This window comes from Spermophilus citellus (assembly GCF_964194105.1).
Source record: "Spermophilus citellus genome assembly, chromosome: 3".
Lineage (NCBI taxonomy): Eukaryota > Metazoa > Chordata > Mammalia > Rodentia > Sciuridae > Spermophilus > Spermophilus citellus.
Window position 1 is genome coordinate 30,521,999 of NC_138184.1, and position 144,179 is coordinate 30,666,177.

At 41.6% G+C, this 144,179-nt stretch overlaps 1 protein-coding gene across 1 annotated transcript; it reads right to left on the reverse strand.

The window, feature by feature from the left end:
* Positions 1–786: 786 nt before the first annotated feature.
* CMTM8 (CKLF like MARVEL transmembrane domain containing 8) lies at positions 787–114,656 on the reverse strand. Its single transcript, XM_081285384.1, has 4 exons — positions 114,377–114,656; positions 23,092–23,265; positions 12,534–12,650; positions 787–10,938 (listed from the first exon to the last, which is right to left on the reverse strand). Exons 1-4 carry the CDS (start codon positions 114,521–114,523, stop codon positions 10,855–10,857), a joined length of 522 nt encoding a protein of 173 aa, XP_081141510.1. The 5' UTR covers positions 114,524–114,656; the 3' UTR covers positions 787–10,854.
* Between the last annotated feature and the right edge of the window lie 29,523 nt (positions 114,657–144,179).

Here is a 144,179-nt window from a genome sequence, read left to right on the forward strand (position 1 = left end):
GCTGTATCTCCCCAAGTAGTCTGCAGGCTCCCATGGAGGATCCGCTTTATGAATGCTCGTGAGTGTAACTTGGAAGACCGGTTCCTAGCCCATGCTTTGGGCTAGGTAGAAAAGGGGTCAAGGAGAGGACTCCCTAATTCCTTAAGCAGTGAAAGGTCTGCTTACAGGGCCTGCTTCTGCTTAGTGGCCCTTTGGAAAAAGCAGGTGGGACTCTGCCAGCTGGTCTGCCTGCAAGTGAGGCTGTCTGGACCTCAGTTTCCATTTGTGAAATGTTGAAGCAGATAGATGTGTGAAAATGCCAAGGAAGCATCGCATGAATGTGAAGATCCACAGCTGTGTGTGCCAACACTTTCCACCAGGACTGCTGGTTCTTATGCAGAGTTACCAGCAGAGAAAGAAGAAGTGTGCGTGTGTATAGGGATGGGGGTGGGGAAGGCAAGACATGATTCTGGGGTCAAGAAACTCTTGCTATTTGTTTTGGTCTGAATTCACATTGTGAATGTATTTGGAGACAGGGTCTTAGTAGGTAATTAAGTTAAAATGGAGTTGTGAAGGTGGGCCCGATCCAACATCACTGACATCCTCTAGAACACAGACAACACACACAGGGAGGAGACCACGTGGAGACACAGGGAGCCACCTACAAGCCAAGGAGAGCAGTCTCTCCTAAGAAACCACACTTGTCAACACCTTGACCTTGAACTTCTGGCCTCCAGAAGAGTGAGGAACTCAATTTTGGTTGTTTAAGTGACCCCATTGTGGCACTCTGCTATGTCAGCCTTGGCAAACTAATACACCATTTATGTTTTAATTCAGTATCGGGGATTTTTTAAAAAAAACAAATCTCTTAATCATTGCCCAAAACATCGATAGCATACTTAATCTTTTAAATGAAAAACTTGTGTTTTTATTTAATCCTTAAAACTTGGGAATAATATTTCCTTGCCTTACAAAGATAATATGTGCTTATTATAAAATGGAATCATTGAAACAATCATTTAAAGTGAAACAAACAAAAAAAGATTTTTAATCAAGGCTTAAAGTCCCCCACATCTAACTGAAATTTCTCTCCTTTGACCAACACTTCTCTCTGCCAACCTCATTCCCACCAGTAACTCGCCACCATTGTGAGTGTTAGACTTCACACTCCAAATAAGTGAAATCATGCAGAATTTGTCTGTGTCTGTCTTCACTTAGCATAATATTCTCCAGGTTCATCCATACTGTAGAAAGACAGGATTTCCTTCTTTTTAAAGGCTGAACAGTATTCCATTGTATATATCCACATTTCTTTTTTCAATCCACTTATCAGTTGATGGACGTTTCGGTCGTTTCCGCTACTTAGCTACTGTGAACAATGCAGCAATAAAGTTGGGGGGTACCGAGGTTTCTTTAATACACTGACTTCATTTCCTTTTGATATATAACCAGAAGTGAGATTGCTGGATTATAGGGAAGCTCTATTTTTAATTTTTGAGGAAATCACCATACTGTTTTCCATCTACATTTCCATTAACAGTGCACCCTTTTATCCACATTCTCACCAATCCTTGTCTTTCATCTTGATAACAGTCTTTCTAACAGGTGTAATTATTGTGGTTTTAATTTGTATTTCCCTGATAATTAGTGAATTAATTAGTTGTTAGCTTTTAAATTTACCTGTTGGTCATTTGTGTATCTTCTTTTGAGAAATGTCTATTTAATTCCTTTGCCCATTTTTAAATTGGGTTATTTGTTTTTGTGCTATTGAGTTGAATTCTTTATATATTTTGCTTACTAACCCATTTTTAGATGTGTAGCTTTGCAAATATTGTCTCTCTAAACTTAATCTTTTAACTAAGACCAAGTCTAAGTGCTCAAGCATTAAGTATCATGCACTTAGCTTATAGGAGAGGTTGTCTTTCAAACTCTATTCTCATTTTATACACAGTTCCCACAAGTGTAGTGGAAATTAAAAGCAATTAATTCAAAGAGGTTAGGCTGTTGTAGAAGGGAGATGAACTATCATATAAGAGCCTATGCTATTAACATGCACAGTGAGGAAAATGCTTGCAAGTATATAAAAAGCAGGTGCAAAATTAATAACAAGGCCATTTGGGTGGGACTTTGCTGGATTATAGCACTGTTCATAATGACTATCATCCCTTATTTTCAAAAAGTGAAATCAAGTCCAATGCTAACAAACCAGGGAAGACTATTACATTTTTTAATAAAGATTTTTAGCCAAAATGTCAGCTAAATATAGTGGAAGAATGTTCTAGAATTATGTAAGGCAGTAGAATAGTGTAAATGCAAGAACTTCTCTCTGTGTAGGTGAGGTGTACAGATGTAAATTCTCACAGTTCTCTGTATTAGGTATAAGGTAGACAGGTGCAAATTCTCCCATTAATCCATTTTTATCAAAATTTGTAAATGAGAGCTTTGCAGATGTATGGAACAGAATACAAACTTTCAAAGATGAGAAGCCCACACTCCCTTCATTCTTAGCTCCTACCTTACCCATGAAACCTTGCATAAATAAGACAAATGGCAGGGCTGGGATTGTGGCTCAGTGGTAGAGCGCTTGTCTAGCATGTGTGGGGCACTGGGTTCCATTCTCAGCACCACATATAGATAAATAAAATAAAGGTCCATTGAGAAGTAAAAAAATGTTAATGGCCAAAGACTATCTTCCCTTCTGAAGAGACCAAGGCAATGAGTGGGTACAGTCCTCCACATGGTTTGAAGGCAGTGGCTCTGGCCACTTGTCCACCTTTATAAGGGAGCCTGAAGATGTTCATTTTTCCACTAAGAGGATCCTATCTTTTCTGCCTGATGAAACTACTGCTTTCTTTTGTCTTCTACTTAAAAATTATTTTCTGATTGTGAAAGTATTTTATGCTCACTGGAGAAAACTGGGGAGAAATTCAAAGAAAAAAACAAAGAAAATCAAAATTGTCTGATAGTCCTTCCACTCTTTACTACTTGACTTGCTCTGCCTTTTTGTAAACTCCATTATGCCATAAACATTTCCTATAGAAACTCCTCATAAGCAGTTTGAGTGGCATTGATTTTTTTGCATACTTTTTTTTCTCCATCATGTATTTTGAGAAAGATGGCACTTTAACACTGATCTTTGATTTAAATAAGCAGCCCCTATTCAGCACAGTTTGAGAAACTTCTCTGCAAGAAATGTAAAGGGAATTCATCAGTGAAGTGCAGTGTGAAGAACAACTGGGGTTCTGAATAAACTTGGGAGGGAATCAGTTGGAGTCCATTGATTCAGTCTCATTGACCAGGCGTAACTATTTAAGCCTTCTCCTACAGTGGAGTTTTTAGGCTGACTTTAGCTTTTTTCTTCCCTATTACACATAAGACCAGGATTAACATCTTTGTGCATGAATCTTATACTCCTAAGTTAGGCATCCCCAAGTCCAAGGGAACATTTTAAAGATTCTTTGTATATACTGCCAAGTAGATTTCTGGAAACGTTGTACCATGGTGTCCCCACACCCTACATAGTCCAGATGTTTGCAGTAGACGAGGCTGGAGAAGAGAAGATCCTTAGTGAGAAAATCTCAGTCAGCCCACATGGTTCTATTTTTTCTTCTTGAAACCTTAAGCAAGTCACTGACCACTCAGTGGAGCCTTGATTGTCCTTATAGATAAACAGAGCTGTGGGAACTGCCTAAGGAGAAGACTTTCACTCCTGCAGGGCTAGGGATCAAACCCAGGGCTTGGTGGATGCTAGGCAAGCCCTCTACCACTAAGCTATGCCCAGTCCAAAAGGAAGACTTCTTTGAAGGTCAATCCACCCTATATATGAAAGTAACTTGTCAAGTGAAAGGCTGTAGGATGAATCATATGAACTTGCCAATTTTGTCTGTCAAAGAAGCTAACAGTGATACTTTCATGTGGTCCAGTCTAACACTGTATCATTAAATGGCCGGAAGCTATTACACACCATGACTCACAAGTGAGTAATCATTTACATGTTCTATAAACACATCAGCTAAGTTGTGTGTTTGTTAGGGTACTCAGCTCATGAACCATTTGTTAGCTCTAATTTATTAATCTTTTTTTTTTTTTTTTGGTACTAAGAATTGAACCAAGGTGCGCTTAACTTCCCAGCCCATTTTTATATTTTATTAGAAACAGGGTCTTGCTGAGTTGCTTAGGGCCTCACTAAGTTGCTGAGGCTGGCTTTGAACTCATGATTCTCCTGCCTTGGCCTCCAAGTCGCTGATTACAGGTGTGTACCACTGTGCCTGACTTATTAATCACTTTTCTAAACAACCTAATTTGGAGCACCCCTAAATAGATCCACAGGTTCAGCTCTTCACTTGCAGGTCTCTGCTGACCTGCTCAGTGCTGGGTTCCCTGTGATGCACAGAGACCCTGTAGCCCCAGATCTAATCACCTCGGCAAGCTTGCCTCATCTTCTATCTTGCTAATCTTTCAAGGTGTTCCAGAACTCCTCCTGACCAACCAGAGTCTTCACTTCAGTAGATGTTTATTAAGTACAAAGTATTCTTGGCATCATACTGAACTCCAAAGGGAAGATGGGGATAAAATCTCATCATTCCAGCTCTCCAAAAGATCACAAGTCAGATGAGAGTTAGATGGTAGAAAATGATTTGACAGCAGAAGAGATCAAGAATGGACATTGAAAAACATCCCACGCTTTCTTTTAAAATTGATCTTATCATCTGGCATTGTCCCTGTGACCAAAGAGGCTAAGGCAGGAGAATCACAAGTTCAAGGCCAGCCCCAGGAACTTAGCAAGACCCTGTCTCAAAATAAAAAATAAAAAGGGCAAGGGATGTAGCTCATCGGTAAATCACCCCTGGATTCAATTTCTAGTACCAAAACACAAAACACAAATAAAAAACCCAGCTTTATCAAGACATAACTTACTTAAAAAATGTGCCATTTTAAGTGAAAAGTTTGTGAAATGTGTCAAACATGTACACTTAGCAATAGCCATCACAATCAAGACAGAACACCTCTCATATCAGAATATTTTCTGTTGGGGCTGGGGTTGTGGCTCACTAGTACAGCACTTGCCTCACACACGAGGCAGTGGGTTCAATCCTTAGCACTACATAAAAATAAATAAATAAAGATGTTGTGTCCATCTACAACTAAAAAAATATTTCCTGTGCCCCTTTCTGTCCAATTCATTTTCAGCCCCAGACAACTACTGATCTGCTTCCTGTCATTATAGATTTGTTCTGTTTTTTGCTTGAATTTCATACAGATAAAATCTAACATTCGGTTTATGATCTGACTTTTTTCATTTAGTGTAACATTTCAATGATTCATGTTCACATTGTCACATGTATCAGTAGTTTATCCCATCACACGACTGCAGCATACCACGATTTGTTTAGTCATTCACTATTTGATAGACATTTGAGTTGTTTCCAAATTGGGTCAATTATGAATATAGCTACTATGTATATTCCTGCACAAGTCTTTTTTATTTTATTTTTTGGTATTGGGAATTGAACCCAGGGGCACTCGACTACTGAACCACATCACTAGCCCTATTTTATAATTTATTTAGAGACAGGGTCTTACTGAGTTGCTTAGAGCCTCGCTTTTGCTGAGGCTGGTTTTGAACTTGAGATCCTCCTGCCTTAGCCTCCCAAGCATGCGCCACTGCACCTAGCCCATTCCTTACTCTTGTAGAGTCAACTGTTCTTTGGCATTTACTGGCCAACTTACTTATAGAGATGTAAACCACTTCTCAAGAGACGGTAGGCCTTTGAGACATAACAGGTGGAGTTCTCACTAACAGTTAAAATGTTTGGAGTTCCGATTGTAAATGTCACTCCTTCACACTCAGCTTTTCTATTGAAATGATCAAAGACAGGTCATGAGGTTCTCTTTTGAGCACCTGTCCTCCCTGCTGTTTCTTTCTAGAATCTGTCCATGCGATTACCCTCTGAACTCCCTCAGGAAGGCTTGAGGAATTCTCTCAAATAGCTTCTCAAAATTTCTTCCTCCTATTCCTTCTTCTTCTGTCTCTTCCTCTTCTCCTTCTTATTTTTTGGTATTGGTGATTGAACTGAGGGGTGCTTTACCACTGAGTCATATCCCCAGTCTTCTTGAGTTTTCATTTTGAGACAAGGTCTCACTAAATTGCTTAGGGCCTCACTAAATTGCTGGGGCATGCCTTGAACTTGAGATCCTGTAGCCGCAGCCTTCAGAGTTGCTGGGATTACAGGCAGGCACCACCATGCCCAGCTTCAAAATTTCCTTTATCTAAAGTTGATTTATCTATCCCATCATTACTGTCAGGACTCTATGGTGGCTTACTATGTCTCCAAGATGTCCTATGTACTGCTTAGGATGCATGCTGTTGCAAGAAATGGAATTAGTTTGAGTAGAATTGTTTACATATTTGCTAAGTCAGAGTTTGGAAGCTTTCAGGGCTGAACTGATTCAGTGGCTCAACAATGTCATCCCTGATGGTTTCTTTCCACCTCTTTGCTCTTCTTCTCTATGAATGGCTCCCCCTCCTGGTTCAAAATATTTGCAAATGACTTCCAAGATATGTATTTCCTTAGTTGCCTTCCAAGGGGAGGACTATCACTTCAAGGAGTTGCATTAGAAAAGTCAGTTATGTAATCATTCCATCATCTATACATTTACCAAGGCATCATACTGTATTCCCCAAATATATATAGTTATTTGTCAATAAAAATAACAATTAAAATATAGGATAATAAAACATTCAATGAGCACCTACTATATATGCCAAGTGCTTTAAATACAATATTTAATATAATCCTCCCATTGACACCTGCAATGAATATACTCACTTTTCACATTTGCTAGGTGGATGACTTATCAAATTTCTTAATCTCCTTGTACCTTGTCTGTAAAATGAGGATAATCTAGTGCCTACTTCATAGGGTTGTTCTGAGAGTAAATGAAACAAAAGATAGAAACTCTTGGCACGGTGCCTGGCATATACAGAGAAGCTTCAATATACATTAGGTATCTCACGTACAGAGTAAGCATGCTTCCAGAACTCCTAAGCAAGCCCTGGGTTACATGATCATCTGTGAACAAATCACAGTAGCCAAGGAGTGGGTTAGGAGCCACCTGCTCCATTCCTAGAGTCAAAGTGGAGTCAGCCTCCCTTAAGTATCTGGGTCGTAAGTAGAACAGACATCAAATGAAGACTAGGGGCAGTAAACAGTAAGAAGGAGAAAAGATATTGGGGAGAGGAGGGAGCTACAAGGTCTTTTATGTCCTGGATTATTTTAGTTATTCTGAATATTTTAGCAAAAAAAAAAAAAAAGAGATATTTACCACTGATAGGAAAGTTTTCTCAAAATATATCTTCCAAAAATAATCTTCCTCAAGTTCCTGAAGTCACATCTCATATGAGGTCAAGCACTTTCTCTTAAACTCTGTCTTCTTTTATCTATACCTAACTTTATATAATCTCCAACTTATAACAATATGCATTATAATCTTCCCTATTATCCTAAGTCATCAGCACTGGTACGGTTATCTTACCTTCTTTTACAACTGCCTGCTTACAGTTCACATTTGGTAACAGAATGTCACCAGAAGGACATTTATATAAGGCCAAGTAGGTGCCATCATTCTTAGTATGTGTGTGTGTGTGTACAGTTTAGCATTATACGCCCAGATTATTTTCTTTGAAGATACATCTTTTCAATTACATTTCAATAAAACCCATTTTTTTCCTTTTAAAACACATCTTTTCAATTAAAGCAATAATTGTCGGGGGAACAAAACTATGGACTTCAAATTGGTTTTCCACCCGAGGTTCATCTTCATTTAGCATTTCTAAATGTCGGTGCTCTACACAGAGATTTGTTATGTATTTTAAACCTTTTGTGTGCTAAGACCCTGAGGGGGTTTTCCTGTGAAGGGAGCAATTTAAAAATCTGAAAATAAATTATTGGTATTGAACATTCTTGTCTCTAGATTTTCTTGTAGTTTTCAAATATTGGCTAAATATTTATCTTTTGGGGGTATGGGTTGGAAATAGCTATGGGGAGAGATTAATTGCCTAAAGCATTTTATTGATCTGCCATAAGTGGGTAAATACATCAAATTAAAAACTCACCCAGCTCCATCAAAAAGCACATGAAGGGTTGAGAGGCGAAGGCAGATGTTGAGCACAGATGATGGTAGAGATGAGTTTATTGTATGCTCTCTCTGTAATAAGATTTTTTTAAACCTGTTCTTTTCTTCTCTCTCTCTCTTTTTTTTTTTTTTTTTTTTTTTGTACCAGGGATTGAACTCAGGGGTGCTTAACCACTGAGCCACATTCCTAGCCCTTTCAAAAATATTTTTGTTTAGAGACAGGGTTGCACTGAGTGCCTTAGGGCCTGGCTAATTTGCTGAGGCTGGCTTTGAACTTCTGATCCTCCTGCCTCAGCCTCCCAAACTGCTGGGATTACAGGTGTGTGCCACTGAGCCTGGCCAGAAACCTCTTCTTAATGTTAGCTGTAGGTACAAGGCTTTTTTGTTTGTTGTTTGTTTACTTGTTCATTTGTTTCTTCCTCCTCCTCCTTCCTCTTCGGCTTCTCCTTCTTCCCTTGAGACAGGGTCTGACTAAGATACCTAGGCAGACCTTGAACTTCCGATCTTCCTACCTTACCCTCCATCCCCAGTGTCTGGAATCACAGATGTGCACCACCGTGCCTGGCTTTTTCTACTGCTTAAAAGAAAAAAATATAAAGAAAACTAACCCAGTTCAAACCTTATAGTTTCATCTAGTGACAGAGCATCATTTTGTTTTCTAAAAATTATTCATGAACAAGATCTCTCAGCATGCACAAGAGGAAATAAGATCTTCCTTTCAGTTAAAAAAAAAAATAAACACTTCTTGTTGTTGTTGCTTTGGTGAACTCTCAAGGTAACACGGAGTCCTGCTCCTGGAAAACCACAACAAAAGACAAGACAGCAAGTGGCCTGCCCAGACACCAACTGATCACTGCTTTTTAAAATAGACCTTTTGGGGGATACCAGTTCAAGAGAGACCCAAAATTGTAATCTCTTTGGAGACCATTTCAAAGTGTGGTTTATGGCATCCTGGAAGTTACTTCCTGTAAACATGGCCATGGTTATAGGAATAAGGTACTCTCCCACAGCATTTAAAAGCAGTCTTTTTCTTTCTTTCTTTTCTTTCTTTTTTTTTTTTTAAACCATTTCCAGGAACAAACCTCTGTGTAGATGACTGTTTTCTTGCCTTGTCTGGAGCTTTGATTGCAATACCATGTGCCTAAAAGAGTCCCCACCAAGTATGTGAAGGTGCATACGAGCCTGAGAAGAACAGATGGACAGAGAAGTTATTTCAGCTTTTTTCTTTTTCTTTCTTTCTTCAAAATCTATTCAGTGGCAGGTTCTCCTGGTGATGACATAAAATCAGCTTTGAGAGGTTCAGGGCACCAATCTCTTTGCAGGTCTGTGTTGAGAAAGCTTGACCTTCCAACAGGTTGCTCCCTGCTGGCACAGTGGTCCTATGTGCCCCCTGGCCACCCCAGCCCCATCCCCTGCCCTATCCCTACCCTACCTCTACATCTCATTTTTGGAATTTCCTCCCCATTATCTCTTTGGGCCTGATCTACAACCTAAGAACCTTCTTCACTTGGATTTTTAAAGGCCTGGGGTGGCTATTATTAGATACTGAAGAAGTCTTAACTCTCTTGATTAGGTGTAGACAGAGCTCGGAGAAGGAATTAGAAGCAGCTGAACAGGAAGACCCACACAAACAAGACCCAACAGAAAGAAACAGCACTGCTAAGCAATTAAGATACCGAGAAGAGACCATGGGCAGTCATGTTGACCAGAGTGCATGGTGTCAGCTCTGTTCATGTCATTGACTCATCTACTAGTGTTTCTGTGGTTTTTATGGTTTTTCAAACGCTCATATCGAAAAATCACCCAAGATACCTGCTGTACCAGCAAGAACCATCCTGCCAAAACACTTCTAAGTACAACCCTGATCAGAGTTCCACCCACCATCTGTTAACACCTACTAATAATGTTACAGTATATCTGTGCCAAAGATTTGAGATATTGAGACTTTTGGGGTCCACGAGTATCTATACATGTCACTCTGGTCAGCAAGATAGTTTTAAGGTATATGCAAAACATTCATCCTACTTATCCTTTTAATGGCTATATACTCACTTTTAATATGCATTAGAAAAGAATGAGGAAGGAAGGGAGAGAGAGAGGAAGAAGAAGAAGAGGGAGAGGGAAAGGGAGAGGGAGAGAGAGGGAAAAAAATATCAATCCCTACATTGAGCAGCATCACCTAGTATGAATTCATTATCAAACTCAAGGCCAAGTCTCAATAGATGATTTGGGGGCCCAACCTGTTAGGGTGTGAGAATCATGGGCTCTGTGATACTCAGATTTGAGAAGATGAGTCTCTCCTACCACCCTGGCCAGTGACTGTGGACAAGTTGGGTTGTACCAGGAAGAACACTTTCCAGAGTCTTTCATTTTTCAGCGGACACATTAGCTGGAGTTTTGCAACATTTAATCACAAAAGAATCTGGCATTTTAAAAGTTAGTTTACAAACTTGACACATTCTTAATATTAGCAATTTATCTATTTATACATTGTCTAAGAAAATAAGGTCTGGGAGACATCAACAAGATACTTAAGAGTTCATTAAAAGCTATAGCACTTTGCAAATGAGTATCCAGTTTAATTGTAACAAACCACTACCAGCGAATTTAACTAAGTATATAAAAACATTAGTTAAATACAATTCTCTGGAAATATACATTATACCAACAGTTGTTTTTACAGTGAGATTCTTCCTGTTTTGAGTTTTTTTTCCCCCTTTTAATTATCAAAATGGTAAATCACTGCATGGTCCTGGATCTCCATGCTGTAAAACTGAAATATGTGTTTCCAGCGTAGCAGACGGTGACCAGGAAGGCGAAGAACTGGAGAAAACAAAGCATAATAGAAAAGGGGTTTAAGGCACATTCTAATTAGCAAAAGTTATCATTTCACCTCCACTGAGTGAATCATGTACTCACGACATTCCCCTGACTCCAGGCTTCTCATCTAAAATTACTTTATTGGTTCAATTACTTTCTTCTCGAGCAATTTCTGGCCAGGCTGATTTTAGCTTTTGGAACATGTCTGGAAAGTCTATAGTTCTGCTCAAACCACCTCGGGGAGTTCCAATAAGGAGTGAGTATGGTGGTGCATCTATGAAAAGTCGATCACTTCTAATTCAGCACAGGCAATTTTCGACCTTGGATTACCACAGGGTCAGCTCGCAGAAACAAATTGAGGGGGCCAGAATAAGCAACGAACCTAGATGGGGGAGGAGGAAAATTCAGGCCCTTCTTAAGGGGGCAAATACACTCACTGCTAGCCCATCCTTGCTGTATGTTAACTGGAGTCCAGTCTTACCAAAACTGGAGATGTTTTAATATCATGTGCATTTATGTTCTCTACCTTTTAAAGGTGATTTTCAAATCTAAACAAAAGTCAAGAATATAATGAACCCCTACATACCATTAGTTTTCCTTTATTTTTTTTTTTTTTTGGTACAAGGGATTGAACCCACAGGCACTTAACCACTGAGCCATATCTCCAGCCCTTTTTTTATATTTTATTTAGAAATAGAGTCTTGATAAGTTGCTTAGGGCCTCACTAAGTTGCTAAGGTTGGCTTTAAATTCTCAATCCTCCTGCCTCAGCTTCTGCACCTGGCCATACCATCATTTTTAGTGTAATCATTCTGTCATTCCTGTCTGATCACCAATCTCTACTCCAGATGGGCTTCTTTTGGGCATGGGATATTTTAAGGCCAATTTCAGAGCCATTCTTCAAACCAGTTTTTTTTTTTTTCCTTTTGTACTGGGGATTGAACCCAGAGGCACTTAACCACTGAGCCACATCCCCAGTCCTATGCTGTATTTTATTTAGAGACAGGGTCTCACTGAGTTGCTTAGTGTCTCACTTTTGCTGAGGCTGGCTTTGAACTTGCAATTCTCCTGCCTCAGCCTCCCAATCTGCTGGGATTAGAGGCGTGATCCACCACGCCCGACATTTTTTTAATTAGAAAAATAATATACAATTATGGTTTTAAAACAGTATGCAAACACATAAACTAAAAAATGGAGGTTTCTCATCTTATTCCCCTCATTTTCCAGTCCCAATCCCTGGATGTAAGCTCCATCTGTTTTTCTGGGCATTCTGAATGCACAAACATTTCCACTATTATGCTCATTCTCTGCAACCTCCTCCACTTAATAAGCTGTAGGCAGTGGAATCGTTCCAGACAGTTCTTCTCTCTCAGGTACTTACCTTCCTCCATTCCACTTTCACTTAAGCAGAGGGCTTCAACCCGATGGCCCTGCAGCCTGCAGGTCATCTCACCAGTTTTTGAACCAGCAAATCAATTGCCCACTTGTTACTATTACAAGTGGCACTTTTTCCTGTAGATAACTTTGTCCTCTTCCCTAAGTAATCCTTGGGGGAAGGAAGAGGAGGAGGGCTGTGAGGAGATGGGAGGGCTCACTCACCGATGAGGCCGCCCAGCTGTTGAAGTTGTGGTTGCCCCTCTCTGGGGAGACAGAAGATGCATCCACAATGGCGGCAGAGAGGTATAAGACGAAGGCACTGCCATTAAAGCACAGGCCCTGGGGAGAGGCAGAGGGGCAGAGTGTTCAGGGTGAGAGGGACCTCAGAACTGGCCAGAATTGCAAAATCTCAGAAGTGCAGAATTGGTAAGGGGCCCAAGGGGAGGACAGGTGGGGGAGGAAGCTGTGAGAAACAGCTACAAGAGGAGAGGGTTTGGGGCTGGGGTTGTGGTTCAGCAGTAGAGCGCTCGCCTAGCAAATGCGAGGCACTGGGTTCAATCCTCAGCATCACATAAAAATAAATTAAAAAAAGAAAAGAGGAGAGGGTTTCATACCAGCTCATGCACCAGAAGTCACTCCCCCCAGCAAGGCACCTCCATGTTGCTGCTAAATTAGCCCTTACTCTTCCTCAACTGGTTCTTGGTTCTTATCTAATGCAAACTTCAGCATGGTGACACATTGGTGGAGCAAGGCAGGCAGAGGCAGGGGCCACATGGTGAGAATTGCCGTGCTAAAGCTGGGAGAGACCTTTTTTCCAAACTGGCCGGGCTGATGTTCTCACCTGTGGCTCTAAGCAGGCATGAGCATTTCAGTGAGCTCCTCTGGCCACACAGCCAGTTTTTCAAAGTAAAAAAGAAGATTGTAGATATCATCACAGCCCTTTAGGAACTAATCTTGCCCTTGGTTTCACCTTATTATTTTTTTTTTTCTATTCTTAGAGAACAGAGATATGTAAATCCAAGGAGGTAATTGGTTTTGAGTTATATTTAAACTCCAGGAATTCATAGTCTGAAATGTGCAAAGCTTGGTCATGTCTGAACACCAGTGTGGGTGTGGTGGGGTCGGGAAGAACCTAACAGCCATACAGGTAGGAAGAGGGAGGCATCTCAAGGAGTCAGCCCCCTGTGGTCTAGCACCTCCCCCTCCACAGTTCAGAGGGGAGAGGGATGGGCAGAGGAAAGAGGAGGAGGCAATCTTTTCCTTCTCAGAGGAGAAAAGGTACATATAATTTTCCAGATGTGGGTCCCAGAATTTTGAGTTGAACATCCTTGTGACCATCTCTGCCCCTTGTTCATATGGCCCCTGGGTTAGGTGATGAGACTCTGAAACAAGGGCTGTGTCAGGATCAGATGCAGGGTTTGGGCTGCCCCTGATGTTCATCTATCATTGATAAATGTGTCTCCAAGAAGCTCTGGTTTCCCTAAGTGACTGGTTTTTTTTTCTTTTTCTTCTAGTACCAGGAATTGAATCCAGGGGTGATCTACCACTAAGTTACACTCTCAGCCCTTTTATTCCTTTATTTTGAGACAGGGTCTTAACTAGTTGATGAGGCTGGCTTTGAATTTGCAATCTTCCTGCCTCAGCCTCACAAATCAGTGGGATCACATGGGTATGTGCCACCATGACCAGCCATCTGAAGATTTTTTTCCTCTGATATTGGGGATTGAACTCAGGAGTGCTTTACCACTGAGTAACATCCCCAGCCCTTTTTTATTTTGAGACAGGGCTAATGAAGTTGCTTAGGGCTTTGCCTAGTTGCTGAGGCTGGCTTCAAATTTGTGATCATCCTGCTTTAGCCTCCCAAATTGCTGGGATTACAGGCATGTGACACTGCCCACAGCATCTGTACATTTTAAAATACATTTATGTTTTTGGTTGTAGTTGGACATGCCTTTATTTTATTTATTTATTTTTATGTGGTGCTGAGGATCAAACCCAGGGCCTCGCACGTGCTTAGGCAAGCGCTCTACCGCTGAGCCACAACCCAGCATTTTTAAAAAAGAAAACATTGCTCTTTTTTCACATCACTTTTTAGAATTTAGAGCTTTGCACATTAACTATTTCTCAAGTAAAGGTCTTCCCACCTTTTTAGAAATGCAGAAATAGCTGGGCAGGGTGGTGCATGCCCTATTGAGTGCCCCTAAATTCAATCCCTGGTACACCCTCCCCTCAAAATAGCAGAAGTAGTTAAATGTAGCTATCTTTAAGTAATAAAGAGACTTTAATTTTCATTTTGTATGACTTTTACTTTTTGGGAATTTGAATTATTTTTCATTGAACTAGCCACATATTACTTTTAAAACATTAAGAGACTTATCTATCTATTTATTTATTTTAAGGTAATACATGCTCATGGTTGCCAGACAATCCAACCTGGACAGAAAAACCTTGAGTAAAAAAGGCAGCGTCTCCCTTTCTACTCCAACCCCTCCTTTTGGGTGCAAACACTTTAATACAAATGGAGCCATGGAATTATTAACTTGATTCCTCCACCTACATTTAAAAGGTACCAAAGACATTTTCACAGGTAGTTCAAACAGACTGTGATTCTTGTCATGGTATTAGTGCCTCAAAATTGAACTCTTCCCCTATTGATGGGCATGTTGCTATTACTTGTTTTCCAGGATTACAAACACTACTGTAATAACCATCTTTGAATGTGTATTTTGGGGGTACCCATGCATGGCCAGTTCTCCAACAGGGATAAAGGGACTAGGTGTGGTGGCACATACCTGTAATCCCAGCAGCTTGGGAGAGGCAGGAAGACTGCAAGTTCAAAGCCAGCCTCAGAAACTTAGCAAGGCGCTAAGCAACTCAGCGAGACCCTGTCTCAAAATAAAATACTAAAAAATGGCTGGGGATGTGACTCAGTGGTTGAGTGCCCCTGAGTTCAATCCCTGGTACAAGGGGGAAAAAAAAAGAGTCCTTGAGCAAATATGTGAATAATGAAGACATGCAATGGCCCTGTCTCCCAGTAAGTGTGGCCCAGTCCTTTTTTCTGAACTCTACAGAAAGGAGAAACTTTTCTACTTCCCTTGCAAACAGGGAGAGGGATGAGTAGAAGACAGGCCATTCTTTTCCATACACCACCTGCCAGGGGTCCTGCTGGTATTCACAAGACTCCATTAATACCATCTCACAGAGCTTAACTTTTTGGCTTCCCAGTCTTGCTTAATACTCCCCAAAGTAAATATGTCCCAGGGGATGTCTGAGTTGGGGAACTGGAGTGAAAACATGTGGAGATATGAAAGAAAAAAGAAGAGCAAAGAACCAGTACCTGAGGTTGTTTCAAAGGTTCAACAAAGAGAACAGGTGATTACAGAAACTCAGAGGGCTGAAGAACATCACTGAGCCTCACAGAAATATGAGGTCTTACTGCTGTAAAAGAAGCAAGTCCCCGAATCAGGGGCTGTTCAAGCCGAAAGAAGTTAAAGCTTCCCTGTTGCAAATCCCAGTTCTGGACACATCCCTGGGCCATGGTAACGGCAGAGTGACAAGGACAACACCGTACTTTACTTGATCCCTGTTCCACACAAAGGCACTCTTTTTTTTTTTTTTTTTTTTTTTCTCAAATAAAGGCACACACAGACAAAAGCCATCCAATAGCTGGCAAAGCTTTGTTGATCCTCCACCTTGTGTTATTGGTGTCTACAGTTTAAAAGACCCAACTGCTGAGGATGCTTACTCCCTTCACGGTAGAGAGAAGGTAGATTTAGATTCATGGAGGTTTCTTCAAGGCTGGAACCAATTACTGAATTTCATTACATGTGACTCTGAGCCACACAGGTCAGCCCTGCACAACCTCCCTGCCCTGGGTGAGACCCAGACTCCAAGTGACCAGCTCCAACAACAGGTGACTCACAGCCCTCTGCAGTGGCCCAGTTTTTAGAAGTTCCACATAATTGAGGGCAGTGTTATACATATGACACATACCAAATAAACACTTCTTGATTCAAAGGGTCAGAACTGAGCTTTATTTAAACTGGTTTATTTTTACACTGCTGTGCACAGTACTGTCTAGTTAGCTCGACTACTTCCAACATCCCTTCAACTCCTTTGGTCACAGAGGTACTAGAGGAAGCCTACTTACAACTTCCCTAAATACTAAGAGAAATTTTAGGTCTGAAGGCAGTGGGAAGAAGCCCTGACCATGTGTAGTGAGCATGTGGATTTGGCTGTTGGGAACACGACCCCAAATGAGTAACTTAAGAAAAAGTTTATTCCTCTCTCACATCACAGGCTTGAGCAGCCAGAGCTGACGGGGGAGGCCTCAGGGTGACAGGAATACAGCCTCTTTCCTTTGTGTCAGTCAGCCATCTCTAAGGTCTTACTGTTTTGTACATAAGAAGGTTAACACTGGCCCAGCTGCATCCCAGCTAATAGGGACATGGGAGAATGTGCCCTGTCTTAAGGTTATGGCCCAGAGGTGTGGCCCTGCCTCTTTTATCCAATAGCCAAGCTTAATCCTAAGGCCCAACTAGTGCCAGTGTGGCTGGGAAACCTAAACTACCTGGGTGTCCATGGGCCTAGCTGAAAATTCTATGACTAGAGAAGAAAATGGATACAGAGGGAAAATGAGCAGTCCCTGGTGCTGAATCTATTCAGAGAGCAAAGAGTACAAGACTTTCAGGTCAGCCTCTGGCACTGGGTCCTCAAGAGTTCCAAGGAAGACAGAGCCACCTGGATCACCATCTGGCATTCCCCAAGGCTCAGGTCCAAGTGAGCAGCTGGGAAGAATGGGTCCTTCCTCTTGCTCCCCTGGAACTTTGCCACTCTTCTTAGTATTCACAAAATGTCATTTTGCTTAATATTATAATTAGCCTTGTGCATCTCCTCTGTCTTTTCCATCAGAGTTCATCTTTTGAGGGCATTAGGATGTCCTACTCATCCACCACTTGCCTTTCTAAATCACCAAGTATTAGTGGAAGAGATGTTCAGGTCTAATGGAAGAGATGTGGTCCAGGCAAAGGCTGAGAGGGTACAGAGTGACACCAGACTGCTCCCTATCCTGTCCACAAGCAGCTGCTGGAGGAGCTCCATGCTACTCAGGGTGTGGCCCACAGACCAGGGGCAGCAGCACAACCTATATATCTCTTAGGAAAGCTCATTCTCAGACTCTGACCAGACCTACTGAATCAGGTCTGTGGGGAATTTCCAAGTAGGACATATTCTCAGCAATATGAAGAAGAACTGTATTTTGAATCCACAACAAAGGGAGAAATGATGAAGACAGAATGTGGTGAACAAGAAAGGCCACAGGATTTAGGATGGAGGAACAGACTTGGATGTCAACTTTTGTCCTTCATCCTGCCCCTGACTGGCTACAAGTCACCTCTTTAAGCTCTTTCCTCTGTGCCTTCCGCTATCTGTTCTCTCTTCTCCTATGATAACAGCATGGCTAGTGACCACTCAGAGTCAAGATCCTACTTTTCATTTTTCTTGGAAGGACTTGCAGTCACATGACCCTGTTTAGACCAATAGGATGCAAGCAGATGTAATGAATGCGACTTCCACATCATGGCTTTAGGGGAAGAAATGTGCCCTCCCCTTGCCTCCTTTTAATCTTCTCTCCTGACTAGAAAATAGATGTGATGGCAGGTGTTGAAGGTGCCACCTTGGACCCCAGGCAGAAGGCAAGGGTTAAAGATGGAAGAGCCAAAGATAGGAAGAATGTGAAATGTGAGTTGATCTCATAGACCATGTGACTTACATGAGCCAGCTTTATCTTGGATCTCTCTAGTGTAGGGATCAAAATGACAACTGAACTGATTGTACTCTTAATTTACAAAATGGGGAAACATACAAGTCTCACACATCTCAATGGAGACAGTGCTGTTATAGACCCATGTGAACTGTAAAGTGATCTACTTGTATAACCTACTCTTCTTATTTGTGTTTAATGACTGTGTCAACTAGAGGCCAAATAGAGGCCTAAGCCAAGTCACTTAGAACCTGACTGTGCCTTTCATACTAAATCACTACTGGTTAATGGGAGACAGGAAGACTCAATGAGTCCAAGTCACAATGTGGTCCTACCAGGTGATAGCAGGGCCCTAGCTCTGTAGGCTTAGGTAGACTGGCTTGAAACAGAGCCAACAGGAAGGTGTCCATTTCATGTCTCTCAGCCCTCGATCATGAATCATGTGCTGAGTTGAAGGGTCTTTTGGAAGCTTTGCAATAACAAACAGGACTCTTTGGAGCTGCTATACTGAAAAGATCAACCAGGCACATCTAGGCGGCCACTTCCTACTCAAGATGGCACAGTGGAAACGGTCACTTCCAAGGTCAAGAGAAATTTGAATATCCATGTGCCATGGGAACCAAGCAGACTCCAGGGTTGAAAACTGTTGTCAGCATTAGGAGACCTGTCTCCCACTCCTGGCTACCAAACATCCTCTGAAGGCCTCAATTTCTTCATTTGAAAAATGGAAATAATCCCATTCCTCCTTTGCAGAGTTATTATGAGGATTAAATGATGTAAAAAATAAAGGATTCAGAACATCATCTGCACACAGTAGGCACTTAAGAAATGGCAGGTGCTCTTCCCAGTGAAATAATGAAAGCATCCCCTGCCCTTTGGAGCTCACTGGGATTGCAGGGAGGCCAAAGGAATGAGCAACAGAGGATGAGTCCTTGGGAAGTACCCTTATGGAGGCCCTAGTGGTTGGTGCTAAGAGGAGGGACAATTTTATTGCTTTGAACTTTCAGCTCCAATCAGATTTATCATAAAACGCATCCAAGCCTCTCTGAGAAAATGATGTTAGAACAGCTGTAGTCCAGGACCATAGAGGTACTACTGGAGACCAGCTGCTGCTCTTGCTGGTCTATATCAAAAGAGGATACAAGGTGATTGTATACCTCTGTAGACCCATTAAGGGAATGGATTATTATTAAGATAGATTCCAGTACAAAGCTCATGCCTTACCAGCTGGGGAGCTGGATCATGAAACTATTTTTTTCCAGTGTTCCAGGAGTGCTCTTCCAGCCAAGTTCCTGGGGACTACCAATCCCTGCTCTGCAATTGTAGATTCCCTAAATACTCTGAAAATCAAGAGCAAATCCAAAAGTCATCTGGTAGCAAGAACTGATATGGAGCAATATGGTCTTTACTATCCCTCGTAGCAAGAAAAGTCAGACGTTCTTGCAGAAACATTAACATGCCTTATTAGAGTGCCATCCCAGACTTGGGCGCATATGTCACAGATTGTACTAAAGGCACCAAATTACTTTATTACCATTCTAGACTTTGAAAAAATATCTTAACTTACATCTGGCCTAAAAGTTTCAAATCAGGGATTTGGGGCCTATAATTATCTCCAGACCAGTGTTTCTCTCATACTTTTAGTTTCCTAAAAATTATTTGGAATAATTTTCATAATAGAGATTTCCATGCCCTTTAGAGTTTCTGAGCCAGTCAGTAGAGTAGGACCCAGGATTTGGCATTTCTGACAAGCATCCAGGGATGTAGCTGGTTCAGGGCACGTGTTTTAGCATCATGATCCTAGGAAGGCTCATCCAGCACCAGGAGCCAATTGGCTGCTTCAGTCCACAGTCCTAGCCTAACCCTTGCTGTGTTCCCCATTAGTACCAGGACCCAACAGGGAAAGCCAGCACTCCTGGCCCCCAGACTGCTCTGTAAGAGATTCTGCTGGGCAGAAGGTAACACAGAAGTTTAGTCTGAGTCTTTAGTTGTTAGCAGATGGAAACTTTTTCTAGTCCCCCCTCTGGATCTTCAGTTAGCACCATTTACCCAATCACAGATGCTCTGGGAGGTCGCAAAGGCATTTCTTAGTTGGCACAGCAAACAAAAACCCCAACCAAAAGCCAGACATGTTTGAGCTGTAGCTTCCATCAGCAGAAAATGAAGTTTTTAAAAAACTGGCTGTAAATATGTTATAATTGGTAGAGTTCACACTTCTGGATTCTCTTAGGAAAACAAACAAACAAGTCAGCAATCCTGGGGGCAGAGTTTCAGATTATTTCTTTGTGAAATGACGAATGTTCTCAAGTTAAGATGCTAAGAAACTGTGCCTGGGGTGGCAAGAATTCAGCACCAAGCTGAGTTTTCTCACTTGTTTGACCTGTCTGGTCCTCACACATATAAGTGCCCAATTCCTGACTGCTTTGCTTAATGAGATAAATAATGAAATGATTTCAAAGGGACTAAAGGTCCCAGTCCCTTGACTTCTTATTGGGGTTTTTACCTGCCGCTAAGGTAGAGGAGCACCTGGAGCAGGAGGTCAGGAAAAAAAAAATCTGGGTAAAAATTAAGACACACGGACCCCCAGTGTATATGAATCTATGCAGTCATGAGATTCCAAACCTCAGTTTCCTTATCTACAAAATGGGGACATTATGAACTATGCAAATCAATCTCTTAGAATCAGGGATTGTCTGCAGGGTCAAAGTTGATTTTTGAGAACCTGCCATTTAAGGCAAAATTTAAAAATTTTAATGGAATAAATCAATATGAGAGTTTTGAGTTCCCTTCTTGGTTTATTCCATAAAAATGTTTAGTCTCCCTTATGGGTCCAACAAGAATTTTTGGAAATAACGTTTTACTAGAATACGGGCATGCTCACTCAATCACAAGTTGCAGATGGCTGCCTTTGCCCAGCAGGAAGAGGTGACTAGTTGTGACGGAGACAGGATAGCTCAAGATGACAATACTAATTGTATGGTCCTTTATTATTATTATTATTTTTTTAATATTTATTTTTTAGGTGTACTTGAACACAATACCTTTATTTTATTTTATTTATTTTTATGTGGTGCTGAGGATTGAACCCAGTGCCTCGCACATGCTAGACGAGCGCTCTGCCGCTGAGCCACAACCCCAGCCCCAATTGTATGGTCCTTTAAAGAGAAAGCTTGTCGTCCTCTGATCTAGACAACATAACTAGAAATTGAGACTTGTACAAAAGGGTAAGTAAGTAGCCCAACATTTTGGTTCCCTGCTACACTGTCTGAGCTCCTCTTCTTCCAGGTTCATGTCACTTTCTTTGAGACTGACATTAAGGGCTCATCTTTTAGGGCTGAGGCAGGAGCTCAGTGGCAGAGCACTTGCCTACCATGTGTGTGAGACACTGGGTTTAATCCTTAACACCACATTAAAATAAAATAAAATAAAATAAAGGCATGCTGTCCATTTACAACTACAAAAAAAAAAAAAAAAGAAAGACTCATCTTTCAGCTGGGTACATGCCTATAATTCCAGCAGCTTGGGAGGCAGAGGGAGGAGGATGCGAGTTCAAGGCCAGCCTCAGTAACTTAGTGAGGCTCTGGGCAATTCAATGAGAACCTATCTCCAAATAAAACATAAACAGCATTCCTTAAATGACCCCACATACTTTGAGCATTCCCTCACCCTGAGTTCCTATAGCTACTATTACTTCAGGGTGCTGTCTTTGAATACAACATACAAACGAATCTGTCCTTCCTGTACCCACCGGGGGGAAAGTAGGACATTGATCCAGTGCCCTAGAAAGTCATGAGCGCCTTGCTTGGAATTCCTTTCAGAACCTGCAACATACTCTTAAAAACTCTAATGGAGAATCTTCACTTTTGGATGTGGGAAAACAGCCAAGAGTCAGTCAATCTATTTTGTAAAATAAAAGGAGACTAGTTTCTTGTGGGGCTTAACTTAGCTCTGAAGGCAACTCAGAGAGAACAAAGCCAGGTGCATCTGAGCAGTGACAGCGTGGTTTGAAAGCCTGCCAACTTAACCCGGGTCCAGAGCCTCCAAGTGGGAAATGTTTCAAATTTAGCTCAGAAGTCAGTTATTCAGAAATGAATATTTTTTTTCTGACATATTGGTTGAAAGCAAACAAAAGAATAGTATACCTGAATGTGAGACTAGGCACATCAGAAGGTACCTCAGAGCTTTGTTTTATGCATACCGACATACATACATGGAGCACCACTGGATTTAAAAAAAAAATCCTATGGCCACTTCAAATTCCCCAACAAGACTGCCCATGCTCCAAGGCAAAGGGACCTCCACCTTCTTTCTCTGTGAGTCCACTGAGGACATGTATTGAATTTTCAGGATAAAGCTAAATGTCACTTCCTTTCTAAAGAGTTCCAAACTAAGGTGGCAACTCTGTCACACTGTGCATAATCCCATATGGCATGTGGCAGAGGGACTGTTATCTGCACATTTTCTTATCTATTTCCCCTTACCCTGTGTGTTTAGCTTTCTTTAACCTTCAGGTAGCATAGTTCCTGGAGCAGGACAAAACTCCAGTCACCCTTGATTGGAGTGCGAGGGCGGCTATTTGTTTTCTACAGTAATTTTCATTTTTCATCCAAACTCTTCACACACAAAGAAATGTGATGTGCAAAATATTCAGGAGAGGGTTGAAGGAAGGACGATCTGCAGAGGCTGGTGCCCTGACACTCCTGCTTCTAGGTGACACTGTCTACAGAAAACTAAGAAGCAAGCATCTACATAAGAGAGCCCAGCGTTTCTTGATTCAGTCTCCTGAGAATTGGTTTGCTAGTGAAATGAATTCCTGGATCTTCCAACGTGCCCAGTTTCATACATCTCAGTAAAAGACTTGAGAAGCCATCAGATGATGCTGATCCTGTATGCTAAACTAGGTTGTGTATGGCTTGGCCCACTCTGCAAGGGCAGAGAACCATCTTGAACTAAGTAGAGGACTCTGGGCCATCCCACCTAGTGGGCTCTGGACAGGAACACCACTCATGGCTTCCTTACCACTGTTGTCCAGGGCACCTGAGGAATCCTGGTGTAGGTCATCGTTATGTAGATGATGAGGAAGAAGACGGTGAGGACCCAGTAAAATACAGCTACGAACATGACCCAGCCAAATGCAGGAACCCGGAAGTACTCGGTCCCGGCGATAAGTGTCCATACCAGTAGACCCAAGACCTGTAAAATGGTAGAGACAGTGGAAAAGAAAGGGGACGGGGGAGGAACAGGGGACAGAGAAAAAGATAATTATACAGAGTGTCAATTACAACTCTCTTGAATATTCACACATACAAACCCATGATTTGAAAATAGGGATTGTAAACTCTTATGCCCACAAATACTAGGAGGGTAAGATCAATGACCATGGCAGGCAGGTTTGCAGCCATGGCAAATAAGAAAATCCATGTCTTGTGAAAAGGAGGCACTCTCTATGCAGCTCTGGCTGATTTTAGTGGACTGGTTTCAACAAATCTGCCCCCTCTTTTCCTTAGAAGAACACAGAAACTCAAGTTTGCCCATGATAATCTTGTTTTTAAAATATTAGCACTAATTAAGAGTCTTAAAACACCACTCAGGGCAAAACAGCAACTGTGGCTGGAATTTGCTCTCAGAATGGTACTTGTCAAGGAAACAAGACTGCAGGTCCACTCAGAGGCGGTCCTGGGGCTGATCTGCTCCCAAACTCTGAGCCTCTGGGCATTCCCTGCCTGCCATCGCTGCCCTGCTCACAGATGGTGGAGAGTGGTGGCCTGAGAGAGCTGTCAGAGGAAGAGCAAGCCAAGGTCCCCGAGCAGACACGATACTTGGCATGTTATCACAAGCGGCACACTGTCCCAGCAACAGCTATTCAACTCTTTGCCACTGCAGAGCAAGGCCAGAGCCAAAGCCACATCAACGTCACTTGCTGAGTCCTGGCACAAGAAACTGACCTAAACCGGAGGTGTCTAGAGTCCTGAGCAAAGGAAGGCCAGAGAAAAGTAGGCACTTGCATTCCAACACTTTCCAGAGTGCTGGACAGAAGGACTTTATTCCTGAGTCAAGGGAAAGTTAGAGTCTGTACCACATCCCTAGGGGACACCATCAAAAATTCAGGGTGAACTCTGGCCATAAATGCTGGCTTGCTGGGTGACTCAGGACAAAATATTTCATTTCCGTTTTAGCTTTCTTTGCAGTCTGCAGAACAAATACTAAAGTAACGCTAAGCACACAAAGCTGGGAAGATAAATGTTGATCATTCGTATACCACGTGCGCATCTACAATGGTCAGGCTTCTTGTCATCGGAAAGTGGGATATGAACTGAACAGATCCTGCTTATAAACAGCTTAACATCTAGGGGTGGGAACATCAGACTAATTAGAACTGAAAGTCACTATGCAGGAATATGGTCAGGTTCCATATAGGGGGACATCACATTATTGGCAGCTACAAGAAGTGTCAGAGAAGTAAGCTCCTAAGACAGGTGGGAAAGTAATGTTCTTGCAGAGTGTGGCATGAGCAAAGGTGGCGGGTGGGGAGGGCTGGGCTACCTTCCAAAACCAGAAGGAACATGTATGTAGTAGGTTAAAAAGGGTCACATGACACAGGCCCAGGAAATCTAAGGATTTTGTACTTTATCCTAAGGGTGAAGGTTTTAAGCAGAGAGTGATGACATCTGGTTAATTTTTTTTTTTTTTTTTATCAGATCACACTGGCTGCATGCAGAGAATGGACATGTGGAGGGTTAAGCGGTGGTCTGAGGGATGAGTTCAGAGATGGTGCAGGTACCCAAGTGGGAGATGGGGATGTCTTCAAGACCAGTGAGGTGGGAGTGAATATTGAACAGTTGGTAAATTCATGACAAATTTCAGGAGCAGGCAGGACTTCATAGATTACATATGGTGGTGTGAGAGGATACAGTGGAATGACTGGTCCCAGGTCTCTGGAAAGGTTTAAGAAGTGGTTTAGGGTTTCATTTGTTCAGCTGGAATGACAAAGGAGGAAAGGTTGTGGGGGTGGGGGGGGTGGGAGGGGATGCTGTTGATGAGCTCAGTTCTTAATCTGTCAAGTTTGACATGGCTGCCAGACCCTCAAGACAGGTATTTTAGTTAGCTTTTCACTGCTGTGACTGAAGGACCTGACCAAAATAATTGTAGAGGAGGAACAGTTTATTTAAGGACTCATGATTTCAGAGGTCTCCATCCATAGACAGCAGGCTCAATTCCCCAGGGGTTCCAGGTAAGGCTGAACATCATGGCGGAAGAGAATGGCAGAAGGAAGCAGCTCACATGGCCATCAGAAAGCAGAGATCGAGACTCCACTTGCCAGATACAAAATATATACCCCACAGCCACATCCCCAATGAATCACTTTCTCCAGCCACACCCCACCTGCCTCCAGCCGCCACTCAGTTAATCCTATCAGAGATCAATTGACTGATCAGATTAAGGCTATAACCCAATCATTTCTCCTCCAAACCTTCTTGTATTGTCTCACATGTGAGCTTTTGGAGGACACCACATCTAAACCATAACAACAGGAATTTTAAAAAGTAGATGCTACAGGGAGGAGATTTGGGTCCTTCTTTAAGAAGCAAGACCTCAGTGAGAGTCACGAAGCCTCAGGTAGGATTCCCAAGGATACTCTACAGTTGATTCCTGAGAGAAGGACAACTCTCTGTGAAAGTCTGCATGCCTGTGCTGGGAAGCAGGTGACAGAGTCTGAGTGTTGCTATTTCTCCTCTTTAGAGTTGAACATGGACATATCTTTTGTCTCCTTGATGTTGTATATGGATACTAAAGAAAAGGTGCTTAATGGAGATGTGTGTTTGTGCATACATCGGTGGCAATAAAAAAGTGAGGATGTACAAAATGGATGTGACTCTAGAAAGCACTGAGCCTCACACTAATGGGGATTTTGAGCCCCAATTCATCCCAACTGACAGGTAATCTATACCCCTATGTTTGACATTCCCTTGGATCAGTAAGATTGGTAATGGGTATAATCCAGCACAACAGCATCTGAAACAACATTTTAAGGCCTCTTGATTCAAACTGAAAGGGTCAGATGGGCCTTTTGTTGATGATTCACAAAAGAAACAACAGTGAATGAATGATTGCAAATGTGTTTATGGTGCTCTTCCAGGATTGCAAAGGTTTAAGGTTCACCTGACAGCTCTTGGGCTATGAATGCAAAAACGTTTTTCATTAATAAGCAAATGGAGCCTGTTGTCCAGAGCTGCAGTTGTCCAATTTGCTAGCAACGGTCACTTGCAGATGCAGGACAATATGTTTAACTGAGCTGTTTCTCAAACAGCAGGAATACTTGACCCCTGACCTCACCAGCAAACATAGTAAAAACAGTGTACCTGTCAAGAGAAGAATTGTTCTACTCCAGTGAATTTCCTAGGTAAGTGAAATCTATCTTCAGGCAAACCTTTTATCTCCCTCTATAAGCAGTACTGATGGAGATCACTCTACAAAAATGTCACTCATCTCCTATGTGCATGTGTATGTGCATACATTTAAGAAAAGTCCTACATCTTTATTTGCTTAGACTGCACAAACACCATTTATTCTCCCCTGGTTTGCATTTTGTAAGGCCAGGCCTAAAAAAAAAAAAAAAAATTCAAGAGTGATAAATATAGGTTAAAAAATTAACATAGAAATATACCCACAATTTGGAAATTTAAGAAAAAAAATCAATACCAACAATTTTACCAACCTTTTCTCTTGCATTCCTAACCCACCACCTGAGTGTTCTTTTCTTTCTCTCTTTATAAATATGGATCATTCTTACATGGTGCCTATAACTTGCTTCTTTCAGTCAGCAATCCCATGGAGGACATCCTATGTACTATGTACAGAGCTAGGTCAATTTTAATAGTTGCTAGTTCACCATAATTCATGTAACCAGTTCCCTATGGAGGTAAATTTAGGTTATCTCTTTTTATGTTTGTACAAAAATGCCCAGAGCATATTCTTACAATATAATCTCTGCATACCTGAATTCCAGGACACAGTTCTAGAAGCAGAATTTCGAGTCTGTTTTAAGCTGTAGAGATGCTGTCAAATCACTCTCCAAAAACCTTATACTCATTTACCTTTCTATCAAAAAGCATGTATACATGTAGATATTCTATATCTATATATCTATAATCTATATTCTTTTTTTTTTAAATTGTAGATGGAGACAACATTTTTATTTAATTTATTTATTTATTTTTATGTGGTGCTGAGGATCGAACCCAGGGCCACATGCTTGCAAGGCAAGTGCTCTACCACTGAGCCACAACCCCAGCCCTTTATATCTATATTCTATATCTTCATTTATACATGCTTTCCCCCTTCTACTCTCACTGGACTATATTCCCCAATTTTTGTTGTTTTTGAGACAGAGTCTCACTATGTTGCCCAGGCTGGTCTTGAACTTGTAAGCTCCAGTGATCCTCCTGCCTCAGTGTCTCTAGTAGAGATACAGGTGTGTAGCCACAACTGGCTAATTCCTATGCTTTGAATGATTAAAGACTTACTTCAGAGCTCATATTTTGCCTTTCGCTACTTTACTGAAATACAGTCAAGAGAAGTGTGACAAATCCTAAGGGAACAGTGTGGTGGATTTCCACTAACTGACCCAACCTTTGTACCTAGCATCCCCATCAAGAAACACACCACAGCCAGCACCCGCTTCTAGTTACTGCGTCTCCCCTCCAAGGGCAACAATGATCCTGATTTCTAGCCTCCCGGATTAGTTTTGCTCAATTTCCATCTTCATACAGATGGAATCGTACAGTCAGTACTCAACACACCTGGCTTCCTTTACTCAGCGCCGAGAGTCAGACACAACACAGAATGTAGTTCTTTCGTCCTCCTGACCACCAGCAACGGTTCTCAAACGTGGAGGGCTTGTTCACCCAGATTGCACAGACTTTGCTCTAGAGTCTGTGATTCAGATCTAGGGTGGGATCTAAGAATCTGCACTTCTAGCAAGTTCCTGGTGATACTGCTGTCAGGAGCCAGCAAGTTATAAACCACTGATACATTCTGTTCTTGTTTCTGCTTTAAATTACATTTTCCTGACCTGTGATAAGTATTTTTTTTCAAGTGTTTATAGGTAACTTACAGAGCTTTCCTTAACTGATAAGTTTAAAAAATTGCTTTCTGATTGGTAGAGATCTTTACATAAGAGGGATAGTAACCAACAATACATGTGGTATATATTTTCCCCACATAGTTTCGCTTTTTTTAGTGTCATGAAGTCTTGTCAATAGGAGTTTTAAAGTTTTACATTGTTCATTGGTTACCTGAACTCTTCTTCTGTATCTACCCACTTAGGAAACTCTTCCTCAACGAGATTATAAAAATATTCTCTTATATCTTCTTTTGTAATTTCATATGTATATTTACACCTTTAATGCAACTTGAATTGATTTCTATATGTAAGTTGAGAAGAGCTTTTAACATTTTTTTTTTCCTAGCAAATCAACCTAAATATCACTTAATGGTGACTTTCTATATATCGGGGCTCAGCTTCTGGACTTCTGGAATTTTTATTCCACTCCACTCACCCGTGGTCATTGCTGTGCCTGTGTCAACCAATGTAGCTTACAAATATATTTAATGTATTTTAGGCTTCTGGATAAAGATATCAGACTGAATAGAAGAATCTAATTTTGCTTCCTTCCCCAAACCGTCCTAAAATTATCAGGAGGATGGATGAATAGGAGAGAAGGCAAAGAGAACACATTTGGGGGAGCTAAGAACACAGATTGACAAGGGATAATGGACTCAGCCACTCCGAGAGGGCTAAATGCTAAGATGGCTAGCAGGTAAGTCAAGAACAAAACCAACCTTGCTGCAAAGTCTGAGAAGATCTGGTGTCTCTGGGACTGGATGCCTAGGCTGAGTTCGGGTGGGGAGCAGTGACTGCAATGTGGAGGGGGAATGGAAGGCTGTTTGAAAGCAGCTTAGTCTTTACCCTCTGCCCTGCTCCAAGCTACAGCATGACTCTTCACCTCTTCATTAGTTTGAAGGTTTATTTTCTAAGTCAGGATTCCTCACTCTTAGCCCTATTGACAAGGTGGGTCAATAATTCCTTGATGGAGGAGAGGACTGTCCTGTGCACTAGAAGATGTTTGGAGCAGTATTCCCGTCCTCTTACTAACTAGATGGAAGCAGCAAACCTTCACTTCTTCCCTCTTGATGACAATCAAAATATACTTCCAGAATTGCCAACATGGGAGGTGAAAATCACTTCTGATCGAGAACCACTCTTCAGAAGGTGAAACAAAGTCAAGCCTCTGAATCGAGGGGCTTAGTTGAAAGTTTCAGCATCAGACTATAAGCAAAGGTTTAAATTCAATGTGAAGAGTTACCCACACTTTCAATCCCTCGACTTTTCCCTCTACTTGGGTTGATGGTTAGCAGCTGGGTCTTGACTAATGTAGAAGAAAAAAGCTAAAGATACTGACTTCCAGGATTCTTCAGCACACAGCCCAGCTAGGTCAATCCACCATGAAGTTCAAGGCTGAGAAGCCCCAGCCACATGCTCAGAACAGCTAAAAAGCTTTGCAGTCTCAAAACATGGGCAGACAATCCAGCCTTCCCAGATCTATGGAGACAGCAGAGCCTGTTGGCAAGGGTGGGATCTGAGACCAATATACAAACTGGGAGAAAGTGACTTGCAAGAGGGAGAAGAAAACATCCCAGGAAAAGAGTCTTCTGCATCCCATAGAGAAGAGACTGTATAGGAGAAATAGGAGGTTATAAGAAGGACAAATGGTCCTTCAAAAATAAAAATGGTTTTTGAAATTAAAGTGAGAATAGCAGAAATGAACAACTCAATAGAAATGTCAGATGGTAAAACGGAGAAAACCTTCTAGAAACACATCAAAAAGACAAAAACAAAACAAACAAACAAACAAACAAAAAACCCAAACACCAGTGTGAAATACAGAAAGTTAGAAGACAGGATCAGGAGGCCAAACATCTAATTACTGTTTCAGGACAGAGACTGGAGAAGATGGAGGGAAAGAAACCAACCAGAAAAGTCAAGAAAACTCAGAATTAAAGGAACAAATTTCTACATAAAAGGGCTTATACCTCCTGAATACCTAGCACAATGGATAAAAAAAGACCAAAACCCAGGTACATCATGAAATTTCAGAGCATTAATCAGAAAGAAAAAATTCTTTAAACAACCAAAGAACAAACAGATTACCCTACATGGGATCAGAAGCAAGAATGGCTTTTAATCTTTCTAAAAGTGAACAGTCAGAAGATAATGGCCAATGCTTTCAAATTCCTGAGGAAAAACTATTTCTAACCAGAAAATATCTGGAAGATTATCAATGAAGAGCAAGATGAGAATGCTTTTTTTTTTCTTCCTGATTTGCAATGTCTAAAAAATTTTCCTCCTCTCATGCAATCTTTCTTGGGAATCGACACCAAAACAGGGCATAAGGTTTAAAAAGAAAATGCCAAACAAGCCAACAGGAGAACCACCCAGGAGAGAGGTGAAGGTCATCCCCAAGAAGAAGTGAAATCCACACAGGAGAGGTGCCCAGACTTGGAGGGTGACCAAGTCAGACAGAAGACAATATTCTAGGTTGTCATCATCAAGACTATGGCATGTCCCTTTCTTCACCTGCTGAAGCTACTAGAGAACTTGCTCCACCAAAATGAGGCAGGAAACCAAGAAAGAGAAAGAGAAGGCAACAGGAAACTCAACCTCCCAGAAAGGCAAAGGTTTAAGATGGCAGCCAGGGGAGATCCCTAGGAGAAATTCATCATAAGATAAAAACTGGAATTCTGGTTATCTGGTGTGATTTACCTTACAGAAAACGTTATTGAGAGGCTACTGGGAAAAAATGAGACCATTAACTACAAAGATAATTGAACAAATTTAAAAAATGATACTAGGCTGGAAATATAGCTCAGTTGGTAGAGTGCTTGCCTCGCATGCACAAGGCCCTGGGTTCAATTCCCAGTACTACATACACACACACACACACACACACACACACACACACACACACACACAAGAGACACTATGCTATTATATATACCTCAGTATAAAACAAAAGAAAGGCAGGGGGCAGTGGTGCATGCCTGCAATCCCAGCTCCTTGGGAGGCTGAGGCAGATGGGTTTCAAGTTCAAGACCAGCCTGGGCAACTTTTCAAGACCCCGTGTTAAAATAAAAATACAAAAAGGGCTGGGGATGTATATCTGTGGTAGAACATTCCTAGGTTCAATGCCCAGAATCACATACACACAAAAAAGTTATTGTTCACTAAAAAACTCAGATCTAATATTTGCATAAAGATAATAAACACTGAATATTGACTTCAATGATAATATGGAGAGGGAAAATGATGCCTCAGACATGGCCTCAGCCTGAAGCTTGTCTCTGGAAACATTCATTTGTGGAAGCCTCAATTCCCAGTGTGATGGTATTAGGAGGTGGGTCTTTAGGAGGTAATTAGGCTTAGGTCTTAAGGGTGGTGTACTCATGGTGGGATTTACTGGCCTTGGAAGAAAGACATCAGAGAGTTGGCTTCTCTTCTTGTCGTCCCCACCCCCTGCCACCATGTGCACCAAGGAAAAGCCCTGTGAGGACCCAACAAGAAGGCAGCTCTCTGTGACTCAAAGAAACTTGCCCTGCTGATACATCGATCTTGGACTTTCAGTTTACAGAACCGTGAGAAATAAATTCCTGTTACTTACTCAGTCTGTAGCATTTTATTATGGCAGTTTGGGCTAAGACAAAAGGTGATAGGAAGTTACCAGTTACCATGTAAAACCAAAGACAGCAGCTCACAAATTATTTACAAGTATGAATGCGGATAAAGCAAGAGGTGACTCATGTGGTTACCTCTGGGAAGGGAGGATGCTGGAATAAGAAGATATGGGGTGAGAATAGCTGCTTGTGATAAGCCTTTTAGTTCTAAAGGTATTTTATCAATCTACTGATATCAGTTGATTCCCTGGACTTTTCTGGCTAAGACATCTGCTTTGATGCTTTCCAATATTTATACGGGTTCTTTCTCTCCTCCTCCTCCTTCTTTTTAATTTTTTTTGCATTATTACATTAGCTAGACTCTCCAGAACTTTCTTTCAGAACACAAGTGATAGTAACCACCTTTATTATTTTAATTCTTTAATAGTTTGATGATGTTATTGTTTTTTGACAGATGGTAGATACCCTTTATCAGCTAGAGATTTCTATTTTTTAGTGAACTAATCGGTTTCTTTCTTCAATGTCTCTCCTGAATAGGACAATTAGCTCAGTCAAATGCCTTTCTTTATCTCCCTTTTAAAATTAAATGTAGTTTTTCTAATTCCTTTTGATGATTCAGGGTCAATGCAAACATCAAATATTTCAACTACCATCTTGTCCTATAGGATGAGATTCCTTGCTTCTATTCTGATGGTACAGGTTTTCTATGAAGAATTTTTTTTTTTTTTTGAGGGAGTACTGGGGATTGAACTCAGGGGCACTCAACCACTGAGCCACATCCCCAGGCCTATTTTATGTTTTATTTAGAGATAGGGTCTCACTGAGTTGCTCAGTACCTCACTTTTGCAGAGGCTGGATTTGAACTCATGGTCCTCCTGCCTCAGCCTCCTGAGCTGCTGGTATTATAGGCATGCACCACCATGCCCAGTTTATGAAGAAAGTTTTTAAAATTGAAAAACATGAGCTGTCACCTCGATGGTTCTCAGTAAATGGATTCCTGCAGCCCTCCTCCTCTCTTTGTGTATATAACCTACGTCCAGATCGTCTTCATTCTAACATTCTGTGGACTAAGGAAACAGATATCTTACATTTTTTAAACCCATACCAAAAGAGATACCAAGTTTGTCCCTGAGGACTTTCCTGAGGAGTCAAGTCTATAAGCTTGTGACAGCAATTCTGCTGCTCAGATTTATCTGATGGTTGTGTTAAAATGATAGACTTGAGGATGTACACTCATGGTGGGATTTATTCATATTCAAATACCACTAACACGGGTTTTCTTGGCACTGCTGGTGGGGCAGGAAATGCCACACGAAGCTAATTTACTTCTGAGATTAGTTTTGATTGACAGGAGCACCTTTAGTATACCTACCCCTCAGCTTTGAAAACAGGTGATTTTTGACGATGCTCCCTAGGAGCCAAGTACCAGTATTCCCAGTAGATTTTGCTCAGAGGCACTGCATGGTTCCAGGTGTGAGCTTGAGAACAGTATACTTTTGAAGTAACTCTTTGGACCTTAAGTCATATTATCATTACTAATTCATTTCAATGATGTGGCACTGGAAATCAGCTATTGTAGCTTTACTTTGACGTACCCCACCATGAGAACCAACCAACATTCCTCTGCCTGGCTGCTCTTCTCCTGACCTGTGTTTAAGATGGTCAACATATGGCCACATACATTCATTCAAAATTCTTACCAAGTTCTCACTGGCAGGGCAAAGCTGGCGGGGAACTGACATGGTTGCTGCCCCCAGAGGAGTTACATGAATCAATATCTAATTACAAACTGTGATGAGTCTATAAGAAAAAATAAGGTTGATATGGGAATTGCAAAGTACAAGGACCCTATCATTTGGATGGTTGAAGGAAGTTTGAGATTTAAATAGGTGAAAAGGAGTTAATCAAGCAAAATTTTGAGGGTAGAAGGAGCAAATCTCTGAGAGACCCCTAGCTGATAATGTGTGTATCCTGTACGTCCCGACCTCATAGACAAAGGCCGGGTGGACGTCCAATTTTGGAGGAGGCTGACCCATGCTCGGCTTCTGACACCAGTCTCCAAGGATGGCACTATTTCCTCAAGTCAAGGCTTACTCCATGCGTGGTTCAAGGGCCCAATAGTGTTTCCCCTGGAATTTGATTAGCTCCTCGTTTTATAGTTGCTGGGAAGTGGAGGCCATTTTCAGCAGCAACCAGCCTAGGGTGACAGAGCTGATCAATGGTCAGAGCAGAACATGGGCCCAGTGGCATCTATTGGTCCAATGCTATCTTGACTCATAAGGACATCTTGATTTCTTTATTGATGCTTTCTTTCATTTTCCTTCCTCTCTGGCTTTGGGGGAAGGGGCAGGTGCTACCACGCATGGTAACCGCAGACCAACAAGCAGAGTTCACATTCCCTGCCCTCAGGCAAGTTGCTACCCTGAGCTTTAGTTTCCTCATCTAGAGAATTACTACAGAAGTTTCCCTCACAGGGTCATGGGAGGGGGAAATTGAGTTGAGCAATGTGTACACAACAGTGCTTGGTATGAGTGAGCTGCTATGCCAGTTATTGCTATTTTCTAAGGATATCTATCTATCTATCTATGTATTGGTACTGGGAATTAATATCTATTTATTTATTTATTGGTTACGGGAATTGAACCCATGGGGCGCTTAACCACTGAGCCACATCCCCAGTCCTTTTTTATATTTTATTTAGAGACAAGATCTTGCTAAATTGCTTAGGGCCTCAATAAGTTGCTGAGGCTGGCCTTGAACTTGTGATCCTTCTGCCTCAGCCTCCCAAGCAGCTGGGATTACAGATGTGCGGCACCATGCCCAATTATTTTCTAAAGTTATTACCAAGGTTTATTATGACTGTTAGGTGTGCCTTCCCTCTTCCTTTCTCTGGTTAAACACTTATATTTCTCTAACTCAAGCTTTTCACACCTGTATGGAACCTGCAAATCTTACCTATTTCCACCATGCTGGATGTACAGAATGATCTTGAGGGTTCTTTGGTGAGCAGTACTAGCAACAAGATTCAATGTAAGTGAGCTGGGGATGTTTGACCCTCAGCTCCTGTCCCTGCCCAGTGGAGACATGCTAAATGCCACAGGTCTGCCTCAGTGCTATGGTTACCATGTTCTCTGTTGCTATTTGATTTAATGGTATAATGTCAAGGGCATCTGGCTAGTGGAAAGCTTCAGGCTTTGAATTCTCAGTGTGCGACTAGCAAATAACTTATTTATTCAACCAATACTTGCCAAGCACTTTTTATGGGATTAAACCCCAGGCAACAGCACAATCTCTACTAAAGTGTAAGTAAGTGCTTCATTTGAACCTCATAGCTTGTCCCCTGAAACAACTTCAATCATGATTGTTTTAGATGGGGAAACAGAAGCACACCCAACAACAGAGTCCAAGCTTTTTAGCTCTCATGCAACAGAATAGCAACATCATGCTCTGTTGAACTTTTCTGTGATCATCTATATAGTTCTGGGATAATAAGCACTTTCTAAAATCCACGTGATGAGACAATATGCTCTACTGATGATAGCTATTGTTAATAACTAAAGAAACTGCACAATTTGGCAGACCATAAAACTACCTTCTAGGAATAGCCAGGTACAGTGCTGAAGAGGCTGGTGTGTGAGGCCGAGAAGCTGACTCCTGCTCTTTTATTTGCTTGCTTGTTTCTCTCTTTCAGTTTACTGGGGAGTGAAGCTAGGGCCTCCTGCATGCTTGGCAAGCACTCTACCATCAAGCCACATCCCCAACCCTCCTGCTGTTTTCTTGTTGTGTTAGGAATGTAGCATTACCTAGAATGCTCCAGCCAGCCCCCACCCCAGTGCAAATCTGTGGGCATAAGTAGGTTCTAGTGAAAATAGCAGATGCTTCAGGGCAAACTACCCCTGGTTCTGCAAAACAAGATTCCCCAAAGCTGTCCACTGCTACTAAACCCAAGGAATGGCCTCTTCAGATGGGATCAAGCTGATTATCACAAGGCCTTTTTATCTAGTGATCTCTCAGGTAGCATGTTGGTTCACTTTAAATAGAGACAGATAGAAAGAAAACGGGGAGGGCACTTAGTCCTATTTCTCTGATCATTTAACATCCAGTTCAGAAAGCATGCGGCTCTTTCTTCAAAAAATGCCAGGAAGTCCTCAAAGAAAGTTCATGTATAACAGAGGTTGACATAAAGGCAATTTTGGACCAGCAACTTTTGACTACTTGCTGCCTCTGGGAACAGGGCTGGGTGCATGGGGACAAAGGTGAGTGAGACACAGGGTCCGTGCACTTGAGAAATTTACCATCCACTGTGAGAGACAAACATGATTCAGTTTTTTCTTCTTCACCAGGAGTTGACAAACTATGGCCCATGACACATGAAGCTCACTGCCTATTTTACATAGACAATGAACACAGCTATGCTCATTCATTTATATAGTATCTATGCTTGTTTGGGAGCTAAAAAGGCAGAGTACAAAGCTTCTGGGCCACAAAGCCTAAAAATATCTATGCTTGTTTGGGGGCTAAAAAGGCAGAGTACAAAGCTTCTGGGCCACAAAGCCTAAAAATATTCCTTTATACGAAAAAGTCTGCCAATTCTTGCTTACCATCACACATACTCTCTGCATCCAGAAATATACACACATACAAATGTGTGTAATCATTTGCTTTTATTTCTTGCATTTTTTTTTTTCAAACAAACCAGGTTAATCAGGTCATCATGCTGGAGAAGATGCAGGACAAGAGCGTATCCCTTTCCAGGATCATCAAGGAACCACGTGATCCTCAAGCCGCCCTCCGCCTACATCTGCTGGGTATTCGCTTCATAGAGTCAAGAGGATCTTTAAGCCAGTCGTCCCCTCTGGTCCCGGCTGCTAGTTCTATTCAGCAAGCGTGGTGAGCATCTCCGCTTATCCACTAGAGGGTGTCCAAACACTGTTTATAAAGGCGCTCTGGCTGGCCGCCGCTCCACTGAGAGCTCAGCGCTGGTCTGGATGGATGCATTCCTACGTGGAAGGTGCATCGCACAGAGTTGGCAGGATGTGGAAGAATAAACTTGACTCTCCCCCCATTAGTCCCAGACGTTGCCTGGAAACACATCTGACACAAGACGCAGTCAGCTGGCTGAGATAAGGATGAATTAACACAAAGACTTGGAAGGGCAAATTCCATCCACACGTTCACAGCCTCCTCCTTGAGCCCTGCAGAGTTTTTACCAAAAACGTGTTTAATGCTCTATGGGAGAACCGTGCGGAGCATTGACCAGGGCAGCCTGGGGGCTTCAGACCTGGGTGCCTTCTCCAGCCATGGCTCTTTGGGCCTCTGCTTTGCCAGTCTGGGAAACAGGGAGGATTAAGAAACCAATGGGAGGGGGTGCCCAGCACCTAGGAGGAGCACATCCAAGTCACCTGGGTGATTTCAAGCCTACGGACTTCTTCCCACTTTCAAGCATGCCACAAGGGTGGGTGTGTCCCTTTGGCCCTCTCTGACCCTTTCTCAAGTCCCACCGTGGAGTCCTTTGGGTGCTCCAGGCAGAAGAAGCTTGAAGCCTAGACACTACCAGTCATTTGTGACTTAGCTTGCTCTGGCTTAGGTCTTCAGTCTGACGTTCTATAACTGAAGGTCAGCTCTGGGGCAATACCACGGGACCCTGACATTCCCAGCAGACAGTGAAATGGAAATCTGCACACTGGGTGGGTTTTTAAATGTCTATAAATTCTCTGACACTCCTCTTGAATGTGGGCTGGACTAAGCGATTTGCCTCTGATGAAGAGAATGTGACAGAGATGATGCTATGTGACTTGGGAGGTTAGGTCTGAATGAAGACTCAGTGTCCGCCTGGCTGTCTGGATCTTGGATCACTGGGTCAGGGAAAGTTAGCTGCCATGTTGTGAGGACACACAAGCAGCCTGAGCAGAGGCCCACGGGGAAGGATCCAAGGCCTCCCACCAACAGCCCGCACCAGCCTGCCAGCCGCATGGGTGAAGCACCAGTCGGGTCTTCAATAAGTACAGCCCTGGCTGCTGTCTGACTGAGCCTCAGGAAACCACCTGAGGCAGAAACGCCTAGCCAACCTGCTTCTGAATCCCTAACCCAAAGAAACCAGGAGTGATAATAAATATCCACTGTTGTTTTAAGCCATGGAGTTTGAGGTAACATGCTACATTGTGATAGGCCATGAATAAACCAAATACCATCCAATTTTGCGTTGTATATAAGAGGCAGCGTGGTAGGCAGTAGAAAGGATAGGAGACCTGGGATTGTCACAAATACGTCCTGTGACCATGGGTAATCTTTCTCCTCTAAGCCTCAGTTTGTACCGCCAAGAGATGGATACAACACTGTCCAGGTTGCCGCAGGGCCTGAAGGTGTTTTGTGATTTACAAAAATCTAGGTTAAGCAACAGTAATTACTAGTCCTTGTGTTTATTTCTTCCAGGAAACATGATCCAATGCTTAGCAGAGCTGGTGTCTTGGTGGTGAGGGTCTTAGAGTACTCAGCCAGTGAATGAAAGCAGGGAGTGGGGGAGTGCTGTGCCTATAATCAGAACCTCGGGGCTCGGGGAGTTGAGGAACCTCTACAGTGGAGGTTGGCAAGCTTTCTTGGTAAAGGGCCAAATAGTAAATATTTCTGGCTTTGTGGGCCATATGGTCTCTGTCACAGCTACTCATTTTGCCACTGTAGCAGGGAAGCAATCACCGACAATGTGGGAATGCATGGGAGTGACCGTCCTCCACTCAAAACTTTATTTACAAACACAGGTGGCAGGCTGGATTTGGCTGGCAAGCTGCAATTAGCCTTGCTTCTCCAAGTGTGTGGTCCTGGACCAGCGGATCAGAGTCACCCACAGCCTGTCGGAAACGCAGACTTGCAGGCTCCCCCCAGACCTCCCAAATCAGCACCTTTGGGGCAAAGGCCTGGCAAGGTTCTCCCAGGTATCCAGGCAGCTCCAGTTGGACTGGCCCAACCTTTCTTCCCTCCTTTCCACAGGGTGCTCCCTGCACCAGGGACCTAAAAGGGATCTTGAAAGCCAATAACCCAGATTAAAGATCTTCTCAGGCCTCATAAAGACTACAGGTCATCTCAGTTTTCCCTATGAATCTTCCACAAACACTTGGTTTACAGTCCTGGCCACCAATGTCAATACAGCAGGCAGCCCAAGCCAAACAGAGTCTGGAGGAAAATAGAAATGTGTGGTCACAACACTCCTAGAGGGAGGGGTCTGGATCTGGTGATATCCCAAGGATGTCCCTGTATGGGCAGGGTTGGACGGAGTCATCCGTGGTCAGATGCCAACCTGCCTCCCGGCTCTACTAGATTCTTTCAACACTTTCCCTCTCTGAATGGTTTTGGTGAAGTGAGGATATGGGAGACAACAGAAGAGAGACAAAGGCTTATGGGAAAGGCTTGTAGAAAGCAGTGAGGGGGGAGACAAGGCACCATGAAACAACTTCTTCCACTTCTACGAGGAACAGAGACCCTTAATGCCATAACCACATTTGTCATCATGCTGCCAACAATAACATTAGCATTTGCACATGGAATTACCAACTGCATCCCTCCCATCTCATTTAGGCAGAGAACTGTCGTAGAGATAAATATGAGAATTCCCATTTTAGAGAGGGGAACCGAGGCTCCTGGCAGTGAAAGGCCCCATTTAGAACCACATTCTATGAAGCTGATAGAGCCTCACCTAAAGCCAGATCCAAAGGCTACTTTGTACCACAGAGTCTCCAGGGATGACCCACAGGTCCACAGTCCCTCCTCTTTTTTTTTTTTTTTTTGTACCAGGAATTGAACTCAGGGGCACTCGACCACACCACATCCCTATCCCTATCTTGTGCTTTATTTAGAGACAGGGTCTCACTGAGTTGCTTGGCACCTCGCTTTTGCTGAGGCTGGCTTTGAACTAGCGATCCTCCTGCCTCAGCCTCTCAAGCTGCTGGGATTACAGGCATGCACCACCGGGCCCGGCTCCATAGTCCCTTTGAGGACAAGGTAACATCTTAAACATACAAGTCTTGATTTCTGTAGACTCCAGTTTATCACTGGTCCCCTGGAGATAAGAGCTCGCTTCTACTGGGGATAGTTCCACCTCTGTCCTACTCTTGGGCACCAGGGAGAGACGGTGATCATATAAAAGGTTTAGACACTGTAAACAGTGCAGGTGGCAAAAGTCAATCTCAGCCACCCTTTAGAGTCCATCTCAAAAGAACTAAAGTAAAAAAATCAAACAAGGAGGATCATGGAGTACTTCCCTCCATCAAAGATGGGAGCATCTGCCCCACCCCTGCACTTGAAGAGGCTCTACAAGTTACTGTTTTCTAAAGTCTTTCCCTTGGTCTATTCGCCATCTGGATGTTTAACTGCCTCCAAGTGCAGGAAGGAAGACAGCCGCATCTTTGAGTGGAGTTCTGACTTCCCATCATGCTGCGTCCTTGGAGCTGCCAGGGCCCTGGCAGACACATCTGCCTTGTAGGAATTTACGCTCCTTTCCATGGCCGTTCTCGGCTCTGTCATTCCTGGGTTATGGTGCCCTTTTGGTTCCAATCAAAAAGAAATTTGAGAGTCATAAATCATAATGGGCACTCTGGGAAACATCTGGGAACAGGTGTGGAGGGCACAGCTTGGCACCAAGTGGGAAGACTCCAGAGAGTCTCGGGAGACCAAATCAGGCCTGTCCTTCCCTCCATCTCAGACACAGAAGCCCTGGCAGGACGGAATCCTTGACCCTGGTTAAGCTTCCCCGCTCTCCTGCTGGGCAGAGCACAGCAGAACTGTGCTCTTGCTAGGAGAGCAGGCAGGCACTTCAGAGACACGGCTCTCAAAGGCCCCAGCGACTTCCCCTTCTCTTCCTAAAATGGCCAGGGGCTGGGGGAGCAAGAACCTGCAAGACCCCCGGGCCCCTGGCAACCATTCATTTTTTAATGTCTCCAAAGTTTTGCTTTTTCCTCAAGGTGTAAAGGAGAAATCTTATGCTACAGTTAGAAGCAATGCATTAGAAATGCAACCAGCAACATAGTCAGATCTTTGAAGCAGCAACTAAATGAGAAAGGGAAAAATATGAGAGGTAGCCCTTCCCAAAGAGGAGTGTGCAGGCAAATCACCCGGGATTCTTATTAAAATGCAAAGCTGACCCAGTAGGTCTGTGGCCTGAGCATCTGCATTTCTTTTTTTTTAAATAGTTATTTTAGTTGTAATTGAACAGAATCCCTTTATTTTATTTATTTATTTTTATATGATGCTGAAGAATGAACCCAGAGCTGGGTAAGCGCTCTACCACTGAGCCACAACCTCAGCCCCTGAGCACCTGCATTTCTAACAAGCTCCCTGGTGATGTCCCCTGCTGCTGGTCCATCTACTGAGAAGCAAGGAGCTCATGAGGAATGATCCATCACACTTGATGGGCCAAATCACACCACGACCTGTTTTCATGGTCTGCAACCTAAAAATGGTTTTATATTTTTCAATAGTTGAAAGAAAAATCCAATGAAGAGTTCTTTGTGACATATCAAAACTAAAACAATATTTGAATTTTGGTGTCCACAATTAAAATTCTATTACAACACTGTCAGGCTCATTCTTTTACAAATATCTTTGGCTGCTTCTGTGCTACAGTAGCCCAGTTAGGCAACTGCAATTGAGACAACACAACCCATGAAGCCTAAAATATTTACTCTTTAGCTCTTTATTTAATTAATTAATTAATTTTGGTACCAGGGATTGAACCCAGGGATCCTGAACCACCGAGCCACATCCCCAGCCCTTTTTAATATTTTATTAGAGATAGGGTCTCACTGAGTTGCTTAGGACCTTGCAAAGTTGCTGAGTTGCTTTGAACTCGAGATCCTCCTGCCTCAGCCTCCTGAGTCACTGGGATTATAGGAGTGTGCCACCATGGCCGGCTCTTTGGTCCTTTATTCAAAAAGCTTATCTACTCCATAGGCTGCTCTTCCCTAGGTAAATTTAAATCACACACATTCTAAACCACCTCGTTTTACATACCAACTGCACATACATCAAACACATATTAATGGTAGTCCGTGGGGAACGGGGCTGGCTGAATGGGATAAGGTTAAGAGGCAACAAATCAAACAAGAAGCCTTTCAAGGATCAGTGTGGGTCTGGTGCCATGAACTGGATGGGGAAATTCACTCTCCTCCCAGGTGCAACAGAGGTTGAGAATCGCCAACCAAGGTGGTCTCATGAAGCATCCCTGACCTCTAGGTACTCAGAAGCCCCATTGAAAGGGTTCTATTTTCAGAGGCTGGCTGCTGGGTGCAGACTCGAGATGGACCGAGGCCTCTGTGTGTGCTCAGAGCAGCAATAGAGGTGCTGCCCCAAGCGGCTCGAGCTCATGCAATTTCCCCAAGTCCTTCACTCTGTTGGCCAGGTTTCTACTTCCCATTCTGTGCCCTTTCCCCAAGCCCCTGTTCCCTTCGGCCCTCTATCTACTATTCTACTCTGATTTTGCTTGAGATTCTTCTCCAGCTAAGTAAGAAGCCTCACCTCTCTCCCTTGGGTCTCACAGGGCACAGTTTACTTCCTCATGTACACGTGAGGATGCTGATGCCCACAGAGATAGCTATCCCCACGGCAGGTCCATGGAAGGCAGAACTAGAACCCAGGGCCCAGCCTTAGCCTTGCGTCTACTGCAATAGGCTGCATCAAATCCAGTCCCACAGGGACAACTCCTTGCTGTACCTCTGTAGGGTTTGAACTTCATAATCCAAACTTTGCTCGAATCCTCCAGATCATTTTATACTTACTTCGTGATTTAAGTGCTTCTCTTTTCCCCTTTTCATTCATGAATTACCTCCGTGTGTGTGCAGTCAAAACACACAACATAAAATGTATTATTTGAATCATTTGAGAATATACAGCATAGCATAATAACTATGTGCACACGGTTGTGCCACAAATCTCTAAAACTTTTTCAACTTGCAAAGCTGAAACTGTATACCCACTGAATATCAGCCCCCCCCCCCCCCCCCGCTTTCCCCGGGTCCCTGGAAACTACCAGTCTGCTTTCTGTTCCTAAAAGTTTGATTACTTTAAATTTTTTCATTTGAATGGAATCGAGCAGCATTTGATTTTCCATGACTGGCTTATTTTACTAAGCATGATGCCTTCCAGGTTCATCCACGTTGTAGCCTGTGATAGAATTTCCTTCCTTTTTTAGGGCTCAATAATATTCTCTCTCTCATATCCCCCCCCCTTTGTGTGTGTGTGTGTGTGTGTGTGTGTACCCACAACATTTTCTTTATCCATTAATCTGTTGATGTACATTTAAGTTGTTTCTACATCTTGGCTATTGTGAATTATGCTACAGTTTTTTTTCTTATGTTTTTCTTCTAGGAGTTTTGGAGTTTCAAGTCTTATATTTAGGTCTATAATCCATGTTGAGTAAATTTTTACATATGATGTGAGACAAGGGCTCAACTTCATTCTTTTGCAGATGGATATCCAGTTTTCCCAACATCATTTGTTGAAAAGACTGTCCTTTCTCTTGGCACCTCTGTCCATTCTCCCATATGGATTATTTTCCAAATGCTCTATCATCCATAAATGACACATTGATCATAAATGGCCAATTTCCAGCAATTATTTGACTAAATAAATGAGGATTTATTTCTGGGCTTTCTACTTGGTACCACTGGTTTATATGTCTGTCTTCATACAAGTGCCACACTATTTTGATTACTGTAGCTTTGCAACATGTTTTGAAATCAGGAAGTGTGAGGTCTACGGCGTTGTGCTCTTTCTCATCATTGTTTCAGTTTTCCAGGGTATTCTATTTTTTTGGTTCCATATGAATTTCAGAACTCTTTTCTATCTCTGCAAAACATGCGCTTGCAATTTTTATAGGCTTGTGTTTAATCTGTACGTTGCTTTTAGTGGTAGAGACATTTTAACAACATTGAACCCTCCATTGCATGAATATAAAAAGTCTTTTCACTTATTTACAACTCCTTTAATTTCTTTCAGCATTGTTCATAGCTTTCCGTGTACAAGTTTTTGTCTCCTTGGTTATATTTATTCCAAAGTGTTTTATTCTTTTTGATTATATTGTAAATCAAATTATTTTCTTAATTTCCTCATTGTTAGTGTATAGAAATGCCAACCGACTTTTGTGTGTTGAATTTGTATTATATTATGCAAAATTGTTGATTCCATTTATTATTCTAATACCCCCCCCCCCACTTGGGGTTCTAGGATTTTCTACATTAGATCATGTCACCTATAAAATGAGATAATTATTTTTTCCTTTCCCATTTATATGCCTTCTATTTCTTCTCTTGCCTGAATGCTCTGGCTAGGAATTCCAGTCCTGTGTTGAATGGAGGTGGTGAGAGTAGGTATCCTTGTCTTGTTCCTAATCCTAGCCAAAAAGCTTCCCATGCCTCACCATTGAGTATGTTAGCTACGGGCATGTCATACATGGGCTTTATTATGTTAAGGTAATTTTCCTCTATTCCTAGTTGTTTTTTAAATCATAAGAGGGTGTTGAATCTTGTCAAATCTTTTCTGCATCAATTGAGATGATCATGTAGTTTTTCTTTATCATCTGTTAATGTGATATAGTATACAAACTGATTTTCACACACTGAACTATCCTTGCATTCCAGTAGTAAATTCCACCTGGTTATGATGTATCATCTCTTTACCATGTTGAGTTTGGTTTGCTAGTATTTTGATGAGGATTTTTGTATCAATATTAATTAGGAATAAAATCTGTTATTCTCTTGTAGTAGATACTGTCTAATTTGGCATCAGGGTCATGTTGGCCTTATAGAATGAGTTTGGAAGTGTTTTGTTGCTTTTTTTATTTTTCTTTTAAAATTTTTAAAAATACTTATTTTTTAGTTGTAGTTGGACACAATATCTTTGTTTATTTGTTTTTATGTGGTGCTGAGGATCGAACCCAGGGCCTCTCACATGCTAGGCAAGCGTTCTACCACTGAGCCACAATCCCAGTCCCTCTTTGCCTTTTTTTTTCTTTTAAAGAATTTGAGAAGGACTGGTGTTAATGCTTCCTTAAACATTTGGTAGAAGTTTCCAGTGATTCTGGGCTCTTCTCTATCAATACATTTTGGATTATTGATTCAATCTCTTAACTAGTTAAGGTCTGTTCAGATTTTTTCTTTCTTCATGATTCAGTCTCGGTAGGTTGCTATGTTTCTAGAAATATATCCACTTCTTTTAGGTTACCCAATTTATTGGTGAATCATTGTTCATATAGTCTCATAGTTCTCACAGTTATTTTTGTTCATAATGTATCCTCTTTCACTTCTGCTTTTTTGTCATTTGAGTCTTTTAATCTAGCTAAGGGTTTTTCAATTTTGTCAATCTTTTAAAAAAAATCAATTAAGCATTGCTTTCTTGACTGTGAGGACCACATACAGAGATACGCAGATAGTTATGGGTTCTAATATTCACTGATGATAGGTTCACACCTAGTACCACAGGAAAAGACTCTGCATGGATTGAAAGAACATTTTCCATTCTACTGATGATTGTCCAGGCAGTATCCCCTATCAATATATTCCACACTTTTTGACCTGTCATATTTTTTTAAAAAAATGAAATTTCTACTACATTAAGTACTCAGACAAACCACAACACAGCTTATATAATCTGGCAGATGGAAATAGAACCCTCTAGTTGCTCTCTGAAAACCCCTTATGGGCTGCTTCTAAAATTTAGCAATGGCTGGGAATACAAACCATGTCTTAGCAAGGAAGAAAAATGCAAAGGGATAATTTTGACAATTTCTCTTGCGAGTCCCCGACGCAAACCTCAGGCTAAGAGAAAAGAATCCCAAAAAACTTCAGGCAATTAAAGTAGAGCAATTTCTTAAACATAAAATTCTCCTTGGCAGATAATGAATTGTTGAGTCATAAGAATGTGTTTTATTTTTTACATGTAACAGCCATTAATAAATACATCCACAACTACATTTTAAAATCTGAGCCCCAACATTTTAAGAGCTGTTTTTTTTTTCCTATAACATATTAAGTTGCTATTAATCAAAATTTATTTTAAAAGCTGTAGGGAAGAGAGATTCACAAGGAGGATGCATAAAACCCTATTTGGGAGTATAATGGCTTTCTAAAACTATAGTTTTCCTGGATTGCATCTATACGTAGCACGTCTGTGAAAAACTATTTGTTCAGTCTTCCAGCCGCTGAAGGAAGGTCACTAAGTTACTAGATACCAGGACAACCATAGAGGCCTTGCATCAGGCCAGTGCATTCAAGAAGGACAATGGAGTCCCTTCCCTTAAAGAATGCTCAGTGTGGCCAGGGAGAGAAAACAAACAGAAAACTAACACCGTGGGGCAGCTAAACAGGGGCCAAGGAAGTGGAATCGTGTTAAGACATGCCGAGAGGGATTCATTCACGGGGGCCAATAAATGACTCTGGGTACCCAGAGAGGATTCCCTTTCTGATCCTTAGGAAAGCCAGCACCTCCGTGTGAGTAGCTGTGCTGCAGGCAGGGATGAGGCTGGCGTTTGGCACCTACCTACTGAGATTGGGGCTAAGAGGCCATAAGGTTGGCAACAGTCCTCTTGGCAGTGCAAGATGCAGAGGAGGGTGGTTGGGGCTGCGTCATGGACGGTTGGAATGGCAGGTGAAGGAGTTCAGATTCTATTGACTGAGCAGGCAGAGATGGGGCCAGAGGGATTTTTGGAAATCTGTTTTGGCACCAGTGTTTCACCCTGGCATGCCTTCAAAAATCTTCTTTGGCAATGGCTATACGGGGAGAGCCAGTCAATCATGGAGCATGGCTGGTCATTGGGAATATTCGTTCAACGTGCTGTGTGGCCTTAGAGGCCAGTGAAGGCACCCTGCCAGGACAGCTTTCACACATTTTCTGGCTGCTTCTGCCTCATCCTGGGAGCAGATCTGTACTCCTAAGAGAAGGGTCCTGAGCTGTCTCTTTCACAGGTCCTGTTAAGCACCACTGTTCTAGTGGATGCCATGAGCTACCACTGCCCCGGGGAGAGCGCTGCCCATCCATTCAGGAGCTCAGATGCTCAGCCTGACACTTTACAGCCTGCCTCTGGCTCCTTGGAACGTGCTTTGTGACCATGGAGTAATAAGAAGGGACATTATGAAGCACATGACAAATTTTGGGGACCAGGCTGTGTGCTGGAGTGTGGGAAGGTATGTTTTCTTGGAGCATCAATTTGTTTCAAAGGTTTGGGGGTGGGCTAGGGAAGATACTAAGTACTGTCACAGATAAATAATGAAGTCCTTGTCTTCGACCTTTCCCACCCTGTTAGGCCTCACATAGTTTTATGGAAGGCAAGGACACACCCACAACAAGCCCTAATCCTCAATCTGCAGCTTGCCCACCATCCACAAAAACTTCCTGCTCAAGTTTTACCAAACGGTATTAGTTTGGCAAACTGAAAATCAAAATCAGAAATATTGTAGGGGAGAAGACAGCTCACAGGAATTTAAAACAATGAGACAAAACTTTCAAAATCAAAAAAAAATTGGGCAGCTTCAGGCCTTTCCCTCAGATTGCTGACAGAATGAGTTCACTCTCAGAGGTTGGCCACATTTTGTTGAAAAACTTGATAAATCCAGTGTGTAGAGACAACATGTTAATTTAGACATCTACAGTGATGTTCCTCTTCCATTAAGTCTTTTTTTAAAAAATATTTTTTAGTTGTCAATGGACATTTATTTATTTATATGTGGTGCTGAGACTTGAACCCAGGGCCTCACACATGCTAGGCAAGCACTCTACCACTGAGCTACAATCCCAGTCCCTGCCCCATTAAGTCTTAAACAAAGAAAAGTCCTCTTCCCTGACTCCTAAAGGAGCTAGAAGTTAAGATGTTCTTTTATCTGAACAGATGATTGTGAAAGCTTTTTAAAGCCTGCCAATGACAATCCATCTCTCTTATTGGAACTTTTTTTTTTTCTCCCTGTAACTCCGTGACTCCCAAGCACCCACTGGTCTATTTCACAATTTAAATCGGCCGTTAATGACCCACTAGGGATAGTCATATATCAGTGCCTCCCCCAAAACTGATATAAGATACTGCTGTAAAATGAGCTAAAATTTTAAACAGTTCACTGAAAGATGGCAGAATATGCTACCTCCAAATTTGCTACTTTGGCATAAAGATTATTTTGAGCTCCACAAGCCTAAAAAGCAACAGATGCAGGGAGGGCCCTGCCAGGAGGGCTTCCACCTTCCTGGCTGCTTCTGCCTCCTCCTGGGAGCAGGCTTGCATTCCTAAGAGAAGATGCTATACCTCCAGGCCCCCAAGTCCACTATGACAACAGGAAGTACAGCCCCGCTATGGGGAGTTTCCCTGCATCAGGAGGAGAAAACATTCTCAGTTCCAGAACAGGGAGTTGAGGCCTGAAGTCTGCACAATAGGTCTTAAAATAACTCTATTTCCCTTTGGTCTCCCCATCAATTTTCGTTAATTTTCCACAATGGCCTCTTTGTTGAGCTCCGTAGGTAAGCACCTGGGTTTATCACTTCTTACAGTCTTTGTGGGGTTGCTCTATGGGGTTCCCCATGTGTATGTGAAAATCTGAATATGCGTTTTATTTTTGTTCTTCCTGCTAATCTGTTTTATGTCAATTTAATTCTCAGGCCCCTTTAGAGACTTGTCAAATTTTGCCTTCCTGACATCACCAAAGTCCTTCTTGGGTGAGGTGAGACTGAGACCCCGATCTCCTTTTCTTAGATAGGGTGAAAAGTAATCATTGCCTGAATGAGGAAAGTGAGATTGTCTACTACCTTTCCCACCCTGTTAGGCCTTGCATAGTTTTATGTAAGGCAAAGACACACCCACACAAGTCCTAATCCTCAATCTGCAGCTGGCCCACCATCCACAAAAACTTCCTGCTCACATTTTACCAAACAGTATTAGTAATATTTATAATAAGCCCATATTCCCTTCTGGAAAGAAAATTCCAGAGAACATTTTCCCCAGGGAGTAAATTGAAAGCATTTTTAGATGGAGGTGAGTTTTAGAACTTACCAGATTCAGTGTCCACACTGGAAAAACATTGTTACCATATTATAAGCAAACAGCTCTACCACCAGATTCCTGGCACCCTGCTTTGCTATTCTTCAGTAAATGGGAGCAATATGTGGAATTGAAAATCTGACAACTTTGAAATATGTAGAAATGAAGGGAGGGTAAAAGTTACAGGGTTACATGGAGGCTAAAAGTTACAAAGGGTGAGAGTGGAAAGTCCCACCATGCTGGCATTAACTACAAGACATATTTCATGTATACACACATGAATTTGTTTTTGTAAACTACCTGGGAATGGAGAAGGGGAGTCAGGATCCTGAAAACCCATAAATGCATGACAAGGAAATGAACTGGGGACAGGAAGCCAGACGGGTGGGAAGTGGAAAGCTACCAGAACAGCAGCCCAGCTCTTCCCATCTCTATCCCCCAACCAGACTGGCCTTAGGAGCTCAGCAGTTGGGAGATGTGGAGTGGGGAGGACCCCACCCACCCCTCCCCCTCTCCAGGCTTGCACTGAAGCACCCAGACATCCTCTCCCTTTGGCTGCAGCACCTGTGGGTCCTTCCATAGCAGCTACCTTCCACCTCCCTACCTCTGCTGGCTAGGAAAGGCAAAGCCTCAGGCTGGCATCCATAGCAAGAACCCATGAAGCTCTCCATGAGATCTAACCCCACCCAGCTCCAAAAGCAGCCACTTTGGAAAAGCAGGATCTAAGATCCACCAAGATGATGTGGAACATTCAGGAAGTTCCCATCTGTTGTTTCTGCCTCTGGAGTTCTCTGTTCCAGCCACGTAGAAGAAAAAAGGGTGCCCGAGCTGGAAATGTTAGAGTGCCTGTCGCTTAGCGTCTATAGCAACCTGGACTCAGATCTAATTTCCCAGGAAACACTATGATCGGCCCAGCTTGGGTCAGCTCCTGGACCAACCAACTCTAGCCATGGCTGAGGTGGGATGGGAGTGGGAGGATATCATATCAAGTGAATATGGCCATTTCTACCACTACCACATGTAAGGAGGATGGATGGTTGTTCCTAGAAACATTGTGAGCAATGAACTCAACAGGTTTCCATAACAAGGTGGCCCAGCCAGGAAGTTACTTAGGGCATCAATGAGGAGGTCAACCTCATGGGGAAACAAGGGTGTCATATAACATCTTCCTTTGGAAGCAAAATGTAAATTAATCTCATGTCGTTCCTCACTGATTCCAAATGCTCCTGTAAGTGATGAGCACATCACTAAAGAATAGTTGAGAGACCTGTGGATGTAAGCCAGGGGTAGAGTGCTTGCCAGCACGAAAGAGATCCTGGTTCAATACTTAGCACTGGAAAGAAAGAGAGAGGGAGGGGTGGAGGAAAGGAAGGAAGAAAAAAACAAAGAATGCTTAAAAGATGACCAAATAATTGCCCTCCTGACTATTCTATGGAGAAAAAAACAAATCGTCTGATGAGCCCATAGCCCATGTGCCATGTGAAAATAATCTGAAACGGAGTGCATGCTAACCTGGGTTCTTGAACCCCTAGCTGCACAACTCTGTGGTTTTCCTCTCAAACACATTGGAGGTCAAGTTCTCTAAAGGCCTCTCCCAGGACTCCTAGGAGAAAAGAATCCCATCATTTCAGCACTTATGTTACTTTCACTACAACAAAGTACCTGAGACAATTAATAAGAGAAAAGTTTATTCTGGTTCACAGTTTTGGAAGTATCGGTCCATGATGGGTTGGTCCCATTGTTCTGTGCCTGTGGTGAGGTGGCACACTGTGGTAGGAACACAGGGCAGAGCAAAACCACTTACATCAGGAGCCAGGGAACAAAGAAAGAAAGAGACTGAGGCCTCACAATCTCCTTCAAGGGCACACCCGCAATGACCTAAGGACCTCCCATTAGGCTCCACCTACCAAAGTTCCACAGCCCTCCAATAGCACCACCCTGGGGACCAAGCCTTCAACACAGGCCTTTAGGGGACATTTAAGATCCAACCTACAATAGCACCAAAGTCACTGACAGAGCCCAGACAGTAAATAGTTTAGGCCTTGTAGGACAGAGAGTGGCACTAACTCCCCTCTGCTGCTGAGGCCTGAAAGCAGCCCAGCATGTAAGCCAGTGGGCATGAATGTGTTTGAACAAAAATTTCCCCAAACAAGAGGCAAGCCAGAGCTAGCCCAAGCCAGAGCTAGCCCCCTCGTGTCCAATGGCTTTGGGGGTTACGTGGGGGCTCCCCACCAGGGAGGGCACGTTCCTCCTCAGCAGAACACATCACCCCAAAGCTCAGGGTCTGCCTCTCCCTTCAGGCACAAGGCTCCACGGAGGCACCCCGTGGACTCCACTCACAACAGAATTCTCCACACGCTCTGCGAGCTCTTCCCACCACGATTTTCTCTATTCAGCAGCTTTTCAAGTGAACGAGCTGGCGTGTGACCTGAGCCTCTTCCAGGTCCCAGGGGTTGTTTAAACAGTTTCCCTGGGAACCGTGCTGGTCCAGCTGCTTCACCAGTAGGAAAACACACCAGTGACCTGGGTGTCATTTTTAAACCCTGTCTGCTGGTTGAGTCAGATAAATAAAAGGGCCTGTCACTAGCGGATGCCCACACTGGCTTTTGAAGACCAAAGCAATTAGAGACCGAGGAAAACTCCAGAAAAGGAAAGTCAATGACTGTTGCCCAAGAAGCACAAAAATGCTTAACAATGCATGAGACGGGGAGTGGGCAGAGAAGGAAGGAAGCTGTTATCAGTTAAGGAACAGCTGCCTTAACTCCATGAAGACCGGCAAGTAGCGTAGGATCACAAGATCACAGCTCTGTTAAGATGGAAGCTCCACAGCACACATGCAACCATGGGCAGTGTAGAATTCAGGGATCTTGGTGGAATCGTCACCACAATCAGTTTTAGAACATTGCCACCAGTCTGTAGAAGCCCCTCACCCATTAGCCGTTGTTCCCACCTTGTCCTGCCACAACCACCTGCAGCCCTCGGTAACCTCTCATCTACTGTCTATTCCATGCGAGACATTTTGTAGAAGTGGAATCATGCAACATGTGGCCTTTTGTGGCTGGTTTGTCATTTAGTACTGTGTCATCAAAGGCTCAGCCATGTTTTTAACGACGGAATACTATACCATTTCATACAATTTTATGTACCAGAAATTTATCTACCATTATTATTATTATTATTTGGTACTGGGGATTGAACGCTGGGACACTTAACCACTGAGACACATTCCCAGCCTTTTTTTTTTTGGATTTTGTTTTGAGACAGGGTCTCACGGAGTTGCTTAAGGCCTTGCTAAGTTGCTGAGGCTGGCTTTGAACTCACAATCCTCCTGCCTCAGCTTCCCTGAGCTGCTGGAATTATAGGCACACACCACCGTACCCAGCTGTCTATCACGTTTTATTTATCAATCCATCAGCTGATTGGGTTGTTTCCACTTTTAGGCTATTATGAACATTTATGTACAAGTTTTTGTGTGGGTATGCTTTCATTTCTCCTAAATTTATTGCTAAGGAACTGGAGGAGTGGCCTATTTGGGGTCAGTTTAGTTTTTCAGGTAACAGAATCACTGGATCTTCAGCTTGAAGGGGCAGAAGGTTTTTCTGGTGCTGCTTCTGCCAAGAGCTGCTTAGAGCAGAGGTGCCTACACGGCACAGCACACACGGACCTCAACTTCCAAGATGAATTTCTGCACTTCCTGAGTGCAACTCCCAAATGCCTTTTATGTTAAGCATCCCGACATCAGCTGACAAGCTCTCCGAGGGTTGTTTTTCCAGGACCGAGTTGACAGTCGGCCAAGCCTGCCTCCCAGCAGCACCAGTGTGCACACATATTTGACTATTTTGTAGCATTTTAACTCTAAGTAGCCTTTTAAAATGTGGGAAGTAGAAAAGTGGAGCTGGAGAAGCTGGTGATAAAATCATTAGCTACATATTCACAGGATAAAAGTCGCTAGACTGTTCAATTGAGGACAGATTTCATGTAGGCAAGGCTGGAAGGAGCTCTCAGGGGCATCTAACAAGCTAGGTGAAGTGGTGGAGGAAGGGGGAAACCTTGGTCAGGCTTCAAGTGTGAGAGTACTGTGACTTTCAATAGCCAGGGGCCTGGGGAGGAGGGATGGGAGGAAACTGGGGGAAAGGGAGTGGGGGGAGTTAAATTTAATTAAAAATATATATTTTAAAATACAATATTTTCAAAAAATATTAAGAAGATTCCTATCTTTCAGGGGTATATACTAAAATATTTATATATTAAATGATATGCCACCTAGGACTTCTTTCCAAATTCTGCTGGAGAAAGATAGATAAAACAACAGTGACCATAAATTAATAATTACTAGAGCTACGTGGTGGGTAGATGGGATTTTCTTATGTTCAGTTTCAAATTTCTCATAAGGAAAAAATAAAGCAACACTCCCTCTCCCATCCCTGAGATCTAAATGAGAGCGAAATTCTCAGGTCTGAACCATATCTTGCTTCAGATATCTCTATGACAGGGCGTGGTGTGGGTTGAAATTCTTCCTGGTTATTTTATTTATTTATTTACTTATTCATTTATTTTAGTACTGGGGATTGAACTCAGGGGCGCTCGATCACTGAGCCACATCTCCAGCTCTATTTTGTATTTTATTTAGAGACAGGGTCTCACTGAGTTGCTTAGGACTTTTGCTTTTTTGCTGAGGCTGGCTTTGATCTCTCAATCCTCCTGCCTCAGCCTCCAGAGCCTCTGGGATTACAGGCATGGGCCATCATGCCCGGCCCTTCTGGTTATTTTAATTGTTCAAACACATGGCTCCAAAGTGAAGAAAATGTAAGTTAGGCAGGGAGAAGCCTCTATGACCTTGGGATGACCTTGGGGATGTTTCTTGCCATGGCTTACCCTGCCTACTCTCTTAGAGATGGAAGCTGTTCCCAGCTTCCTGTGCATCCTTCCAAAATTATACTCAACTCCTCCAATTCCCCACCCAGTGCTTTCCAGACAATGCATTTTGGAGATCTTTTCTAGGGACTTTGGGAAGCATCCTTATTTCCTTCCATGGCATTCCTGATAAGCCAGTGTCTGTCTCTCCTACTTCCTACTGGTGAGCATGGTGGGTTGTTTCCAGGCTCCAGATGCCACCAACAGTACTGTGCAGTGTCACCTTGTCCACACGCCATCCTCTATAGATCAAGTTCCCCTTAAGGTAACAGCAGGGCCAAAGAACACCTGCTTTCATCATCATCTTGGCTACTGTTGAGTGCCCGCCATAAACATTAGACTGGTCTACTCGCCCATCAACAGTGCATGAATTTAAAAATAAACCCCAAAGTTGTGACCATCTCCTCCCTCCCTCTCTCCCTCCCTTAAACAGTTAGTCTTTCTCCTGAGCCTAACATTTATTTTTCTACTAAATGTCATTTCAAGTAAGATGGACTAAGGCCAATGTGAAGAATTTACTTTAGAAAAGTCATCACAATTGTCCATATTCCTGTTTAATCTATGTCTTAAGCACTTTTATAAAAATAAATAAACTAACATTTACTGAGAAGTCCCTCGGGTCCAGCTTATTCTCTGAGCCCTTTCCACATATCGACAAGCTTAATTCTTGTGCAGCCTTGAGGTCAATCCCATTACCAACCTCGATTTCAGATGAGGAGAGAAGCACAGAGATGAGCCACTGGCCCAGGTCCTGCAGCTTGAGTGACAAGCTGATGTCAGATGTACTTCACCCTCTTCCTCCACTGCTTACCTGTGCGTAACCCACAGGATAGCTGGAAAACTTACAAATTAGGATCCTAGGCCATTTCCCAATACTCAGTTCTTTTATAGTAATATGCAAATCTGGTGCTCAATTTTTAAACATTGGCTTGCCCTTTTTTTTTTTTTTTTTTTTGGTACTGGGGATTGAACTCAGGGGCACTCAACCACTAATCTACATCCCCAGCCCTATTTTGTATTTTATTTAGAGACAGGGTCTCATGGGTTGTTCAGCGCTTTGCTGTTGCTGAGGCTAGTTCTGAACTAGCAATCAATCCTCCTGCCTCATCTTCCCAAGCCTCTGGGATTACAGGTGTACACCACTGCACCCGCCTTGCCCTACATTTTTAGGAATAAATTGTATACAAAGCATCTTCCTATCATAGAAAAAATACCTACCACCTTGGTAAAAAAACTTTCAAATCTGGACTCATGGTCAGGAGTTTGATCCAAATGTTAAAACCTGAGATATTCATAAATGGAAAATGTTTCACTCACACACACACACACACACACACACACACACAATTCCACAGTTATCTGAAAGTCTATGACTTGGAAAAAAAAAGAATTAAAACTTAGGTCAAGAGGGGTTCTGCCATGTAACAACTGATTTCTAAAAAATTTCACTGAAAAAATGTAGCTTTCAACTCAAGTCATTCCATTTGCCTTCCTACCTCATCCCCCTTGAATAAATCTTGAGCCTCAATTGAAACTGCTGCTGCTATCTTAGAAGAGAACTATCAAAAAAAAAAAAAAAAAAAAAAAAAAAAAAAAAAAAAAAAAACCAAGCCAGCAGGCGCCTTGAGATTCAGCTTCCACTTCATATTCAGGTGGTGTAGAGCTGACAATTGATTCCACATCTCCATAAGGCCTGACACATTTAGCCACAAACCTCTCAACAATAAAGGTCACATTCTTGTCATGCCTTCTGTCAACCTTCTTCTAAGCTGCTCTGAAAAAGTTGCCCATCTGTCAAGATGCAGGACACAATGTGTAAACATGGGGCATCTGGAAGAGTCTAAGGTGATCTCAGAGGAATTAAAAAAAAAAAAAAAAACCTTCATCAAATCTGCTCAACCGGTAGATGGACCCACGCAGGTAAAATGTGGACTCAGAGAAAGGACTGAGTGTAATTTTAGATTTCTGTCATTTTCTTTCTGTAACTTCCCTGAGGATGTTCAGTTATTTCATGGAAAGTTAAGAGTTTCTCAAAATAGATCTCATTCACTAAAAAAAAAAAAACAAAAAACAAAAAAGAAGAAGAAGAAAAAGAAAAAAAAGCCAATTAGAAGAAGAATGAGAGGCATTTAGTTTTCTTAGAAGAAATAAAATGGTAAACTTTAGATAGTTTAGGAATTAGTATTGAATACCACAAGCCACCAAAAAAATATGCCACCTGCTTTATAAGTCACCTTTTTCAAAGCCTGTTCTCAGGAACCCTAGAAATAAAGATGAACGGGGTCCAATTAGTTTGGGAAAGCCCAGACCTTAGCCATGTCTTGGAAATTGGGCAAGTTACAGCCTCTGAAGAGCCACATAGTAATGAAATTAACCTCGTCTCACACAGCTTTCCCCAAACTCACTATGCCGTGGAACCCCTTTCACATTATCAGAGCACCCAGGGCACCCCACCCAAGGGAGCCTCTCTGGCTGGCAGAGTCACTCTTCTAGCATTTGTTTCACACCAGCCCTGCTTTATGGTTCAGAATCCTTGTGTCATCTTCCTTGAATTGTAAAGGGACTCTGGGACTGTGGCTTTGTGACCTTAGTTTTCCCCACCAACTGAATGAAGGACCCAAGGTTCACGGTGGCACCAGAAAGTTCCAACAGGGAAAGGGCAGCTGTGACGGGAATTTTCAGTACTTAAGTTTTCACATACGTTCTCTAAAGCTCAACTCAAGATCTGCGTAAAAGGCTGGTGCCTCAATTGGACCCTCTCTCCAAGCCCCTCTAGAAAATTCTTCCTCCTCATTGATAATGGAAAGTAAGAAAGCAGGCGTATTGGAACATTTCTGGCTTACCTACCTACCCACCCTCTCCTTGGCAGGACGTCTTCACACACCCCCATTCTGAAGGGCTGGCTCCTCCATAACATGCTCCCTCAACTTCCTCAGGGTGGCCCTGGGCAGGAGCTCCCCAACACTCACTCAGCTCATCCCCCCACAGGGCACCAGCAGCCATGATACTCAGTGCTTGCTCCCCTCCCAGCATGACCACAGGACAGCACACTTGTTCTGCATTGCCACGGATTGATGCAGAACAAGGAATTAATGAGACCTGTGTGGGGTGTGGCTTCTACTCAGCTGTGTACCAGCCCCTAAGTGAACCCTGCAGACTCTTCCGTAGGAACCAGCCTGGGCAGTGCCTCTGAGACTGAGCCATCTTTCTTTTTAAGGGTGATGCTTACGCTAACAGCATCCAAATCTCTTGGTGCATTTGTTGAAAGTACAGATGGCTGGGCCCCATCCAAGAGCCACTGGGTCCAGACGGGTTGGGTCAGGGACTGCTCAGGAATGTACGTTTAACAACTTATGGGTGACTGATGATGCACAGTAGTTTGGAACAATGTCTTGAAAGATCAAGTGAGGAGGGAAAAGTGAGAGAAAATATAATTCTTTATAGTAGGTACAATAATGGCCCCTCAAAAATGTCCACATCCCAATTTCCAGAGCTGTGCAAAGTCACCTTACATAGCCAAAGGTATGATTAAGTTAAAGATCACCATGTGGGCACAGTGATGCACACCTGTAATCCCTGCTGCTTGGGAGGCTGAAGCAACAGGATGGCAAGTTCATAGGCAGCCTCAGCAACTTAGGGAGACCCTGACTCAAAACATAAAATAAAAAGAGCTGGGGATGTGGCTCCATGGTTGAGCGCCCTGGGTTCAAGCCCCAGAACTACTACTACTACTACTACTACTAATAATAATAATAAACACAAAGATAAAATAAATATACAGATGAAGAAATTATCATGGATTATTGGATGAGCCCAATTGTTTATATAGGTAAAACATGGAGGCAGGAGAGTCAGAGAGATCTGAAGATTTAAAGATTGAGAAGATGCCTCAAGCCAAGGAAAGCACTAGAAAAGGCCAGGGAACCATTTCTACCCTACAGCCCCTAGAAGCAAAATCCCACTAACACCTTGATTTCAGATCAGTAAGACTGATCTTGGACTTCTGACCTCCAGGACTATAAGAGAATAAATTTTGGTGGATTCCAACATGGCGGCGGGCGCAGAGAGATCAAGTCTCTGACCTCTTCAGCTGTGCGGGCATAGGGAGTCGTAAATGATCTAAATGCTGTTTGCTCAGGATCACTAGGCAATGCTGAGCTGATGTGGATCTGGGGCGAACAGTCTGGGCCTCTCAGAACACACACTGAGCCCTGATCGGCTGAATTCAAGCTCCCGTTCGCCTGCTTCCCGCAGACAAACAGCTGTGACTCAGCACTAATCCATCCGGCTGAAACAACTGGTCAGCCCTTCTGTTCCTGCGGAGGTAAATGCCTACTGAGCCTTCATAGGTAGTGGCCACAGGTTTGAAACGGGGCTTGGGAGAGACAGTGAGGACCCACCCGTTGCATTGGTCACCCGGCAAAGGGAAACGAGCTGTCGCCATTTGCAAGAGATACCACCATGGCAGAGAACTGACGTCACCAGACTGCGGCGGAGGAGATAACTTCATTGAAACCTGCGGTTACAGCATCAAATAAATCTATAGGAGTAAACAGTAACTCAGCAGTCAAACAGAACAAGAAGTAACATGAGCAGCTTGAAAAAGCAAGGAAGAAAAGGAGTACAAACAATGCAGGACAGCCTAAATATTCAGGAGGACCTAGAGTCATCAGAAAAATGGTCACATAAAGAACTCAAGGAACACCTTAGACAGATGGAATGGAACCTTAAAGAGGATACGAGACAGCAAATTCAAGCAGCGAAAGAACACATTGAGAATGAATTACATAAACAGATAAAAGAAGAAGCTAAGCATCTTTATCAGGAGATAGAGATCATAAAAATAATCAAACAATAATTCTAGAAATGAAGGAAACGATAAACCAAATTAAAAACTCAATTGAGAGTATCATTAACAAAGTGGAGCAAGTAGAAGCCAGAACGTCAGATAATGAAGACAAAATATATCATCTTGAAAACAGTCTAGCCAACTCAGAAAGGCTGGTAAAAAATCACGAGAAAAACATCCAAGAGCTATGGGATAACATAAAAAAAACCAAACTTACGAGTCATCGGGATAGAAGAAGGTACAGAGATTCAAACCAAGGGAATGAGTAACCTGCTGATGAAATAATTACAGAAAACTTTCCAGAAATAAAAAAGGAAACAGATAAACAAATTGAAGATGCATACAGGACACCGAGCACACAAAGTCACAGTAGACCAACGCCAAGACACATTGTTATGAAGATATCCAATATACAGAACAAAGAGAAAATATTAAAAGCTACAAGAGAAAGGAGACAGATTACATTCAGGGGTAAACCAATAACGTTAACAACGGATTTTTCATCACAGACGCTAAAAGCAAGAAGGTCATGGAACAATGTATTTCAAACACTGAAAGACAATGGATGCCAACCAAGAATTCTGTATCCAGCAAAATTAAGCTTCAGGTATGACAACGAAATAAAAATCTTTCATGATAAACAAAAGTTAAAAGAATTTGCAGCCAGAAAACCAGCATTGCAAAGCATTTTGAGCAAAACACTACACGAGGAAGAAATGAAAAACAATAACCAAAACCATCAGTGGGAAGTGCCTCGGTAAAGACAGAGGGCGAGGGGAAAGATAATCATGGAGAAACAAACTAAATTTTTTTTAAAAAAAGGATAAATAATCAAACATGGCTGGAAGTACAAACCATATATCAATAGTAACTCTAAATGTTAATGGCTTAAACTCTCCAATAAAGCGACATAGGCTGGTATCATGGATTAAAAAAACAAATCCAACAATATGCTGCTTCCAGGAGACACATCTGATTGGAAAAGACATACACAGGCTGAAGGTGACAGGATGAGAAAAAATATACCATGCACACGGTCCTCGTAAGCAATCAGGGGTGGCCATCCTCATATCGAATAAAATCGACTTCAAGACTAAGTTAATCAAAAGGGATAAGGAAGGACATTATATACTGTTAAAAGGAACCATTCACCAACAAGACATAACAATTATCAATATTTATGCACCAAATAATGGTGCTGCGACATTCATAAAACAAATTCTCCTCAAGTTCAAGAATCAAATAGACCACAACACAATAATTATGGGTGACTTCAACACACCTCTCTCACCATTGGATAGATCCTCCAAACAAAAGTTGAATAAAGAAACTATAGAACTCAATACCACAATCAATAACCTAGACTTAACTGACATATATAGAATATATCAACCATCATCAAATGGATATACTTTTTTCTCAGCAGCACATGGATCCTTCTCAAAAATAGACCATATATTATGCCATAGGGCAACCCTCAGTAAATATAAAGGGGTGGAGATAATACCATGCATTTTATCTGATCATAATGGAATGAAACTGGAAATCAATGATAAAAGAAGGAAGAAAAAATCCTACATCACATGGAAAATGAACAATATGTTACTGAATGATCAATGGGTTACAGAAGACATAAAGGAGGAAATCAAAAAATTCTTAGAGATAAATGAAAATACAGACACAACATATCGGAATCTATGGGACACAATGAAAGCAGTTTTAAGAGGGAAATTCATCGCCTGGAGGTCATTCCTCAAAAAAAGAAAAAACCAACAACTAAATGAGCTCACACTTCATCTCAAAGCCCTAGAAAAGGAAGAGCAAAACAACAGCAAATGTAGCAGAAGGCAAGAAATAATTAAAATCAGAGCAGAAATCAATGAAATTGAAACAAAAGAAACTATTGAAAAAATTAACAAAACTAAAAGTTGGTTCTTTGAAAAAATAAATAAGGTCGACAGACCCCTAGCCATGCTAACGAAGAGAAGAAGAGAGAGAATTCAAATTACTAACATATGGGATGAAAAATGCAATATCACAACAGATGCTACAGAAATACAGAAGACAATTAGAAATTATTTTGAAAACCTATATTCCAATAAAATAGAAGATAGTGAAGACATCGATAAATTTCTTAAGTCATATGATTTGCCCAGACTGAGTCAGGAGGATACACACAATTTGAACAGACCAATATCAATGGATGAAATTGAAGAAGCAATCAAAAGACTACCAACTAAGAAAAGCCCAGGACCGGATGGGTATACAGCGGAGTTTTACAAAACCTTTAAAGAAGAATTAATACCAATACTTTTCAAGTTATTTCAGGAAATAGAAAAAGAGGGAGCTCTTCCAAATTCATTCTATGAGGCCAACATCACCCTGATTCCGAAACCAGACAAAGACACCTCAAAGAAAGAAAACTACAGACCAATATGTCTAATGAACCTAGATGCAAAAATCCTCAATAAAATTCTGGCGAATCGAATACAAAAACATATCAAAAAAATTGTGGACCATGATCAAGTAGGATTCATCCCTGGGATGCAAGGATAGTTCAATATACGGAAATCAATAAGTGTTATTCACCACATCAATAGACTTAAAGATAAGAACCATATGATCATCTCGATAGACGCAGAGAAAGCATTCGACAAAGTACAGCATCCCTTTATGTTCAAAACATTAGAAAAACTAGGGATAACAGGAACTTACCTTGACATTGTAAAAGCTATCTATGCTAAGCCTCAGGCTAGCATCATTCTGAATGGACAAAAGTTGAAGGCATTCCCTCTAAAATCTGGAACAAGACAGGGATGTCCTCTCTCACCACTTCTATTTAATTTAGTCCTTGAAATACTAGCCAGAGCAATTAGACAGACAAAAGAAATTAAAGGCATAAAAATACGAAAAGAAGAACTTAAATTATCACTATTTGCGGACGACATGATTCTATACCTAGAAGACCCAAAAGGGTCTACAAAGAAACTACTAGAACTAATAAATGAATTCAGCAAAGTGGCAGGATATAAAATCAACACGCATAAATCAAAGGCATTTCTGTATATCAGCGACAAAACTTCTGAAACGGAAATGAGGAAAAACACTCCATTCACAATATCCTCAAAAAAAAAATAAAATACTTGGGAATCAACCTAACAAAAGAGGTGAAAGATTTATACAATGAAAACTACATAACCCTAAAGAGAGAAGTAGAAGAAGATCTTAGAAGATGGAAAAATATACCCTGTTCATGGATAGGCAGAACTAACATTATCAAAATGGCGATATTACCAAAAGTTCTCTATAGGTTTAATGCAATACCAATCAAAATCCCAATGGCATTTCTTGTAGAAATAGATAAAGCAATCATGAAATTCATATGGAAAAATAAATGACCCAGAATAGCAAAAGCAATTCTAAGCAGGAAGTGTGAATCAGGCGGTATAGCGATACCAGATTTCAAACTATATTACAGAGCAATAGTGACAAAAACAGCATGGTACTGGTACCAAAACAGGCGGGTGGACCAATGGTATAGAATAGAGGACACAGAGACTAATCCACAAAGTTACAACTATCTTATATTTGATAAAGGGGCTAAAAGCATGCAATGGAGGAAGGATAGCATCTTCAACAAATGGTGTTGGGAAAACTGGAAATCCATATGCAACAAAATGAAACTGAATCCCTTTCTCTCGCCATGCACAAAAGTTAACTCAAAATGGATCAAGGAGCTTGATATCAAATCAGAGACTCTGCGTCTGATAGAAGAAAAAGTTGGCTCCGATCTACATATTGTGGGGTCGGGCTCCAAATTCCTTAATAGGACACCCATAGCACAAGAGTTAATAACAAGAATCAACAAATGGGACTTACTTAAACTTAAAAGTTTTTTCTCAGCAAGAGAAACAATAAGAGAGGTAAATAGGGAGCCTACATCCTGGGAACAAATTTTTACTCCTCACACTTCAGATAGAGCCCTAATATCCAGAGTATACAAAGAACTCAAAAAATTAGACAATAAGATAACAAATAACCCAATCAACAAATGGGCCAAGGACCTGAACAGACACTTCTCAGAGGAGGATATACAATCAGTCAACAAGTACATGAAAAAATGCTCTCCATCTCTAGCAGTCAGAGAAATGCAAATCAAAACCACCCTAAGATACCATCTCACTCCAGTAAGATTGGCAGCCACTATGAAGTCAAACAACAACAAGTACTGGCGAGGATGTGGAGAAAAGGGTACACTTGTACATTGTTGGTGGGACTGCAAATTGGTGTGGCCAATTTGGAAAGCAGTATGGAGATTCCTGGGAAAGCTGGGAATGGAACCACCATTTGACCCTGCTATTGCCCTTCTTGGACTATTCCCTGAAGACCTTAAAAGAGCATGCTACAGGGATACTGCCACATCGATGTTCATAGCAGCACAATTCACAATAGCTAGACTGTGGAACCAACCCAGATGCCCTTCAATAGATGAATGGATAAAAAAAATGTGGCATTTATACACCATGGAATATTATGCAGCACTAAAAAATGACAAAATCATGGAATTTGCAGGGAAATGGATGGCACTAGAGCAGATTATGCTTAGTGAAGCTAGCCAATCCCTAAAAAACAAATACCAAATGTCTTCTTTGATATAATGAGAGCAACTATGAACAGAGCAGGGAGGAAGAATAGGAAGAAAAGAGTAACATTAAGAGAGACATGAGATGGGAGGGAAAGGGAGAGAAAAGGGAAATTGCATGGAAATGAAGGGAGACCCTCATTGCTATACAAAATTACATATAAGAGTGCCGCAGTCTTGGCTGGGCACAGAATCACGAGCCAGTCAAGCAGGAACAAAACTTTATTTTGAAAAAGCCGCCGCAGGCAAGCCAAACCCGGTCCTCCCACGCGGGCGTCTGCCGGAACCGCGCGCCTCCCGGAGCCAGGGTCCCGGACCTTCCCCGGAATTTCCTCCTACTATCTTTCCCCAACCAATGGGAACTCTCCAGCAGTCCGGTAACTTGAGTCCTGTAGCAAGCCAAGGTGAACAGCAGGAGCCCAATTTGCATATGAATGTAAATCTTAGCATAATAATACCTCAGTGGCTAGTTGGCGTCACTTTACAACCAAAGGTGCCATTTATATTTTGTTTGTGGCTCCTAGCATTAGAGGTTGTGAGGGGAATGGGAAAATAAACAAGGAGAGAAATGAATTACAGTAGATGGGGTAGAGAGAGAAGATGGGAGGGGAGGGGAGGGGGGATAGTAGGGGATAGGAAAGGTAGCAGAATACAACAATTACTAATAGGGCATTATGTAAAATTGTGGATGTGTAACCGATGTGATTCTGCAATCTGCATTTGGGGTAAAATTGGGGGTTCATAATCCACTTCAATCTAATGTATGAAATATGATATGTCAAGAGCTTTGTAATGTTGTGAACAACCAATGAAAAAACAAAACCATTTTCCTATTTTAAAAAAAAAGAGAATAAATTTGTATTGATCTAAGCCACTAGCACACTCAAACCATGGAAAACCTGAGAAAAGAGCCCTGCAGTAAGGGTATTAAATATACATCCCTCCTAAGAGGTAGGCACTTTATGTGAAAAGTGACAGCCACCCAAAGAACGAAAGCACTTTGGGCCCTAACGGCAGATGAAGTGGGAGGCAGGAAGAGCTTGTGGAGGGTGCTCAGGGTGGAATTGGTGATAACAGGGCGCACTGGGTCCTCACTGTGCTGCGTACTGTCCTAGGCTGTCCTTTGTAAAATCACCGTAGCCTAACCGTCGTCCTGCAACATGGGTCAGCACTGTGTGCACGGGGAGGCCACACGACCGTGGAGGAGCATGCAGCAATGAGTGAGCGGGCCAGGAACGGGAGTGGAATGGCGGCTCTCGGGTGGCCTTGAAGTGAGGGTGGGAACCCTAGCTGAGGCAGGACAAAGAGCCATCTGAGGATGGTGAGGTCTAGGTTGGCCAGGCTGCCAATGGCAAGAGGCAGTGTTCCATAATATGGCCTTGAGGATGTCCAGGAGAGAGCTAGACCAGAGAGGGGTCAGCATGGCCAAGGCGACTGGACACTGAGCAGGAAGATCTGAGATGGCTCTGAGAGGCAAAGGAGCCAAGAACCTGTGCTCACGGGCTCTTCTTTAACCTTAAAGCAAGACTGAGGCACAGCCCTCCAGCACATGAGGGACAACTGCAGATTTGGAAGCAGATTTTGATGGCATCACCTTAAGCAAGGTAACAAACTTTCTTTGACCAGAACTCACCCAGGAATGGACACTACACGAGGACTCTATTAAAAATAGTTTCAAAATTTTATGCTTTAACATCACACATGTGGAAAACATTCACATATCTGGATAAAGAGACAGGAACTCAAAATTTAGGATACCTAAATTGCCAGGGGGTGGGGGTGGTGGAATTCAGATTGATTTTTCTACCTACAACTTCAATAAAATAGGTGTTACATACAATAGTTGAATACAATAAATTGCATTCAATTTAAAGTGAAGTTTCTGAAGTTTAGACAGATGTATAAACATCCCCAGAACCTCAATCAAAATATAAAACATTTAAGCACACCTCAAAATGGCCCCAAGGATCCTTTGTGCCCTTTCACAATTAAACCCTCCATCTCACCCCACCACCACCACCACCTCCAGGCAACCGTCTGTGTTTTCTATCACTATGGACACGGGAGGCAAGCACTCTACCAACTGAGCTATATCCCCAGCCCCATCACTATGGATTAGTTAGTATTTTCATACGAATAGACTCATACAGTACAGGGGGCAGCATGACAAAGGGCCAGAGAGTAAATATTTCGGGCTTTGTGGGCCACACAATATTGAGGATACCTACTCACTTTCTACAGATGATACTAACTTGCACTGGTTCTCAGTGTGCAGAGAAGAAAGCCAGTGTCCTCCAAGATAGTATGTATCTGGATTTTCCTGCCCAGGCTTATTCTCATTGTTCCCTTAACTTAGTTAGGTTTTTGGGGGAACAAAAAGGGGGTATTCAGGGAAATGGTTTTTTATGTTCCATGTTTTTTTTCTTTTAGGGATGATGCAATATTGAATAAGAAAAGCCAGACATCAAAGTATATACTGTGTCCAGGGTCTGCTGTGTTTTTGAATGACCTGCAAGCTAAGAGTGACTTGAGCATTTTTCAGTGGTTGAAGAAAATTGAAATAAAAATACCGTCTTGCAACCAGGCATGGGGGCGCATGACTGTAATCCCAGTGACTCAAGAGGCTCTGAGGTAGGAGCACGGAAAGTTGGAGGCCAGCCTCAGCAATTCAACAAGATCCTCAGCACTTAGTGAGAGACCCTGTCTCAAAAAAATAAAAAAGGCTGGGGATGTAGTTCAGTTAGGTAAAGCACCCCTGGGTTCAATGCTTAGCCCCAAAAAGAACAAAAGACAAAAAACAACTATTTTGTGATATGAAAAAAAAATTACATGGAATTCAGAATACAGTGTCACCAAATAGAGTTGTATTGGACACAGCCATTCATTTGTTAACTGTCTGGCTGCCTTTGTGCTTCTTGGGCAGAGTGGAAGACTTGTGATAGATACGGTGTGGCCTGCAAAACCTAAAATATTCACTCTCTGGCCCTTGGCAGAGGAAGCATGCTGCCCCCTGTATTATATTGATTTTTTTTTTCATGGTGCTGGGAACTAAACTCAGAGGTACTATATCCCCAAACCTTTTTTTTTTTTTTTTTTTTGGAGACAGGGGTCTTAATCAGTTGCAGAAGCTAGCTTTGAATTTGCAATCCTCCTGCCTCCGCCTCCCACATTGCTGGGATGACAGGCATGCACCACTGTGCCCAGCAATACTTTGTTTTGGGTGCTCAGAGGCATGCTTGGCTCCATTCATGGGGGTCTGTGCTCACAGCTGACAGTAAGGACGACTCTGGCAGGGCGACCCTCAGGTTCCCAGGACACTGAATGCACACTTGCAGTGTTGCACCTAGCAGCGTGACTTCAGGAAAGGAATCCTAAAAGAGAGTCATGAAAGGCTGCTTTGAAGTCCAGTCTGTTCTCATGGAACTCATTTCTTTTTTTCCTGCCCCTCAGCGAGGACAAGCCCTCCTATGAAGATGTTATTTCTTGCATGGGAGATTTCTAAAGCACCTCCAGACAGTCATGTCTGCAGCTCAGGTATAGTTTTTCTTGGGAGCACAGACATGGGTGGACTGCAAATTCAAGCTCAGCCTGACATTGCCAGCAAGTCTCTTGCCTCCACACTGCCGTGGCAGGCTCCTGATGTAAGGTCATGAACAAAGATGCACCCAGATCTCCGGATGCCTTTGCCCTTTCCCTTCCAGTGCCCATTCTACTGCCCCACTGAACACCTAGGATCCTGGAGAAGAACCTGAGGTGTGGAACTGCCTAGCTGTGTGCAGAAGAGCTCTCTTGCAAAAATCTGTTTTCTTTTAAGCATATGCACAGGGTTAGGGACGAGAATTTCTACACTTGTTTTTCCCTGTATTGACAACTCAATATATTGCTCTGGAGCTGGATTTTTCTTGTTCTTCACAATATATCACTAGTGTCTCTAACATCACAGACATGCATCTGCCTCTGTGTTTCCACATGCTGCAGAAAGCAAGGCCATTTAGTCTGTAAGTCTCCTCCTACCCATGCTAAGTTAGAGACAAGCAATGGGGTAGGGTCTGAAGGAGGTGTGACTCTTAGCATTTAAATGACAAGGAAAACATCATTGTCACCCTGTGACCTCTTCTGTGTTCTGCTTTCTCTGTCTCTTTTTTTTCTTTTCTTTTTCTTTCTTTCTTTTTTTTTTTTTTTTTTTTTTTTTTGGCCATGCTGGGGATGGAACCTAGGACTTTATGCACTGTCCCCCTGAGCTACATACACCCCTACTCCTCTTTTCTTGTTAAGTTGAGCTTCTAAAAGAAAGCTCCTACCTTAGCATCTCAATTCTTCCTTAAAACACTATTCTCTTGTCTTTTAAGAACCCAAACTGGGGCTGGGAATATAGCTCAGTGGTAGAGCACTTGCCTAGTATGTGTGAGGTCCTGGGTTCAATCCCCAGTATCACAAAAAGTGAAAACAAAAAAACATTAAAGAACCTAAATTCTTTTGAAATGCCTTTGCTGATTGGTTTTCCTTTGCCCATTCCTTGAACATGGTCCTCCAGGGCCTTCGGCTTTTGTACTCTTGCCCTAGACTGCTTCTCAACCTGTGGTCCCAAACTAGCAACACTACCAACTCAACCAGCAACACCAATCTCACTGGGATATTGTTAGAGATGCAAATTCCCTGCCAATGTCTCGGCTTGGCACAGAATCATGAGCCACCACACAGCTTTGTAGATTCAAACAGCAATTCTTTATTCCCGAACTCACACCGGCCTCCACACACGCTCTGGGGCAATCCCAGTTCTGCTGCCACCCCATTCACCTACTCCACGAGGCTTCCTTCCCAAAATACTCTCTGAATCTCACGAGAACTCAAAAGGAGCTCAGGCAGGAGGAACGCCCTATTTCCAGCAGCAATAATCCTCAACCTCCAACTTCCCTAAAATCCCTATTGTCTTAAACTGGGAACGCCCTAAACCCAAGGACCGGGATACTATACTTCCTCAAACTGCAGGATACACCCTAATCCTGGATCCACCCTCGTCCTTGAGCAGGGTCACCTTTCTCAAACACACATGCAATGTCAACAGCGAAATTCCAAGGCAAGTCCATTTAACATGGGGTACGCTGGCAAGGAAATTTCGATGCGTCATTCCTACTTGGTAATGGCCCTCAGCAATTCCCTAACTCTACTCCAGATCTCCTGAATCAGAAACTTCAAGTGGGTCCTGGCCATTCAGGATTTAACCACCTTCCAAGTGACTCTGATGTATCTAGCGCTCTAGACAAACTCATCCTTAATGGTCACCTCCTGCCTTGGGCCATTCCCACATCCTCATCTATAACCTCAGTTTTTTCTCAAGCTGCACAGCCACACATGCAGGTGTGCTCTCTGGGCATATCTCTCTCTCTCTCTCTCTCTCTCTCTCTCTCTCTCTCTCTCTCTCTCTCTCGGTACCAGGGATTGAACTCAGGGGCACTCGACCACTGAGCCACATCCCCAGCCTTATTTTGTATTTTTTTAGAGACAGGGTCTCACTGAGTTGCTTAGCTTCTTGCTTTTGCTGAGGCTGGCTTTGAACTCACCATCCTCCTGCCTCAGCCTCTGGAGCTGCTGGGATTACAGCGTGTGCCACTGCATCCGGCTTCTCTGGGCATCTCTAGGTACCTGTTCACACCACAGACGCCTTAACTCATCACCATCCCCAAAAGCTCTTCTTCCCCAGGATCTGCTCTTCCCTCAATGCTCACCAACAACTTGAGCCAATATCACCTCTCCACCCACCCAAGACAGAAACCCTAAGTCATCTTAGACCCAGCTTGTTCTCATTTCCCTCATTCAATCAGCCACCAAGTCAGGCCAATTCTACCTGTTCTCCCCATTTCTATGACATTCATTCAAGTTCCTATATCCTCGTTGGCCTAAATTTAGTTTCCACTGAGGCACATCAAGACCTAATATAGCACGATAGCACGCGTTCCTTCCAGTCCTCCACATGGTTGCGAAGAGAGTCCCTGTAAATGCATTAACCCAACCTAAAACCCCAGGTTGCCCACTGTCCTCAGCACCAAGTCCCAAGTTCTCAACAAGGAAGTCTTGCTTCTGTCCCCACCCCCATCCCCTGCTGTTTCTGCAGCCATTCCAGATATAACCATTTGCCCCCTTCTGTTTCCTCTTTAATGTTTTTGCCCAGGAACAAGCTTATGAAGAGATGGCCCCACTCAGTACAGGGAAATGCAAAACAAATCATGATGATGAGATGTACATATTAAACCAGCCAACAGGAGAAAGCTTGGACTCCGCAGAGTTGGCTGAAGTGGGGAACACAGGAATGCACTGGTGTAACTCATGTCACAGAAGTCTTACTCTTGAGAACTCCCATAGCTCCACAGGATGTTCATTATAGCACCAACAGATGGAAGTAACTCGGGCATCCATCACTGGGAGAATGGACAGGTAAAAGGTGGCATATGCGTTTGTAGGGCCCCCAAAGGGAGTGATCCCCTCCCTACCCATCAGAGAGGGTCATGGGAAACACCCTTATACCAAAAGTCAGGTTAATAAGAGGAAAGCATAACAAATTTATTTGATCAGTTTTGAACAACATGGGAGCCCTTAGTTTGAAGATCAATGTGAACAGATATATTTTTATGCCGAAGTTCGATGAAGCAAGAACAGCTGTGCAGAAACATGATTGGACCAAAAGGGCCTGATCTAATCTGACAGACTGGGTAGGGAGGCCCAGTAAGGCCTGTCTGTTCAGATTCTCTCCTGCCCCGCACCATACCGGGCAGGATCCCTTGTGAAATGAGTTTTCCGATATGCTATCACATAAGGTAGGTTAGGGAATTTCTTTATGGTCAGCTCCATGACAGAAAGGCAGGGGGAAATTAGAGTTATATTTTTAGGCTTTTATGGCTTGCCTTAGGGCTCCAGTTTCTATGACTTGCCTTGGGAAAGAGAAATTCTAGTTTCTGTGGCTTGCCTTGCAAGTAGGGAAAGAGCCACAGGTGACAGAAAGACAGAAGTCAGAGAGACACTTTGCTTTTGAGGCTACTTCAGTGGCCTTCACTTTGGTGCAACAATCAATGGCCCCAATTAACCTCCTTGTAACCACATCCTTTGAAATGAGACCTTTCAATACCTCCCATCAAGAGGCAGAGTCTGCTTCCCCATGGTCTGACTCCAGGTTGGACTTGTGCTTTGTTCTAGCCAACAGAATGTGGCAGAAATGACTGTGTTCAACTTCTAAGTCTGGGCCTTACACATGTCTCCTCTCAGCTCAGGCTAGCCCTACAGAGGATGACAACAATGGACCAGGCCCTCTTATGTCATCCGCTCTCCAGCAGATCACAGATGAATGATGACGCCAGCTGACATCAGCAGACCAGACACGAATCAGCCAAACCACAGAACAAACCCCAACGGACTAGTGAAAAATGACCGACTATTGTTTTAAGTCACTAACGTTTGGGATGGTTTATCACAAAGTAGACTAAGTTATACCCAACCCAAGGAGTACCAGGAACAACGAGAAGCAACAAAATAGATGATTCCATCGTGAGATTCATTTTAGCAATGTAGGGCTAACTGGACAAGAAACTGAATGAGACAATATACGCAAGTGGAATGATGATAAGATATCTAATATCATCAATAGCACATATTTTAGTTTTTAAGAACATGCAAAATCAAGGCTGGGTTGTGGCTCAAGGGTAGTATGCTTGCTTAATATGTATGAGGCACTGGGTTCGGTCCTCAGCACCCCATAAAAAAATAAAGTTATTTAAAAAATAAAAGAACATGCACAATCAAAGATTTGTATTTGACCCATGAACATGGTGGCCAACGGTATAGAGGAAAGAAGGGACAAGTGGAAAAACAATAAGAGGCCTCTCTGGGCCATCAGACTGAGGAGTGTGGCTTCTCCACCCTCTGTACTTAACAATGCCTGCTCATCTTGTAAGCCACGCCCAACACAGCTTCTGTTCATAGCCTGCTGCACCCTCTTCTCTGTTTAGCAGGGTTGTAAAAGAATGGGAACACGCAATCCTGTAACTCTATGGCTCAGGATACAGGTGGTGGCAGAGTGCTTGCCTAGCAGGCAGGAGGCCCTGGGTTCGATCCTCAGCATCTCAAAACAAAACAAACTCCCATTCCATAAAACAGTTTTCCTAACCTTGGAATTAGTGGCATTTTGTACCTGATATTTCTTTGCTGGGAAGAAAAGAGGGAGGAAGGCTTTCCTGGGCATTGTAGGATATTCAAGAAGCATCCCTGGTCTTTACCCACCACCCCTCTTAGCTGTGATCATATAAAACATCCCCAGACATTACCAAACATTCCCTGGAGGAACAAAATGCACTCTGGGTGAAAACCACTGCTATGAAAGATTGGGCTCCACAAAGCTACGATCCTACGATGGTTTTATAGACACATTTAATATGTCTGAAATAAGCAATGTTTGAAGTTATTAAATGACATCATCTAATACCTAACACCGCTTGAGAAGGATTTTAGAGCACCAACATTTTTCCCTCTTAGAGAGATGGTTTTCACCCACTCGCCCAAAACTAATGTTTTAGTTCACTACCCTATGGGGGAAAATTAAATATGAAATTCACTTGAGTTTTCATATCCACTTAGAAATATTTCTTCTCCTAAGCCTTAGTGAAACCTTTTATTTACCAAGTTTAAATCTGTCTTCTTAAGTCAATGGTATATGCTGCTGATTTTTTCTCTATTACTCTGCAGAGGCTGTTTATCCAGCCGAGCTGCCGAAGCAGACATTCTTGTACTGTGCTATTAACTAAAACATGAAAAGCCAACGCAGAGCTAAGTTAGAAGAATGCTGCCTCATTTATCTTGTGTGTGCCACCAGGGCAAACATCAGGCATTTTAATAACCTCATCCAGACCTTCAGTCATCATTGTAGGCTACTGACTCCAGACAAATATTTGCCTTGGAGGTTTGTCTACCAAGAGACTGAAGTAAACCACGCTTCTTTTGTTCACGGAGATGGAGTATAACAACCTGAAAACACACAGCGCTCAACATCATTCATTTCTTGCAACCATCCACATAAAGGAGCAATGGAGATGGTTCCATAAATACTAGACTGGATACGTTTCTTTTGTCTTTTTCCTCTTTCTCCAGGCCACCTTCAATGTCGAATCAAAAGAAAGCCAAGAAGAACATCAGTGGATGCTACAATCAGTGGGTGAAAGGCTGTTGGGGTCAACTTCATTCACATGGCCTCCAACAGAACCCCATGAAAGATCTGCAGGTATCCCTGCAACTCAGCAACCAAACTTCACTGCACCTATTTTGGAACAACCAGTGATCATAAGCCACCTCATGTGATCACAGTCAGACACAGTGTATAGCCCCTTATGCCCCATGTTCTTGCCCAGATTGTTCAACTGAAACCTTATCATGAGGGCACAGATAAACCAGCCTATGGAGCCTTCTAGAAGACAACTGGCCTGGACTCTTCTAAAATGTCAATGTCATAAAAAAAAAAAAAAAAAAAAGGCAGGGGACTCTTGCAGATTAAAGGGACTTAAGAGACATTGGCAGCCACATAGAATTTGTTGATCCTTGAATGGATTCTCAGACAAAAGGCCAAGGTAAAAGCTGTTAATAGAACCATTTGGTCAGCCTTCTAGATTACTAAATTGATGTTAACTCCTTGAGTGTGATGAAGGTATTGGAATGATTTAAGTGAGTATCTTTGTTCTTGGGAGATGCATACTGAAATATTTAGGGAATAAGTGTCATGCCTGCAATTTCCCAGTGGTTGCACAAAATATAAAAATAACAGGCATATTCACAGAGAGGGATAAAGCATATGTGGTAACATGCTCACTGGCAAATTTAAGTGAAGAAGTCTGTATTATTCTTAGTTTTCCTACATATTTGCAATTATTCAAAATTAAAGTTGGGGGAAAAAGAAAACTAGGTATAAGTCGGTTGCTATGAGTATATAATCAAGCCAGAATGTTTCCAAATGTATCACACAGGGAAAGAAATATAAGAACTAAATATTATTTTCTGCCTCACATCTGATGATAAGTAGCCTGAGTTAGTTTAAGGGTTTGGAAACATAAGATAAAAACAAAATCAAAACAAAACACCTGAATTGAATCCAATATGTTTTGACTCTCTTGTCACACTAAGAAAGCTGAACTCAGAAGTTTGAATGCATTGGAGCTCTCAAAACCCTAGAAATTCCTCACTGATATGATAATGGGCTTGAAGATTTATGCATATACTAAGTATATTCCAAGCACAGCATTAAAGCACTTTTTGCAACTTGTGAACACAATTGCTTTCAAGAGGACATAGAGAAATCATGTCAGGAAAGGTCTCCACTCTTCAGAAGGCAGTGGTTCTCAGCAACTTATTTTTAAAATTTATTTATATACATTTTTTTTTTTTTTTTGCAGTACTGGCGGTTGAATCCAGGACTGCTTTACCACTAAGCTACATCCCCAGCCCAACCCTTTTAAAATTTTATTTATTTTATTTTCGGACAGGGTCTTACCAAGTTGCCCAGACTGGCCTTGTGCCTCAGCCTCCCAAAAAACTAGACTGTCATTTAGAATAAAAATATAAAAATGTTTCTTTAAAAAATCTTACTTAAATCATTTTAGATCCTAGACTTGTGCAATTGGAATGTTCAATTTAGGGATTATGTAATGGTAATCAAAAATTTTTTCTTGGGCATGTAACTGTAGGTGTTGGAGGCTAGAGAGACAAAATTAGTTTAATAAAGCTAAACAGGGCCACTTGGATATTTAAATAGGAGAACAGGTTCTCTTTTAAAGACAACAAAGTTCTCTGCCAAATACCCTGGGGTTCCCTTGTTCAACTTACAAAGTCTTTATGTCAGGCATCTCAAAAGATCAAAAAGTTACAGGCAAAACTTGAGGACCTCAGCTTTCCTCTGTAGCAATAAATGTCAGACCTCCCCCCCAAAAGACCAATGCCTTGTAAGATATGCTGTACTCTCAACTGCAAATTGGTACAACCCCTTTGAAAAGCAGTATAGAGATTCCTCAGAAAACTTGGCATGGAACCACCATTTGACCCAGTTATTCTACTCCTCAGCACATACCCAATGGTCTTAAAATCAGCATATACAGTGCTGATATGTTACAGCCACATCAATATTTATAGCAGCTCAATTCACAATAGCTAAGCTCTGGAACCAACCTAGATGTCCTTCAACAGATGAATGGATAAAGAAAATGGGATACCTATACACAATGAAATATTACTCAGCTACAAAGAAGAATGAAATTATGGCATTTGCCAATAAACGGATGGAACTGGAGACTATCATACTAAGTGAAATAAGCCAATTCCCAAAACCCAAAGACCCTAATGTTCTCTCTGATGTGCAGATGCTAACCCACAATAAGCTGGGTGGGGGCGGGGGAAGGATGTGAGAATAGAAATTTGCTGGATTAGACAAAGGGCAATGAGGGGAAGGTATGGGGGTGGCAATAGGAAAGACAGTAGAAGGAATCAGACGTAACTTTCCTGTGTTCATATATGAATACACGACCAGTGTAACTCCCCACAAAAATGGGAAGTTATACTCCATGTATGCATAACATGTCAAAATACCTTCTACTCTCCTGTATACTTGAAAAGAACAAATTTTTAAAAAGATATGTTGTAGTCTCTTTCCTGGGCTTGAAATCCCCAGGGAATTTCAAACACCCACAAGTGTATTTCTAAATTCAAAAGGAGCTCTGATTCCTCATCTGCTATTTCAGTCTGCCTCACCACTGCTCCAGCAGGTCAGTGCCCACCTGCCTGTCTTCGGCTTGGCTTCTTCTCCTTCTCCCTTAGCCAAGGAAATCTTCACCCTCAGACTGAAGGCTAACTTTGACTCGGGAACAGAAAAATCCTATTAAGTCAGTTCGTACTATAACTGAAATAGCAAATAAAAGCAGATAATTCCTTTTTGTACTTTTCTACCATTGCTATTTCTTCCAAACAGATAATTAATTAAAAACGGTTATTTTTTTAAAAATATTTTATTATATATGATGACTTTGTCTTTTATATAAGAAGTCAAACCTGGGGATCCCGGGAGAATGATTAGATTCTGAATATAGACTATGCTATTATTTAGCAAAGAATCAGTGACCACTCTTAATTCCACCAAAGGAATTGGAGTCAACTTTTTTTTTTACTATAAAATTCTCAGCACTAGAAGGAATATTAACGTTGTCTATAGCATCCTAACTTTTCATTTGACATATGCAAAAACATACTGTCCTTTACTCAACATCACAGATTCAAAACTAGGAACGAGTTGATATTCAGTTCCGTGTTCTCTGGGACATTACCCAGCTTCCTCCCATCAATTTTCTTTCTTTCTTAAAATATATTTTTTTAGATGTATAGACCTTTATTTTATTTATTTACTTATATGTGATGCTGAGAATCGAACCCAGTGCCTCACACATGTTAGGCAAGCGCGCTACCACTGAGCCCCAGCCCCAGCCCCAGCCCCTCTCCCATCAATTTTCCTGCAAAAAAAAAAATTTTTTTCTCTTTTTCTTCTTGTTCTCCTTCTCCTCCTTCTCTCTCCCTCCCCTCCTCCTCCTCCTCCTCCTTCTTTTTCTTAATACTATCAATGATAAGAACTACTGGATGAAAACCAAAATGATTTGTGAGGAACTGATGAGATTCAAGAATCTCCAGTATAATGTCACACTGATGCCTGGGTTAGCCACACAGGAGTCCAGGGGGCAGAGGGAGGACCCTGTCCAAGGATGTATCTCCCCCACCATCCTCTTTCACTCTCCCTTGGTTATCTCCTATATCCAATGGGTAGTACAGAAAGATAAAGTATAAACTGTTTGCCTTCTTTGAATAATTATTTAATTGCCTCATTCTTAGTTTTAAAAATAAACAGATGTAAATTTATATACTATTATTTAAAATGTCCCATCTTTCTTAATATAGATGGTGGTCAAAGTCTAATTTTTTGAAAATTATGCGTTTGACTCATAGAGGGTGCATATGCCAAATATTTCCTGAGTCCCTAAATGAGGGATCAGCAGGAGAGAAAGCTGGGCCAAACATGGGGTACAAAAACCTAAGGTGGGGGAACTGGCCTTTGGAAAAGTGGATGTTGGAATAGGGCTGGAAATGAGGCAAAACCGGTTAATGTCCTTCAGGGCATAACTGGACAGTGGCCCCAAGGTCTACTTGAGAAAACATTTGCATCTTAATTAGATAAAAATCATTTGCAACTTATTAATCTCAGCCATCTGTTTCCCGGGGCCTACCCATTAAAAAAAAAAAAAATGACCTTTCTATTTTTATTTGGTTAAAAAATAAAACTCATATTTTATAATATGAAATACAACATGAAAATGATAGGAAATCCAAATTTCAGTGTCCCTAAAGAAAGTTTTACTGGAACACAGCTGCAGGCATTAATTTTTATGTATTACCTCTGGCTGCTTTCGTGCTACAACGGTAGTTAAGTAGCTACAGATAATAAATATTTTGCCCTGCAAAGCCTAAAGTACTTTCTGACACTCTACAGAAAAAAAGCAAAAAAAAAATAAATAAATAAATAAAAGAAAAAAAAACATTACCAGCTTCTTCCCTGGAACATCAGATGGGCTCAGGACCCCAAGAAGGATTTAAAGTAGCAATGAGGGGCTGTATCACAGGACAAAAAAATGAAACATGAAGTTGGGACTGTTTAATAAACAGAAGCAGAATGGAAGGAAAATATCTAGGTAGAGTCTCTCCCTTAACAGGGACCAAGAGTCTCATTCTGATTTTTTTTTTTTTTTAGAGTGAACAATTTTGGAAAGAAGAAAAAAAAAAAAAAACCCAGTCCTATGAGTTTTCGATCCTCAAATATTTACATGAAGTCTTAAGAGACTGTGGCGCTTTAGTTGGAATTCTGTGAGTAGTGAATACTGCTAAGGACCATGAAACCCTAAGTGGATAACACAAACCAACCCCTTTACCTTGGCCCTTGAGTTTCTCATCATCTTTGATTTTTTAAATGTTATTTTTTTTTAAATTTTAATATTTATTTATTTATTTATTTATTTTTTATTGGTTGTTCACAACGTTACAAAGCACTTGACATATCACTCTCTCTTTTAAAAAAAAAAAATTTATTTGACTAAATGTTATTCTTACCCTGGTTTCCCTCACAAACACTTTGTGAGTCCTTAAATTAGTACCCGAACCATTTCTCCAAGTCCTTCCCACACAGAGGCCTTAATTTTCCCACACGCAAGCCTTTATTTTAACCTGCCAAATCCCCCTGAGTTTAAGAACTTTATTTTCCCTTAACTGCCGCAAGCTGTAATTAAATGTTCCTCCAGATAAGGGTGGTGAATGAACAATGGGAGAAAATGTTATCTTCCACCAGCCAAGTTTGTGCAAGATCCTACGACACCACTGGGATCTCAGACGCACAGAGTGGCCGGGAGTGTCCACCCCAGCAGTAATCAGTGCTGACACCAGCCACTCATTCTCTGGGCCAGTCAACCATTTTCTCCATGAGGTCACAAATGTTGGTCCACAGAAGAGAAGAATGGCTTCTTGAAAAATGTAGGTACACACTGTCTACTTCCAAAATGAGGAAATGGAGTGATTTTTTTTCCTTCAAATTCAGAGGGCAAATTTTCTAAAATCATCTTTCTATAGGAACACAGACGAGGGCGGGTTTATTATCCCTGTTGGGTGGTGAGACCACAAACCATCCAGAAAAGCTTTCCATTATTTTGAGAGCAAACACGCAGTGGAGGGTTGGTGAGTGCAAAAGGTATTCTCATGGTGGCTTATTAAAATGATTACAATATGAACATTAAGGAAGATGGCTCTGCTGCCCTCTACTGGCTAGGCCAAGCACCACCACCACCACCACCACTGGCACCACCATCACCATCCTCAATATACACCCTCCCTTTTCCTTTTGTAGTTGAATTCAGCACTGCTCTTATCAAGAAAAACCTGGGTGAGAAAGGCTGGCGGGCCCCACCCAAGGAACTTCACATCTGGAATATCTAAAGCAACATGGGCATATTACACCACCCAAAGGGGTGCCATTCCTGTATAAATACATCATCAATGATCCCACAGCCTCAGTGCCCAGAATGATAAGTGATCTTTTCAGGGGGATGGACCAGAAGCAGAGACAGATCAAGGGAGTGGAAAAGGGACATCAGATTCCTACAAAGGAAAACAGGTTCAAATGTTTTAGAAACTGTTCAGGGATGGACAGGAATAGAGTCAAGTCAGATGTATTAGCTTTCCATTATTGTAACAAAAACTCGAGGTAATCAACTTGCAAAGACAGAAATTTAATTTTGGCTCACAATTTTGGAAGTTTCATTCCATGATTGATTGGCCCCCTTATTTGGATCTGTGATGATACAGATCATGACAGAAGCATGTGGCAGAACAAAGTGGCTCAAGTGGCCAGGAGCAAAAAGAGGGAGAGGAAGAGGAAGGAAATGGGGCCTCACAATCCCCTTAAAGGCACACCTCCAATGACCTCCCAGTGGGTCCCACCTCCTAATGGCTTGACCACTCCCTAATAGCGCCAAGCTGAGGAGTAACCTCATGGATCTATGGGGAACACTTTCCAAACCACAGCCTCAGAATATGTATTCATGGTTCTACAATCTTGACCATCCATTGCTCAATCCATCACTCATTGTGTCAGGCACTCATTGAAGATAGGCCACCAGATGAGAGAGATGTGCCTGCTTCCAGGGAGTTTTAACAGAGAAACTCAGACAAGTAAAAGCTGGCAATTACAGGCTGGGGCTATAGTTCAGCGGTAAAGCGCTTGCCTCGCATGTGTGAGGCACTGAGTTCAATCCTCAGCACCATATAAAAATTATAAAAAAATATTGCGTCCATCTACAACTAAAAAATGATTTTAAAAAAACTGACAATCACAATATAATGTAGAAGTCTGACAATGAAGAAGTATGTTTGTTACTGAAGCACAGAAGAAGGGTGCATGGCCCACACTAGGGGATTAGGAGATCAAGGATGGCTTTCTGAAGGAAGTGACATCCAAGAGAGACCAAAAGGATGAAGAGATAATGGCCAGACGAGAAAGGCACAGAAACTATTCCAGGCAAATGGAAGAGCGTTGCAAAAAAGCATAGATCAAAGAACAAAGAGTGTTCCAGAACCCGGAGTCCAATGGAGCCTGAGTGTGGGGTGCAGGCGTGGGTAGGCAGCCAGACAACAAGGGAGGCTGGAGAGGAAAACAGACCCCAGGCCACACAGGTCCAGCAAGAGTCTGGGCCATACCCTGAGGAGCCATGAGGAGTGGCTCAGAGGTTTAAGCAGAGGTGAGATACTAATAGATTTGGGTTTGGGTCTCCTCCGTTGTATTAGGCTCCAAGGAAGTTTGAGGAAGAACAGTCATTGTGTACCATCCTCTAAGGCATGAATGCAATAAATAAAAAATAATAATTCTTGAAACAATTAACAAAATATGTTTGCTACAGTTTGGATCTTAAGTGTCCCCAGATGTTCATGTGTGAAAGGCTTGTTCCCACAATGATGGGAGATTGGAGGTAGTGGATCTTTTAGGAGGTGGGACCTAATGAAAGGAAATTAGGTTATTGGGGGCAAGTCCTTGAAGGGGATATTGAAACCCTGGTCCCTTCCTCTCTCTTTACTTCACGGCCACCATGACATGGCGGTCTCTTCAATGGTCCCACCGCCATGATGTTCTACCTCTCCACAGACCCAAAGCGATGGGGTCCAGCAACTGTGGACTGAAACCTGTGAAACCATGAGACAAAATAAAAGTTTCCTCTTTTGAACTTACATCTTAGGTACTTTGTCATAGGGGTGAAAGATGGATAATCCAATGGTGCTAGAGGATTTCAGAGATTATATAAAATAGGCGGATCTATACCTACTATTGTATCATTGACTTCTGCTCATTGTGTCTCACCCCAATGGAATGCAAGTTCCACAAAGGCAGGGATCTGTCTCTCTTCACTGCTAAATCCTCATTGCTCCCACATGTTTTGTTCCAAAGCCTAGAACAAAACAGGTGCTGAAATACTTATGGAATAAATCACCGCCCATTTATAGGCACAATTGTGTTTCTTAAAGATCAGACCCAATGAGTTTATTTACTTTGCAAAGACATATATGGAAGGCAGGTGCAAAACATAGTGGATGGATGCCTCTGTCCTCCTGGGGTTATTTATTAAATGCCTATCTGCTGCTACATACCCTATATGGGTTCTCTTGTTTTTTTTTTGCTTTTCTAGGTTCTTAGGAGAGAAGTACTGTTCCCATTTCATTTATAGGTGAGAAAACCAAGCCTCCAACAGGTTAAGAAATTTGACCAAGGATCTGCAGATGGCAAGTAGAAGAGCTGGGATGCAAAACCATACCTGTCCAGCCCCAGATGCCCACCCGACTGGGCAACGAGACAAGCACAGAGCAGTTTTAGTTGGCTAAAGGGAATGAGGAGGAGCAAGACCTGATGGCAGGGCTGGGGTTGTGGCTCAGTGGCAGAGCGCTTGCCTAGCACCTGTGAGGCGCTGGGTTCGATCCTCAGCACCACATAAAAATAAATAAACAAAATAAAGATATTGGGTCCATGTATAACCTAAAAATATATTTTTTTAAAAAAGCCATGATGGCAGGGTTGGGTGTAAAGCACCAACCGGGAAGTTCCTCAGAGGATGAACCAAGGAGATGGCATTAGGAAGCCTCAGAGAGAAGCATAACATCTGAGAGGCAGGTGGCAGAGCACTCCTGGTGGAGGGCAGCAGGAGTAAAACAAAGGTCTGGAGACCGACCCAGCCGGGACACGGGTCCTCAGGGGAAGGCAGGCTGAGGTCACTCAGCTCCTGCTCAGGATGGGTAAGGCCATTCCGAATAAGCCCCACGCTGATCTAGTAGAAAACACGGAAGCATTTCTCACCTACAGGAATGGCAAGGACCCAAAGGTGTCATGACCCCATTGTTGAGGCCATGGGGAAACAGGCCTCTCAGATCATTGCTGAAAGGATGTGCCAAAGGGCAAGGCGCTCATGGAGGAGGAATCTGAGAGCAGCCACCAAATGATCCAGCAACCCAAGTTCTGAGGAGCTACCCCACAGGTTCACGGGCAAAAGGAAGAAGGATGCGTACATAGGCTCACTTACTCAGCACAGTCTGATAACAGTGGGCTGGAACCGGGGCCCACCACCCGCAGCAAACTGCTCAGTCTGCTATGGTGCCTCCAAACCACGGAATGCCACAAAGCTACCAAAGCAAGGGTAAACTCCACGCACTGACCCAGAGATCTAGGAGATCTAGGATCTCTACACACGTAAAAGTAACATACATCTATAGGACCTATGTTATGCATCGGGACATATGTGTGAAATATATATGATAGACCCATATATTATTAATATACAACCTAGATATATACTATATATATTATGTACATATATAATATACAACCTAAATTATGTATCTATCAGAACATAGAACAATAATTAATAGACAGATGACTCGTCAGGAAAAAGAGCTGTGTATATAGATTGCACAGGACAGCTCCCCACAACAGAGATCATCCAGGCCAAAAATGTCAATAGTGCTGAGGTTGAAGAACCCTGAACCTAAAGAAATAAAGGAAGGATCAACATGAAACCTTTGGTTGTCATGTGGAAGAGGCAGGGTAAATGGTAATGGTGGGGGGAATAGCAAGATTTCTGTCATATTTTTGACATCTGGGTCATGTGGACATATACCTTGACTATGCCTATTTGAAAATTGGGTTTAATTAGGAAAAGAAAAACACACGATTGCAACATACGGGAAACAGGACAGCATCTCAATAAGAACTTGGGAGCCTGGGTTTTGGATTCAACTCTGTCAGAAACTTAGGATTCTGTCTCGGCTCCGTCTCCTCATCTGTGACATATCTATACAAGAGGGGCTCAAGGTCTCTGAAATCTCCCATTTCAAGCTGCCCTGCCCGAGGAGGGGGTCACATGCAAGGGGATGTGGGTTCAGTGTGGGACGCAGGCATTTCCGCCACTCAAAGTCTAGCTCACGGATGCTCAGATTCTTCTAATACTTCCTTCAACAAGTACCTTGATTAGCGGGAAACATCCGGTGTTTCCTGATCAGCTTACTAAACTCAAACCACAGGGTAGATCTGCATAGAAGGTGATGACAACTGTAAGTCTGTTGGAGGAGTTTAAGTAAATATCGTCTCACCTAACTTATTTCTCAAGTTCCAAGAAAATGTTTACAAGCCTAAGATCCTATTACAGCAAGTAATAAGAAATTACTGTAAGACTGGCCATGAGACTAGTTCCTACTAGCTCTAGGTGGAAGTGGAAGCAAAGACCTCCCCCTCTAATAATAAACTCTAGGAGCCAGGTGCAATGGCTTAGAAGACGGAGGCAGGAGAATCTCTAGTTCAAGGCCAGCCCCAGCAACAGTAAGGCACTAAGCAACTCAGTGACACCCTGTCTCTGAGTTCAATCCTCGGTGCCCCTTGTGCCACCCCTGCCCCCCCCAAAAAGAAAGGAACTAATCTGGAACTCTTGTATCTTGAATTGTCCTTTTCCACCAGAAAACCTGAGATACCCAGTCTCTGTTGGGGGCAGGGAGAATTAAACCAGTGCCCTGGATACTCTAAGGCCTGGGCCCAAACCAGGCTTCCTTATACTTAGTTCCTAGAGTTACTTTTCTTTTCTTTTTTTTTTTTTTTTTTCCTTTTGGTACTGGGGATTGAACCCAGGGGCACTTAACCACTGAGCCACATCCCCAGCCCTATTTTGTGTTTTATTTATTTCACTGAGTTGCTTAGTGCCTCTCTTTTGCTGAGGCTGGCTTTGAACTCATGATCCTCTTGCCTCGGCCTCCTGAGCCGCTGGGATTACAGGTGTGTGCCACCACACCCAGCTGAATTAGCTCCTTTCTCTGGAGGCAACTGCAGCCATCCCAGTATGGCTGCCACTTGTCCCTGCATCAGCATACCCTGGTAGAATGCAGTCTGAACTGACATCCTATCTGCTACTCTTTCCAGCTATGTAAATTTCGTTAGGTCACTTAACTTTTCTGAGCCACAGTTACTCCTGAGGCTGTTTCAAATGGATTAAGTGTCTAAAGACTCAGCAACAGTCGACCTTCAATACATATTCTTCTCCATACAAACTCACCTTTGTTGCTCACCTCATTTGTCCTGCAAATTGCCAGTGGTGAAAACTTTATAAATAAAATCTATATCATTTCCCATCCCTACTCAAATTCTGATGGCCATTGTAGAATTTCTCAAACTTGAATAGTGTATGATCCTCTGTGAAGTGAGAATAATTCTTAAAGCAATCTTCAGTGATGACCAACTCATGTAATGTCAGTATGAACATAAAACCAAATGTGCACCTTTTAGTTCTGCTTTGAGAAAGTCAGATTAAATCTGCAAATTAAATAGAACACAAAATCACAAGTCCAATGGAATTCAAACCAACAGCCTTATTTATTTTTATCAAATCAGACCACTATTTGCCACTCAAATATAGTACAATAACATAAAACCACAGCAGGGCAATTTCTTTTGGGTTTACCAAGTTTGTGTCATCTAACATATCCTATGTGACAATACCATAACCTATATAATTCACCACCTATTCTACTCCAGCTGCTATGATCCCTTTTTGAGCTGTGACATTATTTGGCCTACACTTGGTCTAAACAAATACTTACATAATCAACCTGCTTTGTTTCTTTGTCAAAGGTCCGGGACCAATTACTACATTTCAGCGCCAAGGTGACTGCAAATATAGACACCAGGTGTCCATCCTAAAATTACCTAGCAGGTTTTAGGCAAATTTAGAATTCCAGAATTTGCTTATATCATTAAAATAATATAAAAAAATTTTTTTAAATCCCTCAAAACACAAACACTGACTTCAGTGTGAAGAACATCAGCACACTGGAGGTCAAAATGCCATATTCTGGTACCAAAGTCCTCCAAATTTGGCTTCAGATTATCTGTTACACATAATAATGCATTTTAGAGGCAGCCTAGTCCACACACATCATATATACCATTACATAACTGTTGTTATTTGGACTATAATTATATTGAATGTGTTGTTTGAGGAGAGGATTGAAATCTTCACCATATTGATGTTTTCCATTCATGAACATGGTATATATAGCCTTCTATCCATTTAGATCTTTACTAAAGGTCATATGTATTTTAAGCTTTAAAAATTATATTTTCAAGTGGTTTTATTGCTTGTGTATAGAAATGAAACTGTCTTTCATATTACAATCTTATATTGAGCAATCTTGCTGTACACTATAATTTTAATCATTTGATGTTCTTTGCAGATGATATTGACTACACATAATGACAGTTTGATTTTTTTCTTTCTAATTCCTACATTTCTTACTACACTGGTGAGGGCCTCCAGTACTATGATAAATATAAATGGTGACAGTAAATATCCTTATGATCCTAATTTCTTATGTTCTTCTACATTTAGAAGGAAATGCCTCTGAAGTTCCATCATTAAGTATAATGTTTCCTGGAGGTTTTGGTAGCTGGGCCTATGTTTTCTATGAATTCATTTCAGTCAGACTGGCTTTCCTGTTTTCTTCATATATCATTAACGGCACATTGATATCACTGTTGGTATTATAATTTCAGATAATATTTTGAGTGTTGTGCTTGGTGTTTACTATACATTCTGTGTCATAACACAACTCCCAACCAGGCTCCTTCCTTTGTAGTATTTATCCTTAAAAGCCCTTTTCAGGGCTGGGGTTGTGGCTCAAGTGGTAACGAACTCGCCTGGCATGCGCGGGGCGCTGGGTTCGATCCTCAGCACCACATAAAAATAAAAAATAAAGATGTTGTGTCCACCAAAAACTGAAAAATAAATATTAAAAAAAAATTATCTCTCTTAAAAGCCCTTTTCAGACTTTACCTCCTCTAGGAATCTTTCTCTGATACCATGGCTCTTTGAAGTTTCCGAGTTCCTATTCATTTGATACCATTGGGCTCTTCCTTTCTCCATGGCCATAATCACTTGGAATTTGAAATCTGGGGTTCACTAAAAACCTTCTGCTCTCTGTTTTTGTTTTTTATTTTTTTACCAGCTACTTTGCTCATTAAGCTGCCTGCCTGGCCACTACATGTAGTTGATTTTGTGACCACTGGTGTAAAAGCAACCTTAAAGGTCAAAAATCAGGAACCTGAGCCCGGGCATGGTGGCACACACCTATAACCCCAATGGCTGGGGAGGCTGAGGCAGGAGGATTGTGAGTTCAAACCCAGTCTCAGAAAAAGCGAGGCACTAAGCAATTCAGTGAGACGCTGACTCTAAGTAAAATACAAAAAAAAAAAAAAAAAAAGGTCTGGGAATGTGGCTCAGTGGTTGAGTGCCCCTGAGTTCAATCCCTGGTACTCGAAATATGAAATAAAAATAAAAAGATTAGGACGTTGGGCTTTATCATGTACTGGTATAATCTTAGGAAAGTCAGTATTTCTTTGAGTCTTGGTTTCTTCACCTGGAAAATCAACTAATGGCTTGTGCCTGAGCTGGTTCACAGCTGTAGCAAATTCAAGTGAGACAGTAACTAACTAGCCTTAGAAATGTTAGCTATATTTTCACCTAGTTAGGTATGAAAGCCAGTTCCTCAACTATGTTGTAAGCTCAGGGACAAGGACCTGTCATCTAAAACCCTGTGTTTTCAGAGTTCTGGGTATAGAGAAACAAAGTGGTGCTGTCAAAAGACCCTGGGTTATGCGGTTAGTTCCCTGGTTTTTGATTCCAGGTTTAGCTCTATAATATCTGGCCAGTAATTTAATTTCCAGAACTTCAGTTTTATGATTGATAATAAAATATTAAGTAAATAGTAAATATAAAATAAATTAAATAGTAAATATAAATATAAAATGAATTAAAATTTCATAAGTAATTTTCTTAAGCCACAAATGCTTTAAGTCTTGCTAAACTTCAAGTGCAGAGAACGACTTTGTGACTGTTGGTTGTCATATGGATGTTTCTGCAGATTCGTTGGTGGTTTCCACCATAATCTGCATTTGCTCCTGGACCACATCAGATGACCAACAGGCACGTACCTAGATCTACCTGGATCACATCAGCTGGGGCCTCTGAGATGCCTTCACTCTCCCTTCTTAAGTAGAGGCCCTGTCAATCCTATGCCTGTAATTCTCTCCAGTTTTCTCGAGAACAAGGCGCAGGACACCACTCAACATTCCTGATCTAACAGCCCACACGTGAGAACTCCCAAAATAGAGCCAGGAAAAAACAAAAATAAAAACCTTTCTCTCAAACAATTGGCAGGCTTCTTCCATTCCGGTACGGAGAACTGTGATACCACTAATTTATTTTTACTTCCAGATGCTGGAATATAAAGATGAATAGACACAGCTCATGCCTTCGGTGAGCCGTGATCCCAGGCCAGTAGTAGAGTCTTCTAGGACGCCTAGGAAAAGCCCTATGTCCACTTAAAAAAAAAAAAAAGGTACCATATAATCAGTTACTTGGCATTTTCAATAAAAAAACACAACATGATGACTAAAGGGAAAAATTATGAATGATAATTTAAAAAGCCAGTAAATAGTGGGGCCCAGGTGAGGCAGCAAGCACCCTACCTGGCCTCCTCCTGCACATGGTTCTCCTTCACAGGCCCTGATCTAACCCTTATGCCTCACCTGCTTCTTCCTGTTCTCTCAGGCCAGGTTTCTTTTCTTTCCCTTTTCTCTCATTTTTATTTGATTAAGTCTATAGGTGTGTGTGTGGGGGGGAGGGTTGTGTATATTTATAAAACTACTTCAAATTCTTATTGGAAAATAAGTGATCTATAAATATTTACAAATGGAGTTTTTTTTAAAAAATACCAAAGGTCCTTCAACCTAAGGATTATTTTCTGACCATAACCCAATAGGATGTTTGACTCTCTGAGCGAATTGTCTTCATTTTTCCCTTACTCCTACTTGAAGTTTCCCTGACACCTCGGTTCTCAAACTGGGATGTGTGTGTGTGTGTATGCATGTGCATGCATGCATAAGTGAAGCAGGTTGAGCCTCCCTTCCTGGGAGCCAGAGAAGGTGTAAATCCTACTGTGGGGGGACAGTCCCAAAGCTCAACTGCCAGCCTGCAATGCCAAGCATCCCATGTCCCCTGTCCTGTCCTGCAGACTCCAGCTCCTTCATGGGGAAGAAAGCCCATGAAGTGCTGGTCATTTCACACTTGCCCACTGTGGGAGCAGCCTTGTCTACAAGACGCCGCCTTGGTCAGAGGGCACAGCATTCCAGCATCTGATGATGTTCCCTGGGGAATCAGAGACCAGGAGAAGCCACAGAGCCAGAGCTGAAGAGACCGTGGCTCTGCCCAAAAAGAAGAAATGCAAATAGCCATTCCCCCAGTTACAGCCAACTCCAAACTATTGCTGTAAGACATGTAGATGCTGTAGATAAAGCACAGACTGTCCCCAAGAGGAGAAAGAGGAAGGAAAAATGTAAAGACACTAACAATTGTAATAGTAGGCACCAAGGGACCCTGTGCTGCCTACAGCTTGGGCTAAGATAGTGTTTTCTAAATTTTTCTTCATTATCGCCCCCTGATCCCTGAAAATAGCTTTCTAAACAGTGCTTTGCTAATCACCCTCATGTTACAGAAGCAGCAAGGAGGCCAGAGTGGTGACCCAGGAGGGAAGGAGGACATGAGGTCGGAGAGGTACCAGAGGATCCCCAGGGGCTTGTAGATTGAACAGACTTTGGCTCTTCCTCCAGTGAGAAGAGAAGTTGCATAATATGTCACATTTTCCAGGATCTCTCTGGCTGCTGTGTTGACAACAGACTGGGTAGAAATGGGGAGACAATGGTAAAATAAGAGAGGGGCTGGGGTTATGGCTCAGTGGTAGAGCGCTCACCTAGCATATGCGAGGCCCTAGGTTCCATCCTCAGCACCACATATAAATACATAAAACAAAGATATTTTATTTATTTGGACACAATTGTCCAACTACAACTAAAAAATAAATAAGAATGGCCATGTGATCTGAACCAGGACAATCAGGGATCTCCTCCAGTACTTGGTTACCACTTGGTTACCACTCTGGAGAAACAGACTCATCCTTTTTCATCTGGAATTAGTAACTGTACAAATAATACAGACTATGCTTGATTTTTGTCATTACGTAGCAAAAGCATCCCTGAGGATGAAGTCTACATGGAAGAAAGTATCATCAAGAGATGGAGAGAGCCTGAGGCTGCTGTGATTTGAGCTCCTGGTTCCAGTCATATGGAATCCAGACTCAGCCTCAACTTGTTCGATACTTCTGCTTCCTTTTTATTGCTGTTTAAGCTAATTTGGCCAAAGTTTCATCGTCTACAACTGTAACTACAACTATTTCACCATGGTGTATTAAGAATAATGTTTATGCCAGGCACAGTGGCACAAGCCTGTAATCCCAGCAGCTCAGGAGGCTGAGGTAGGAAGATTGTGAGTTTCAGAGCCAGCCTCAGCAAAAGAGAGGCATTAAGCAACTCAGTGAGACCCTGTGTCTGAATAAAATACAAAATAGGACTGGGGATGTGGCTCAGTGGTCGAATGCCCCCGAGTCCAATCCCTGGTACCAAAAAAAAAAAAAAAAAACGTTTATAAGAGTTCTAGTAAGTGTCTCTCTTTGGATAAGTGCTCAGTAAGGAGCACCGATCGATCACTAGTGTATTATGTACCAAGCACTGTGCAAGGCATGGAGTATGTAAAGGAAAGTAAACTAAAATCAAACTAGTAGTTTCCGCATTCGGATGGGACAAAGGAGAGAGAACCTAATTAGGAAAAGGAAGCAGAAGACCGAGTTAGCCTGAGAGGGAGTCTGCTAGGTCTGGAAGGGAGGGCAGGTGATTCTAAACATAATCAGCAGCAAGTATAAAAGCACAGAGGTTGCCCTGTGACTGTATGGGCAATGAGGAGAAGGCAACTTCAAATACCTAGGGACCTTGCAGCGACCACAAATAAGTAAATTGTGTGAGAAATAAGGCAGTGGCTTTTGGCATCAGTCACAGGAAGACCAGAGAGGGAGAGTTGAGGACTGCTGCAAATAGGTGAGCACATGGCCCATCCCTGCACAGAACGTGGGTCTCCATCCCATCCACACTTGTCTTCTCACTTCAGTGAGGAGTGGGTTTTCGCTACTCAGCGAGCCACACAGATGAAGACCACATTTCCTCGGCATCATCTGCAGCCAAATGGGGCCAGGCCAGTGAGTTCTGACCAGTAGGATGTGACAGGGAAGGGTCCCTGCCTCTTGCAGGCTGGGTCCTGAGGGGATCACTCCACTTCCCTTTCCTACTGTGGGCTGGACCTCACAGGACAATGGGAAAGAAAGCATCCAGGACGAGAAGAAGGGACCCAGTGGAACAGACAAGACCGACCTACCTGCCTCTGACACAAGAGCCATCACATCCACCCTTGAGCAACAGGCGCTTTTGACTGTCAAATGAGAGCAAAACTGGTTTCTCCCTTGTTTGAGGTACACTTATCTGGTCTTTGTTACAACACTCAAACACACGTCTTGCCCAACTCTTACATGCAGGGAGGACAGCCACTTCTTGGATCCAAAGAATTATTGTCATGAGGGATTGTGGGCTCAGTGCTGAACATTTTGTCCAATTTTCCAAGAGAATGTAGAAATCTGGATTTTCTTCTGACTTTTACATATTGCCAACATTTTGCATCACTTTACAGGCCTGCACTGGTTTGGGGGGACAGTGTCACTTCTGTTTCACAGACTTCTCTCAGTCTTTTTATTAGAATAACATAGTTTAGTATGATAACAGTGACCCAGAGTTTGGGCAACACAAGATGGTTCTTGTCAACTCTTGTCACCCTCAAATGCAGTTCTCAGGGCGGTCACATTCTCCCGGGAGAATGGAATGAGCAAGTCCCTCAAGTCAACAGAGCAATGACCATGCAGCCGATCTACCCATAGTCCCTGTCCCCACCCCTGCTTGGGGCCTCCCTGGCATGAGTGGCCTCGGCCAGGATGAACAGTGATTATTCTCCTCCCTTCCCCACATCTTTTCAAGATTAAAGAATTTCTCCAGAGTCAGGGCTGGAAAACTGCACCATGGAAATACCACCCATTTGTGCAAGAAACAGCAAGTGAAAAAGATAGTGCTCAGTTTCATGTGGAAGTTCTGGGAGCCTCACCAAACAAGTCCACCCAGACAAACGGCTCCTTGGAGAAGCAGTGGGAGGTGGTGTAAAGGAAGATGTGTGAGATGCAACATCCAAGGCTCATTATGCACGAAACCTTGACCAGATGGGTTAAGACAACCTAAGTGACATCAGTAGAATGCAAGGTAATGCTCGCCCCTAAAAAACAAAGATCTATGTGACAGCTTCAGCTGAGCCCATTTTTCTTCTTCTCTGCTGAGGTCTGTGGGCAGCCATGGGAAGCCAATCTAATGGCCAGTTGAGCAGTGCCTCCATTGAGGCATGGCCCACACAGGTTCAAACCACAGGTGTCTTCTCAGATAAGAGAAATATCACAGCACTGCTGTCGCACAAGTAGCACAAAGAACAGAGCAAAAACAGCCAAGTTATTGAAAAAGGAGTTCCTAAAATATAACACCGTCTGCCCTCTAGGGAGCTGGGGCCTGAATTGGTGATGAACTTTGCTCAGTGATGCCATCACTTGGCTAAGATACACAAAATTCACACTTAAAAAAAAAAAGAATTCATACTTAATTCCTTCTACAATCACAAGAAGTAGATATTGAGACATATTTTACAGAATGGGTTTAAAACGTTAAATGTTGAGCATAGAGCTAACAACAGCGAGGCCAAAATTTGAATCTAGATCTGTTTCAGTCAAATTACTTCACTTTTGCTCCAAAAAAGTGCCATATTTAGGTTCTGAAAAGGGGATTCTGGTTAGGTTCAGTAATCGCGAGACACACTGGCAACCCGTGCCTTCTGCTGGGGTGCACTGGTGACAACATGCTGCCGTGGGGTTCCTGCCAAGGATGCACAGCCTGGATCTGACCCTGAAGAAACACCACACAAGCCCAATTTGCAGAGCATTCCACAAGGTTCTTCAAAACAGACAAGGTCATGAAATAGACAAAGACCATTGTCTACTCCAGGAACTATTCCAGATTAAAGAGGCAAGACAACTGCATACATACAACATATGATTCTGGAGTTCACCTTGAACCGAGGAAAAGAACATAATGGAGGCAGGTGCAGTGGTACATGCCTGTAATCCCAATGACTCAGGAAGCAGGAAGTTGTGGGTTCAAGGCCAGCCTCAGCCACTTAGTGAGACCATGTCTCAAAGTAAAAAATAAATGGACATTATTGGGATAATTGATAAGATACAGGTGTGGACTCTCTTAGGATCAAGGATAAATTTGATGAACTTGGTAGTTAGGCTGTGGTTGCAAAAGAGATGGTTCTTGTCCTTGGAAGAAGCATGTTGAAATGCCAAAGCAAGTTTGCACAGGAGACTTTGATGAACCTGGGAGACCCTTGAGCATCTTTTTGTCTTAAATAGCTTTTATGAGATATGCTTCCTATACCATAAAATTAACCTTTTCAAAGGGTATAACTTAATGATTTTATATTAATAGAATTGTGTAACCATCACAGCTATCTAATTTCAGAACATTTTTATCACCTCCATAAGAAACCATATTCCCATTAGCAGTCATTCTCCATTCCTTCCTCTTCCCAGATTCTAGCAATCACAATTCTATTTTCTATGGTTTGTCTACTTGTACATTTCACACAATGGAATTCTATAATATGTGGCCTTCTGTATTAGACTTTTTTCACTTAGCATAATGTTTTCAGGGATCATCTGTACTACAGCATGTATCAGTACTCTATTTCTTTTTATGGCCAAGCAATATTCCATGGTATGGCTACTAAACACTTTGCTTATCCATTTATCAATTAACGGATGTTTGACTTGTTTCTTCCTGTTGATTATCGTGAATACTGCTGCTGTAAACATCCACATATAGTGTGTGTATGTGTGTGCCAACACATGTTTTATTAAATTCTCTTGGACACATACCCAGAATAGAATTGCTGGGTCATATGGTAGCTGTTTTTCCTTTTGAGGAACATTGCTTTTCCAAAGTGGCTGCACCATTTTACAATCCCATAGCAAGATAAAGGGCTCCAATTCCTCCACAAGGCTTGTTATTGTCTGACTTTTTAATTATAGCCATCCTAGTGGGTATGAAGTGGCATCTCACAGTGGTTTTAATTTGCATTTCCCTAAAATCTATAAAGATTGAGGATCTTTTCATGTGCTTATTGTCCATTTATTTCTTCTGGAGGGAAACAGCTACTCAAATCCCTTGCCAAGCTTCCATCTAGGTGCTAAATGGGGGAAGACAAAGCTAAGGGTTCAAGGAGAACCACTTACGTAAAGATGGTATCTTAAAGATGGTATCTTCCATGTGAGGGAAATTAACTCACTGTCCAGAGGAATCAGCAGGAAAGCTCGCTGTCTCAGTCTTGGGGATGAATAAAGGGTATGTACGTGGGTGGGTGGCGGGGATGGGGATGGGTCCCTTTCAGTTTATAACCACACTCAGTCTCTCATTTGAGTTGGGTCTGAGTCTACGTGGGCTATGAAAAACAGTAGATCTGAAAAGGTTAAGAAATTTCTAGAAACATAACTAAAAATTCAACAGATGAATTAAACAGCTAAGAAAACACTTGCTAAAACAGAACACACAGCAATAATATTAATGTAGCCCAGGAACCCAGAGTTGAAATTATCAGTTGAAAAGACAAGGAAGATGAAGTCTGAGGCATCTGATACAAAATTAAGAGTTTCACATTTTTAAGCCCAAAGACTTGAACCACATTCCCTGCACCTGGTACATGTTTGCTTTTTTCATTCCTCATTTTCTCCTTCCCCTTTAGTACCATTGTAGTTATAGACATCGGCATTTTTAGTAGGAGTTTCATCCATTTATTATTTTTCTCAACTATCTAAGAACTGCTGACATACTGTGGATGTAGTAGAGTATAAAACTTGAAAGACGCAGATGCTGAAGGAATAATAGGTATCTTGTGCTTTAATACTTTGTGGCAGGGTTGTACTGCAAGCAAATGAATCAAACAACTTCCCTTGTAAATAGCAAAAACTTAAGATGAACCAAAGTGAAAAGATAACTTCCAGGCAGTATGTTCCTATTACAACCTGTTATTTAAGGAAATTACTAGTGTTGCCTTCTAAATAGGAGGTAAAATTGTTCCAAATTACTCTTCCCCAGTCCTCCTACCTGCCAAGAAATCAAGTGTAACTGTGATATATAGCAACCCTTCCCAGATACATTGGCAGGTATGTGTGTGATCTAAGAATACACAGGTGACATAGATATGACACCAAAACTGGTAATGGTGGATTTATTTGCATTGTTTATACTTCTGTGGGCAGGCCTTAAGGGAAGGCTAGTTTTTTTTAAAAAAACCAAGTAGTGTCTTCCTACCTGTCTCCAAATACATGTCAAACAAGAAGGGTGTTTCAGCTTCAGCTTGATCTTTGCTCAGTAATACAGTCAAGCAAGAGTTTGTCTCCAAGGGAAAGCAATGTAAGCTTTCTTTGTTTACTTCAGATAAAATATATTTGTATTATTTGTCATTTATACTATCCAACCATACTACACTATCTTCTGTATCAGGTAGTCCAATAGACATATACTCATTTTGTTCTTTAAAAAAAAAATTAAGAGTTTCAAAAGGAGTTGAAGTTAAAAAAAATAAGTTGAAGTAAAAAAGGAAAGACAATATAACATGTCAAGAGATAATGGCTGCGATTTTTCCAATAGAAGGATGCATCATCCCAATCAAACCCAAAGGTAAATAAAAATAAATCCTCGGCTAGACATATCATAATGGGGTTGCTGTACACAAAGACAAAGAAAAATTTAAAAGCAAAAAGCAGCTAAATTAGAAAGAAATGGCAATTTACAATCTGCCAACTTTGACAGCAACCATAGAAACCAATCAGACAGAAGAATGATACCTTCAATGCACTGACACAAAAATAGCTTTCGACTTAGAATTCTACAACCCTTATAATTATCTCTTGAGAAAATAAGAAAAAGATTTCCAGAAAAAAACAAAAACAGATGGGAGGGCTGAGAGATGTAAGAAGGAACAATAAGCCAAGATAACAAGCAATGATGTGGGTTGTGGGTCTTAGCTAAAGTGTTGACTGTACAAAATAATTAGGATGCCTAACTTGTAGGTGGAAAGTGGATAGAACTAAATAACTAGAAAGTACTACAAATTATGAGGGATGACATCTGAGTTAGAGCTCTGAGGTCTTTCTTTTATTTGGGAGCAGGGTAAAAAGATTAATTCAACCTAAATTGACTAAGAATTTAGGTTAAGACAGCTAGAGAATCCACTGAAAGAACAGAGTAACTTTAGGGGCTGGAGTTGTGGCTCAGTGGTAGAACTGCTTACCTAGCATGTGTGAGGCACTGGGTTGGACTCTCAGCACCACATGAAAATAAAAAATAAAATCAAGATATTGTGTCCATCTACAACTTAAAAAAAAAACAGTAAATTTCAAATAAATAGAAAAAAGAGACATAGACATACAAATGGACAAACTAATCAGTCCAAAAGATGGCAAATCCAGGAGGTCATCAACATAGAAGGGACAAAATATGGTACATTCATAAGATGGAATATGATACAACTTTTAAAAGAGTGAACAACATCTACATGTATTAATGTAGGAAAATGCTTTCAGTGATTAAAAAAAAAAGCAGCAGCTCATAGGGGAAAATATTCATGAAGTTTTCTATTCTGTGAAGTTCAAAATGAGCCAAGGCTTCATAATACCCAGAACATTTGGAACTTTATAGAAAATAGAATATACATGCTTCAATAAAACCAAACCCACGCTGGGCACAGTGGCGCATGCCTATAATTCCAGCAGCTCAGGAGGCTGAAGCAGGAAGATCACAAGTTCAAAGCCAGCCTCAGCATCAGGAGGTGCTAAGAACTCAGTGAGACCCTGTCTCTAAATAGAATACAAAATAGGGCTGGGGATGTGGCTCAGTGGTTGAATGCCCCTGAATTCAATCCCCAGTACAAAACAAACAAACAAACAAACAAACAAAACCAGGGCAGTGGTTACCCTGGGGAAGAAGGGCAGGGCCTCCAAAGAGCCTCCAAGATATAATACTCTATTCTTTTTTTTTTAAGGAAGGGTTTTTTAATACCTTTATTCTATTTATTCATTTGTATGTGGTACTGAGGATCGAACCCACGGCCTCACATGTGCTAGGCAAGCACTCTACTTCTGAGCTATGGCCCCAGCCCCAGTACTCTATTTCTGAAGCTGCTCTGGTCTGAATATGTCCCCAAAATGCATGTGTAGGAAACTCAATCCCTAATGCAACCACATTGGGAGGTGGGGCCTTTTGGGTGGTGCTTAGGGTGGTTAAGGCTTTTATAACAAGGCTGGACAAAAGGACTTTGTTCCTTTTGGACCTTCCACCTTCTGCTATGTGAGGATACAGGTCTCTAGAGGATGCAGCACTCAGGGCTCCATTGGAACCAACGACTGGACTCTCAGCAGACAACAAACCTGCTGCCATCTTGGTCTTGAACTGCCCAGTGTTTAGAACAGTGAGACACAAACTTCAATCACCTGTCAAGTCTCAGGTATTCTGTTACAGTAGCATGGACCAAATTGGCATATGGTTGTTTTATTTTTCTTTAAATTCCATGTGGATTTCAGTACTTCATGAATATGTTACACACAAAAAAAGTTGCAGTTAAAAAAGAAGGAACCTTTGTTCTGGGAGCATGGGAATCTGCAGAAGACACAGTCCCATTTCCCAGTTACACACATCAGCAACTGAACCACAGTGGCCTGATTTTTCCAGTACCTTGGGAGACAGGAAACTTTAAGTTTTAAACTTTAAGTTTTAAGTCAACTCCCATCCAAGCTCTGGTTCCTAGGAGGGCAGTTAAGGCAGCATTAACCTGGATCCTAGTTAACTGAGCGCTGGTCTTCTACCTTTCACAAAATCAACTTAATCACATGCAAGTAAAAAAAAAAAAAAATCCAACATTAGCTTCCCACGACAGTACAAACACTAGCTCATGGTTTCAAATGTGAATGAAAAGGAAAACCACTCAGGATTCACATCACAGCTAAAGGAAATTTAGATATAATTTCCACTGTATAAGCTAGTAGAATATTCAATTCAGTAATTACAGACTTCCTCAAACATCTCTATCTCTAAGGAAATTCTGGTCCTATGAATCAGAAGGTCAGTGCTCCAAAGCACACAGACTTTTTTCTCCCTAAAGTAAACCTACAGTTCAAGGGAGATTAGATGATGAGTCCTCAATACATTCCTGCTCTTGACTGCTATGCACGGCAGACATGAAAACTGTTAGCCATCTCCCATGTATCTTAGTCAAAGATGCCCCTTCATTGAGCCTGCTTGGGGCTTAGTGTTTCTGACCAGGTTTTTTTTTTCCTCTAAAAAAAATCTTTGATGCTTGATTGTTATGGATTTCTTGTTGCAACCTTTAAAGCCTCAATTTAAAGATTTTTGTCCTGCTTCAAGCCCTTCCTAGAAACAAGGCAGATTACAAATAAACAATAAAGATGTCTTTCTCCTCTGAGTTCTTTCTGCCCCCAGAAAGTGGCACCTCTTATAATTAGATTTTTGGATACTCGAAGGAAAGGGCAAGGTGAGATAAGGAAGAAGCAGCTCAGAGCTTTGCATGTTTTCCAACACAGGTCATTACACTCAGACCTTCAGGAAATGGACCACCCCATGGCTTAAAAAGGTGTGTTAGTTGATGAGATCTTTCTATTGTACCTGTGAAGCTGTATTGTTCATTATTATGGCTAGATCATTCGACTTGTCTTTTACAAAGTCTGAATGAACTCATCATGTTAAAAGTTAAAATTGGGGCTGGAGTTGTGGCTCAGTGGTACAGCACTTGCCTTGCACATGTGAGGAAGTGGGCTCGATTCTACCATATATAAACAAACAAATAAAATAAACATCCATCGACAACAACAACAAAAATTTTTAATTAAAATAAGCAGATCTTTGTGGTTCTTAAGTTTCAAGCCTTTTTAAAGGTATGATCTTAAGCTGGGTATATATCAGAGAGGCTCAATTCTATGCTCATGCTCACTGCTAGGTGAGAATGCTCTAGAAGCTGAGATATGTCTGCTCACCCCAAATACCTGTCCAAGCAGGATTGACCTATGCACTGAGGGAAGAAGTAACAGAATCAATATACCTTTATCCAAGGAATAAGCTAATATTTACCTCTAGGACAGGGTTCTCATGTGCTTTAGCTCACTTGATTTGCTGCTAACGTGTAAAGTCATCATTACCTTTCTCATTATCATGGATGGGAGTTCAGGAAATATTAGGTGAGTTATAGAAGAGTACACAGCTAGAAATCAAATGCATGTCTCCAATGAAAAAACAGTTAAGTCCTTACAATGTTTTAGTAATGCAGCAAATCACAAGTGGTCTTCAACACAGTGGCCAGGCAGACTACTGTGAAAGCAGATATAATAGAAGCTACCTGTGGATCCCCTCTCCTCTATTCCCTTGAATTGTTCCTGACTCCCTCACTGCCCACCCAAGGCTGGAAAGCCAGACTGTAGCTCAGGTCCCACACTATTATGTAGCTTCACAGATACACCCATCCAAGAGTAAGAAGGTCAAACAACATCACGGCCAGAGGACACGCTTTGGCTGCACCTCTGTTTCCACTGGCAGACACAACCTAGGGAGGAGTTTTTGTTTTTCTGTGGTGGTGGTAACTGAAATTCCAGTATCCCATTGCTGGCTTCATGGTGTTGAGGGTGATTTAAAGAGCTTGTACCCTATGGTACCATGAGTGACAATGGAGATGGTGGAGGACCAGGACCTGGCAGTCCATGAGAGTCGATACTGCTTCCTCGCCTTCCTGTTTGTGTCATGCTGGGTCCATGGATGATTCTAGATGTTATTCCTGGAAATTCAGCCTAGAGCCTGCTCCTTCAACCCTACTGAAAATCTGGAAGCTATCCAATGATACTCAGCAAATCCCTTGCTACTATGGCTGGTTAGAATGGATTCTGATATCTGCAACTGAACCCTGACCAAGATAATGGATATTCTACTTTCCCATGGAAGAAAGATGCTACCAGGCTGGTTACCAAGGATCTCCTGGCTGGGACAAGCAATCAGATGTGATTTTCCCATCTGGCAGTCCTCAAGGGCATGATGAACTCATTCATGTATGATTTGTTTCCTCAAATCATGGCTCAACTAGAAACGAAATGAAATAAAGGAGGAATTCCCTAGAACACAGGGGCTGGTGTCTTATCAAGCAAGGTGATGAATGTGAAAATCCTTTAAGTGGTAAATGTTCATCTAAGAAAAAGTATTGCCACGTTCCTGGAAATAGCCATAAATCTTAGTGAAAATTAGAAGCAAACTGCATTTTAGACTTAACTCTGTGAGGTGAATAAAGGATCCAAGGCCTGTAAGGAATAAGTGCCTCTTGAATTCTCTTGAATTTCAGCTCAAATTTTAAAACCTGAGTTTTTTTTGTTTGTTTGTTTGTTTTTTTACTTACTATGATTCAACATCTCCCTAAGCATATATATATATTTTTTTCATGTCCTACATCTTATCATTGATCATTTGTTTAAGTAAAAATAGATGAAATTTATCTCTGTGGTCTAAGTGTCAAAAGACACAGACTCTGGCATATGATAAATATTCCACATTTTTGATGGCTGAATAAACAAGATATTATTGTGAATTTTCACTTTAAAACTCATAGCATTTGAGACTGGGAAAGACCTTGAAAAACAACCCAAACTAAGGTAATATCGGGCAGGAAACAGATGAGGAGTTTCCCTCCTAGCAACTAGAGTAGCACAAGTATTTTATAAAAATCCAATATAATTTGACAACGGACAGGGGACACAGCTGTGAATGACTTTAAAAAAATCCTAACAGTCAACTTGAAGAATAAACATGTGAAAATTAGGAAGAAACTTTGAAAAATCACAGCTGGTTAGGGGGTAGATTACCCTATGAGATGTTCAAATGATTTCTAAAGCTGCAGATATAGTAAAACACCAAAACACACTACAGGATTTAACCCAAGCAGATATAAAAAGTAAGTAAATGGGGGGAAAAAGGAGGAAGCAATCTAGATCAGTAAATGAAGAATGGATTTATCCATATAAAATGTTGCGATAACTGAGTAGATATTTGAAAACAAAGTTAGAACCCAACTTTATAACTTCTGCTAAAATAAATTTCAGTACTAAGATTAAATACTACCTTAGTTCATTTTATGCCAACTACACCATAATACTTGAGACTGGACAATTTACAAAGAACAGAGATTTGGTTTTTGCAGTTCTGGAGGCTGGGAAGTCCAAGGTTGAGGGACCTGTATCTGGCAAGGGCCTTCTTTTTTTGTTTGTTTGTTTTGGTACCAGGGATTAAACCCAGGGGTGCTCAAGTACTAAGCCATATTTCCAGCCTTATTTTATTTTTTTGTTTTGAGACAGAGTCTCGCCAAGTTACTTAGGGCCTCACTTAGTCGTTGAGGCTGATCTTGAACTTGTGATCCTCCTGCCTCAGCCTCCTGAGCTACTGGGATTATAGTGTATGCCGCCATGCCTGGCTGGCAAGGGTCTTCTTTTGGAGTCATCTCATGGATGAAGGTTAAAAGCAAGAGTTCACTCTCCTGAGTAAAAGAAGGCAAGGGGCCAAACTCATTCTTTTATCATGAATCTACTCCCTCAATAACATTTATTTATTTATTTATATTAGGTTTTTGGATGGACACAATATCTTTATTTTATTTTTTTTTAATGTGGTGCTGAGAATCAAACCCAGTGCCTCACACATGCCAGGTGAGCGCGCCACCACTTGAGCCACAACCCCAGCCCCTCAATAACCTTTTTGAAGACAAGAGTCTCCATGACCTGCTCATCTCTTAAAGGTCCCACTTCTTAACACTATTGCATTGGGGATAAAGTTTTTAACAAATGAACTTCAGAGGACACATTTAAGCCACAGCAAATATTTTTAAGTACCACAAGAAAAATATACATAAATATGAATGTATGATTAATTTCATCAACTATACTTAGCTTTGCTAGTAAGCATGACACCAAATGTTAGGGGAAAATGAGGCTGATAGATCTGAAGATAAACTTCGGTTTATGGATACAATTACTAAAAAGAAAATTAAGGGGTGACAAAATGGAAACATATTCATAAAAACGAAAGGTCAATATTCTTTATACACATTAAAATTACCTGTATGTAACAAAACAGTAGAACGTCTCTATAGCTGACTACATCTGTAAGTTGACTTCTTTATTCTCCCCAAATCTCACTAAAATGATTTTGAAGAAATTTAAAATACCTAGTAGTGTTGAAAGCTAGAAAGAGCAACCACAATCTGGAGCAATAAGGGATTCCTGGGAGGCATTTGGTGTCAAACTAATGACAAGCAAGGGGTTTCCAACTTAAAAAAAAAAAAAAAAAAAAGTCCAGGGGAAAAAAAATTGGCTAACACAAGGTACATGACTAGAAATGGACAAGGGAGAGACAGTGTTCTTTTGAATGTAGTAATATAGCCATACACCTTGATTAATTCTCTAAGTAGTCAAAAAATATGAATTTAAACGTAGACAGAAATTACAGAGTAACTCCAAACAAACAAATAACTTTCAATTACCAGAAGAGAAAATAAGGAAAACTCCAATTAACCCATTACAATAATTAAGCCAGGCGTGCTGGCGCACACCTGTAATCCCAGCAGCTCTGGAGGCAGAGGCAGGAGGATCGCAAGTTCAAAGGCAGCCTGAGCAATTCAGAGAGGCACTAAGCAACTCAGTGAGACCCTGTCTCTAATAAAATACAAAACAGAGCTGGGGATGTGGCTCAGTGGTCAAGCATCCCTGAGTTCAATCCCTGGTACCCTTCCCCCCGCCCAAAAAAAACCCCAAAATACAATAATTATAAATGTGTCAAATTTTCATACTGAAAGACAAGTTCCCAGACTGGGTATAGAAGTAAAATCTAGCTATATGAACGTATGACATAAAAGATGTACAAATAACAAGATGACAAAGAAGGTTTTAAAACAACAACAACAACAAAATAAAGTATCTCCTTTTGGAGGAGGTAAAATATTTTGGAATTAGAAGTGGCAACTTTACAACACTGGAAATAGACTAAATGTCATTTGATTATTCATTTTAAACTGATTGACTTTGTTATGTAAATCTCATCTCAATTGAAAAAAAAACAACAGGAAGAAAACATAGATAAGTGCTCCAAAAGAGCTGATAAGGTGATTTTTTTAAATTTATTTTTTATTCTAGTTTGTTATATATATGACAGCAGAATGCATTACAATTTACATTACATATATTGAACACAATTTTTCATATCTCTGGTTGTATATAAAGTATATTCACACCAATCGTGTCTTCATACACGTACTCAGGGTAATGATATCCACCGCATTCCACCATTTTTTTTTTTACCCCTAGGACTCCTCCCTTTCCCTCCCACCTTTTTGTCCTATCTAGAGTTCACCTAATCCTCCCATGCTCCCCCTCCAACCCCACTATGAATAGAGCTGATAAACTGTTTTAAAATCACATAAAGCAGAGCACAGCAAAGGAAACTAAAAGACACAATATCTATCCCCAGATATTATATTAAAAACTCAAATCCAAGAGTAAAAAAAAAAAAGACATTTTAAATCCAATAGTCTATTAAAAGAATACATTACAGTCATGTGCTATTTTAACAGTGGGGATACATTATGAGAAATGCTTCATTAAGTGATTTTGTTGTTGTGCAAACATTATGATGTACATTTACACAAATCAAGATGACCAAAATGTCAATAGACAATATAAACTATGGGACCACCATTGTATATGCAGTTTGTCATTGACTGAAATGTTATATGGTGTATAGTGAATAACTAAATATTGATTATCCCAAGAGAGCAAAAATGTTTCAACATTAGATTTCCTAATATAACTCACTACATTGGCAAACCAAAGAAAACAATACCTCATACAGTCACCTCAATAAAAAGTGACCCCCATCCAAATCCAAACTCCTCTTTCCATTTCCATTCACAGTCCCAGATCACATTCCTGATTAAAATGAGTACACAATTAAACTTCCCTCCTCAAATCAAGAAGACCTATCAGACCCTGAAGGTAAAACTGTACTATCATTTTAACAGTGTGTGTTAATCAGTTTTTTGTTGCTGACACAAAATACTTGAGAAAACAACTGTAGAGGGAGAAAGACTTATTTTGACTCATGTTTTCATAGGTTTAGTTCAGGGTTGGCCGGCTTCATGGTTCTATACTTGAGATGAGACAGAACATTATGGCAGCAGCATGTGGTAGGGCAAAACTGCTCATTGCATGGTGGCTGGAAGGCAGAGAGAGAGGGCCTGGGGACAAGATAGAGTCCCTAGGGGAAGACTCCTTTCAACTAGATTCCAAATCCTACAGTATCTACCATTTCCACTAAACTACGAATCCCTCAATGGATTAATCCATTGATGAAATAAGAGTCCTCCTAATCCAATCACTTCCCAAAATCCTCACCTCTCAACATTGCTGCTTTGGGAACCAACCTTCAACACATGAGCCTTTGGGATATACTGAGATCTAAACCATAACACAGTGGAAACATCCTATTAAAATTATGAGCCAACCATGGATACCCTTATTATCCCAATTATCCAACATTATCCTAGAAGTCTTAACTTATACAATAATGAAAAAATAAAAGTATAAGAAGAAAGTGAAAAACAACCGTATTTACAGATATTACTTTTATTTATGAAATAAAAAATAATAAAAATTATGAGAATAATTCAAATAAGATGGCTACACACGAGATCAAAATTTAAAAACAAATAGCTTTCAGCCAGGTACTATGGTGCACACCTGCAATCCCAGCTACTCAGGAGGTGGAGGCAAAAGGATCAAAAATTCAAGGGTGGCCTGGGCAACTTAGCAAGACCCTGTCTCAAAATAAAAGGGCTATGGATATAGCTTGGTGACAGAGCACTTGCCTCGCATGCATGAGGCCCTGAGTTCCAACCCCAGCACTACAAAAAATAATAGTCTATAGCTTTTATATATCACAAGTAATCAAAATTTTATAAACCAACTTCATTTTTTATAAATATCATTCATCAACAATGAAAAATAATTAAATCAAGGAAGGCATGCACAAGACTTACCTGGAAAAATAAAAACAACTAAGAATTTTAAGAAAATAAGATGACCTGTATAAATGGAGACACTATTCTTAGATGGTAAAATACCAGGAAGATAACTTTTAAAATTAAATTATAAATGTAACATGACTACAATCCAAGTTGTAATGGAATTTAAGGAATGCTGACTCTAAAAGCTACATGTGTTAGTATAATATACAAGAACAGAAAAAGAAACTTGTATGACTTACCCTAGTGGGTATTAAAATGCACAATACAACTATAATTAAAGAGGTCTGGAATTGACTCAAAAATAGAACCAAAGAGAGTCAAGAAATATTTATGCACATAGGGGAGAATATAATTGATTCATAGCAAGACACCTGAATATCCAGTTGGGAAGAAATGTAAAATTCTTATATTACACAAAGAGAATGTCTGTCAATTTAAGTATGTAAGTATTCTTAACATAAAATTTTTGTCTCCTATAATTTCTTCAAATATTTGTATAATCTTGGGGAAGCCCTGTTTAAGCAAGTTAAAGCTCAGAAGGCTAAAGAAAGTTAAGACTTCATACAAATTAAAAACTTACTTTGATGAAACATGGCATGATCACATTAATAGCAGATGACAGATGAGAAAATTAATAACTATAACATACAGGAAATGTATACAAAAAAAATGTAGAAAAATATTAAGATACTTCAGATAAATGAGGGAGGGAGTAAAAGAGACTATTTAAGTGACCTGAAACTTATTTTTATAACGTACATTTTATATTTTAAGTTTCTTCAATTACATTTATGCAAAAATTTATCTTCATTCTTAAAAAATTAAATCATAGGGGCTGGGGATATAACTCAGTTGGTAGAGTGCTTGCCTTGCATGCACAGGAACCTGGATTCATTCCTCAGCAATACGAAAAAAAAAATTAAATTAAATCATAAATAAAAATAAAGAGTTAGAAAGCAAGCATCCCAGCCAGGCATGATGGCTCATGCCTGTAACGGCAGTTTCTTGGGAGGTTGAGGCAGGAGGATCACAAGTTCAAAGCCAGCCTCAGCAACCCAGCAAGGCCCTAAGCAACTTAGTGAGACCTTGTCTCAAAATAAAATATCAAAAGGACTGGGGACGTTGCTCAGTGGTTAAACACCTCTGGTTCAATCCCGGGTACAAAAGAAAAGAAAAAGCAAGCAAGCAAGCAAGCAAAAAATCCCCATTCAAACACACACCCAATTCATTATTATTTCCCTCCCAGGTAGTAATTTTCATTAAGGGATTCTTTCTCTTTTATATCTTTAAAAATGTTTTTTAAAGAAAGAAATATCCCGGGGCTGGGGATGTGGCTCAAGCGGTAGCACGCTCGCCTGGTATGCGTGCGGCCCGGGTTCGATCCTTAGCACCACATACAAACAAAGATGTTGTGTCCGCCAAAAACTGAAAAATAAATATTGAAATTCATTCTCTCTCTCTCTCTCTCTCTCTCTCTCTCTCTCTCTCTCTTAAAAAAAAAAAAGAAAGAAATATCCCTCCCCCTTTTTAAGTAGGTAGAAGAAAAAGCAAGCAGTTACCCAAAAAAGAAAGAAATGGCTAAGAAGCATATTTAAAATATACAACTTCAATAATCACAGAAATGAAAACAAAAACAATTTGTTCTTTTTCACATGTCCACGCTCCCCTGAATATTGTTTATGGCTGGTGTTCTGTCTGATTGGCAGGTTCCCATGCCTAATGAGTTTTTATTATTTTGAATCTCTCTCATCTCTAATTGGCAAATATCAAAAGAAAGTGTGAGTTCTGCAGAAACAAATCCTATTACTCATGAAACACCACTAGAGGAAATGCAAATTGACACAACATTTTTGTACAATTTGGTTGAAATATCAGAAGCAATAAAAACATATGACAAACCACACATACAAAAAGAAATACATTACAACTAACAAATGTCAGAAAAGTTATAGAATACAATATCAAGGATGTAGAACTCAATTGGATTTCAATAATCTAGTACTAAATAATATGGAAAAGAAATTAAGAGAATAATTCCATTTGCAATAGCATCAAAAATAACAAAATACTTAGGAATAAATTTAATAAGAGAAGCGCAAGACATGTATGCTAAAAACACAAAATACTATTGAAAGAAATTAGAGAAGACCTAAACAATAGGAAAGACATCCCATGTTCATGAACTGGAAGATCACTTTGTGAAAATGGCAATTTTTGCCACATTGGTCTATAGATTCAACATAAGCCATATTGAAATTGTAAGTTGCCTTTTTATGTTTTTACAGTTTTTAAAAGTTGGACCTAATTCATGTAGAAATACATGGGACCCACAATAGTTAAAACGATCTTAACAAGAAGAACAAAGTTGAAGGATTTCGATTTCTGATTTCAAGCTTAGTACAAAGCTACAGTCATCAATACAGGGTGGTACTGGTATAAGGATATACATATAGACCAATAAAATATACTGAAAATTCAAAAATAAATCCATATATTTATGGTCATTTTATTTTCAATAAGGATGCCAAGAAAATTCAATGGTAAAAAAATAAATGGTGCTGGGAAAATTAGATATCTGCATGTAAAAGACTGAAGTTAAACTCTACCTCATACCATACACAAAAGCGAGTTCAAAATGAACCATAGATCACAAAATAAGTTCAAAATGAACATAAATGTAAGACCTAAAACTATAAAACTTTTAGAAGAAAATGCAGGAGTAAATCTTCATGACTGTGGATTAGGCAAAGTCTTCTTAGATATGATATCAAAAACCCAAAGAAAATAAGAAACACATAAATTGAACTTTATCAAAATTAAGGACCTTTGTACTTCAAAGGACACTATCAAGAACTTCATTGAAAAGACAACCCACAGAATATTTTCTAATCATATAGCTGAAAAGGAATTTGTACCAGAATATGTATAGAACCCATACAACTCTGCCCTAAAAGCCAAATTAACCATATTTTTAAACCGGCAAAGGGTTTGTTAAAAAATACATACATAGGGGCTGGGGCTGTGGCTCAAGCGGTAGCGCGCTCGCCTGGCATGCGTGCGGCCCGGGTTCGATCCTCAGCACCACATACAGACAAAGATGTTGTGTCCGCCGAGAACTAAAAAATAAATATTAAAAAATTCTCTCTCTCTCTCCTCTCTCACTCTCTCTTTAAAAAAAAAATACTTACATATATATTTATATATTATAAATATGTATATGTATATATATTGTATACAATATTATATATATATATATATTTTTTTTTAACTTATAGATGGACACAGTACCTTTATTTTATTTACTTATTTTTATGTGGTGCTGAGAATCGAACCCAGTGCCTCACATGTGACAGGCAAGTGCTCTACCACTGAGCCACAACCCCAGTCCCCAAACTGTCAAAGGATTTGAATAGACATTTCTCTAAAGAAGACACATGTGGAGCTGGGGGTGTGGCTCAAGCGGTAGCGCGCTCGCCTGGCATGCGTGCGGCCCGGGTTCGATCCTCAGCACCACATACAAACAAAGATGTTGTGTCCGCCAAGAACTAAAAATAAATATTAAAAATTCTATCTCTCTCTCTCCTCTCTCTCTCACTCTCTCTTTAAAAAAAAAAAAAAGAAGACACATGAATGTTCCATAGACACGTGAAGATTGCTCAGCATCATTAGTCTCGATGGAAATGTAAACCAAAACCACAATGAGACACCCCTTCAGAGCCCCTAGGATGACATGAATCAAATATAGAATGTAAGTCTTGGTGAGGATGCAGAGAATCCAGAACATTATGTTGCTGATTTCCACTTTGGAAACAGTCTAGCAGTGCCTCAAAATGTTCAACAGAGTCACCATGTAACCTAGTAATTCATTTCCAGCTAAATGCCCAAGAAAACCAAATATAAATGTCCACACAAAAACCTGTACATGAAAATTCACACCAGCATTATTCGCGCTAGTCAAAATATGGAATCCCAAATGTCCATCAACTGATGAATGAAAAAATAAATAAATATATAAATACAATGGAATATTATTTGACAACATAAGGAATAATGTGCTTATGAATTCTATATATGGATGGATGGTTCTTAAAAACATGAAGTGACAGAAGCCAGACAGAAAGGGCCACATAGTGTAGAATTCCATTTACATGAAATGTCCAGAGAAAGCAGGTTAATGATTACTAAAGGCAGAGGAAAGGGAGGAATGGGGGGTGATTGCTAAGAGGGGATTTTTTTTTTTTCAGGCAAAGTTCTAAAATTGAATAGTGGTGATAGCTGTACACTCATATGAATAACCTAAAATTCCTTAAACTGTAGACCTTAAAAAAAGTCAGCTTTATATATGAATCATATCTCAATGAAGCTGTTTTTTTTTTTAATTATTTTATTGTTGGTTGTTCAAAACATTACATAGTTCTTAATATACCATATTTCACAGATTGATTCAAGTGGGTTATGAACTCCCATTTTTACCCCGTATACAGATTGCTGTGTCACATCAGTTACACTTCCATTGATTTACAAATTGCCTTTCTAGTGACTGATGTATTCTGCTGTCTATCCCATTCTCCACTGTCCCCCCTCCCCTCCCCTCCCCTCCCCTCCCCTTCTCTCTCTCCATCCCCTCTACTATAAATCGTTTCTTCCACTTATATAATTTTTCTCCTACTCCTCCTTTCCTCTTATATGTAATTGTGTATAACCCTGAGGCTCACCTTCCAATTCCATGCAATTTCCCTTAACTCTCCCTTTCCCTCCCGCCTATCATCCCTGTTTAATGTTAATCTTCTTCTCCAGCTCTTCGTCTCTACCCTGTCCTTGGTTACTCCCCTTATATCAAAGAAGACATTTGGCATTTGTTTTTTAAGGATTGGCTAGCTTCACTTAGCATAATCTGTCAATGAAGCTGTTTTTTTAAAAACACACACACACCCAAACTCATAGAACTTTACACCAAAAAGGGTAAATTTTACTGCATATCCAATAAACTTGGCTTTAAAGAAGATTCATTGATGGTTGGGGTTGTGGCTCAGCAGCAGAGTGCTTGCCTAGCACATGCAAGGCACTGGGTTCGATCCTCAGCACCACATATAAAATAAGTAAAATAAAGGTACTGTGTCCAACTACAGCTAAAAAACTTAAAAAAAAAAAAGTTTCATTGACACTTTTTATTAATTCTAAGTATTGATCCTGAGAAAATATCAGACATCCAGGAAGATTTAGCTTAATGGATATTTATTACACGGCTCTTAGGAAAAGGAAATAAACACACATTGAATAGTTGGAGCCTAGATATTTCTGGAATACTACGTGGCCATTAAGAATGTCAAAATTAATCATTGATAAGACATGCAATAGGTCAGGTCTCAGCAGGAAACCAGGCACACTCACATTAGGTAATCCGAGCAGAGTTTAATAAAGGTGCTATCTGTAAAACAGGATGCAGGAAAACCACAAGTGATAGCACAGTATCTGGAAACAGTAAGCAGAGGGGGAGTGGACAGTGATCAGTGCCATAGAAAACAGCAGCCAGATAGCCCACCTTCCAGGGAGGGACACAGCCAACCTGCTGAGACCCAGCAAGGAGGACTCCTGGGGAATGGGTACCCAGAATTTGCTTTCTTTTCCCGCAGAACCTCCTGCTGGGGACACCAGTGAATGAAGCAAGAGGCATGTCAGAGGGTGGGGAGTCCTTGAGAGTCCAGCAGGTCAGCCTCCCAAGTAGAGAACAGGTGGAGAATGGATCTGGGGGACAAATGGAAGATACCAGCACAGATGGTCATGGCAAGAACAATAAGAATAATTTTTTCTCCCAAAACGTATTGGTTAATAATACAAAATTACTTAAGAAATTTTGGAACACTTTACTCCAAAGGGTAAACAATGGTTCACTCAGTTCCTCAACAATGAACAGCGAACCAACGGCTACTGGCATTTGGTGAAGGGATTCTGTGTTGTTGGAGACTGTTCCATACATTTCAGGACATTAATAGTTCTATTCCCCAGGGCACTAAACACCAGTATAAACCCCAGGTGTTACAATAACCAAAACAACTTCAGGACCCTACCCACTTCTAGACTGTGCCCTTGAGAAACCACTGTGGGAGCAAGAATTCATTTTTTGATTTTTTTTTCTTACCTGCATTTTTCCAATTTTCCTACAAAGCCTGGGTATTGCTTTTGTGAAACGGAAGCCACGTTCACTACTTTTTTAAAAAAAAGAACAACAAGATAGCAATTTCGATTACAGTTCTCGGTAAACCCTATTTGTCCTTCCCCAGCCAAGTTTGCTCATGACAGTAAGTAAATAAAAGGTGACCTAATATTATTATGTGGATGCTATAATTCATTTTAAAGTCACCAATACAGGAAGGGTGCAATTAACTCAGCTTCTTACAAATCACTTTTATTCTTCAAGTACTTGTAATAGGTATGAGATCACAGCATCCTACAATTCACAGGTCAAGTACTGGATTGCTTCTAACTTATGTTATAAAACTTTAAAAGGAAAGAAACTGCCATGATTTGGTTTCAACACGGTGTTACACTGGCATAGCCTTAAGTGTCTTAGTAGGCATAGCTACTGCCACTCACCCCCGCAAGAAGGCCAGGGCAAGCAATTTTTTTAAATATTTTTTTTTAGTTATAGATGGACACAATACCTTTAGTTTATGTATCTGTTTTTATGTGGAGCTGAGGACTGAACCCAGTGCCTCACACATGCTATGCAAGCCCTTGACCACTAAGCTACAACCCCAGCCCCGCAAGCAATTTTGATAAGTAATTTGGGGAAACATTGTGTTTTGTTCTATTATTTCATTTCCTCAGGTCCAAGCAGAAGTCAGGGTCTCAGTAATTCTTTATCTCAATATTTTTACAGGGCTGGAAAAGTAGCATTTTTCTGGGTTCGGGTTTAGCATAATCTCAGAAAAGGGACATTGTTAGAAATACACATATACCCCCTCCAGATAAAGAATCAGTGGCACCATATTTCATAATATCCAAGAAACCATCAATTTTAAGCTACATCCTAATCCAGATGTCAAATCATGAATTTAAAAAATCTTAGAATCAAAACATAGTATATCATTTCAGGGGCTCTTCAGCATTCTGAATGTTAAGAGTTCACTTAATAAAAAAAAAAAAAAAGTAAAAATTTTTTTTAAAGTGCACACTGCTGATGACAATTTTGACCAGTAAAACTGCAGAATATGTCACAGAATCCTTAAATTTGCATACCTTTTGACCCAATGATTCTACTTTAAGGAACTTTTCCTCAAGAAAACCATTGTGCAAGCCCAGAAAGATAGACAAAGAAGGACAGCAGCTGCAGCATTGCTTATATTAGTAAAATTTAGAAACTTATCTATCTTAAGAGGACCAAGGGAATCAAATATGGTACTTCCTTATGATAGAAAACTAACGAGGTGGGCTGGGGCTGGGGCTGGGGCTCAGTGGCAGAGTACTCGCCCAGCATGCACGAGGCACTGGGTTCGATCCTCAGCACCCAGATTTACATAAATGTAAAATAAAGATATTGTGTCCACCTAAAACTTAAGAATAAATATTAAAAAGAAAAGAAAAGAAAGAGAAAACTAACAATGCAAGAAATCAGAGATCTGAAAAATGTTCATGGCTTCATAGGTACAAATAGCAGGTCACAATCAGTAAGAAAAATTGCAAAAACCACATGATAGAAAAAAAAAAGTATAAAAAGAGTTTTGAAAAGAACTGAAAAGTGGAAAGAAAAAAAATTTTTTTTTTAAATCTCCTTAAACTTACATGAGTTTTCCTTATTTGGGAAAACACACTAAGTCCCCAGTATAAGGGAAGAAAACACATCACTGATACCTCAGATCTCTGAGGAGAAGGAATATTCTATAGGCTTCCAATGTGGTGAATAGAGGTGAATTGGAATAATTTTTTTTTTAATTAGAACAGCTAAAGGACTATAGAATACTTTTAAAATTCTGAAGATCAACTATTTCCAGTCTAACAGTCTTTGACTAGTCAAATTATGTGTAACAGTAGAATTCTGATGAAAATCTCAATTTCCACTTGCATCGTTTCTTAGGTAACTATGAGCTGCTCATCCCCGCTGGGGGTAAAGCAAGTCAGAGTAGGACACTGACCAGAAGAGGTACAGCCTCCAACCCGAGACAGAGAGCACAGAACTTCAGGGTGAGGGTGCAGTCACCAGATAAGTGAGAGCAGGTCAGAGGCCCGGGGGTCAGGCAGGTCAGGAGGATAACCCTGATAGAATACAGTGGGCTCTTTCTAGCCAGAGATTTGGATGACTCCAATTAAACCGGTGACTAAATATGTGGGGAAATAAGAAATGTGAAAAGGGCATTACTAACACCAAAGAAAGCAAGAAATTGGGGAGGAAAAGTGCTCAAGGTTACTCTGTGGCTCAGCTCTGAAGTGTTCATGGTATCATGAGTCAGTAGTGGCTGTTGGTCCAAACCAAATCACCTGATGACCGTCCTGGGAGACAGGAAGGGTATTATGTAATTGGAGGTGGTCTGAGACAGTGAAGGCTTCAACTTTCAGAGCAGAAAGGCGGTGGGACAACGCAGGCAAGCTGGGGGAAAAATCTTAAGCTTAGAGACACATTACTCAGAGCGCTGAGAGTCTTGAATATGGGTGTCTCTAGGAATGGAGAGCTAGGAAAAGATTTCTGCCTGTAGTACTGTTTGATTCTGAAACATGTCCATAATTATCTCTGTCAAAAATAAAAACTCAACCAGGTGCAGTGGAGCACGGGCACAGTTTGGGAGGCTGAAGCAGGAGGATCTTGAATTCAAAGCCAGCCTCAGCAACTTAGTGAGGCTCCTAAGCAACTCAATGAGACCCTGTCTCTAAATAAAATATAAAAAAAGGGCTGGGGATGTGACTCACTGGTTAAGTACCCCTGGGTTTGATCCCCGGTACCAATAAATAAATAGATAGATAGATAAATAAATAAATAACTTGCCTACAGCAGTAATAAGGGTGACATGGTTTTTCCACCTTTTTCAAAAAGCTCCCTGAAATGCCAGGCATGGTGGCACACACCTGTAATCCCAGTGGCTCAGGAGTCTGAGACAGGAGGATCTCAAGTTCAAAGCCAGCCTCAGCAACGGCAAGGCACTAAGCAACTCAATGAGACCCTGTCTCTAAATAAAATACAAAATAGGGATGGGGATGTGGTTCAGTGGTTGAGTGCCCCTGAGTTCAATCCCCAGCACCAAAAAAAAAAAAAAAAAGCTCACTGAAATCTAAAAGGATACATGCCAACATGTCAACAATGATTACTTCTAGTGATGGGATTGTGAGCATTTACATTTCTTCCTTCACTTTCATATTGTCTGAAAAAGTGTGGCACAGAGAGCATATTGCACATGTTATCAGAAAACGAGAGGCATTTTATTTCATGCCTGGTAGAAACCCACCTAGAGTAGAAGCCCCAACTCCATGGTGTTGGCTTCTGTTTGCCCTGCTCAAGCAGGGAGACTGCCAGCTCCTTCACTCTCACTGCAAATATTTGTTGAACTTTGTAAAGTCAGGCCCTGTAAGGTGACTCCAATATTTTTAGCTTTTTATTGGGTCTCCCGAGTCTTTAGTACCAGCGAGGAAATTAGTTGGGAGGGCTAAGCCAACATCACTCAAACTTTCTGTGCACTGGAACACTTGGGAGATGGATTCCCTAACTCTAGGATGGGGTTTGAGCTGCTGGAGGAGCAAGCAAGCTCTTTGATGTACACAGGTTTCATCGAAGGTTTCTCAAAGGGACTGTCCAGGACTGTATATGTCTACTTTCTAGCTTTCACACAGGCTCAGTTCTGAATACCACAGTGTTTAAACAAGTCTCTGAGATAGCAGAAGGAGTACTGGCCAGACAAATGGAAGGAATGCCCCTTAGCGGTTAAGAACAGAGACCAGGAAAAAGGCTGGCCGGAGTCTGCATTCCAGCTCCACCCTCCACAGGCATAGTTGACTTCCTCTTTTAGGCCTTAGTTTCTTCACATGTAAAATGGGTTTAATTAAAGCCACCTTTACCTTGAGGGTTGTTGTGTGGACGACATGAGATCTCTAAGGCATCTAAGGGATTTGATAACCCTGGCACAGGGGGAAGACTCAGTAAATGGTGATCACTGCTAACAGTTAACAGGGCTCCCGTCCTTTCTCAGCCATGAAGGATTGGCTGGGACTTCTGTCCTCAGTCTCCATGTCTAACAATGGAGGGGAGCAAATACATGCCCTGTCACCTGTTGGCAGGACCTTCTGAGCCCGCACCAGGATGTGCACAGCACCAGACAGGAGGCCCTTTAATTCTCAAAGAGGTTGATACGCTCAGATTTTACTCAGTGATTATCCACCCCCCAACCCCATTCACTTAATTTTCACTACCAGGGAGATCTTTAGAAAAAGGAAAAGCCCCCCTCCTTACTACCCCCCCCCAATCTTAGGAAAGGTTTACTTTAAGGAAGGAGGCTATCCACGTGGAAATCAGGTGAAGGAGGCACCAAGTGTCCCTGACATGCAACACAAACTTGAATACCCACCAGGCATCCTGCTCCCAGCACAGATCATGTCCACTGAGAGTGCCCAGCAAACTAGATTTCTTCCCCCCTCCAGACATCGTGAGAGTCACCACCCTCTCTCCCCAAGAGACTGAAAGGATCTCCTTCTGAGTTTTGCACTTTGAGAAGCATCGAGGCTGAGTTAAAAAAAAAAAAAAAAAGAGTTCCCCAAAGCCTGCCCGAGGATCTGAGCAGGTTCCACTGGAGAAGCACAGCGGGTGCCAACGCGCCGGGTCCGTCTGCCTCCCCCGCCCCCGGCCCGCTGGCACTCACGATCTCGGCCACGATGAGAAGCCCGGGCACAGTGCGGAGGAACTCTCGATCGTAGGCGAAGCTGCTGCTGGTGGTGGAGAAGTTCTCGGCGAAGGAGCTGGTGGTGGTGGTGACCGTGTGCGAGCGAGCACGCTGCGGCTCCTCCATCGTCGCGCCCGGATCGGGCTGGCCGGTCCCCGGGGACCCCCAGCGCGTCCGGGGGTTGACGCGCGGCCCAGTGCCCCGGGGACACCGGCGAGCGGGAGGGGAGCGCGGCTGGAGCTGGGAGCTGGGCGCTCCGGAGGCGCCCTCTGGGGCCAGCCCAGGAGCCGCGCGTGTCCCGCGAGTGCGCGGCACCCTCCGCAGCTCCGCGCGCGGGCTCCGGGACGGCGCGGGGGCCCAGAAGGAGGAGATCGAGCGAGGGGAGGCCGCCCGGCGGCCGAGGAAGGCGGCGGAGGCCGGAGGAGGGGAGGGGGCGTGGAGAGGGGCGGGCGGGAGGCGGGCTGGAGAGGGACCGCCCCGCCGAGGCGTCGCGGGCGCGCGGCCTCTTCACCTGTTGCGGGACACCTAGCGACCGAGAGAGTCGCTTTCAGTGCAGCTGGGCCGGCATTCCCGGGAGCCACGCGGAGGCGAGGGCCGGGGTCCCCGTCGCCTGCCCTCTAGGCTCCTGCCTGCCAGGATCCGCCTTCCTTGGGCGGCCGCGGCCGCTGACCTGTTTCTTTCCACCTGGCCAGGACCCGGGGGCATCCGGGGCCCCTCAGGGAAACCCAGGCCTTCAGGGACTCAACCCTTTGAAGAATGACGGAGGCAGGGGGTGGGTGGTGACTGGAACTGGGGGAAGAGCGGCTGGAATTGTGACCCGGTCGGACCTTAGACCCGAGATCGATGCGAGGCCGCCAGGACTGCCTGGGAGTCCCTTTCCCCCCCTCCCGCTGCGGCCGCCACTGGAGCGCGGTGTTATTTCCTGCCCCTCCTGTCGGGAACAATTTGAGGAACCAACTTAATCGCTGGCTTTTGAGAGCAAGACGCTTCCAGGCGCTCTCCGGCCGGAGATGGGAGTGGAGAGATGTTTGGGGTTCCTGGTTCAAGATGAATCAATGTGACCGACCCATCACCCTTGGGGGAAAATGTTTCCAAAAAAGTCTGAAAGGTGTGGTTTGTGCAAAATGAAGTTTACTGTGACAAATCGGCTGCACTGTCCTGGGGGATGGGGGAGGGGATGAGGACGCCTCAGAGTGGCGACTTGTGCAGGTCAGATTAGACCTGCCTCAGGCAAGGTACTTGTATTTGTTGGCGGTAGGTCAAAAAGCAAATAGCTTCACTTTTCTGGGCCTCAGTTGTGCCATCCGTAAAATCGACAGGCTTAGACGGACGGACTCCGGCCTAAAAGATGTCTTGTCTGTGGCCCCTCTTGTTTTGTGAACGGATTGCAAAACTTCTGAAACCAACCAAAGGGAAAGGAAATAATCTTTGGTCACAAATAAGAGCTTTGAATTCAGTGAAGACATACCCGTTGATCTAGTCCAAGACAAGTTAAAAAGAAATCAGAAAGACATTTTATCCACAATGTTTAATCAACAGTAAAGGAAGCACAAAAGACAAACTAGTAAAACAAGAAATTAGTTTCTTTTAGGTCTGGGGCCTAGCCAGGTGGATCTCAGAGAGTAAAGGGCTTCAGAAGCATGGTACAGATGAACATTTGGAGCCATCCCATCCATGTACACTGGATAAGCACCTTGGGCTAGGGGGTAAACATAATAAAACTATTAAATATAGGGCTCTTCCTAGAGCAGTAGGTCTCAACGTCTGGTCCCTGGACCTACAACTTCAGTGACCCTGGAAACTTGCCAGAAACACAGGTTTTCAGGCTTCACCTCAGACCCACTGAATCGGAGCCTTTGAGTATAGATCCAGGAAGCTGTGTGGGAATAAGTCCTTCAAAAGACACTAATGCAAAGTGAAGCTTGAGAGCTACTAGCTTAGAGAAACTGCTAATGCATTTGGGGGAAAATCAGAGATACATGAAATGACCGGCAACATGCTTGAACTTAGTGAATGTGTAATACAAAAGGAAGTATAGACAATTGTTTTCATAATGCAAAGGATAATCCCTTCCAAAAACCCTGGGGGCCAGATGGATTTCAGAATTCAGATTTTTCTTTAACTTAGAAGGATAAAATGTATACATAACATATCATGCACCCACAGTGGGTCTGGAGCAGCACTCTAATCAAATACACTAAAATTTTCTGCAATTAAAATATATCAATGATAGTCTATTTGGGCTGTTTATTGCAATGTAACAAATTTTCCCAAAAAATGAGTAGTGTAAAATGAGTGCTTTATTTGCTCAGGAATCTGTGACCAGGAATTTGGGCTGAGCTTGGCTGGCAGGTTCTTTAGCTCTATCTGGTATTGACTGGAGGCATTTACTCAGCTGCTTTCAGCTCATGGCTAAGCAGGACTAGAAAGTCCAAAAAGGCTTCACTCCCATTCAGGTACTTCAGAGTCCTTCTGACTAACCTTTCTCTCTGTGAATATGGGACTTCTGCAGAGTTGGCTATTAAAGGGAACTTTTTATAAATGCAAAAGCAGAAGCTGCAGATTTCTTAAGGTCCCAATCTTCAAACTACACAGAATCATTTCTGCCATATTCTGTTGGCCAAAACCAAAGACAAGGCTAGCCCAGTTTCAAAGAGAGGGACAATAGATACTACTTCTGGAAGTGTGCTCATCTTTTAATGCACCAAGAGAGAGAACAAAAATGATAAATAGCTTCACATCAGTTTAGGTTTTTCTACCAACTCTATCTTCTGAAAACTTAACAAACAAACAAACACCTTTTGGTTTTCAGCTTTTGAGGTTACAGAATGGCAGAGAAGTGATCATATATGGTTGCTTAGAAGTAGCCTGCTACTTTTCAAATGCTGCTTAAATTTAGGTGCTCATCTTCCACCTAGAACCCGCCTGATTGGGGTTCATTCCTTCAATAACTTTCAGTCCACTCTTTACCTTCCTACAAGGATTACTGTCCTGAGGGCTGGGGCTGTGGCTCAGTGATAGAGAGCTTGTCTAGCATGAGTGAGGCACTGGGTTTGATCCCCAGCACCACATTAAATAAATAAACAAAATGAAGTATTACTACTGTCCTGAAACCCCAGGCTAAGTATATGGTGTAAGGGCTCCTATAAGGTAATTCAACCTATCTCTCCCAATCCTTTTTCTCAATTACTGTAGAAAGCTTCCCATTCTAGATCCAAATACATTGACCACTTTATGTCCATAACCAGTTTTCTTCTGCCTAGACAGCCTCCTACCTTCACACACAGTTCAGAATCAGCATCCTTCCCTGCCCATTTCAAATGTCACCTTTTCTGTGATTTACTCTAAATGTCCATTAGTTTTCTTCTTTTCTTCTTTGTTTAGAAGTCATTAGTTTTTTGTATGTCTATTTACCATTTCTTTTCTTTGGGTACTGGGGATTGAACTCAGGGGCACTTGACCACTGAGCCATATCCCCAGCCCTATTTTGTATTTTATTTAGAGATAGGATCTCACTGAGTTGCTTAGTGCCTGCCATTGCTGAGGATGGCTATGAACTTGAGTACTTCCTGTCTCAGCCTCCCAAGTCACTGGGATTACGGCATGCGCCACCACGTCCGGCTCTCCAAACTTTCTAAGTCAATTTTAATGTTTTTGCCCAATTTTGTTTTCCTTGCTGTTCTTGTTCAAAACTGCCTTAAACTGCATGTGAGCAATTACATTCTATGTATTCAACCTCAATAAAATCATGCCTTTATTTTTTTAAAAAAGTATACTTCCAATCACAATTATAGTTCACATCTCCAAGCACATTGAATTCTGTGGTTTATCCACCCCACAACTATTAGTGTTTGTCCTGCGGGAAACCAGGACATTGTCTAAGAAGTAAGAGGGTTCTTCCTTCTCCAATCACAAAAGCCACCAGTTAGTCCAGGGTGCCTCAGTTTGAAAACAGGCAGAGATGGGACCCAAACCCATTGGGCAATGAACTTTTGGGTTTGGGGTTTGTTTAGGTTTCAAGGGGTTCTATCACTTTGACCAGAGATCTTAAATCTTAAAGAACAAATAAGATAATGAAGGACCAGACTCAGATCGGTTTCCGAGGGGCCTTTTGTACTGTATTCTTCTGAACCAGACACTTCCATGCTTAAATGTTAACTTTGTGGTGATTTCCTTACTTTTCTACAGAAAAGAAAACATTCACTCACTTTTTTTTCATGAAATGTATGACCTCCTGGGTTTCTCTGTCATTTTTCCACGTTGGTTTGAGACAGAGAGAAGAAATATTTCTCTTTTCTCTTTCCATAGGAGAGTAACATCTGGGGAATTTGGGAATATTATGCAATTAACCCTCAACAAACTCAGTTGGGGGAGTAATAGAGAGTGGTGGGTTCTGTGGTAGACTGGAGCACAGATACTCTACAAGACTATCTTGGTTTCTGCTTTATTTCATCTTTTTTTAAAAAAATATTTTTAATTGTAGATGGACACAATATCTTTATTTTATTTATTTATTTTTATGTGGTACTGAGGATCGAACCCAGTGCCTCACACGTGTTAGTCAAGAGCTCTACCACTGAACTACAACCCTAGCCCCTCATCTTGTTTATTACCATATAGGAGTTGGGACCTCGTGTTGCCAGAAATCCTGATTTTTAAATCCTGGCAACTAATTCATTATTTTAAAAACAATAAGTGGGTCAAATAAAATGTGGCACCCTCTGATTAAGATACAGAGTAAAGTCCCTCTTTTTCCTGCCTGGCTCCCTCAGACCCCTGGCTTCCCCTGTGAGGGTCTCCAGAGACCTCAGAGGACACAGAGTTTTACATACACAGGACAACCCAAGAGCTAAATAGAGGGAAGAAATACGGAAGCGAGTGGTAGTAAAATGGGATGTGCTAAAGGCAGAAGAGGGTTAAGATTGGGAAAATATGGAGGGATGCTAAGAATTAGATTAGAAGTAGGGATTCTCAGAAGATGTAATAATAATAATAACCTAATTTATTGTTGGCCTGTTTTGTGCCAAGCCCTGACTTAACTCTTTGAATAATTTTATTAATCACTGATTTGAAAAAAATAAACTTAAGACATCTATGTCTTGCCATATATAAAATTCAACTCAGAATAGATCAAAGACTTAAATGCAAGACCTGAAACTACTGGGGAAAAACAAAACAAAACAAAAAACAGGGGAAATGCTTGAGGACATTGGTCTAGGCAAAAGTTTTGAATTTGACCCCAAAAACATAGGTCACAAAAGCAAAAACTGACAAATGGGATTACATCAGACTAAAATGATTCCACATAGAAAAGGACACAGATTGAAGAATAGTACAAAATATTTGCAAACTGTTCATTCAGTGAGGAATTAACATCCTGAACATATAAGGAATTCAAACATGGCATCAAAAAGAGACTCTACCTAATCTGATTTTAAAATGGGCACATGACCTAAACAAACATTTCTCAAAAGAAAATATACACAGGACTAACAAGTATAAGGAAAAATGTTCACAATTCATGATCATCAGGATAATGCAAATCAAACCCACAATGAAATACCATATCACCCCATGGTTGTTATCAAAAAAACAAAAAATATCAGGGCACAGTGGTGCATGCCTGTAATCCCAGTGGCTCAGGAGGCTGAGACAGGAAGATCATGAGTTCAAAACCAACCTCTGCAAAAGCGAGGCGCTAAGCAACTCAGTGAAAACCTGTCTCTAAATAAAATACAAAATAGGGCTGGGGATGTGGCTCTGAGTTCAATCCCCAATACCAAACAAACAAACAAATAAAATAACAATATAATAATAATAATAATAATAATAATAATAATAATAATAATTTATAAAGCTGGTGAGGGTTCAGAGAAAGGGGACTCCCACTGACTGTAATTAGTACAGTTATTATGTAAATTTGTACAGTTATTATGGAAAACAATATGGATGTTCCTCAAAATACTAGAATTAGATCTGTCCTATGATCTAATAATCCTACTACCTGGTTTATTTCCAAAGGAAATGAAGTCAGTATGTCAAAGAAACAACTTCACTCTCATGTTCATAACAGCCAAGAAATGGAAACAACCTAAGTGTCCCTCAACTGATGAATGGATAAGAAACATATCACACACACACACACACAAATATTAATCACCACAAAAAAGAATAAAATTCTGTTACTTGTAGCAACATGTTTAGAACTAGAGGATATTATGTTAAGTGAAGTAAGTCAGGCACAGAAAGACTTACATGTATGCGGAAGCTAAAACGTTGATCCCATAGAAGTGAAGAACAGAATAGCCGTCAGCAGAGCCTACAAAGGGTTTGGGGGCAGGTGGAGAGAAGATGGTTAAATGGTATAGGGGTGCAGTTGGATAGGAGGACAAACATCTAATGTTCAGTAGAACAGTTGAAAGCAAGTAATTGAATATTTCAAAATAGCTAGCAGAGAGGATTTTGAATGTTCTCAGTACAAAGAAATAAAGTCTAGAGTGATAGCTAAGCCAATCACCCCATCTAGTTATTACACATTGTATTCATGTATTGAAATGTCACGCTGTAACCCATTGATATGTGCAATTGCTATATGTCAATTAAAAATAAATTTTAAAAAACCTTCTAGGGCTGGGAGTGTGGTCAGTGAGAGTGCATGCATGAGGCCCTGGTTCAATTTCCAGCACAGGAAAAACAATCTTAAGAGTTCTTGATCTCAGTTAGGAAGAGAGACTCCTCAGAGTTTTTAGCTGCATTCAGGGGCTTGGCATTTATTTACCAAGCTGTTCCATTCACTACTGGAATACACGGCTCAGGAAGACACTGTCTCTTCCCTGTTGAGTATTTCATCAAGAGGTGGGAGACAGAGGTGGACTGGGGCTCAAGCACAGGAGGAGGGTGGCAAGTTAGGGCCTGGTGAACAGTGTCTTTGGGGAACAGACATTTACACTGTTCTCAAGGGTCATTCAAAGTTAGCTAAGCAAAGAACAAGGAGATAGAGGAGGAAATCCCTGGAGGAGGACACAACCCCTCTAACCAGAAGCTGCAGGCCAGAGTGTTTTCTAAGAAATGCTGCTGAAGGGAGTTTCAATGCTTCTTGCCTTCTGGTGTAGAATATAATGGGCCTTCACTGCCCCTTCTTTGTTTTCCCACACACATTCACTACACTGTGCTTGGCAAAGGAGAAGACATGGAGCTGTCCCATCGAGGAGACTTCAGGCAGCTTGAGGTCTTACCATGCTCTCTCACTCTGGTTGAGATAGGGGAAGGGGTGCAATTATATTACAGTCTTCTTAGAGGGGTGACACACTTGAATCTCATTTGTTCTGCAGACTCCCTACATTTTTTTTTTCAGCAATTACTTTGACAAATAGGTAAAAAAAGAAATTGGCATCCACAAAAACAAAGACCAATAAGAAAAGGGAGGATAACCAGTTAACTTTCTCCTATAGGGTGGCCAACTTGACCCACAAGCCAGATTGAAGAGCAGAAAAATACGGAGATGTGTTGAAGGAAGGTCAAGTTTTCCTGAACCACATCTTCCAGGGGTTCATTCATCCCATGCAAACGAGGAAACCGATGGCATGAATCACAAGCAATCTGAGACTCATGAATGAACCACGTCTGAAGATGAGTCCCTAGTGAGATGGACACAGATTTCAGAGACAATATCAGCTGAGTTCAGAGGAGCCTCCTAGAAGTTCTACAAGACATGGAGAAATCAATCCATCCAGTCAGAAGACATGGCTGATAAAAATACCTTGTGCTTGTCAATGATATTTCATTCAGCTTCCAGGGGCCCAAACCTACAGGCTTTATTTGTAGCAATGACAAGAATTCTGGGTTCTTTTTTTCTAAATATTTTTTCATTTTTTTGTTGTATTTGGACACAATATCTATTTTTTTTATTAATTTATTTTTATGTGGTGCTGAGGATCGAACCCAGGGCCTCACCCATGTTAAGCGAGCACTCTACCGCTGAGCCACAACCCCAGCCCCTCTGGGTTCTTTTATAAGAACTTAAAATAGGGGTGAATTTGAAATTTCTGATGCTAACATCTTTCTTTCTTTCTTTTTTTTAAAACATCTTTGTTAATTAGCATTCATTAGGCGCCCACGTGTGAATTCTTCTGCCCAAGGTGCTGGATGAGCAAATACCTGTCCTTCCAAAGCTGACTACACCCAAAGAAGTGCCGAGATAATTCCAAAATACAATCAGAAACTCACTGAAAACAATGGGCAGCAGAGATGAAAAAGCAGAATAATTATACCCATAACATACTCACCTGAAGGTATTCTCCAAAAGGAACAATTAAGCAAGCAATTCACAGAGTGGTTATATCTGTTTACTAAGTACTTTGCTTTAGAAAGAAATAATTGGAGGGTTTTTTGAGCCCCAGGAGCCAACAAATATTTAAATGTTTGTTTATGGTCAATTAATAATTTGGGGGAAGATGGAGTAGAGGAATTTAAAGGTTGTTAGTGTCTTTATCCAAAGGAGTCATCACCAAGAAACACCAATAAAACACCAACTCGGTACAAAAAGATTTAGTAATACATTCTTTTTTTTTTTTTAAGATGGCACAATACCTTTATTTTATTTACTTATATTTATGCGGTGCTGAGGATCGAACCCAGTGCCTCACTCATGCTAGGCAAGGCTCTACCATTGAGCTACAACCCCAGCCCCTAGTTATACATTCTTGAAGAGTTGCTGGCAAATTAAAGGTAAAGTGTATGATAAGGTTGTTTTAGAAATTCTCTCGCCTATTTGTTTATAAGGCCAAAAATCACTACCCTCTCCTTTATTTGTTTATTTATTTATGTTTACCTCCGGTACAAATGCAATTCACTGGAAAGCAGTTTTTCCTTGGGTCCCAGCCTGTGCTTGCTTTGGGAGCTGGGTTGAAGCCCTGGGCCCGTCTAGCAAGAACTCAGTTACACAAGCTGCAGTAATATTAGCAACAGGCTAATTACTGGATGACAAACTGCACTTGAGATCCTCCCCTTCCTTGACCTGGTACATTTGCAACCAGAAAAGCCAGTTAGAGCTCCTGGCACACTCCGAGTGTGGAGGCTGATGGGAAAGGAGCAAGGGAACCCCCTTAATGGGTTCTATGCTTTTCAAGTGGGGAATCCTGGCATCTTGCCTATGAGGGCCTTGAACATATCACAAATAGAATGACAACCCGGCCAGAGAGAAGAGCTCATCGTGGACACCTAGCCTGTGTCCATAGCACCAGGCAGATGGCAAACAATCAACGAGAACTGGGGAGGGAATAGGGTGAAAAGAAATGCTACTTTTCACAAAAGCAGAGAATTGTGGGGCCTCTGAACAGTCCCTAAGGACAATTGAGACAGAGCTTCACCTAGGAGTATTTTTTCTTCTTTCCCATCTTTAGGAATGGTTCACATTCACCCCATCACACAAGGAGGAATGCACGTAGGTTTTTAAGACACAGCAGAGACTCCAGTTGCCTCTTAATGTCCTCTCTCCCCTCCTACAAGAATAGAATTCTAAACTGGGTGTGGTGGTACACATCTATAATCCCAGCGACTGGGGAGGCTGAGGCAAGAAGATCACAAGTTCGAGGCTAGCCTGGGCAACTTGACAAGACCCTGCCTCAAAACAAATAAAAAGGACTGGGGATGTAGCTCAATGGTAAAGCCCTCCTGGGTTCAATCACCCGTCCCCTCTCCGCCCCACACACATATAAATCCTAAAGTTCTAGCTGAACACAATGCCACCTGGTTAAAGACATTTCTCTTGACCCCATCACCCCACCCCCTCACATTTAGGTGTAGCCATGTGGTTAAACAAATAAAAAATAATAATAGCTTACTCTCTCATATATGTGCCAGGTAACTATCTTAAGTGCTTTAGATGCCTTAGCCTGTTTAATTTTCACAATAACTTTATAGGTACTAGGAACCAGAGGCACAAAGACATTAAGTGACTTGGCCAAGTGGTAAGTACATTAAGTACTTGGCCAAGTAGTAAGTGGCAGAGCTGGGACTTCAGCCCCCAAAGTGTGGCTTCTGAGTTTACATCACACTCAGCTCAGTGATTTGAGAACTCACAGGCCACATCCTCACAGTTAGGGAGATTGTTCCCATCGTCCCTTCTCTCCTTTCTACAACCTGAAAATCACCATGTCAAAATATGAGATGAAAGCCACATATTCTAAATGGCAGGACAATGAGACAGAAAGATTTTGGATGCCTATTGCCAGAAATATCTCATCAGCCCGGATTCCTTATGCTCAGATTGTTGTATGAGAAAGACATTAAAAAAAAAAAAAAAAAAAAAACCACTTATGTGACTTTCGTTATTGTTGTTTGGGGAGGAGGGGTAATCTTTGTTTATATTGTAAAAAAGAATATATCTCAACTAATCTACCACATACTAAGACTGAGGTTATGAAGGGAAGGGAAATACACCTTGGAGTACCTACTATATACCCAGAGTCTTCACACATGACCTAATTCAGCTCTTATAAAAATTCTGCAAGTAGGTATCATTAGCCAGAACTGGCAATAAAGAATCTGAGGCTCAGAATGGTTAAGTTAATTTGTCTAAGATCTAGCTAGGTGGATAGGCTAGGATTTCAACACATCTGTTCCAAAGGCCTCTTTTTTACTATCTTATGGCAACACCTCTTACAGAAAGTGACTCATTCACGAAAGGCATTTCTACAACATCTGTATCATGATTCATATAACCCTTTTATAAGTTACTCTTCAGAGCGATCTGATCAGATTGGTACTTTGTTCCATTTTATATGGGAGAAAACAGGCAAGACAAGCAATTATACACCCAGAGTCGACAGAGGGCCCAGATTTAGAAGTCACAGCTGCAGAAATCCAAAGCGGATCATTCCTCTGCAAATAGAACCAGTTTGGACACTTTTCTTCTTGATACTTGCACAATATCTTCTCATTTTTCACGAATTTTCAAGGAGAAGGTGTCTGTTGCTGATGACACAGAAGAGCTATGCTTAACTGAATTTTGAGAGGTTTTTCCTCAGTGACTTGAGATTTAAGGTTGTTGGTCACGTTAGACCTTCCAGGTTGCAGGGACAGTTGCATGAAGACCCCAGCCTGGAAGCTGTCTTCTAGAAACACAGGCTGTGTTTACCAGGGTTCTCACTCATTGTCATACACAGCCTCCAGGTGGGTGGGAGACCTAGAGACCCCTGACTGCTAAGTACTGCTTGGTTTTGCTGGTTTCTTTCAAGAGACCAACTTTCTCTGCATTTGGTCTGTTGAGGAGAAAATGGTAGTCCTCAGTTCCCCACTACAGATTTCCTGAGTTGACAAGGACAGCCAGATGGAGCTGGAATCTGCACTTCAAACCTCACATCTCAGAGATGGGGTGGAGTGTTATGGCTTAAGCCCACCTTGTCCCTCACCCAATCAGCAGTGGGTGGTTCAGAGTAACCGGTGGACTTGGGAGAGCCCCTTCCCACAGAAATGGCAGGATCCAGGTGAGTTAGGTCTGGAGTCCTCAACCCTGACTGGGTATGAGTATTACCTGGAGAATATCAAGAACTACTCAGGTCCTAGCACCATCCCAGAACCACGACTTTTTGGTGTGTTATACAAAGTTGCTCAGGTGACGATTTGTAGGCCATGGTAAGATGTTTACAGTATATTTTAACAGCAAAGGAGACCCTTTCTGAAGAGTTTAAACGGGGACTGCATGTCCTGAAAAGCTATTTGCTCCGCTCTGTGATTGGTCAGTGTCTCCACTCCTTTCTGATTTTAAAGAAAACCCTGAATGAAGAGGGATCCACAGACCAGTGCCATCAGCCTCACCTGGGAGCTTGTTAGAGATACAGCCCCTCTGGCTCCACCCCAGATCAGGGGAACTAGACTCTGCATTATAACAAGATTCCCAGGTATTTCCTTTGCAGATCAGAATTTGAGAAGCGCTGCTTTATAAGACCCTTGTCTCAATCTTTGTTGCACTTTTTGTGTTTGTTGCACTTTTTGGGTTGCACTTTTTATGTGTTCGCGTGTGTGTATGGCCGGGGGGAGGGGGGGTGCTGCAGTCTGGCTGGGCACAGAATCACGAGCCACTCACAGCTTTGTAGATTCAAAGAGCAATTCTTTTTTTTTTTCCTTTACTTTCTTTTTTTTATTATTGGTTGTTCAAAACATTACATAGTTCTTGATATATCATATTTCACACTTTGATTCAAGTGGGTTCTGAACTCCCATTTTTACCCCGTATACAGATTGCAGAGTCACATCAGTTACACTTCCACTGATTTACATATTGACATACTCATGTCTGTTGTATTCTGCTGCCTTTCCTATCCTCTACTATCCCTCCTCCCCTCCCCTCCCCTCTTCTCTCTCTACCCCCTCTACTGTAATTCATTTCTCCCCCTTGTATTATTTTTCCCTTTCCCCTCACTTCCTCTTGTATGTAATTTTGTATAACCCTAAGGGTCTCCTTCCATTTCCAAGCAATTTCCCTTCTCTCTCCCTGTCCCTCCCACCTCTCATCCCTGTTTAATGTTAGTCATCTTCTCATGCTCTTCTTCCATACTCTGTTCTTAGTTACTCTCCTTATATCAAAGAAGACATTTGGCATTTGTTTTTTAGGGATTGGCTAGCTTCACTTAGCATAATCTGCTCTAATGCCATCCATTTCCCTCCAAATTCTATAATTTTGTCATTTTTTAATGCAGAGTAATACTCCATTGTGTATAAATGCCACATTTTTTTTATCCATTCGTCTATTGAAGGGCATCTAGGTTGCTTCCACAGTCTTGCTATTGTGAATTGTACTGCTATGAATATCGATGTAGCAGTGTCCCTGTAGCATGCTGTTTTTAGGTCTTTAGGGAATAGACCCAGAAGGGGAATAGCTGGATCAAATGGTGGTTCCATTCCCAGCTTTCCAAGAAATCTCCATACTGCTTTCCAAATTGGTTGCACCAATTTGCAGTCCCACCAACAATGTACAAGTGTACCCTTTTCCCCACATCCTCGCCAGCACTTGTTGTTGTTTGACTTCATAATGGCTGCCAATCTTACTGGAGTGAGATGGTATCTTAGGGTGGTTTTGATTTGCATTTCTCTAACTGCTAGCGATGGTGAGCATTTTTTCATGTACTTGTTGATTGATTGTATGTCCTCCTCTGAGAAGTGTCTGTTTAGGTCCTTGGCCCATTTGTTGATTGGGTTATTTGTTATCTTATTGTCTAATTTTTTGAGTTCTTTGTATACTCTGGATATTAGGGCTCTATCTGAAGTGTGAGGAGTAAAGATTTGTTCCCATGATGTAGGCTCCCTATTTACCTCTCTTATTGTTTCTTTTGCTGATAAAAAACTTTTTAGTTTGAGCAAGTCCCATTTGTTGATTCTAGATATTAATTCTTGTGCTATGGGTGTCCTATTGAGGAATTTGGAGCCCGACCCCACAGTATGTAGGTCATAGCCAACTTTTTCTTCTATCAGATGCCTTGTCTCTGGTTTGATATCAAGCTCCTTGATCCATTTTGAGTTAACTTTTGTGCATGGTGAGAGAAAGGGATTCAGTTTCATTTTGTTGCATATGGATTTCCAGTTTTCCCAGCACCATTTGTTGAAGATGCTATCCTTCCTCCATTGCATGCTTTTAGCCCCTTTATCAAATATAAGAAAGTTGTAGTTTTGTGGGTTGGTTTCTGTGTCCTCTATTCTGTACCATTGGTCCACCCGCCTGTTTTGGTACCAATACCATGCTGTTTTTGTTACTATTGCTCTGTAGTATAGTTTGAAGTCTGGTATCGCTATACCACCTGATTCACACTTCCTGCTTAGCATTGTTTTTGCTATTCTGGGTCTTTTATTTTTCCATATGAATTTCATGATTGCTTTCTCTATTTCTACAAGAAATGCCATTGGGATTTTGATTGGCATTGCATTAAACCTATAGAGAACTTTTGGTAATAGCGCCATTTTGATGATGTTAGTTCTGCCTATCCATGAACAGGGTATATTTTTCCATCTTCTGAGATCTTCTTCAATTTCTCTCTTTAGGGTTCTGTAGTTTTCATTGTATAAGTCTTTTACCTCTTTTGTTAGGTTGATTCCCAAGTATTTTATTATTTTTGAGGATATTGTGAATGGAGTGGTTGTCCTCATTTCCATTTCAGAGGGTTTGTCGCTGATATACAGGAATGCCTTTGATTTATGCGTGTTGATTTTATATCCTGCCACTTCAAACAGCAATTCTTTATTCCCGAACTCACACCGGCCTCTACACACGTTCTGGGGAAATCCAAGTTCTGGGGCCAAAATCACGTACTCCACCAGGCTTTTTTCCCAAAAACTTTCTGAATTCCACGAGAACTCAGCGGGAACTCAGGCAGCAGGATACGCCCTATTCCCAGCAGGAATAACCTTAAACCTGGAACTGCCCTAAACCCAGATTGTCCTAAACTGGGAACACCCTAAACCCAAGGAGTGGGATACTTCCTAAAACCTGCAGGATACACCCTAAACCTGGATCCACCCTGGTCCTTGAGCAGGGTCACCCTTCTCAAACATACATGCAATGTCACAGTGAATGTCCAAGGCAAGTCCATTTCCACGAGTCCTTCCTCTAAGCAACATGGGGTACGCTGGCAAGGAAATTTCGATGCGTCATTCCTACTTGGCAATGGCCCTCAGCATCTCCCCCCTCAGAGATTAATTACACAACAAGCAATGTGGCTTAAGGACCGTGCCTGGTAGGTTGTCCAATTCAACATATGGTTCTTACCCGTCATGGGAAAAACTGACCTCTAGGCGTCAGCCTCCTGTCTTAGGTTGATACCACTGCAATTGGATCATACCCGTCACTGACTACCGGTCCAGCATTCAGCCATACTTGTGGATAGGCCTATGCACCAGTGGGGGGGTGAGGTTCTTGCCTCACCTCTGTTGGCCCCCAAATTTAGCCTTGATGCCAGTGGGGGGGTGAGGTTCTTTGCCTCACCTCTGTTGGCCCCCAAATTTTAGACCATCACTAGTAGAAGGGAGGAGGATACAGAAATGCCACGACACCAAGCCAATTGACGGCTCCTTTGGAAAAATTGCATCACTGGTGACACCATCAGCAAAGATATGCCAGCATTACCACAATTAACATGGGGTGCGCTGGCAAGGAAATTGCATCACTGGTGACACCATCAGCAAAGATATGCCAGGACTACCACAATTCGCTGCACCAGACAATAGTTCACAATGTATACAACTGATATATAGTCCAGGCAAGTTCTGCAAGCAGTTCAAATCGGAGGAGTCTATCAATATGCCCATTTCCTCACAAAGTAAATCGAGTCCTTGATTGAGCATTACTTGTTGAGTTATATTCATTGATGCATCAGTTTATACAGTTTACTGTGACAGCTATCATAGAAGCTGTAGTTTGGTTTTATCTTAGTCTTCACCGGCATTGGGATGGAGATAGGAATTCTGGCAATGATGCTAAAGAGACATTATCCTGAACAGAATTATTAAATATAATGAGAAGAAAATGTGAAAGTAAAGAAACAGATCTGTTAACCTCCTTTAAAAACAATCCTTAACAGCTGTTTACCTAATTTAAATTAGTAAACAAACAGATCTGTTAACCTCCTTTAAAAACAATCCTTAACAGCTGTTTACCTCATTTAAATTAGTAAACACACAGATCTGTTAACCACCTTTAAAAACAATCCTTAACAGCTGTTTACCTAATTTAAATTAAACCATTTAAATCACGTGAATAAAAAAAAATTCGGATCCATTTTTTCATGAGCGCTCCTCATATATGAAATATGGACATATGCACATACAGACACACAACACAAAACAGAATTGCGCACACAAACGTACAACACATAAGACAATAATAAAGGCCTTATAGCTTCACCTAGGTGAAATCTCCATTGCAATGTTTAAAAACTCCACAGTCAAAAAATAAAACTAATCAGAAAAACATTAACCTAGGTTTGTATGAGCTCAAAAATAAAATAGAACTTTATGATGTGGGAAAAATGCAATAATAAAATAGATATTGAAAAAAGCACCATGGTTAATCACTGTCGCAGATGTAAGAAAAGCCAAGCTGGAGCTCTGGATTATCAGCTGTTATGGATTTGAGTCACATCATCTTCTTTTTCTGTAGAAATTGCTTTAGTTAATCTCTCTGGAATCCAAATCGGCTGCTGTTCTCCCTGTGGAAAAACGCAAACAGAACCCCAACTCCAGATAATCACTGGGTCAGAACCTTTCCATTGTCCTGTTAGAATATCTTTCCAAAGTACCTTAGGCTTATGTACATTTTTTGGATACATATGTCTTTCCGCAGCACTAAGTCCCGATGAATCCAAATTTAGAAAGTTTAGAGTAAAAAGGGTTATTTTAAGTTTACCTTTGGGGGATATATACCCCTTTCCAATTCCCTCTTTTTGCTTTAATAAGTACATTTTAATAGTTTGATGAGCTCTTTCAACTATGCCTTGTCCCTGTGGATTGTATGGGATTCCTGTTATATGAGTAATACCAAATGATGAGCAAAATTGTTTAAAAGAGGTAGAAGTATAACCAGGACCATTATCTGTTTTTAACTGTTTAGGAACGCCCACAGTGGCAAAATTTTGTAAGCAATGAGCTATAACATCTTTAGTTTTTTCTCCGGCATGAAGGGAGCCCATCAAAAATCCAGAAGAAGTATCAACTGTAACATGTAAATATTTTAATTTTCCAAATTCTGGCAAGTGTGTGATGTCCATCTGCCAAATATGGTTAGGTATCAGTCCTCTAGGATTGACTCCAAGATTAACTTGTGGTAAAAAGGTCACACAATTTTGACATTGTTTTATTATATGTCTGGCTTGTTCCTTAGTTATTTTAAAATGCTTTTGTAAAGTATTAGCATTAACATGAAACCTTTTATGAAAATTTGTAGCTTCTTCTAGTGTAGAGAAAATATGTATGTCATGTGTAGTTTTATCTGCTAAATCATTGCCCAATCTAAGGGCTCCAGGCAATCCTGTATGTGCCCTAATATGTCCTATAAAGAATGGATCTTTTCTGTCCCAGATTAGACTTTGTATAGTGGAAAACAAAGAGAAAACAGTAGAGGAAGGGGAAATCCTACCAGCATCTTCAAGGGATATTATAGCATTAACTATATACTGACTATCGGAAAATAAATACAGAATCTTTAAACATCACAAAAGCTTGTAAAACTGCATTAAGCTCTACCTTTTGAGCTGATTGTTTGGGTACTAAAAATGTAAAAGTTTGATCAGGGGTAACTACTGCTGCTGTACCATTATTAGACCCATCAGTGAATATATTTGGAGCATTCATGATAGGTGTTTTTCTTGTCATTTTAGGAAAAACTACAGGATGCTTAGACCAAAAAGACAACAAAGGATTAGATGGTAAATGATTATCAAATGAAACATTAGATTTACAGATGATTATTGCCCAACTATTTAACTCATTAGCTAACTCATCAATTTGATCCATAGTATATGGAGTAATAATTTTGTTGGGAGAAATTCCAAACACTACCTTTTTTTTATTGCTTTTATTCCTTTGAGTATTAATTGTCCTACAGCCTCACGATACCCAGTAAGAATAGTGTTAGGAGAATAAGATAAATGTATCCACAATAATGGACCTTCTTGCCAAAATACTCCTGTAGGAATATTTTTTGTTGGTAGTACAATAAATAATAAAGGCAAACTTATATCAATTCTATCCAGATGCATATTTTCCATATATGTTTCGATAATTTTTAATTCCTTTCTAGCTTTAGGAGTTAACATTCGGGGTGAATTTGGATCTGATGGACCTTTTAGAATATCAAATAAAGGTCCCAACTCTCCTGTTGGTATGCCTAGATAAGGCCTTATCCAATTTATGTCTCCTAGTAACTTTTGAAAGTCGTTAAGTGATTTGAGTTGATCTACTCGTATTTGAATTTTTGGTGGACAGACCATGGTTGAGGATAATAGAACTCCTAAATAATTAATTAGAAAATTTAATTGTACTTTATCTATTCCTATCTCTAGATTATAATTTTTTAACAAGTTTGTAAGTGTGGCATAACATTCCAGCAATGTGTTTTTATCTTTATGTGCTAATAAGACATCATCCATATAGTGAAATATTTTTAGTTCAGGATTTTGATTTCTAAGTGGCTGGATTGCTTTATTAACATAGATTTGACACATAGTTGGACTGTTAGCCATCCCTTGAGGGAGTACTTTCCATTCATATCTCTGATCAGGACCTTCATGATTTAATGCAGGGATAGTAAATGCAAAATGTGGACTATCCTCGGGATGAATTGGAATTGAAAAAAAAAAACAAACTTTAATATCTATAGCTAAAACATGCCAGGTTTTTGGTAAAGCAGACAATTGAGGAATCCCTGATTGAGCAGGTCCCATAATAACCATCTCATTATTATATGGCTCTTAAATCTTGCAATAATCTCCATTTACCAGATTTCTTTTTGATGACAAAAATGGGAGTATTATGGGGAGATATGGAAGGTTGTATATGTCCTTCTGCTAATTGTTGTTTGACCAGATCATGGGCTACTTGTATCTTTTCTTTAGTCAGGGACCACTGAGGAACCCACACTGGTCTTTCTGATTTCCAAGTAATTTTGATTGTCTCAGTGGCCTTTTCTGAAAATCCAACCCATGTCTCTCTGTTCCTTGATCTATTTGAATTGGTGCTGCTATACTTTGTTCTTGTTCTCCTAATCTTTTTTCTTTCCTAAAACCTTGTCTAGCCCTAGTAGTGGGCGCATTAGGATTGATGTTATTTGTTAACATCAAACCTAATTGATCTAGGACATCTTGTCCCCATAAATTTATGAGAAGATGATCCAATACATATGGCTGTATAGTTCCTTCACATCCTTCAGGATCCTTCCAATCTAATATCATTGCACTTCTATGGGGATTAGTCGCCACTCCTAGGCCTCAAAGCATTTGAGTGGCTTGTTGTAATGGCCAATGTTTTGGCCATTCTTGACGAGATATGATGCTAAGGTCAGCACCTGTGTCCAGTAGCCCATTAAACTCATGACCTTGAATATTTAGTTTTAGCATTGGGCAAGAATCTAAATTTAAAGACAGCATAGCCCAATCTACACCTGTGGAGCCTAATCCCCTGGAACCTCTTTCTACACTACGACTAGAGAATTTATTATGTAGGCTGGGTATTATTAACAACTGTGCTATTCTATCTCCAGGTGAAATTACTGATATACCTCTTGGAGAACTAGCTATAATTTTTATTTCACCTACATAATCGGGATCTATTACCCCAGGACTTATCATAAGTCCTTTTAATGTAGATGAACTACGTCCCAATAATAAGCCTACTGTTCCTTGGGGAAGAGGTCCTTTTACTCCTGTGGGGATGATTTGAACTCCCATCTCTGGAGTTAGTACTGCTCTGGCAGAGGTGCAGATGTCTAACCCTGTGCTCCCTTGGGTTTGTCTGATGAGGGATTTAATGAACAATGTGTCCTGGGCACCACCCTGATGGCGTTGCTGGGTTCCTCCACTGCCCCATATATTTGTGGTTGTGGGCCCCGGAGCATTGGGCCCCCCAGTCCATTTTTTGGCAATGGAGCCTGATGCCTTTCTCCACGATATCATGGGTAAATACCTGATCCTTGTCCGTTTTTTGATAAGGGAGTACCTCCTATGGTGGTTTGAGAACGGCATTCATTAGCCCAATGTCTCCCTCTACGGCATCGTGGGCAAATACCCAGTATTCTATTCCTTTGATTTCTAGTTTTGTTAAACCCTCCTCCTATGGGGAAACTCCTTTTAAAATGTCCTGTTTGTTCACAATTATAGCATGTTTTTGGCCTGGCATCTAAAGCCTCTTGTACTGCAGCTGCCAAGACTTGCCCTTGTTCATTAATATCTCTACATAATTTAATATATGTGTTTAAATCTTCATGTCTCCATGGTCTAATAACCTCTCTGCAGCAACGATTTGCTTGGTCATAAGCCAGTTGTTTTATTAATGGCTTGTTCTGTATCCCCAAAAATTCTGGCAGCTGTTTGAATAAGCCTATCTACAAAGTCAGCGTAAGGTTCATTAGCTCTCTGTATTACCTTAGATAGCTGACCTTGTAAATCTCCATGTCCTTGTAAAGTCTTCCATGCCCTAACTGCGTCTGCAGCAATTTGTGCATATATAGCAGGATCATATTCAATTTGTTGCCGTTGACCCTCATAAGGTCCTTTTCCTAACAATATATCTAGATTTCTTTGAGGGTAACCGGCTGCTGCATTTCGCCTAGCTGTCTCCGTGCAAAATTCCTCATTGGCAACCTTCCATAACAAATATTGTCCTCCATTTAGCATAGATTTACACATGCTAGCCCAATCTGCTGGTGTCATGTCCAAGTTAGTAATGGACTCGACCATGCTTACTGTGAAGGGTGCTTGGGGACCATAGGTTGTTACGGCCTCCTTTAACTGCTTCACTGTTTTAAAATCTAAAGCATGGTGAATTTGCTGCCCTCCTACCTGTTCATGTACAGGGCATGCTAATCTTTGAGGTCCTGTCAGGATCCCATTTATTAACTACGGGGTTTGAGGGCCACTCAGCTGTCTCCATCGGTGGGGCTGTTGGTTGAATTACGCCCTCTGGTAATAAAACGGAGTTAGTAACAGCCTCCTGTTGTGGCCTTTTTCCTAATAACCCCTTTTCCTTTAAATTTTCTTCCTCTTTCTGACTAGCTCGAGAGACCTTCTCTTTTGCTTGATCTAAAATGTCTTTCTCCATGGTCTGAACCTCTAACAATTTATTTAACACCTTTTCGGTTTGTTTTTTACTAATTTCTAATCTACTATAAAGATAACACAACCCAATAAGATAACACAAAACAAAACCGAAACTGAATGAAACAAAAACGGAATAAAAATTCGCTATATCAATTTTCTCTTCCTCGGGGCTGACAAACTTCAAACCTTTAGCCAACCATTTTTCCCAGTTTGCCTGAGAAATTTCTAAGGATAGGCAGCTTGAAACAAAAACAAAATAAATCAAAACAAGAACACATTGTTTTTTGAAATGGTCACCCATTCTCTCGTCTTCCCTCAGGGGCGAGCAATTTCACTTACCTCCAAGTTTCAGACGTTCTGCATACGGACCACCAAATGCCGCAGTCTGGCTGGGCACAGAATCATGAGCCACTCACAGCTTTGTAGATTCAAACAGCAATTCTTTATTCCCGAACTCACACCGGCCTCTACACACGTTCTGGGGAAATCCAAGTTCTGGGGCCAAAATCACGTACTCCACCAGGCTTTTTTTCCCCAAAACTTTCTGAATTCCACGAGAACTCAACGGGAACTCAGGCAGCAGGATACGCCCTATTCCCAGCAGGAATAACCTTAAACCTGGAACTGCCCTAAACCCAGATTGTCCTAAACTGGGAACACCCTAAACCCAAGGAGTGGGATACTTCCTAAAACCTGCAGGATACACCCTAAACCTGGATCCACCCTGGTCCTTGAGCAGGGTCACCTTTCTCAAACATACATGCAATGTCACAGTGAATGTCCAAGGCAAGTCCATTTCCACGAGTCCTTCCTCTAAGCAACATGGGGTACGCTGCCAAGGAAATTTCAATGCGTCATTCCTACTTGGCAATGGCCCTCAGCAGGGGTGTCCTGGGGATTGAACCCAGGGCCTCATGTACACAAAGCAAGCACTCTACCAACTGAGCTATATCCCCAGTCCCTTGGTTTCACTTTGGAGTCACCTGGGAAGTCTTTTAAAATAGTGAAGCCAGGTCCCACCTCCAGGGACTGGTTTAATTGGTCTTAAGTATAGTCTGCGTATGGGATCTTTTAAGAGCTCCCTCGCTGACTGTACTAGGCAGCAATATTTGAGAACTGTGGCCTTAAGGGTCTTCCCTTCCCACGTGCCCCATTCTGTGCCTTCCTCTCCTAACCACCTACGCTGACAGGGAGTGAGGGGGGCACCTAGGAGAGTCAGTATTGAAAAATCCCATTTCTATTAGGATAGTGAATTCCATGGAGGCAATCCTACTACGATGCAATTTAATTTGGGCTTAAGGAATGTCAATAGCTCCAGGCTAAAATACAGCTCTAAAGATTCCACTCGCATCCCCACAAGAATTGATCCGGAGACTCCATGGTTATTTCTTCCCCTGATCTCTCTCTTCAGAGTCACACCCCTAGGTGTCAGCCTGCGCTTCTCTCTCTCTCTTCCAAACTACTTTCTGAAGGCAGGGGAAGGAAAAATAAATATTAGGTTTTCTGATGCTCACCTTCATGTCCATTTGTTATTGATCAGATGTCTCCACCGGGGGAAGTTTTCGATTTTGCTTAAGGTCTTAGCCTTTTGGGCAACTCAATTTGTGCTTGGCCCCTGCTGTGACCTGCGAAGCTGAAAGGCACTGCAAGAGCCCATCCGGCAGGCTCCTGTTTTCTTTCACCAGATAGCATCAGAGGGAAATAATTGAAAGCTACTGAGGAACAATCATCCTTTTATGGCCAGGGAGACTTGGCTGGGGGATGAGGCTCCTTGGCTTTATTACCTTCAAAATTAGCTTGGTAGGAGAGGGTCCGTGCTCTCCCCTGAATGTTCACCATCAGCCCGGTTCTGGCTTTTCAATGTCACCTCTCAACCTCCCCTATTCACTCATTTTTTCTTTGGAAAGAATCACGTTTCCTAAAATGAGTTTATAGCAGATGCTGAAACTCAAAACCAAAGTACTTACAACTGTAGGAAGGAGGAGGACCTCCAGCAATCAGTGACTGAGAACTATGACAGTCAGAGATAGAAGACAAGAACCAGGATCTGGGTCTTTTTCCCAGAGCTGACTCAAATGAGCAGCCTCCTGGAATGAGGACATTGTACCACAGTTCTGCTCATCTTCCTGAACCGTGTCCTGAAGTAGAGGATGAGGTCACGATGGATGAACTTGGAGGATGCTTCTCCAGCATCTGTCAGACCATGGGGGACTGTGCTGGGAGAATGAGTCTGAGCCCACCCCTAGCTCCACAATTGGAGTCAGGGTTATTCTCACCTCCTTTTGCCATCCTGATGGGTAGGAAGGGAAATCTGTCTCAATGTTGAAGTTTCTTTTATACTGAGGATTTAACCCAGTAACTTGACCACTGAGCTACAATCCCAGCCCTTTCTATCTTTTATTTTGAGATAGGATCTCATTAAAGTGCTGAGGCTGACTTCAGAGTTGCCATCCTCCTGCCTCAGCCTCCAGTTGTTGGGATTACAGGCAGATGCCACCATGTCCAGCTAAAGAAGAATTTTAAAACTAAACGCATAGCTTTCTCTTTGTGGATGCTGTGGTGTTTGTTGGTCTTTTGCCTGACCACCTTTTCTCCCTGAATAAATTTGTACTCATGCTTCAAAGCCTAATTCAAACCTGTTCTTCTCTGTGAGTTTTTCCTTGAACCACTGAGCCCAGTCAATCATGGCATCCCTTAGTTAGGCCTTAATTGGACCACGTCTGACCCTCTGGTTTTGAATGTATCTTATTAGTGTTAGGCACTTGCTTTGTGGTCTTTTATCTGAACTGAGGAGTACCTGAGACCTCTTTTCCTCTAGAGATTAACTCAGAGTCTGACACACAACTGGCGCTTCATAAATGTTGGTTGAATAGATGTGTGAATGATCTAACTAGTGACTCTAGTCTAAATGAAGTCTAAATAGACATCCAAGTCTAAGATTTTATGGTTTTTAAATTATTGATTGAAAGCACAGTTTCATTGTGTGTGTGTATGTGTGTGTGTGTGTGTGTGTTTGTGTGTGTATGTGTGTGTGTGTGTGGTGAGGGGGGTGCTGGACAATGAACCCAGGGATGCTCTACACTAAACTCTATCCTCAGTCCTTTTTATTTTAAAATTTTGAGATTGAGTCTCATTAAGTTACCCAAGTTGACCTCAAACTTGCAATTCTCCTATTTTGGCCTCCTGAGTTGCTGGGATTATAGGATAACTGGGATAACTTTAATCTGCATGGATACTGGATACCTGGGAACCCCCAGAAATTGTCTGTGAAACTGTGCATGTCCAGACATTTATCTAAGCAGAAGGTCTTTGCTGTCATTAGATTTTTCAAGGGAGTCTGTGACTTAATTTATTCCACAACATTTGATAACTATTATATTGTATCTATTACACTCTAACTACTGGGGTAGATATGGGGATAGAGCAGGGGAAAAAAAAGACCACATCCCTCTACACTGAAGGGGAGGTAGAGAATAGATCACAAATGTGGATAAGTGTTTGAAGAAAGATAGATCTGAACAAGGACGAAGGGGTAGAGGAGACGTGTGCTGTTATCTAGGATGACTAGGGAAGGACTCAGAAATGGCGGCTTCTACACCAAGACCTGAAAGGCGTGATGGAGTTTGCACCTGTGGGGAGACCTGGGAAAGTCTTCAAAGCAGAGGAAAGCAAGAGCAAAGGCCCTGAGGAGAAGCATCCCAGGGTCAGAAAAGGCATTTTTATGGCTGGAGGGGAGTGAACAAGTGGGAGAGCTCTGAGGGGTGCCATCAGACAAGTTTTGAGACCAGAGCCCGTAGGGTCTTCTAGACCACAGTGAGGGCCTTGGAATTGCTTCTGAGTGAGGAGAGGAAACTATTGGAACATTTTGTTTTTTAATTTTTTTTTTAGATATTGATGGACCTTTATTTTACTCATTTATTTTTATATGGTGCTGAGAATCAAACCCAATGCCTCACACATGCTAGGCAAGTGCTCTGCCACTGAGCCACAACTACAGCCCCTATTGGAACATTTTAAGCAGGGGAGGGAACCATTCAGACATGGATTGTATTTGAGTCACAGAATAGATTGGGGAGTGGGGCAGGTAGCCCAGAGCACAATGAGGAGCCCATTGCAATAATCCAGATGAACAAAGATGGTGGCTGGAATCTGGTGGTTGCAGTGGAGAAGGTGAGAAGTGGTTAGGTTCTGGGCAGATTTTCAAGATAGAGCCAACAGGACTTGCTGATGGATTAGAGGCGGGGTTTTAGAAAGCTGACAAAGACTTCAGGCTTTTGTTCTGAACATCAGGAAGGATGGAATTGCCATTAACTGACTTGGGAAGTCAGCCTGTGAGAGGGTAGTAAAGGGGACTTGAACCACTATCTTAAAATGACATTGCAACCCCTAGGCTCTCTCCCCAGCTGCTTCCTGTCCTTTATGAAACCCAGGGAGGTAGAGTCAATGAACAAACAAACAAACAGCTTTCTCCAAGGCCTTCCTGAGGCTGAAGACACCTGGAGTCGAGCCCTAGAGCCCTGCAAGAGGTATTTGGTTTTACAATTAAATATCTTGGAATCAGCCTGGCTCAGACAAAAAGCATGAGGGAGGCCGTGCTTCTGGGCACTCTGTGCACTTTATCCAGGTTTCCTCTCACTCTCCAGAAGCAGTATGCAGCAGTAAAAAGAGCAAAGATTGCCCAGAAGGATCTGGGTTATCACCTCAGTTACCAGCTGGGCTGTGCCGGCCAAGTTATCTAACTTCTTGTTTCTTGGTTTCCTAATCCAAAAATAACTATGGTTCTCATAAGGATTATAGAAAATAAAGACATGTGTGTTCCAATACTACTGCTGCTTAACAAACTACTCAGCAGGTAATGGCTTAATCAGTCACCATTTTATTTTATCTCACAGATTCTGTGGGTCATGAATTTGAGCAGAACTTGGCTGGGTGGTTTACTGATCCTCCCAGTGTCGGGTGAGTTTGCTCAGCTGGCAGATGGACTAGTCTGGAGGGTCCAAGATGGCGCCACTCATGTCTGGCCATTTGGTAGAGACAGCTGGAAACCTAGCTCAGCTGGAACTCCTGAGTGGGGGACCTGTGTGTGGCCCATCCAGCATGGCAGTCTTAGGGGAACTGGACTTCTTACACAATCACTGGCTTATCCCAGAGCCAGCGTGCCAAGAGAACCAAGTAGAAGCAGAATGGTCTTTCCTGTCCTGGTCTGAGAAATCACATGGCTTCATTTTTTTTTTTTCACATTCTTTTGGTTGTAAGTGAGTCACAAAACTGGGTCAGATTCAAGAGTAAAAGAATTAGACTCCCAACTCCTGAGGGAGGAGTGACAATGTCAAATTGTAGAAGAGCATGTGAGAGATAATGTGTGGTATCTCTATAAGCATTAAATGAGATAAAGGGTATAAAATAGCCGGCATGGCCACAGGTTCATAGTAAGTCTTTCAGTGGTGGTGTTTCCTCTCTTTTGAACTTTTCTTCCATGGCCTTTGAACCCCCTGCTGCTGCTCAGGAGGGCTGTGCCTTAAAATCAGGCCTTCTGGAGGGAGGACATTTATGCCATCTGCATTTGCATAGGGATCCTGCAACAATCTACCATCACTCAAGCACAGGACCAAATGCCTTCCAACCCAAAGGAATTAAACGTTGATTGTTAGGAAAGATGGTTTTGAAAAGTAATTTGGCACCTCTGCAACCCAGCCTAGGCTATTTGCTGTAGGCAAAGCCAGTGTTTACTGAAGAGAGCCCTTGACTTGGGCTCAGGAGATGAGAATAAGATGTCTATACAGCTTTGGGCAAGTTGCTTAAGTCCCTAACCTGCTTTAGTTTCCTTTGTTATAAAATAAGGACAGAAATACCCATCTAATCTTCACACATGACACAATCAATTCGTAAAACTTAAAGGGTGATACAAATCTCAGGGTCTAGATTATATTTTTTAGGTCATCCCAATGAACTAGTGGCTAAACTGAGGCATTCATTAGGGAAAAATTTGTTTTCCACTCTAGCAGTGGTTTTTAACAGGGCTGCAAATTCTTTGATACTCCTATCATCCAGATGCAAAGTCAATGTTTTCTTGTGTATATTGCACCCTTGAATGTGGGTGGAAATGAAACTTCTGAAGCTAGATCCTAAAAGGGGAAGCAGCTTTTACCTTATTGGTTGTAATGCTTGCTTGCTCTTGAAGCCCTGAACTGTCATGTAAGAAGTCTCACTGTGAGACCCTCATGTTTGAGGAAGCCCAAGCCACATGAAGAGGTTCTGCTAGTCAGCTTTCTGTTACTATAACAAAATGCCTGAGATAATTAAATTTTAAGGAGGAAAAGTCTATATTGCCTTGTAATTTCAGCAGTTTCAGTCTGTATTTGCTTGGCTCTATTGAATTGGGGCCTGTGGCAAGACAGAACATCTGGGTGGATGGCATCTGATGGAGCACAGCTGCTTACCTCATAGTGGCTGGGAAGCAAAGAGAGAAAGAGACTGATATCCCACAATCCGCTTTGGGGACATGGCTTCAAACCTTCTACTAAATGTTTCCTAAATGTTTCCACTTCCTAAATGTTTCCACCACTTTCCAATAAGTCCCAAGCCAAGGACCAAGACTTTAATACATGGGCCTCTGGGGGACAGTTAATATCCAAATGAAGGCAGAGGCCATGTGCAGACACTTTGATAGACTTTGCTAGCTAAGCCCAGTGATCACAAGAGCAAGATTTATTTTGCTTTGTTTTGTTTTTGGTGGTGGTGGTGGTAATGGGGTCAACCAAAATCTACTTGAATTTCCTTTAAATTATGTTTATGTTAAGCAGCTTCATTGGGAGAAATCTTCTCTCACTAGGCTGGACTTTGAATAGGATCATCAGGGGTGAGAGGGGACAATGAGGAGAGGCAGCCATGAGGATAACTCCCTTCACACCCTGAAAACCACCATCTTCTAAATGGAAAAACACCTGACTTCCCCCCCCCCTTTTCTAAGAGGTTTTCAGAGTAATTCAACTCAGTTCTTCCTTTTTCTGATGTTTCAACTATATCTGGGTTCTCAAAAGAGTGGGCTGAGAAGCACTTGTCCCTCTTGCTGGCTAAGTGGCCAGTATTTGGGGTACTCAAGAACTGTATACCATAAGCTCATGCCAGAGAAGTTTGGGCTGACTTCAGGCATGAACAAAAGTTGACCTCTTCTAAATCCCGCTGGCCACTGGATCTCTCTGAGACTTCTTTGGGAGGCAACAAACAGTATGACCAGAGCACAGGTTTTGAAGCCAGCCTGCCTGCCTGGCTTTGAATCGGAGCTGTGTGACCATCAGCAACTGACACTTCTCTGTGCTCTGAATTCCTCACCTGGAAACCAAGGACTTTAATAAGTATATCTACCTGCCTGCTTGTGCTATTGTCAGAATTATATTAAGCCCTATCAGAAAGCTTTGGAAACAGCCACCAGTTGTCACCAACTTGTTAGCACTTTTGATTTCACAGTGTCCTTGGGAGCACCAAGTGAGTTTATGCCTGTAAAGTACTCAGCATGGTTCCTGGGACCTAGGAATGCTGGGGTTTTGTTTTTACTCTGCATTCATCTGTGCAGCAAGTATTTATTAAATGTGTGGTCAGAGGGGAACTCACTATGAAGCCAATGTGCTGAAGCTAGAAGCTCCTCAATTACAAGGTCCTTTCAAACGCCCCGTTAGGGACCTTTCCTATATCTTCACTTTTCTTTTCTTTTTTTTTAACTTATTCATAATCATGAATTATCTTTTTTCTTTTTTTTTAGCTGTAGATAGACACAATACCTTTATTTTACTTATTTATATGTGGTGCTGAGGATTGAACCCAGTGCCTCACATATACTAGGCAAGTGCTCTACCACTGAGCTATAACCCCAGCCCGTGAATTCTCTTTCTTAAAGAGGGCCCTGAAAACTGCAAAAGTGCCTAACCTCACAAAACCTGGGTCGACCTTCTTAAATTAGTTAGTTGCATTATAAGTATTATTTGGGTGTACTAATCATTATTTGTTGGGAAGTGATGTTGTAGGTGACCTCTGAGGTCTTATTACCTTGAGTCTTTATACTTTAAAGTGTCCCAGAGAAGACCAACCCTGACGACTCACAGTCCAGGGCAAAGCCCTGTGTGTCCACATAGGGATTATAGCATTTCCTCTTTTGTCACCTCCCTCTGTCCCCTTTGTCATGTGATGTCCTTGTGCTATCTCGTTAAGCCTGGAATTTCCTTTGAAAATTGCTTGTATCAGCTGATCTCAATGAGGTCATACAGTGGGACAGGATTCTTAGAGACCATGGAATGAATCAATTCACAGGGACAGGAATGACCTGGATGGGTGGGTATTCAAAATTAGAACCTGAACCCCCCTTCTGGCATTCTGGATCCTGCACCCAGACTGATGCCAGCTCGTATTTGTCAAAATATCACATATTGTGTGGTCTTTGTGTTTTTTCACAGTGCACCTACTGTTTGGGAATCTGCTACACATTGTCATTTCTAACCTGCCCCGATAGAGTAGCCTGTTTGGATAGCAAACAAGACTTTGCTCCCTCTGAATGACTCTGTACACAGAACGTGTGTGCCCACATGACCCTGAGCAGCTGACTTGGGAAAACAAACAAATTTGTTGACGGGCACAGCCATTAAAGATGCATGTGGAAAATTTAGGTTTATAGGCTTCTAAGTAAGCGCCTTCAGAAAAACTGTGGCTTTTTGTACTGGAAATATCTAAGCAAGTAAGTTTAAAGTCGTTTGACATTTAAACCACAGCAAGGCATGGTTTCATATATATCTTGTGCTATTTATTGCTATTATGGAAAAAAATGTAGAATAGAATTGCTTGTCATATAGATCTTTGGGGAGAATTACATGCAAAATTAATTTACTCCTTAAGCCGGACAAGCATATATAATTATCTTCTGTAGCTAAGATTAAAGTATTTAGCAGTCCTGGGAATAACAATGGATGAAAAAAAAAAAAGAGCTTTGGATGGGA

Coding starts and splice junctions, on each gene's coding strand:
- CMTM8 (XM_081285384.1), bottom strand. CDS start 114,523: ATGGAGGAGCCGCAGCGTGCTCGCTCGCACACGGTCACCACCACCACC. Junction 12,651..23,091: donor AGGTGCCCTGGACAACAGTG/GTAAGGAAGCCA, acceptor GCCTCTCCCCAG/GGCCTGTGCTTTAATGGCAG. Junction 10,939..12,533: donor ACAGCTGGGCGGCCTCATCG/GTGAGTGAGCCC, acceptor TGTTTTCTCCAG/TTCTTCGCCTTCCTGGTCAC.